At 46.6% G+C, this 133647-nt stretch overlaps 1 protein-coding gene across 2 annotated transcripts; it reads left to right on the forward strand.

Annotated features, from left to right (window-relative positions):
* The first annotated feature begins 45422 nt into the window (after window positions 1-45422).
* PCCB (propionyl-CoA carboxylase subunit beta) lies at window positions 45423-121498 on the forward strand. Of its 2 annotated transcripts, none has more exons than XM_073576497.1 (15): window positions 45423-45569; window positions 48640-48759; window positions 59879-59947; window positions 60046-60102; window positions 60660-60773; window positions 68137-68247; window positions 70187-70295; window positions 70594-70714; window positions 71365-71446; window positions 75275-75398; window positions 85104-85211; window positions 92159-92259; window positions 95151-95249; window positions 111789-111888; window positions 120509-121498. In XM_073576497.1, the coding sequence occupies exons 2-15, from the start codon at window positions 48706-48708 to the stop codon at window positions 120628-120630; spliced, it is 1371 nt and encodes a 456-aa protein (XP_073432598.1). In that variant the 5' UTR covers window positions 45423-45569; window positions 48640-48705; the 3' UTR covers window positions 120631-121498. The 2 variants fall into 2 exon arrangements, with proteins under 2 accessions (XP_073432598.1, XP_073432597.1); XM_073576496.1 differs by lacking the exon at window positions 45423-45569 and adding an exon at window positions 45754-45972.
* Window positions 121499-133647: the final 12149 nt, after the last annotated feature.

Raw genomic sequence — 133647 nt, forward strand, 5'->3', positions numbered from 1 at the left:
TTAGTTGTGTGAGTGTGGACAGAGCAGGAGACATTGCCGTACACACAGCTGGGGATCAGCTGACATTACTGAGCCCCAATAACACTGGAGCATATGCTGACTGTGCAGACGGCACTTCTGAGCAACAACTGGCGGTGTTGGAGCCCAGGGTCAATCATGGAGTAGGCTAAGGCCTACTTGGAGCAAGTTTAATATCTGATGTAGTTTGAATGTGGAGGGAGCAGGAGACATTGCTGCACACACAGCAGGGGAGCAGCTGACATTACTGAACCACACTTACACAGGAGCTAGTGTTATTCTCTGTGCAGACGGCACTTCCGAGCAACAACTGGCGGTGTTGGAGCCCAGGATCAATCATGGAGTAGGCTGAGGCCTACTTGGACCAAGTTTAAAATCTGATATAGTTTGAATGTGGAGGGAGCAGGAGATATTGGCGGACACACAGCAGGGGAGCAGCTGGCGTTACTGAACCCCACTAACACAAGAGCTAGTGTTTTTCTCTGTGCAGACGGCACTTCTGAGCAACAACTGGCGGTGTTGGAGCCCAGGGTCAATCAAGGAGTAGGCTGAGGCCTAATTGGAGCAAGTTTAATATCTGATGCGGGGTGAATGTGGAGGGAGCAGGAGACATTGCCGTACACACAGCAGGGGAGCAGCTGGCGTTACTGAACCCCACTAACACAGGAGCTAGTGTTTTTCTCTGTGCAGATGGCACTTCCGAGCAGCAACTGGTGGTGTTGGAGCCCAGGATCAATCATAGAGTAGGCTGAGGCCTACTTGGAGCAAGTTTAAAATCTGATGTAGTTTGAATGTGGAGGGAGCAGGAGACATTGCCGGACACACAGCAGGGGAGCAGCTGGCGTTACTGAACCCCACTTACACAGGAGCTAGTGTTTTTCTCTGTGCAGACGTCACTTCCGAGCAACAACTGGCGGTGTTGGAGCCCATGATCAATCATGGTGTAGGCTGAGGCCTACTTGGAGCAAGTTTAATATTTGATGTAGTTTCAATGTTGAGGGAGCAGGAGACATTGCCGGACACACAGCAGGGGAGCAGCTGGCGTTACTGAACCCCACTTACACAGGAGCTAGTGTTTTTCTCTGTGCAGACGGCACTTCTGAGCAACAACTGGTGGTGTTGGAGCCCAGGGTCAATCAAGGAGTAGGCTGAGGCCTAATTGGAGCAAGTTTAATATCTGATGCGGGGTGAATGTGGAGGGAGCAGGAGACATTGCCGTACATAAAGCAGGGGAGCAGCTGGCATTACTGAGCCCCACTAACACAGGAGCTAGTGCTTTTTTCTGTGCATGCGGCACTTCTGAGCAGCAACTGGTTGTGTTGGAGCCCAGGGATTACAGTTCAGGTGGTAGAAACATGAACACAACAGGAGACCTGGATACTGTTGCCAACCAATTATTTAATCTGGAAGAGGACTGGCAAATTCAGGCGAGATCCAGGCCTTGTTCATTTTCAGAAAAGTAAGCCGGTCAACGTTACCGGAGGATAGTTGCATGCAACGGTCTGTTAGTACACCACCTGCGGCAGTAAAGACGCGTTCCGATAATACACTAGCAGCAGGGCAAGCCAGCACCTCCAATGCATACTGGCTAAGCTCTGGCCAGGTATCCAGCTTAGAGACCCAAAACTTGAACGGGGAAGAGCCGTCTGGGAGTACATTGAGAGGGCAAGACATGTAGTCTGTCACCATCTGACGGAAACGTTGCCTCCTGCTGACTGGAGCCGTCTGTGATGGTGTAGACATTTGTGGCGGGCACACAAAACTTTGCCACATTTGGGCCATACTGGTCTTGCCTTGTGCTGAGGCGCTGCTACTGCTCCCTCTTTGTGCAGAGCTTCCTCCACTGCCTCGACGCACAGAGCTGCTTTGTAAAACACTAGCAGCACTGCTCTCGGGTGGAATGGAGAACATGATGGAATGCACCAGTGTGTTTTGGTAATCCCGCATTTTACGCTCCCGGTTCAACGGTGTAATGAGGCTTTGTAAGTTGTCATGTTAGCGAGGATCTAGGTGGCTGTACACCCAATAATCAGCCGTGTTGAGAATGTGGGCGATGCGGCAATCGTTTCTCAAGCACTGCAGCATGAAATCAACCATGTGCTGCAGACTCCCAACTGGCCAAGAAACGCTGTCCCCTGCTTGAGGCGTCATCTCTGCTTGCTTTGCATCGCATTGCATCTGCATTGCTTTGCAGTGTGATGCAGCAGCAAAAAAGGCAAATGCAATTCTAGGATGTATTAACAGAAGCATACAGTCTAGATCACGTGAAGTCATTATTTCCCTCTACTCCTCTTTGGTCAGACCTCATCTGGAATATTGTGTCCAGTTTTGGGCACCACACTTAATAGCTGTCTTCAAATATCTAAAGGGCTGTCACATTGTAGAAGGATCAACTTTATTCTCATTTGCACAAGGAAAGACTAGAAGCAATGGGATGAAACTGAATGGGAGGAGACACAGATTAGATATTAGAAAAAACTTTTTGACAGTTAGAGTGATCAATGAGTGGAACAGGCTGCCACGAGAAGTGGTGAGTTCTCCTTCAATGGAAGTCTTCAAACAGAGGCTGGACAGACATCTGACTGGGATGATTTAGCGAATCCTGCTTTGAGCAGGGGGTTGGACCAGATGGCCCAGGAGGTCCCTTCCAACTCTACGATTCTATGATTCTATGATTCTATGATTCTATCACCCCACCCTCGCTCTACATACTGACTACTAGAGCATTGTGTACCTCCCTCCTCTGGAGAGATGTCTTCCTCCGCCATTGACTCCTCATCCTCCTCACAAAGTGTCCCCTGTCTAGGCCTTTGTGAGGAACCATGTTGCGCAGACTGTCCAGAAGCAGTTGGCGTTTGTGACTCCTCATCCTCCACCTCTTCCAAAACCTCCTCCCTTAGTGCTTGCAGTGTTTTTTGAAGCAGGCAGATAAGGGGGACAGTCATGCTGACTAGTGCATCATCTGCACTCGCCATCCGCATGGAATCATCGAAGGTGCGCAAAACGTGGCAGATGTCCTTCAAAGAGGCCCACTCAGTGGTGGTGAAGTGTGACTGGCGCGCAGTGCGACTTGTTTGCGCCTGATGCAGCTGGTACTCCATTACTGCTGCCTGCTGCTCACATAACTGCTCCAACATATGTAACGTTGAATTCTACCTGGTGGGTAGGTCACATATGATGCGATGTTCCGGAAGGCGGAATCGACGCTGCAGAGCTGTAATGCGCGATCTTGCCATGCTGGAACGCCGCAAGTGAGCGCACTCTATGCGGACCTTGTACAGCAGTGCATCAAGATCCGGATAGTCCCTCAGAAAACTCTGCACGACCAAGTTGAGGACATGTGCCAGACATGGGATGTGAGTGACGTTGCCTAGTCCCAGAGCTGCCACCAGATTTCTGCCATTGTCACACACTACCATGCCTGGCTGGAGATTCGCTGGCACAAACCACACGTCGCTCTCCTGCTTGATGGCATTCCAGAGCTCCTGTGCTGTGTGGCTTCTATTCCCCAAAGAAATTAATTTCAGTATGGCCTGTTGACGTTTGGCCACGGCTGTGCTCATATCGGTCGTAACAGGTAAACGTTCATGGGTCCATGTGGAGGTAGACCGTGACGGCTTCTGCAGCGCTGATTCTGAGGAACTGGAGTATGAGGCGTCAATGTGTACAGACTGGATTCCTGCAATCCTTGAAGTTGGCAGAACAGCACCACTCTCAAGATCTGTACCCGGCTCCACAACATTGACCCAATGGGCAGTGAGGGAAAGGTATCGTCCCTGTCCATGGTTACTGGTCCACGCATCGGTGGTCAGGTGGACCTTGCTACTGACGGCGTTTAGTAGCGCATGTTTAATTTTTCCCTCCACATGCTTTTGCAGGACAGGGACGGCTTGCGTGCTGAAATAAAAGTGGCTGGGCACGGTGTATTGTCAGACTGCCAATGCCATGAAGTGGAAGGTGTCAGTCTTCACCAGCCTGAATGAGAGCATTTCAAGGGCCAGTAGTTTTGCAATGCCAGCATTCAGAGGATGTGCTCGGGGATGGTTTGCCGAGTATGGCCGCCTTTTCTCCCATGCCTGGGCTACCGATGGCTGTAGAGTGGCCTGGGAGTGTGAGGATGACGGAACGTGGTGCTGTGGGTGGAATGTCACTGGGTCTCTGGACAACAGTGCCAGAGGGTTCTTCCATGGCGATCCTGTGAGGAAGCCGAACCAGCTGTGTGTGAGCTGGAGGAAGAGGCTACAACACAAGCTGAAGAGGTGGTAGGTGGTGCTGTAGGTTGGCCTATGTCTTCAGTGTGTCTTTCTAACTCCACCAAGTGCTTGGTCCGCACATGTTTCCACATATTTGTGGTATTGAGTTTGCTGACACTTTTCCCTCTTTTGACTTTCTGATTACACAGCTTGCATTTGACGAAGCAAATGTCATCTGCAACTGTGTCAAAAAAGGACCACGCACAGCAAGTCCTGGGAGCGCCCGTTTTGGGTTTTGGAAGAGGAATGCTCCTAATGGGTGCCGAAGTGGAGGTTACAGGCAACCAAGTCTGCCCCCTCCCTTTCGCTCCTGCTTTGGCCATTCGGGGAATTTCTTCCTCAGAGCTGCTCCCACCACCTTCCTGTTCCTCACGCCATGATGGGTCAAGGACCTCATCATCTACACTCCCATCTTCAAACACCTGCTTCTCCTGGGTAGTCTCGCCAGCACAGTACGCACCAGAAAGTGGCACCTGAGTCTCATCATCATCATCTGATGCGTACTGAGGTGTGCTGACCATAGGCACTGGCCCACCTGCCTCCTCAGATTCAGAGGGACAAAGCAGTTGCGCATCACTGCATACTCCCTCTTCTTCACATTCTAGAATGCTGCTTGGCTGACCCCCTGTTTCCAAGCCAAGAGATTGAGAGAACAGAAGTAGAGATGGCTCCTGTCCAGGGCTCTCTGACTGCCTGGGCAATTTGGCAGGTGGTGAAGAGACAGATGGTTGCTCTTCAGTGCTCTCGGCCCTGAGAGGATGTGGAAGTAATTAAAGTCGATGCGTTAGCTGCCATCCATCCGTCAACGGCTTCAATTTGTTCGTCCTGCAGCAGTGGGGTACGGCGAGGTCCTACAAAGCTGCGCATAAAGGACTGTTCCCTGGTAAAACTGGGGGATGCTGAGTCACTGGTGCCTGCAGCAGGCACAGAATCCCTACGTCCTCTCGCTGCTGAAACTCCACGCCCACGACCACGTGCCTTACTCCCTGCCTTCTTCATCTTGGTAGACTGATAAAGATAGGCAGAAAAGTACAAAGGGGTGGCTTAGTGTGCTTATTCCTGAACAGCTGCTAACAGGTATAAGAAACACTAATTGTATAAAGTGTGTGAACTACACTTTAATATGAGCTAATGTGGCCTACACAACTGTCAAGTGGAGTGTTTGGTGAACTTTATTTACGTGTTTTTTTTTTAAAAAACAAAAAGGATGTGACCAAAGATGTGAAAGCGATAGTATCACAAACTTTTTGGAGCTATTACAATGCAGGAAGGTAGCCTACAATGCAATAGATGAGGCTTCAAAAAATAGGCTAATACTAATTTGGCTGGGGCTGCAGGGCACAAGCCAGAAAAAAGGCTCCTCTATATACTCCTATATAGTGTTTGCAACCAATCTAGCTGGATACAGATGGAAGCACACTAATAGGAGAAATTCAGGAAAAATAAGCAGCACTACAGCAAAAAAGAACAATGTATGAGGCAGTGACGCACGCTGCGTGGACTACAACCAGAGGTGGTGCAGAACACACTACAGCGTGAGCTGCACTCACACACAGAGACCTCACAGACAGCCATGAACAGTGCAGAGAATTGTGCACTAGCACTGAAAGGCTGCAGAAAGGCTCCGCTGTCTACTCCTATATAGTGTTTGCAACCAATGTAGATAGATACGGATGGATGCACACTAATAGGAGAATTAATGAAAAATGAGCAGCAATAAAACAAAAATAAATATGTATGAGGCAGTGACGCACGCTGAGCGGCCTACAACCAGACGTTGCTGCAGGACACACTACAGCGTGAGCTGCACTCACACAGACCTTGCAGACAGCTGTGAACAGCGCTGCAAGGCAAAAGAAAGCTTCTCACAGGGGTTGCTAAACTAGCCTGGGTAAAGCACAATCTAGCAAATCGCTATCTCTATCTGTCCCTCAGAGTCACAAGAGCAGCGTCCTGTCCCTAACTGAATTCACAGCAGAGTGAACCCAAAATGGCGGCTGCTGCGGTTCTTATAGTGCATCATGACATCATTTCAGCAGCCAATCACAGACATGCCAGTAGTTAACATGCCTACATGCCTAACAGGATGTGCCCTCACTTCTTAGGATTCCTCATTGGCTGAATCAAATCAAACTGGCTCATAGCATTATGGGAACTTCCGATTCTGGTATTCGATATGCAAAAAGTATCGGAACTCAGTATCGGAATTCCGATACCGCGAATATTGGACGATACCCGATACTTGCGGTATCGAAATGCTCAACACTACACATGATGGATCTGAGTCATCAAAGCTCAAAAGCTTTAAAAAGTCAAAGATTTTGTGACTTTTGTCATTTTCTCACCAATTTGAATCAGCTTTGCAATTTGATATATTTGGAGCATCTTTTGACTGTCTACGGTAAGTTAACACCAACTATTACTTGGCTTACTTTGATGCACCAAGTTCCAGTGAATTGTGGCACACTTTTTATGTCACACCCTTTCGTGCCCACTTTCCTTTAGGCAGCACCCACTTGTTACACATTTCAAAAAACATTTCTTAAACATATAATAAATGTGGTGCAAAGAAAGAAACAGTTTGTTTTTGTGGACAAATTAATTGAGGTGTTCACTAAGGAATAAACCTATTTTTAAAGGGTGCAGCCAATCATAAGCCGCCGAATGGCTGCAGGAGTCACGTGACATAACAATCCTATGTGATTGCAATGAGTGTCACCGATCCGGAAGGCAAATATACAATATTTTTTGTATTTTTTTTCAACAAACTGCAGCTATTAAGAAGTGGTTGTACATATTAATACTTTTTTTCCTTTTAGGTGAGGAAAATAAGTAACTTATATAGATGCATATATCGTTTATCAGTATAAAGCTACACATGTATTCTTTGTAACTTAGGGTTATGTACATGTATGTATGCCTGTCTTTCCCTATCTTTATAGGGGTATTCTTTTATTTCTTTCATTATCCCTTTTTTCCCTTAATTTTACCTCCATATTACCCTTTTTTCCTACCTGGTCCCTCATATTTTACCCACACCCTTTAAAAAATTTAAAATACCAATAAAATCATTGAAAACAGAAGTGGTTGTACATTAGTGGACAAAACCTTTAAGCCCGAATTCTGGAGCATGGAACATAGTCAATCAGCGTAAATGTGGGAAAAGTTCACATAAATTAATGACTAACAACCAAGCTCAAGAAACCTGTTTTACAGCTAATACACATGGGTCATACAATGGCACCGGTTAGCCATATGCATACTGCCAAGCACAATCTTGTTCTGATCTCCATTGTCTGTGATATGCCATGTTTGCAAGCCATTAAATGGAATCTGTAATCAGGTTTTTGCCAAGTAATCTGACAGCAGCATGATGTAAGGAACGAGACCCTGATTCCAGCAATATGTCACTTAGTTTACGGATTGCAGCAGTTGGTATAGAATCTCAGTTTTTTCTCTGCTGCAGATCTAGGAATGCTGAGCCCTGTATAACCACGCCCACACCACTGATTGGAAGCATTCTGTGGTGGAGGCGGGATTACACAGAGCAGATGACTAGGAGGCATGAGACAGCTAGTCCTGTAGTGATAATCTCCTGCTGATTAAACATTGATTTTATTAACACAGCCTAGTAAGTGACACATCACTGGAATCAGGGTCTCCTTCGCTACATCATGCTGCTCTCAGAAAACTTAGCAAAAACCTTCTGACAGATTCCCTTGAAGATCATAAATGGAGTCTACACTTTGTTGCAATAATTCTCCCCAGCCGCTTGAGATGCGAGTGTGCCAGAATTAGGATCACACCTAAATCAGAGTAGCAGGATCTCCTCCAATATGTCTGGACCTGTACTGTAATGGCACGCTTTATTGCTGTATGAGTGCACTTCCATTTCACTTTGTGACTGCAACACAGAATGAATAGAAACAAACACTTCTTTTACACAAAAATCAATGCTGTAGCCATGGTCAGTCGAGTTCAACTGGTTAACAACCAACGCTTACCAGGCCTAAAAATATAAAACACCACCTAAAAATATAGATAGCTTTCCATATGGAAATTAAAAAAAAACATACATGAAATAAGTCAATAAATCATGAGTCTAATGTCCGGTATACAAAATTTGGCACCAACGTTTCACATTGTCACCCGCAAAGTCTTAGCACCCACTTTGTGCGCAATGAGTGAAGATTAGAACCTTGTAAGGGCCGAAGCCACTTATTCTGCAAATGTCTAGCCATCTTTTCCAGGTCTGCATTCATCCAGAGTTTAGTAATACTATGTACAATATATTACGGCATTCGGACATTAGAACTAGCGGTAGAGTAATGGCTTGGCACCAACACTGAGAAGGTGGCTTATTCATATAGCTAGAAGAGGAGAAAGTGCTTATAAGTGTGAGATTTCTCCAGCAACCTATAGAAAGGAACACGGGGAAAAAAGTGCGGAATAACGCTTCCTATTTCCTGTCCCCATAACGAGAAAACAATGGGGTCCGATGTAAGGTTCAAAAGCTAAATGATTGCAGCCAATTCATTCCTACTTGGAAAGCCATGAGAAATGCCGCAGTGGGCTCTCAACTACTGGAGACCCCCTTTTTTTACTTTTCCGAATTAAAGAAAAAGGAATCTTATCTGGAGCAATTTCACTCCATGAAATGCTCATTGCTATCATGAAGGTATTATAAAGCACAAATGGCTGGAGGCCAGGGACTGCCGTAAGTGATCGCTCGGATTGCTGGAGCAGTGCACAATCTCTAACACTGGTGGGAAATAACACACGCAGGCGTGGAGCTGTGGATCCAGCAGCTGATTGCTTCAGATTGTCTGAGGTTGTGATCACACAAGGAAATCTGGGTAAAGTCTTCTTTTTTTTGTGTGTCAATGAGACCGGAGCGAGCAGTATTTCTTCATTTCTTCTTGTACGTCCACTGGAGACGTAATCACTCTGCTTCCTTTACAACTTCCCCGCTACAATCAGAGCTATGGCTGCCGAGGATCGGCTTCAATCCTTCATCAATCCTTCATCTGTACACACAAATGCAAAAAAAGAAAGACGTTTTTATAGATCGTCTGAAGATTAAAATGCGGAGTTTTTAGGATCTTGGGGGATATTTTCCCTACATGTGTTTAGAATATATCCGGGATCAATTAAATGAAATGCACCCGTCCTAAAGGTATGGCATATCACTAGGGGCGGCTGTGCAGGTGGTGAACGGTAAAGAGGACACTACACCATGCCCTTTATTCTCAGAAATGGCAGTACCTAACTATATGCCAGCACTTTAGGAGATTGGAAAGCCCCTTTTAAACGAATCTGTCTGCAGTTTTTTAATGAAATCTGATAGCAGCACAATGTAGGGGCCGAGACTCTTATTCCAGCGATGTGTCACTTGTTGTTTTGAATGCTGTCAATTTGATACAATCACAGTTCAATCAGCAGCGCTCAGAATGCTGAACTGGGTATAACCCTGCCCACACCACTGATTAGCAGCTTGCTGTGTACACTGTGCATAGCCAGAAAGCTGCTAATCAGTGGTGGGGTTACGCAGAGCAGTTGACTATGAGGCAGGAGACAACTAGTCCTATAGTGATAATCTCCTGCTGATAAAATACTAATATTATTGGAAAAGCAACACATAGCAAAGTAAGTGACACATCACTGGAATCAGGGCCTCAGGCCCTACATCATGCTGCTCTCAGATTACTTAGTAAAAGCACTGCACAGTTCCTTTTAATATCATGTTACTTTATTCACTGTGGCAGCACTGGGGTTTATATGGGAGACACCAGCAGACAGACTTCCATATGCTGGTGAAATACCAAAATCTTATTTAAAGCAGCTATCTTGGGTCTTCTACCAGGGGTCCCCAACTCCAGTCCCCAAGGCCCACCAACAGATCATGTTTTCAGGATTTCATTAGTATTGCTCAGGTGATAATTGCATGATCTGTTGGTGGGCCTTGAGGACTGGAGTTGGGGAACCCTGTTCTAGACTGCCCAGTCATCAGATGGTGGTCGGGGTGCTGACCAAAAGAATGTTCAGAATCCTATTTAGGACTCCCAGGCTTTTTATGTGTATAGGCAACATGTAAATAGCTCTTGGTATGGCATTTACTATCAGTAGAGGAGGATGGCTGCTCCATGGTGACTACAGTGGTAGGGAGATGTAGTCACTTCAGTTGGTGCAAATAGACAGGTCCTGGTAAATCTACCGGCCACGTCAGTAATCTGTAACCGCTGAATGACAGCCTTAGAGGGGTTTTCCCAAGAACAAGGTATTTTTTAATTAATAAATCTTGGAATAATAATCATTTCCACAATTGAATGTGATGAAATAAAATGTTCCTGTGCTGAGGTAATCCTATAAGTGTGCGCCTGCTGTGTACTGTGTAATGGCTTTGATCAGCCAATACTCAGTACCTGGCAGGGGAACATTTATAAGATTAGTAGCACAGGAACATTTCATTTCATCACATCCAGTTGTGGAAATTATTATTATTCCAAGATCTACTGATTAAAATTAACTTTGTTCGTGGGAAAACCCCTTTAAGAATCGCCTCTTTCTTACAAAACGGCAACCTGTGATCAGCCAGCCTGGGGCGACAGCAAATGTGAATCGTGCTGCAACAATAACGTCACGCTAGGACGACTAATCAAAGGAAGAGCCGCGGATGCCGTCAAGAGGCTGATCTCAGCGCTCCCGTCCTGCAGCCACAAGTTAGGACTCTTTCACACATCAGTTTTTTGCCATCAGTCACAATCCGTCATTTTCTGAAAAAAACGGATCCAGCAAATGAAGCCGTTGGATCCGTTTTTTTCTCATAGACTTGTATTAGCGACGGATTGTGACGGATGGCCGTACGTTTCATCTGTCTTTCAACAGATTCGTCGGAAATTCTGTGTCCGCTGGCTGGATACAACGGACATAGTAACGTTTTTTGTCTACGTCGAAAATTCGGACAGTGACGGATCCAGCGCCATCTGTCATTGGCTATAATGGAAGCCTATGGGTACAGGATCCGTCGCTGTCCATCAAAAGACAGATCCGTCACTGGATTCCGTTTTCTCCAACTGAGCATGCCCGGAATCCTTTCTATTCCTTTAATTTAACTCCAAAAGCTATTCTGGCAAATAAAAATTCTCCCTCTCCCTTTAAAATTCCTACGGCTGCTGTGACGGATCCGTCAAAAAACGGATCCAATGCATCAGTTTTTTGCAATCTACACAGGATCCATTTTTTTCACAAAACGACGGATTGTGAATGATGGCAAAAAACTGATGTGTGAAAGAGGCCTTACTGAAGTGGCCGATGTCCCGAGTCCTGCGAATCAATTAGTATCCACTCTAATAATCACATGTTCTAAACTTAATAAGAAATGGACAGCAAATCTCCAACATAAGCAAACAGAAATACAAACAGAATCAATAGAGTTTCTTATAGAGGTATCTGTATCGCATACATCTAATATACAAATGATTTTTTTTATGAGAGCCCATGCATTGTGTATGTGAATATACTGCCGTACAAAATATAGACGTCTTCAGATAAAAGGAAAAAAAATTATATTTACTCACCAATTTGGGTGCAGGCGGATGCATACACCTCCTCCCCCGTATATTCGCAGGGCCAACGCTATGGCAGGAGGTAGGTATAGATGTTTTTCTTATTTTTTTATACGAGGCCTTGAAGTGACTAAGCAGGGGTTGTCCAGTATGGGGAGCCCCATTGACCATTTTAAAAATAGGCCCATGCTGGTGCTAAAATGAAAATAAAAAAAACATATTAAAGCATATTCACTCCTCAATAGTGCTATTAGAACAATGTGGACTGTACACCCTAGCCCAAATAAATAACAAAAAATATTCAGAAGGATCCTCGTTCCTCGGACGCAAACCATATGCCATTTAATTCATGTACTATCCTCAATATTGCTGTCAGTGTCCCCTGCCGGTCTCTTGGCTTCACCTTGTGTCGAGGGAATCAGGAGACCGGTGTACTGGTCACGTTGTGTCTGAACCAGAAGAAAGTCTCAGGGCGGGTGCTGATCGGCTGCAGCAGTCTTCTGACTGACACAGAATGTGACTGTTTCAGCCAATCAATGGCTGCTGAATGGCAAAAGCTGTCACCCAATATTCCCCACTTCAAAGGGAAACTGGGTCGCTGGGGAACTTTATGAATTGGTCAGCGAGTTTTAGAATAGCGGATATGACCTCCGACAGGGCACGGCTGAAGGTGCTCTGGGTTATGCCGCCAGCTACAGCCACAGTGCTCTGTAACGACCCACTGGTGAAATAATGAAGGGCACAGAGTAACTTTACCATCCCAGGAACAGCATTCTCTTTGTAGTGGAGATTTAGGCCTGGTTCACATTTCCGTTTTTTAAAATCTGTCCAAATCCGTCGTTTTCCGTTAAAAAACGGATCCGCTATTTTTTTGGAGGATCTGTTTTTTGGTCCCATAGACTTCCATTAGCGGTTACCGTGGATCCGTCAAAAAAACGGATCCGTTTGCATCCGTTTGCGGTAAATCGGAAACGGATCCGTTTTTTCACACAAAAACGGATGCAAAAAACGGATGGCGGATGCCAAAAAACGGATGTGTGAAACAGGCCTAACTCTTAATGAGTTCATACAGAGACATTATAGCATCTGAATTAAGGCGGTAACATTCTTTAATGTCCTGCTCATCAATCTCAGATAGATCAATTCTTGCAGGGAATATTCTCCTCCGTCGTCGCTGTCTTAAGAACTGTCTTCTGTTAATATTGCTTTCTCTTTACTGCCGTGGCAGGGGTTCGTAGCGAACTTTATCTAATTCATGCCTGGCTCTCAATCTTCTCAGGAACAGATATGGCACCGTCAGGAACATGATGAACCAAGAAGTGGATACTGCAGAGCTGGGGATGACAAATACAATATAATGAACTCAAGCACAAATACAACAAAAGGTTATAGTGCACGAGTTCCCCAGTATTCAGCTCAGGGATACACAAGGTGCATGGACCTTCCTGGCAATAAAGAGGAGACACATTGGTCCAGGACTGCAGAGAACATATCCACCATGTAAGGCTGCAACACTGGACAAGTCTCTATGGTATCACTATACTGTGATACATGCACCAATTAATAGAAGTGATAAATTACTATTTATGGAAGTGATGAGATCCTTAATGGTGGCAAAGAGCGGGCATCCAAGTCGAGTGTCTGGACTGAAGGCAGTGGATCCAGGCGGAGTCCTTCATCCACAAGTGTCGCCGTTCTAAGGAAAGAGAGACACTTCCGGGAGTAACACCCTGGTGTGCATCCATATGGAATAAGGACGCAATGACACAATGTCACAATTGCAATTCTTTTCTTACTAATGTAATATGGTCAAAATGAGTATAGAGAGTATGTACACCCATAAAGGTCAAAAATATTCTAATTCTGTAGGATATACAGGGAAAGGCGTCCAAGCTGGGACATAAATACATACCTGGATTTTATCAGATATACAACACCCTGTGTATGAAACACACTTGACTTCTGATACACCAAACTAACCACAATGTGCCTTGGTTTCCATAATCTCCTACCCCAATAATGTGTCACCTTGTCCATTTATAGCCACAGACAAAGCGAACAAGTGACAGGAGATGTGAGACCTACTACGCACACACGAGATCCATGAGTTCTGGACTGACACATATTTGGAAACAGTATGCCTTAGGATGGGGCTACAGGACGACATATGTTGCCCGACAGCAAGTCTCAAACAAGTCATGAGGACCAAAAACATCTGAGCAACTTATCAGCAACTTGCTGTTGTGAGAAAATTTTAGAACTGTGATTTTGCAGTAGAAAAAAAAAATGGCCAAGTCACAAATAAGTCGCAGTCACATCTGCCTTGAAGTCTATGACAGTCGCGTGACAGTAGTGGTCTATGATGCGAGTCGCGTGCGAAACCACTAGCAGAAAATCCAACACATTTGGAAACAATCAGTAGCATAGCTACCGGGGGGCAGAGGGGGCGGTGGCCCCGGACCCTGCGCTCTGAGGGAGCCCACCCGGAGCTACGCTATGTAACTATCGATCTCCCTACTCTGTCGCCACACAGGTACTGCACCTCCTTCTGAGGTGTGGTACCCCACCCATTCAGGTAATGTGGAGACCCCTGACCACGCTCCAACACCTGCATCCCACACAACACAGTAGTATAGCAAAGCACCCTTTGGTGGCTCCCTGCTTGGAACACGAAGAGTGCTGGGAGGCGGGAGGAGCTGAGTTGCACAAAAAGAGCGGAAAGAGTTTAGGAGTCAGTCAGTCAGTTGGTGAGTCTGACTGAGGGAAGTCTGTGAGAGAAGATCCCCTGAGTGGGATGGATGAAGGAAGTGCTGCAGCCGACCTCAGTGACCTGGGTCCGCCGGCACAGGAAAGGGACATTGATGGGAAGCCTGACTCTCTCCATAAGAAAGAAGGATTAGTACAGAACATAAGGAGAGGAGGACTAAGGATTAGTGTTAGAGCAGAACCCTTCCCAAGTTCACAGCGCATGGCCTGAGTCCGGGCCCCGAGGTTGTATGGATACTAATGGTCCTGCGACAGACACCGGAGGAATAGAAGTTGTCACCACTTTATTCCCACACAAGACTTGGGGGCACAACAGCAACGTGAGTGAGCCGGGACTTAGTAGCAAGGAGTCCCCAAAGCAGGCTACAGCTATCTGCCGTACAAGTAGCGTTCTAAGAACATCTGAAAGGAGGGACTCCAGTGTAACTCAGTACTGTGAGTACTTCAAATAAGTGCTAGAAGGGAGACGTTCAGAAAAGGCACATATGTTGGCGGAGTGTTGGAACGGAGTACTTCATCTTGCCTGGAGGTTGACTGAGCTCCTGACGTGGAGGACACAGCATGGATGTGGGCACCTGTATGCACAACAGACTGTGAGTAAAGCTTTGGAACTACATGCCCTGGTGTCCTCCGCTTATTCCTGCACCAACCCATTCAGCACTGTGCTTAACACTGCACCAGCACGCTCTCCTCACTAGCTCTCCATCTACACTGCCCTGGGACTACAGCCCTGCCTGTGGAGGGCCACACCATCATTGCTGCACCACACCATCTGTCCCAGAGGATCTGTCTGCATCGTCGGCTTAACATCTTCATTGCCGAACACCACAGGTGGCGTCACGAATCATTCACTCATAAACTTTATTCCATCACTTAACCCCCTTTTGCATGAGCGCCTGGGGCCACGGACCGGGTCAACCCCGCTGTGATATTCCCCTCTGAGAGACCGGCCCGGTACCGAGTACCCCACAACCCTGGGAGGGCGACCCATTATGGGCCCCTGAGCAGGCGGGGGGGGCCCCGATGCCAGCAGTGGGCCCCCACCTCACAGCCAGCAATGATGTTGCTGGGCTATTCTGTGCGCACAGGACCTCACAGGAGGGGCGGTGACAGGGGTCACATGATCAGGGGCCTCTATGCAGGATTACTGTGCTGGTTGTCATGGTGCTGGATGAGGTGAAGCCTGATGGTATGGGCGGTGAGCCACACTAATTCGCCAGGGGAGAAGGTTGGAGCAGGATGCCGATGTGCGGAGGACCTCATTCTATCCTTAGAGGCCCGAATGGCATCCTGGGTGCGGTCCCAAATATCACGTGCCACCACCGCCCAGTCTGCCACACTAGAGTCGGTACATGACACGGGTATGGGCACAGGGACACAAGGATGCTGGCCGTAGTTAAGGAGGAATGGCGTCTGGCCGGTGGAATCGGCCACAGTTTTGTTCAAGGCGAACTCTGCCCACGGCAATAAAGATGCCCAGTCTTCCTGCCTGGCCAAGACAAAATGTCAGATATGTGATCAGGATCTGGTTGGCCCTTTCTACCAACCCGTTCATCTCGGGATGATAGACCGAGGAGAGATTCAGTTCAATACTGAGCAAGTGACAGAGCTCTCTCCAGAAGCGAGACGCAAACTCCTTTTGGAACAGGGCTGCTCCAGCACCGACGGACGAGGCATCCACCTCTAATATAAACGGCTTATCCACATTGGGGCGATGTAAAATGGGAGCACTAGCGAAGTGAGACTTGATGGAGAGGAAGGCCTTAGATACCTCCTCAGACCACAATTTAGGATTCGCTCCCTTCTTGGTGAGGGCAACTAAGGGAGCTACCAAAGTCGAGAAGTGCGGGATGAATTGGCGGTAATAGTTAATAAATCCCATAAAGCGCTGCACCGCTTTAAGGGAGTGAGGCTCCTGCCAATCTATTACCGCCTGCAGTTTTTCAGGATCCATGGCCAACCCTTGGGCCGAGATGATATAGCCCAGGAAAGGCAACAACTCCTGCTCAAACACGCACGTCTCCAACTTGGCATATAGGGCATTTGCCCGTAGGAGATCGAAGACTTTGCAAACCTCTCTCCGGTGGGACTCCAAATATGGAGAGAAGATGAGAATATCATCCAGATAGACCACCACCGAAGAGGAAAGCATATATTTCAAAAGATATCATTTAGGAAGTCTCGAAAGACGGCCGGGGCATTACACAGGCCAAAGGGCATGACCAGATACTCATGATGGCCATACCTGGTATTAAAAGCCGTCTTCCACTCGTCTACCTCACGTATGCGTATCAGGTTGTAGGCTCCAGCAGATCGAGTTTGGTAAATACTCTTGCTCCCCACAACCTATCGAACAGCTTCGATATCAGGGGCAGAGGGTACTTATTCTTATCAGTGAGGGCGTTAAGACCCCTGTAATCGATGCAAGGCCGCAATTCACCGCTCTTCTGCACAAAGAAGAATCCCGCACCTGCTGGTGACACCGACTTCCTAATAAATCCCCTGGCCAGATTCTCCTTGATGTACTGTGACATGGCCTCCATCTCCGTGAGACAGGGGATACACACGACACCGGGGAGGCTCTGCACCAGGCAAGAGGTCTATAGGACAGTCGTAGGGGCGGTGCGGCGGGAGAATCTCTGCCGCTCTCTTGGAGAACACATCTGCGTACTGCTGATAGTGTTTAGGGAGCGAAGAGAGATCTGCGGGAGCCGCAGTGGCGGCAACCTGAACATACTTGCTCAGACATCTACCCTCACAGGACTTACTCCAACTAAGAATTTTCCCGGAGGACCACTCAATACGGGGAGAGTGGCAATGCAACCTGGGAACTCCCAGGAGAACCTGATCGATAACTGTGGGCACAATAAGGAGGGACACTGTTTCGTGATGGGACGGAGACAGCGAGAGTCTTAATGTAGCAGTCTGATGGGTAATCTGCGAGGGTAATGTCGAGCCGTTCACCACTCTGATGGTGACAGGCTGAGGTAGCATAACTAAGGAGATTGCGTGCTGTAGAGCGAAGGTTGAGGACATAAAATTACCCTCCGATCCAGAATCTACGCAAAACTCCACCGCCAGAGTGGAGGAGCCGAACTCCAGCACCCCCTTGAAGGTTAGCTTGGAGGAAAATTGTGTGGTGTCTCGTAACCCTCCTGTTGCTGCCACTATACGTGGGCGTTTCTCCAAGCGCTGTGGGCACCTATTGGCAAAGTGACCAGACTGTCGGCAGTGGGAATGAGGTATGGGAGTTCGAGCAGGACGGAACTTAGAGCCCGTGCGAGGCACCTCCATAACCACCGACAACTCGGACGCTCGATCGGGTGACCCCAGAGGTTTAGAGAAAGTTGAAGCCAACCTGAACCTCTGTCTGGACTGGGAGCGCTCCAACCCTCGCTCTAAGAAGCGGAGATTAAAGCGGGTGGAGATGGTAATAAGCTCCTCCAGAGTACTGGGAACCTCCCGAGTGGCCAGAGCGTCCTTAACGTGGTCAGCCAAAGCCCTCCAAAAGATTGGTATTAGGGCCTTATCTGACCATTCCAACTCGGAAGCCAGTGTCTGAAAACAAATCGCATACTGGCTGACCGGGGATGAACCCTGTGTCAGGGCCAACAGCTGGAGCGTGGTATCGTGTGTGACCCGTGGTCCCAGAAAGACCTGCTTCAGAGAACCTAGGAACTGAGAGGCTCTCTGAACCGCGGGGTCACCACACTCCCACAGTGGGGTGGCTCACTCCAGAGCCCTGCCAGTCAGAAGGGAAACGATGAATCCAATCTTAGCCCACTCAGAAGAGAATCGCGCGGCCAGCAGCTCTAACTGAATAGCACACTGGATCACGAATCCCCTACAGGAGGCACTATCGTCCGAGAACTTCTTGGGCAGTGGGAGGTGGGATAACATCGGTGCAGGGATGGAAGTGGAAACACGGGAAACAGCCTCCGCGGCTGCCTGAGCAGCGGCCGCAGTAACATTCACAGCTGAGGTTGAACGCTCGAGAGCCACAAACCTGCCCCCCAGCTGCCGAATGTGCTGCAGTAGTGGCTGTTTATCCGCCATTACTGGCCAGACCTTGGCGCTAGTATAATGTTAGGGCTGGCGGAACGCACCAAATTATAAAATAATAGTAGGTGCGTTCGCAGCCCGGGGTCCACCGTGCAGAGGTGGTACACTGCTGCTAGGTAATGGCAAATGCTCTATATGGCGGTACAACGCGGGTTTAACGCGGGTTAAACGTCACACGGTGTGCACAGGGTGAACTCTGTTGCTCCACAGAGCCGCACTCCCGCTAAACACAAATACCGAGCCTGCTAAAGCTCACAGAGCTCGAGGAGATAAATGCTCAGTATATGGTCACAGGACTCGAGCCCAAGGACACAGGGGCCAGCGTCCCTCTAGACCTACTGAGCATGTGGCATCGCAACCGCGAGCGCCACTGAGGCTGACTGCAGCGGAGCGACAGTGACTGCCACAGTACAATAGTGCCCTATAGTAGGCGACACCATCGGACGCTAGTGCTGTGGACTGATGTGCATTGTGGCCTATAGCTTAGCCACTGACTGGCGCTGACTCTCATACTACTACCCTAACCACATGCGTAATATCAAAGGGAGGGGAATCTTAATAAGTCATTCACCAGGTACATGCATCCGTCATCATCCACACATATAGCAACTAGAGTCTATACTAGCGCATGACCGAGCGGCCATGCGAGTCTTTTATAGCCAAGACCTTCCGGAACCTTCCGAATCCCCTGATGGACCAATCAGAACTGGGGAAGGACCTGAGCATGTGACTCCCGATCCCCAATGGGGAATCGTCCCATGAGCATGCTCAGTGGAGTGACGGAAGGACTTAGATTCTGGAGTCTTTTGCTGCTGGCCAACCTGCATTGTCATACCTGAACCAGAGGTGGCAGCAGCAACCGATCCCACACTGCTGGTCTGGGCAGAGCGCCGGGACCGACGAGTCTGCTGAGTAGGCTCCACTGTGGCCGAAGGAGAATGGGGGACGGCTGAGTGCAAGGCTCTGGATTCCTGCTGTTCAGTGGCAGGAACCTGACGCCTAAAGGGGGTTTTACACATAGTGATATCTCTAGCAATATCGCTATGTCACTGATTTTGTGACGTTATAGCGATATTGCTAGCGATATCGCTATGTGTGATACTTACCTCCGACCGGCTCCCCCGCAGTCTGTCGTTGATCACGCGAGATCGGCCGGCTCCATTTCTCGTCGGGCGCTTCCTGCTGGGCTTTCTGTGGCGCCGACGAGCGATGTGTGGAGGCGGGCAGAAGGACGTCAGGATCGCCGCGTCTGAAAGGTAAGTATCATCTGCTGTATCGCTGTGAGATCTGCCTGTGTGGCAGTTCACTAGCGATCATTTAGCAATGCACCAGCGATCCTGACAGGGTCGTATAGAGGTCAGGATCGCTGGTGCATCGCTAAATGTAAAAGGGCCTTAACACTTACATTACAGTCTGCTTATGGGGGGCTGCAATATACTATTGAGTCTGCCTATGGGGGGCTGCAATATACTATTGAGTCTGCCTATGGGGGGCTGCATTATACTATATTGAGGACTATCTGGTGTATTATACTATATGGAGGCTATCTAGGGGGCCATCATACAGTGTTGGGATTACAGTGAGGGGGCCATCATACAGTGTTGGAGCCATCATTGGGGGATATTAAGGGGTCAGTATGTATACAGTGAGGGGGCATTATACTGTGTATGGGGGATCTGTACAGGGGGGAGACTCAGGACATTATTAAATGTAAAGTGGGCACTCATTGTTATAGGGGAACTCAGGTTACTGTGACTGTCAAAGGGGCACACACAGGGCAATATTACATTCTAGGAGACAATATGTGGGCGCTGTTTTCTAGGGCACTTGCACCCAGGCATTACTATATTATATAGGGTTGCTTTAGAATTTAGAGGTCACACAGAACCACACAGCAGGTGCAGTAATAGGGACACATACGGCAGCAGCGGCTTAGCATTGGGGTATCAGGTGCAGTAATAGGGACACATACGGCAGCAGCGGCTCAGCCTTGGGAAATTTTTACTTTCTTGGTCTTTTTTTCAGATTATATGAATTATAACCCCAAAACTTTTTCCCCACTCATGGTTAGTGGTTGGGTGAAGCCATTTATTGTCAAACTACTGTTTTTTTTTAAATGATAGATAAAATAAGAATTTCTGCGCAGGTTTCTAGTGAAATAAATTGCAAATAAATCCTAAGGGCTGGTTAATATAACCGCAACAATTAAGGCTGTGTATTAAATCCTAAAAACCGGTTGATAAAACCGCAACAAATACATAAAACTGCAGCCAATAAAATTGTAATGTTTTTTAGAAAATAAACCAATATTCAAGCATAAATCAGTTGACATTTACCTTGAAGTATGATAGTAGTGCTGATGTGCTAAAATTTGGGATAATAATTCCAGTGAAGATCTTGTCAAAATTCCAGAACAGATAATAGACACTAATAATTAGTAAAATATAAAATTAATTCTGAGCAAAAATAAGATCAAATAATTAATATAGGTAGTAATCTACTTATACAATCTAAAGCAGATATTATGGGTGCTGCATATTACCTAAAATCATAGGTGCTATTCTGGCCACGTACTCAAATCTTGCGCTTAGGAAATGAAAATCAATGGAACATTACAGTTGCTTTATCCAGAGTAGCCAAAGATGAATGAGTCCATATATCTATTGGAACATATTATAATAGATTGTAGAATTACCTTATGTGTCAATATTAACTATTCCTACACTGGACTCTGTTGAAAAAATGAAGCAGCGGTAACGGGTGAATACTCGGTTACCTTAAGTCCTTGGCATGAAGATCAGATGAACAGGCTAGTGTGCCGGTGTTGCTTCAAGTAATATTGTCCGATGATGGATGTTTGATAAAGTGTCAGATCTATTCAAATGTGAAGCGATGAAGTAACGATGTGATACAGCGATGTCCCGGCCGGAGACACACGCTGAGTGATAGCGTCCTGCAGACCAGCGCTTATTGCACGTGCAGCGCGTGAATTCGGATCAGGACCTGCAGGACCTATATGATGTCTTCTGTCACGTGACCCTTTGGAAATCAGATGATGTGCACTTCTCGACGATAAGTGATCAGGACCATTTCCTTTTTTAAAATCATAATGACAACCCAAAACATCCAAATAACCCTGATCAAAGTTTATATACCCTGGTGATTTTGGCCTGATAACATGCACAGAAGTTGACACAGATGGGTTTGAATGGCTAGTAAAAGTAACATCCTAACCTATGACCTGTTTGCTTGTAATCAGTGTGTGTGCATAAAAGCTGAGTGATTTTCTGAGATCCAGACAGACTCTTGCATCTTTCATCCAGCCACTAAAGTTTTTGGATTGTGAGTCACGGGGAAAGCAAAATAATTGTCAACGGATCTATGGGAAAAGGTAGTTGAACTGTATAAAACAGGAAAGGGATACAAAAAAGAAATCCAAGGAGTTGATAATGGCAGTCAGCAGTTTTGGTGTTATCATTCATATTCTCTGAATAAAGGCCAAGACAGCAAAAATTCTGTCGAGGTATGTAAACTTTTGAGAACAACTGTATATCTATGTAAATATGCTCAAGTCATATCTACTAATCCGATATTACATATAGATGGAGTGCATAAAAAAACACATTCACACATTGCGACTGCATGATGGAGGCTTACTACACAGTAGATACTTATTAGTTTTATATATTCAGTATATACAGTGTCTTGTATGAATTAACAAAATGAAATATAAAATTAAACCAGTTGATAATATACTGTACATCTATAGTGGAGAAGGTTTTAGATACTGGAAAATAGTTTCCTCTAGAGACGTCTTCACTATTCAAAGTCCCAAATCCGAAAAATAGAGGAAAAATAAGTTAATATAAAAAATACACAAATTACAACTGTTTGTAAAACCCCGTAAACAATAGCTACTTATTAAGACCATGTGGGAAGAGACTATGTAGATCATGAATCCATTTGGACTCACATCGTAAAAGGTTACTCGTAATACTTCCACCCCTGATGTTAATTTGTGTCCTCCAGACGCATTACTTTGAATCACGTTGTATTGCTTTTGTTTACATCAAGTAAATGTGACATGCGAGGTAACAGATGATAAAGTTTTGTCCTTTTCTCGATCTTTTCTGGCATCAGGTATGTTTGGAGTTGGTCTCCCTGGGCCCACACTCTGAGGGGCCCACCCGGAGGTATGTTACTGTAACTGTATCGGTGTGCACAGCGTGCCCATACAATTACACTCTGTGGCAGAGCAGGGAGACTTGATCTGACTGCCCTACCACTCGGCCGCTATGGAGCCTTTGAACAGGAGAGGTGCGATGAGGTCAGTACATGGCACCCGCTGTGCTGAGATGAGTGGGTGCTCGGAGCAGCGGGGAATGAGGAAGAGAGGTGAGTATTGTATTTTTTTAATGGGAGTGCATTATACTATATGGAGGACTATGGGGCGTGCATTATACTATATGCAGGTTATTTAGGGGGCCATCTTACAGTATGATGATTATAGTGAGGGGGCCATCATACAATGTGGGAGCTAATGTGCGGTCTTTGTACAGTGTGTGGGCCATCATACAGTTTTGAAGCCATCAAACAGTTTTGGGACTACTAAGGGGTCAGTATACTGTGTTGGGGCATTATAGTGTGTATGGGGAGCATCATATACACTCACTGGCCACTTTATTAGGTACACCATGCTAGTAACGGGTTGGACCCCCTTTTGCCTTCAGAACTGCCTCAATTCTTCGTGGCAGAGATTCAACAAGGTGCTGGAAGCATTCCTCAGAGATTTTGGACCATATTGACATGATGGCATCACACAGTTGGCGCAGATTTGTCGGCTGCACATCCCTGATGCGAATCTCCCGTTCCACCACATCCCAAAGATGCTCTATTGGATTGAGATCTGGTGACTGAGGAGGCCATTTGAGTACAGTGAACTCATTGTCATGTTCAAGAAACCAATCTGAGATGATTCGAGCTTTATGACATGGCGCATTATCCTGCTGAAAGTAGCCATCAGATGCCTGTTCTTAGCTGAGAGGAGTGGTACCCAGTGTGGTCTTCTGCTGCTGTAGCCCATCTGCCTCAAAGTTCGACGCACTGTGCGTTCAGAGATGCTCTTCTGCCTACCTTGGTTGTAACGGGTGGCAATTTGAGTCACTGTTGCCTTTCTATCAGCTCGAACCAGTATGCCCATTCTCCTCTGACCTCTGGCATCAACAAGGCATTTCCGGCCACAGAACTGCCGCTCACTGGATTTTTTTTCTTTTTCGGACCATTCTCTGTAAACCCTAGAGATGGTTGTGCGTGAAAATCCCAGTAGATCAGCAGTTTCTGAAATACTCAGACCAGCCCTTCTGGCACCAACAATCTTGCCACGTTCAAAGGCACTCAAATCACCTTTCTTCCCCATACTGATGCTTGGTTTGAACTGCAGGAGATTGTCTTGACCATGTCTACATGCCTAAATGCACTGAGTTGCCGCCATGTGATTGGCTGATTAGAAATTAAGTCTTAACACACAGTTGGACAGGTGTACCTAATAAAGTGGCCAGTGAGTGTATATGTATAGGGGAACTGTAAATGAGGGAGACTTGGAACATCATTAAATTTGAAGTGAGTACTTATTATTATAGGGCCACTCTGGTTATTGTGACTGTCAAAGTGGTACACAGAGGGTATTATTACTTTCTAGGGGGCAAAATGTTGGCTCTGTTTTCTAGGGCACTTGTACAGGGTATTTATATATTCTAGAGGTTTGTTTTACCATCTAGAGGGCACACAGCGCCACACAGCAGGGACAGTAATAGAGACACTTACGGCAGCAGCTGTAGCACTATCTATAACTGTAGTGTGATCACTTATATGTGCTGCAGGACTGGTATCTACTACTATATGGTCACCATATGGCGGTAATAACAGGGTCAATTTTTTTATAGAGATTTTTTTTAGTAACAGTGCCGTCATCTGCTGAGGTTCTCCTACATCCACTATTAGGTTGCGTCACCATAGTTGTAGTCAGCAGGCCCGGATTGATAATCTGCCCAACCAGGCATTTACCCGCTGGGCTGCAGTGTTATGTGGTTGACGGGCCGCTGACTGGCAGCGTCCGGTCATCTGGCTGCTTGCCCGCTGATGTGGCCACCGGCCCATTTTCCTGCTGCCGGCTCTTTAAATCTGCCGGCACAGTGGTTTTGCAGGTGCGCACAAGCAAGCATCAGTCAATGCTTGCGACGCACCAGAGGGGTTAAGAACACACTGACGTTGACACGTCGGGAAATTCTTTGTGGGCGGAGAGAATGCGCTCTGCTCTCCCGCCCCTGGCTGCAAAAGTTACATCAGGGACACACTCCGGAGCTCCAACCATCGTGTGCGCGCCTGCAATCGCTGCTGTATTCAGTGACAGTCTGGGTCTGGGTGAGTGAGTGAGTGTAATCCCAGCCCAGAAACACATTTAAATTAAAATACATCAGCACCTGTGGTGCTGATGTATATACAGGTGCTGCTGGGGCTGAGTATACACAGGTGCTGGGCTGGGGGCTCTGATGTATATACAGGTGCTGGGCTGATGTATATATATCAACCCCAGCACCCGTATATACACCAGCACTTGTATATACAGCAGCCCCCAGCACCTGTATATACACCAGCCCCAGCACCTGTATATACACCAGCCACAGTATATACCCAGCCACCCCCCTGTGATCTCTGTGCCCCCAAGCTATGTGCCCCCCTGGGATCTTTGTGTTCCCCCTGGGATCTCTGTGTCCCCCACCCTGTGATCTTCGTGAGCTCCGCCTGGTGATCTACTGTATGTGCCTCCCTGGCGATGCCTGCCCCCCCCTCCCCAGTGCTGTATAGCCCCCTTTTTTTTGTTTCCTGCTCTACTCACCGTCCGAGCCAGGGACCCACTCCTGTGCACGCCCGACAATGAACGCACCTAAGCTGTTCTTACTCCCCGCATCTCAGTGACCTGGGTGAGTCCCAATATGGAACCTTTGTTTTATTTATGTACAGCACTTGTACTATCACCTGTATATAGGCTGCTGTATACACAATACATAGGTGATACTGGGAGCCAAATCTGTGTATAATCACAGTATCACCTGTATATTGTATATACAGCATAATGTAGAGTTGTGCACATGTGTATGTGTGTGTGTGTGTGTATATATATATATATACATATATAATATATATAAAATGTACAGATGTTTATATAGTATGTTGTTGTATATATAGTATGGAACCCGCACTATATACACTGGCCCATCTCTACACTATATACTTTATACACAGCTCCACTCTATATTCTTTACCACAGTATATATTGTGGAGCTGTATATACTCCTCCTGTCCTGTAAAGATGGTGTAAGGCTGGAGTCAGACGCAACGTATAAAAATTTGGTCCGTTTTTTTTTACTGCCGAGAATCGCAGAAATGTTCTCTGAACAGTGATCCGTATGTCATCCGTGTGCAATGCGAGGATGCGATTTTCTCGCCTCTAAGCATCCGTGTGACATCCATGTGACATCTGTATGGCAAGATATTCCCGCAGCCTTGCAAAATGGACATTTAACTGATCCATGGCCTCAAATATTCATCAAAGCATATATACAGTATATATATGTTAGTGAGACACACATACTGTGTGTGTGTGTGTGTGTGTGTGTATATATATATATATATATATATAAAATTGAATGTATGTTTGTATCACCAACCAATCACAAAGCATCTTTCATCTCACCAGTGCTGTTTAAAAGAAGTTGAGCAGTGATTGGTTGCTATGAGCAACAGTTTTCCTTGCAAACAATCACGAAGCATCTTTCATTTCACCAGAGCCGTTTAAAAGAAGCTGAGTTGTGATTGGTTGCTATGAGCAACAGTTGTCTCACTTCACGACAACACCTCAGCAGACACTGACGAGGTGGGAGAAATCTAGCATCCCCGGGAACATAAGCTCCCAGCCATTGTCTGCCCCCAGAAAGGAGCAGAGAACACATGACAGAAATTAATCTCTCCTCCCGTGCCTATATCCCCATAACACATCCTCCATCCCATAGGCACATCTTCCCTCTTAAAGGGATCTCCGGTATGCAAGTTAGGGAAAATTCCTCAGTACTTTGATTCTGACCCCAGGCTTCTATTAAAGGGATCATTGGTATGGAAGTCAGGGCAAATCCTTCCAGCACTTTGGTTTTGACCCCAGGCTTCTCTTAAAGTGATCCCCAGTATGGAAGTTAGGACAGTTCCACTCAGCGCTGTTGTTCTGACCCCAGGATCTCTTAAAGGGCTCATTGGTATGGAAGTGAGGGCAAATCCACTCTGCGCTTTGGTACTGACCCCAGGCCTCTCTTAAAGAGATCACCTGTATGGAGGTTAGGGAAAATCCCTCAGTGCTCTGATTCTTACCCAAGGCTCTCTTAAAGGGATCCCTGGTATGGAAGTTAGGGCAATTCCACTCAGCGCTCTGGTTCTGACCCCAGTCTTTCTTAAAGGGATCCTTGGTATGAAAGTGATGGCAATTCCACTCAGCGCTCTGGTTCTGACCCCAGGCCCCTGTTAAAGGGATCCCCGGTATGGAAGTGAGGGTAAATCTAATCTGCATTTTGGTACTGACCCCAGGCCTCTCTTAAAAGGATCTCCAGTATGGAAGTTAGGGTAAATCCCTTAGCGCTCTGATTCTCACCCCAGGCTTCTATTAAAGGGATCATTGGTATGTCAGAGCAAATCCACTCAGCGGTCTGGTTCTGATGCCAGGCCTCTCTTAAAGGGATCCCCTGTATGGAAGTTAGGACCGTTCCACTCAGCGCTCTGGTTCTGACCCCAGGCTGATGGGATGATGTGGGATATTAGGGGTAGTGGTCCGGTGGCTCTGGCTGATGGGATAATGTAGGATATTAGTGGTAGCTGTCCGGTGGCTCTGGCTGACGGGATGATGTGGGATATTTGGGGTAGTAGTCCGGTGGCTTTAACGGGATGATGTGGGATATTAGGGGTAGTAGTCTGGTGACTCTGGCTGACGGGATGATGTGGGATATTAGGGGTAGTAGTCCAGAGGCTCTGGCTGACGGGATGATGTGGGATATTAGGGGTAGTAGTCCGGTGGCTATGGCTGACGGGATGATGTTGGATATAGTGAATGTGGCAAGGCGGAGTGGGCGGGGCTCTACACTCAGCTTTATATATATAGATATAATCATTATAATTTGTTATAACTAACCGTAGTTGGTTACTATGCCCGGGCAGCGCCGGGCTTTTCAGCTAGTATATATATATATATCTTTATATTTCATACAGAGCTAAATAGCAGAATAGCCGATAATTCCTTTGTCGGCTTCTGTAAATCATTACAGAACACGACAGGATATGAGACATAGGTTACAGACAGTAAACCGTTGCATATCAGTTATATTTATATATGTCAGTCACTAATAATGTTAGTTGTGTCTGTGTGTAAAATTTTGTAGCTGTACGTGTTTAATAAAAGCATTTTTTCACTGAAAAAAATGGCGTGGGCTCCCGCACAATTTTCTCTGCCAGAGAGGGAAATCCAGTGACTGAGGGCAGATATTAATAGCCTAGAGAGGGACCATGGTTATTACCCCCCGGTTAAACACATTTGCCCCCAGCCACCCCAGAAAAGGCGCATCTTACAGCACTTAGCCTCTCTCTTCCCATTGCCCTGTATGGGGTAATAAGGGGTTAATTTCACCTTTGTATTGTAAGGTGACATTAAGCCCGGGTAATATAACATAGTAACATAGTTAGTAAGGTCGAAAAAAGATATTAGTCCATCCAGTTCAGCCTATAAAATTCTGTCAGAATAAATCCCCAGATCTGCGTCCTTCTAAAGAACCTAACAATAACTGTAAGATACAATATTGTTACGCTCCAGGAAGACATCCAGGCCTCTCTTGAACCCTTCGACTGAGATCGCCATCACCACCTCCTCAGGCAGGGAATTCCAGATTCTCACTGCCCTAACAGTAAAGAATCCTCTTCTATGTTGGTGGAAAAACCTTTTCTCCTCCAGATGCAGAGAATGCCCCCTTGTGACCGTCACCTTCCTTGGTATAAACAGATCCTCGGAGAGATATTTGTATTGTCCCCTTTTATACTTATACATGGTTATTAGATCGTCCCTCAGTCGTCTTTTTTCTAGACTAAATAATCCTAATTTTGCTAATCTCTCTGGGTATTGTAGTTCCCCCATCCCCTTTATTAATTTTGTTGCCCTCCTTTGTACCCGCTCTAGTTCCATTATATCCTTCCTGAGCACCGGTGCCCAAAACTGTACACAGTACTCCATGTGTGGTCTAACCAGAGATTTGTACAGAGGCAGTATAATGCTCTCATCATGTGTATCCAGACCTCTTTTAATGTACCCCATGATCCTGTTTGCCTTGGCAGCCGCTGCCTGGCACTGGCTGCTCCAGGTAAGTTTATCATTAACTAGGATCCCCAAGTCCTTCTCCATGTCAGATTTACCCAGTGGTTTACCGTTCAGTGTGTAATGGTGTATTGATTCCTTCTTCCCATGTGTATAACCTTACATTTATCATTGTTAAACTGCATCTGCCACCTTTCGGCCCAAGTTCCCAACTTATCCAGATCCATCTGTAGCAGAATACCATCTTCTCTTGTATTGACTGCTTTACATAGTTTTGTATCATCTGCAAATATCGATATTTTACTGTGCAAACCTTCCACCAGATCGTTAATAAATATGTTGAAGCGAATAGGTCCCAACACCGACCCCTGCGGTACCCCACTGGTCACAGCAACCCAGTTAGAGAATATACCATTTATAACCACCCTCTGCTTTCTATCACTAAGCCAGTTACTTACCCATTTACACACATTTTCCCCAGGCCCAGCATTCTCATTTTGTGTACCAACCTCTTGTGTGGCACGGTATCAAACGCTTTGGAAAAATCAAGATATACCACATCCAATGACTCACCTTGGTCCAGTCTATAACTTACCTCTTCATAAAAACTGATTAGATTGGTTTGACAGAAGCGATTCCTCATAAACCCATGCTGATATGACACCTATCCATTATTAATCCAATAGTATGAAAGGGTTAAAAACACACACATTAAGAATCAAGTCTTTTAATGAAATAATTAAACACACAGGTTTGCCATCTTTATTAAACCCCCAATCCAAGCGAAGTCCTCGATTTCCTGTAAAAAAATAAAAAATGCAACAATCTACCATACCTATTCGCCGTACAGTCATGTATCACGCTGCAATCCATCTCAAGGGGTTAAATAGTTTACAACCGGGAGCGGTGCTAATGCTACCTCCCCGGCTGTAAACCACTGTGCAATGAATGAAAAGCTGCCTGCGCAGCCTCCCCTTCTTGACCGGACATGAACTCTGTAGCATGGGAAAGTTTCTGAACTTTTTCCCACGCTGCTGAGTTCACCTCAGGTCAGGTGCAGCCTCAGTGACTACCGCTGACTTAATTTCTAAACCTTTTTTTTTCCACTGGAAATAAGAAGTCACCTACAGAGGCAGCACCTTGCTCCTGTCAGAGTTTGATCCGAGTGTGAACAAAATCTCCAGTGCTGAAAAGACAGAGAAAGTAATTTTTCCATCTCCTCCATTGCATTTGTCCTCAGTAATCACAGTGCACTTGAATGACCTCCTTGTGCAGTTGTTTCACATTCTCCCATAGACTAGTATGGGTGGGTGTGTGCTGAGTCTCGCAGTATGCTGCAATTGTTTTTTCATGTCGAATCGGCATAAGAAAAAAAAATTGCAGATCTGAGCTGCCCCATAGAATAAAACTGGACCAGGTGACATCTGATAAAACATCGTATAGCATTCGGCCATGTTATACAGTAAGTCAGGAGGACAAGTATTGGACGCCTACACATTACACAGTTAACTTTTTACAATCACACGTCCTTTCACAAAAGTTTGTAAAAGAATACTGCACATTTAAGTGCTTGATATTAAACAATGTTTAGAAATAAAATTAGATTACACAACAATTCTAAAACAAAAATAGTAATTCATTGTTATGTCAAAAGCTGGAAAACTTTCCATTTGTTGAACCCACATTCCAAAACAAACTTGTTTTCCTTGGAGCGGTTCCCTCGGTAGGTACCAGCAGATGTGTTTACAGCTTGGCACACAGAACAGATAGAACGATGTTTATCATACTTGTTCTTGTAATTACTGTATATACTCGCGTATAAGCCGAGATTTTCAGCCCATTTTTTGGGGCTGAAAGTCCCCCTCGGCTTATACGTGAGTCATATAGCCAGGGGGGAGGGGGAGCGGGGGTGTCACATCATACTGACCCCCCCCCCCCCCGGCGCGTCTCTGCAGCCCCTCTGCTTGTCCCACAGTCTCCCTTCCTTCCTACAGCGGTCACATGGTCTCATTAAAGTCATCAATATGCTCATATTTATGACTTTAATGAGCGGTACGTGACCGCTGAAGGAAGGAAGACAGTGGGAGAACGGGGCTGCAGAGACGCGCCACGGGAAGGTAAGTATATGCTATATTCACCTGTCCCGTTTCCAACGCTGCTCGCCGCTGTCTGCCCGCTGGGTCCCTCTGTCAGTGGCGTTCAGACAGCAGAGGGTGCGATGACGTAGTGTTAGTATTAGCCTGTATTAGACTAATTTTACTAATAGAGGGTGATGTTTCTCTAAATGTTATTTAAAGGTAATCTGTCACCACTTTTTTGGCCTATCAACTAAAAATATCATCTAATAGAGTGTGAGCTATATATTTCCCAACTACGTGTGAAACCCCCTAACTTCCCATGAATCCCCCATAAAAAAACCTTTTATATTGCCCCCGCGCGGTATGGTAATATACTCGGTCCGGTCCGATGGGCGTTGGCTCTGGTCCCTCTCTCCACCCCAAATCAGCATGCTGCACGCATTCCATTCTGTGAATAGCACTGTTCCGTACAGGTCCTGCGCGTGCGCATTCAAATTGCCTCCCGCGCGTGCGCAGTATGCTTTGCCCAACTGCATGCAAAGCCGAAAAGCATTACTGCGCATGTGCCGGTGAAATATGTCCATGTATTTCTATGTAGCGGCACGCTCCGGTTCCAGTGCCGGGTTTTCATGCGAGAGACTCACACGAGAATCGTGCGAGTCTCTCGCAAGTGAGTATGAACCCTAATCCTTGTACACTCGACTGCTTATACCGAGAACAGTCCTCAAAACAAACACCAAATTATCAAAGGTTGAAGTAGTAATGAAGGGCATGTATTCACAACAACTAAAGGCAGAAGAAGACCACTGAGGCTAGTGAATAGCAGCAGCGGTCACACGTTGTAGCTGGATCGATGTCATTGCTGCAGCCCTGTAAAGACCAGAGGGAGCTGTGGAAAGGGAGTAAGTTATGAAAAATCCCTTTAAATGGGTTATATAACTTGCTCAAAAATATTGAGTTACATAACAGATTTTTATGTTTGATGGGGATAACATGAGAAGCCTTCTTGTACACAAGAAAAAAAGATGAAATTCTGATGGTAAAAACTGACCAAACGTGAAAATTGGATCCAGACCACTAGTGAAATTCTATTCTTTTTACGTATAACATTTGATTGAGCCCTAACAAACTCCCAGTTCAAACAAACTCACTGACAGATTCTCAGATAACTCATTCTGCAGCCAGCAATAGATAGTGAAATACAAATTATAGGAGGCAAACTGTGCAAGATTTTTGTATGAAAATCCACAAATTTGGCCAAAAAAAAAAAATCATATACACACATAAACACACATACACACACACACACACACACACACACACACACACATATTTTTATAGTCCAAGCTATATGTGTGTTCATCTGTTTTTATGTTTGCCATTGTATTCAGAGTTTGTAGATTTCAACTGATTCATCAATTGTGACTTTTAAAAAGTTCACTTTGTTGCAAAAGTCCCTCAGCTCCGTCTTGGAAAGAAATTACATGCGCCATGATATTTTGGTGCATTGCGACATTTCGGTAAACATTTTAATTTTTGTCCTAAAAAAGTTGCAAAACAGATTAAAATAAAAAAAAATCGTAGTACAGTGTACGGGGGGGGGGGCTACTTTTTCGTGTTCTTAACACACTTTTCACAACAGTTTTGAAAAGCATCGTGGAAAAGTGTTATAAAATGCAAGAGAATTCTTCACCCTTGTCAGACCTAGGAGCACCAGCGGACAGACAGAAAAGGTCCTCTGAGCAAGGTTATGATATGGGCCCAAGAGCTCCAAAAAATGCAAAATTGCACCAGCTTTGGAGGCAAAAATGGGCCCCCTTACCCAGGGCCGGTTTTAGGCAAAGTGGGGCCCTAGGCAAAGTTTAAAATGGGGCCCCAAATGCTAACATATTGCACATCACACAGAAGCATTTCGGTTGTATTTACACGCGCTCAGCTCAGGACGCTAAATGAGTGTGATCGACAATATTTATGTCATTCAACACTTGTTTCCCGGCCTCTTTCCACCGTCTGAGAAAGAATGATGGGGACAGAACAATCACTATTAGATCAATCTGTCCCCATACAGTATCATGTTATCAGCAGCATATCTGCAGTTTACACCCCATAGTCCTCCATATATTAAAATACACTGTTCAGTCCTCCATATAGTATAATACACTCCTCATAGTGCTCCATATAGTATAATACACCGCCAGTCATCGATGTAGTACAATTCACTTTCCATAGTATAATGTACCCCATAGTTCTTCACATAGTATAATGTATTCCCCATAGTCCTTGATACAGTATAATGAAGCCCACATATAGTATAATGCAGCCACCCCATAGATCATAATGCAACCACCCCAGAGAGGATAATGCAGCCCCGCCATACAATATAATGTAACCCCCCCCATAGAATATAATGCAGCCCCCTATATAGTATAATGTAGCCCCTCTATAGAATACAATGTAGCCCTCCTCATATAGTATAATGCAGCCCCCTCAAAGTATAATGAAGCCCCCCATACAATATAATCTAGCCCTCCATGGAATACAATGTAGCCTCCTTATATAGTATAATGTAGCCCGCTCAGAGAGTATGATGCAATAACCCCCTATAGAATATAATAAATATAATACAGCCCCCCATTGAATATAATGTAGCCCCGAATAGAATATAATACAGCCCACCTCCCCATAGAGTATAATGTAGCCCCCCATATTATATAACACAGCCTCCCCCATAGAATATAATGTACCCCCCATGGTATATAGCACAGCACCACATGGTATACAGCACCACACGGTATACACCACAGCACCACACGGTATACAGCACAGCACCACACGGTATACAGCACAGCACCACATGGTATACAGCACAGCTCCACATGGTATACAGCACAACCCCACATGGTATACAGCACAGACCCCCATCTCCCCCAGCACAGCCCCACATGGCATACAGCACAGCACCATGGTATACAGCACAGCCCCCCTCCCCCAGCACAGCACCATGGTATACAGCACAGCCCCCCAGCACCATGGTATACAGCACAGCCCCCCAGGACAGCACCATGGTATACAGCACAGCCCCATGGTATACAGTGCAGCCCCCCCAGCACAGCACCATGGTATACAGCACAGCCCCATGGTATACAGCGCAGCCCCCCCAGCACAGCACCATGGTATGCAGCACAGCCCCCCCAGCACAGCACCATGGTATACAACCCCCTCCAGCACAACACCATGGTATACAGCCTTCACAGCACAGCACCATGGTATACAGCCCCCCATCACAGCACAGCACCATGGCATACAGCTCCCCCCAGCACAGCACGATGGTATACAGCCCCCCTCTCCCAGAACAGCACCGTACTGCGGTATACAGCCCCCCCAGCCCAGCACCTTGGTATACAGCGAGCTCCCCCTCCCCCCAGCACAGCACAATGGTATTCCGCTCCCCCCAGCACAGTACAGCACCATGGTATACAGCTCCCCCAGCACAGCACCATTGTATACAGCTCCCCACCAGCCCAGCACCATGGTATACAGCCCCCCCAGCACAGCACCATGGTATACAGCCCCCCTCCCCACAGCACAGCACAATGGTATACAGCTCCAGCACAGCACCACGGTATACAGCTCCTCCACAGCACAGCACCATGGTATACAGCTCCCCCCAGCACAGTACAGCAGCATGGTATACAGCTCTGCCCCAGCACAGCACCATGGTATACAGCTCCCCCCAGCACAGCACAGCACCGCACCATGGTATACAGCTCCCCTCTCAGCACAGCACAGCACCATGGTATACAGCTCCCCCCAGCACAGCACCATGGTCCAGTACTTACTGTTGCATAAAAAAAATCTCACCTTCTCCTCGTGCCCGCGCTGCTCCCGCCTCCTGCTCTGCCTGGCACACAGTGAATGCGCGATGACGTAATCGCGCACCCGCTGTGTCAGAGGCAGAGCGGGGAGTGATGGGAGTGGGAGCGTCAGCTGATGCTCTCTCCATCATTGCTGTGAACTCTACCTACTTCAATGCGGTGGCGGGGGAGTCGGTGCTGGTGGTAGTAGGCGGTGGCGGGGGGAGTCGGCGCTGGTGGCCGGTGGGCAGGGCCCCATAGCGGCTGCATGATGTGCCGCTAGCTGGGAGCCCCTGGGGGAGCAGGGCCCCAGGCAGCTGCCTGGTCTGCCTGCCCCTAATGTTGTCCTGCCCTTACACAGGCTGCATCAATATGTCCAACCCTGCATACGACATGATAGTGCATAACATGTCAGGGTGTGGGAATACAGCGGGCTCAGGAGGCGAGCCTGCTCCACAGATGGCGGGTGCCGGCTGTGTTATATCGCTGCTGTTCGACTACTAAGCATCGCAAACCCAGTAAGATGTCTCTTCAGGTTCCTCCAGATGCCGATAGATTGCCATGCCAGCTAGGGGTCTGCTGGAAGAGCCCCCCTCTCAGTCACTGCCATCTTGGTACTCCTGTTAAGCCCAGACATTGGCCAAGCTTCACGAGAGACAATGCAAGGCCCTCATGAGGATGACAAAATAGAATGAAAAATATATAGATATATTCATGACTGCAACTCGGCTTGTAAACCAGAAGCCCTCACTGTGGGCAGCCCATCCCTCACATACGCTCCTCTCCACACCTACTGTGCGGGTTAGGCTACTTTCAGACTTCAGATTTTTAAATCCGGCGGGCTGCGGCGAAAAGTTGTCAAACCTGATCCGGTAGAAGCTGCAGCCCGCCGGATCATCTGTTTTTGCTGGATACGGTGCAGGAGAGGGAGAAAGAGTCTTTGTGCATGTGTGGCGCCCCCAGGAGTATGGTCACCACACTGGCTTTGCCTTCCTCCAGGGGAGGGTAATGCCAGGCTTGGAAGCAGTGATGGGTCTCTCCAGCAGTTAACCTAATGCATGCACTAATGGCCACTCCGGGCCAGCAGGGGGAGCTCTGAACCAGGATTCTGGGGAGGAGTGTCCTCTGAGGGCCAGGAGGAAGAAGTAGGGAGATAGGGAGAAAGTCTGCGGAGGGTGAAGTGTGCAGACGGGAGGAACGAAGCTGAGAGGTTGAGCTACAGAAGGCGAGCTCCTTCAGCTTGAGAGCGCACAGAACTGGAGTCTGGTCTCCACGGTGGTACGGATACTGACGGTCCTGCCACAGATACTAGAGGAGTAGGAGGCTGTAAATGCCCTGCTCCCAGCAAAGACTTGGGACACAACAGCAATTGAATAGAGAGCCAGGACTCAGGAGAGGAGTCCCCGAGAGAGGCTACGGCTGTCTGTCATACAAGTATAGTTCTAGGAACATCTGAAGAGAGGCATTTCAGAGTAACTAAGTACTGGAGTGCTTCACACTACAAGCGCTAGGAAGGAGACTGCACAGCCCTTCTGCTGAGAGAGAATCCTGATCTGCTTCCAGACTAACCTGCTCCAATACCATCTGTAATCAGGACTCTGGACTGCATATACTCAGTAAAGGTACAGAAACTCCAACCGCTGTGTCTTGTCTGTTCCCTACATTTTCGGCAGTGCTACATCCCCGTGCCAGCTACATCCACACTGCCCTGGAACTACAGCTCCACCTGTGGGGAGCTTTACCATCTAAGCTGCACATACCATCAGTCCCAGCGGATCTGTATGCAGCGTTGGCCGAACACCACATTTGCCAAACACCACAGGTGGCGTCACGAACTATTCTACCATTAACTACATCTCCCCATTGCTTGGGGGCCCAGGGCCACGGACGGGGTCACCGCTGCTGTGACACATCCCCCTGACACCGGCCCGGTACCGAGTACCCCACAGCCCTGGGAGGGTGACCCAATTTGGTGTCACGAACAGGATTACGGAGCCCGGTATCCCCGGGTCCTGTGTGCCATAGACTGTGATTGTGAACTGTGTGAATTGATCCATCAAGTTGTACATGCTTTAAGGTCCTTTTTTGTGTGTTCTATAACACACCCAAAACTCATTGAAACATTTTCCTGGGCTACGTTTCTCAGTCACACACTATTCGGTAGTGTGTAGTAAATTGGCCTGTGAACATTTCTGTGATCTCTAAAACTGAGCAAGAGATTTAAAAATGTTGTAGACTTCCATTTCCCAGACATACAGTATTACTTGATATGGAAAAAAATTCCAGCATCCAGATCAGTAATTAGATTAAAAAATTTTTTATTCCTTTATTCCAAAATTTAAAAAAATCATAAGATTCTCCATCATGACAAGAGACGCATCAGGACGTGTAGTTGGACGCGTTTCGGACAAAAAAACCAGTCCTTATTCTGGTTGTCTTAGAATAAGGACTGTTTTTTTGTCCGAAACGCGTCCAACTACACGTCCTGATGCGTCTCTTATCATGATGGAGAATCTTATGATTTTTTTAAATTTTGGAATAAAGGAATAAAAAAATTTTTAATCTAATTACTGATCTGGATGCTGGAATTTTTTTCCATATTACGCTTTGCTGCAGAGGGATCCTGTTTCCACATTCCGTGCACCGATCGGACTTATAGCTGTCTTCTTTGGGGTGAGCTGAAAAAATTTTCTTTTTTTACCATACAGTATTACTTGGTCTATGTATATTTATGTGAACTCTGAACTGACACCGGCCTGGTACCGAGTACCCCAAAGCCCTGAGAGGGCGATCCAATTTGGCGTCACAAATAGGATTACGGAGCCCGGTATCCCCGGGTCCTGTGTGCCATAGACTGTGATTGTGGACTGTGTGAATTTGGTGCCAATTGCCACCATTGCCGCGCTGCTTGGCGTGCGGGAAAAAAAGGCGGGCCTTCGTGGGCGGAGCCTGCCGCAGAGCGCAAAGAAGCAAAGTGCGGCGCGGGAAGAGAGGACAGCGCGAGAAGAGGAGGAGCTGAGGCCTACAGTCCGGAGTGTCGGTCCTGTGAAGCGGCCGCCGGAGAGCTCACGCAACCCCCCGGCCCTAGCTAACGTTAACTGGGGGGGGAGAAGATGTCCGCGCCGCAAGCCAATGCAGCGGCGGACGCCGTTGCTAACCCTGCGGTACCGCCAGGAGGAGCGCCCGCCGCAGCGGTCCCCATAATGCCGCTATCCATGCCCTACATACTGGGAGCGGCCTGGCTACCGCAGTACTCAGGTGAGTCACACACCCTGAGTGAATTTAAGGAAAGACTGTGCAGCTTGTTTAAAGTTTACCCTCTGTCTGAAGACCAGAAAGTGAATATCCTGATTGGACAGCTAACAGGTGCAGCGCTGAGAGAAGTGAAAGCCTGGCAGGACACCGATAAAGAGACTGTTGCAAAGGTCCTGGCCAAGCTGAAGAGCACTTTTGACACCGGCACTGCAGCTGAAATCAAGATGAGGTTCTTTGGCTGTAAACAGAGGGCACAGGACAGTATCAGAGACTATGCTCTCAACCTGCAGGAGGCGCTGCGAGCAGTTAAACAAGTTGACCCTGACAGTGTAAAGGAAGAAGATCAACTGTTAAAGGAGCAGTTCATTGAAGGGCTCCTGTCCAGTACCCACAGAGGGCAGTTACGTATTCTAACCCTGCAAGACCCTGATCTGAACTTTGCTAATTTCAAGGACAGGGCTATCCGGGTACTGCAGGAATCCTCTGACAGCCGTCCAGAGCCCTCTAGGTGCCCAGCAATCACCTACCATCAGGAAGGTACATCCTTTCCTTCCATCCCTGTGGAGGCTGATGCCCAGACCCTGGATAAAGATCCAACAGAGGAGCTGTGTCTTCAAGTCCAGGAGCTGACCAAAGGAATGGCTGCACTCACCAGAACCGTGCAGTCCCTGCAGGAGTCCTCCAAAGAAAAGGTCAAACTTGCTTCCAGTCCAGAGGATGTCCCGTGGCTCCGGAGGAGGTGAACCCCGCCACTTCGAGGAATGAACAACGATCGCTATGACCAGGACGGACGTCCCATCTGTCGCCGCTGTTACAAGGCAGGTCATCTTGCAAGGTACTGTCCTTTAAACAAGCAACCCCTGGGGCACAGGGCCAACCCCCAGGAGTAGGATCACCAGGCCCAAGGAACTGGAGAGCCAAGTATGTGGGTGGGAGACCGATCCTCCCTGTGGTGATTGATGGCATCCCCATGAACGCTTTTCTGGACATTGGCTCCCAGGTGACCACTATGCCGTATATTTTGTACAAGAGGTACTGGGCTGATTCTGAACTCTCCCGTGGCCCAACTGATGAACTAACTGTAGTTGCTAGTAATGGTCACACCTTGCCACAGATTGGATGCAAGGAAATTACTGTTAAAGTGGGGCGGGTAGAGCTAAAATCACAAGGACTGATAATTGTTGATATTGATCGACGTGAATGTAATCCCATGATGACTCTTGGTACAAATGTAATTGAAAACTGTCTGTCCGAGGTTATTGTCTTGTTGCAACAGGTGGCTGAGACTGCTGGTTCCGGTGAACAAAGAGTCCTGCAGAAGGAGATCCGAGCCCTGATGCAAAGACAACAGGTAGACCTCTCTGGCGGAGAGATTGGCAGCGTCAGAGTGAGTGATGCTTTCCCCATTGTAATACCCCCCAAGAGTGAGATGCTGATATGGTGTCGGGCAGCTATAGGCTTAGAGGGAGGGATTACCAGGCATTGGTGGAACCAGTATACTCCGAAAGCAGGCCCACTGTCCTGACAGCCAGAGAGGTGGTTGATGTACAAAAAGGGAGAGTACCTGTACTCCTTTTGATTTGTGGGGAAAGGAAGCCACAATACCTCGGTACGCCACAGTTGCTAAACTGCTCACTGTTAATAACAACTCATTGCAGGCAGCAGAGCCTTTGGTCTTATCCGATCCGGTGGAGGACAATGGCCCTGTGAAGCGGCTAGAAGAGTGGTGCCAGCAACTGCAGGTGGGAAATTACTCTACACCCTCATACCAGAGAAATGGGGTTTACAGAGTGACACAAGAGTATGAGTGGGTATTCAGCAAACACCCACTAGATTTTGGGCAGGCAAAAGGGGTGCAACATCATATCCCCACTGGAGACCATCTAAACATAAAGGAGAGGTACAGACCTATACCCCCAACACAGTATCAATGTGCTAAGAGTATGTTGAAAGAGATGAAGGAAGCTGGGGTCATTAGGGACAGTTGTAGCCCATGGGCAGCTCCAATAGTGTTTGTAAAGAAAAAGGATGGTACTATGAGAATGTGTATTGATTACAGGAAAATTAACAGCATTACACATAAAGATGCCTACCCATTGCCTAGGATTGAGGAATCCTTAGCTGCACTTAAAACTGCTAATTACTTTTCCACCTTGGATCTCACCAGTGGGTATTGGCAGGTTCCCGTGGCAGAGGCAGATAAGGAGAAAACAGCATTTACTACTCCAGTGGGTCTCTGTGAGTTCAATTACATGCCATTCGGGCTCTGCACTGCTCCAGGAACATTTCAACGGCTGATGGAGTGTTGCCTGGGACACATGAACTTTGAGACAGTCCTGTTGTACCTGGATGATGTCATTGTTTTCTCCAAGACCTACGAAGAGCATCTGGAACAGCTGGCTGAAGTATTTGAAGCTTTGTCCAATTTTGGCCTGAAGGTGAAGCCTTCCAAATGCCACCTCCTGAAGCCTAAGGTACAGTACCTTGGTCACGTGGTCAGTGCAGAAGGTGTGGCTCCAGATCCTGACAAGGTCACGGTCATCCGGGACTGGAAGAAGCCCAGCAACCTCCACGAGGTACGCCAATTCCTTGGACTAGTAGGCTACTACCGGAGATTCATCAAAGGCTTTACTGAGATAGCTACCCCGATGCAAAACCTTCTAGTGGGGCAGTCCAAGAAAGGCAAGCAGAAGAATTCCACGTTTGAATGGACTGAAGAATTGGAGAAGTCCTTCACCAGATTGAAGATGGCCCTCACTGGTGACGAAGTTCTGGCTTACCCAGATTATGACAAACCTTTTGTGCTGTACACGGATGCCAGTAACGTGGGATTAAGAGCAGTACTGTTGCAGGTACAGAATGGAAAAGAGAGAGTGATCTCCTACGCCAGCAGGAAGCTGCGTCCCACTGAGAGGAACCCGGATAATTACAGTTCTTTCAAGCTGGAGTTCCTTGCCATAGTCTGGGCTGTCACCGAAAGGTTCAAGCATTACCTAGCTTCTGCCAAGTTTACAATCTTCACGGACAACAACCCGTTGACCCACTTGGACACTGCCAAGCTAGGAGCACTGGAGCAGCGATGGATGGCTCGGTTATCCAATTATGATTTTACCATCAAGTACCGGGCAGGGCACAAGAATGCCAATGCTGATGCGCTGTCCAGAATGCCTAATCTGCCAGATGCAGGAGAAGACCCTGAGGCTCTCGAAGAGATAGAATTGCCTCCCTTCCACCGGCCTCTGGCGGCCCAACGTGCTCAAGGAGTGAGAAACAGGTGGCCTGGCTTGAAGGCAGTCACTCTGAATCCGTTGCCCCATCATGATTGGGCAGAAGCGCAAGATAATGACCCTGCAGTCCGCCTGGTGAAAGAGCTGCTGACACAAGGTGACTCACGCCCAGAGTTGAATGTTCCTGAAGAAACTCATCAGTTGTGGAAGGAAAGAGGTCGGCTGTTCATTTATGAAAGGAGGCTGTGTCGGAGGAGTATCAATGCCCGCACATATGAGCTGGTCTGGCAGGTGGTGGTCCCAAAGAGAGATGCATCAATGGTCCTAGGAGCATACCACAATGGAGCTGGACACTTTGGATGGAAGAAGTTGGAAACATTGCTCCGAGAGAGGTTCTACTGGACTGGCATGCGGAAGGCCATTGAGAGGTGGTGCTGGGAGCGTAGACAGTGAAACCTGCGCAGAAAGGATCGAGACAGCCAGAGAGCTCCCTTACAGCCAATCATCACCAAAAAGCCCCTGGAGTTGGTAGCCCTGGACCATGTGAAGCTGGTTCCAAGCCGGTCAGGCTACCTCTATGCCCTTACCATTGTGGACCACTATTCAAGATTCCTGGTGGTTGTGCCCGTCAAAGATCTAACGGCCAGGACAGCGGCCAGAGCATTCCAACAGCACTTCTGTAGACCACATTTTTATCCTGAGAGGGTGCTGACAGACCAAGGTCCAGCTTTCGAGGCCGAAGTGTTCCATGAATTTTGCAACTTATATGGGTGTAAGAAGATCCGGACAACACCTTATCACCCACAGACCAACAGCATGTGCGAGAAGATGAACCAGGTAGTGATTGAATTACTGAAGACATTGCCCTTGGAGGAGAGAAATCTGTGGCCAGAAAAGTTACCCGATCTGGTAGATCTCTACAACCATATCCCAGTGAACTCTACCAACTGTACTCCAGCGTACCTGATGAGAGCAAGGCCTGGTAAGCTGCCTATTGACTTGGACATGGGAGTCCTGACACCTGAAGTAACGTCACCAGATGCTGACTGGGACAAGGAGAGGCAGCAGCAGTACAGAAGGGTACAGGAGTGTGTGGAGAAGAGTCTGGCTCAGGCAAGGCAGAAGCAGGAGAGACTTTATAACCAAAATGCACCTGCTGTTCCTTTTTTGTCGGGAGAACAAGTTCTCAAGAGAAAAAGAAGACTGCATAAGCTGGATGATCAATGGGAAGAGGAGCCCTATACAATTCTGCCCTCGAACTTTGATAATGCCAAAGTATGCCTTGTTAGCAAGGATGGAGGAGAGACTTCAGCAGCGGTATCCAGAGATCACTTGAAGTTATGCCCTGACCAGTTGAAAGAAAAAGTGGGAGGATCAGATAACATCCCACCTACAGAGGAAGAAAAGACAGTCAGTACCGTGCTGGGAGAGTTCCCTGCGAATTGGACTAGAGTTAATGATGCAATCGTGGTGCCGGTGTTGTTATTTCCCCAAGTAAAAGCACAGGAAGATGGGACTCAAGAAGACCCTGAAGATCAGGAAAATCAGGTAGCAGTTGCCACACCAGCAGTGGAGTCAGAGAATCCTTGCCCTGCCAGTGGTGAACATGTAGTACCTATGGTGAGTCCAAGAGTTCCTAGACCATCACGTATCCCTGTGCCATATAGAGTTAGTAGGAGTGTATCTAGAGCAGTACACACAACACCGGTAGTTAGAACCAGACAAACAGTAAGGCCCACTACAGTACCAGTGTTACGCAGATCCACTCGCACCACACAGGGTGTACTACCAGTTAGGTTCCGCATCTAAAGTAACATGTGAATATTGAAATTGAATGTAAATATGTAACTGATTTCTAAGTTTTGTGCCTACAGGTAACCTGTAAGGGTTCCCTTTGAAAGTTACCAGTTTTGTTTCATGGACACTGAACCACAGGACTTGTGTGTGGTCAAAAACTTTATTTATAAATAGTTACCATTTGCCAGGAATGGACCATGGACATTGATGCTGGACTTATCATCATAGGACCATTTTTGAGCTCTTGGTTTTTGTACATTTTTCTCTTTTTCAAATCTTGTACAATTATTGTTGTTTGAATGTTTATATGTTGTTTTTCATGTTTTTGTTCAGCCCAGGAGTGCTGACTTGCACTATGGGGGAATGTGGCACCCCCAGGAGTATGGCCGCCACACTGGCTTTGCCTTCCTCCAGGGGAGGGTAATGCCAGGCTTGGAAGCAGTGATGAGTCTCTCCAGCAGTTAACCTAATGCATGCACTAATGGCCACTCCGGGCCAGCAGGGGGAGCTCTGAACCAGGATTCTGGGGAGGAGTGTCCTCTGAGGGCCAGGAGGAAGAAGTAGGGAGATAGGGAGAAAGTCTGCGGAGGGTGAAGTGTGCAGAAGGGAGGAACGAAGCTGAGAGGTTGAGCTGCAGAAGGCGAGCTCCCTCAGCTTGACAGCGCACAGAACTGGAGTCTGGTCTCCACGGTGGTACGGATACTGACGGTCCTACCACAGATACCAAAGGAGTAGGAGGCTGTAAATGCCCTGCTCCCAGCAAAGACTTGGGACACAACAGCAATTGACTAGTGAGCCAGGACTCAGGAGAGGGGTCCCCGAGAGAGGCTACAGCTGTCTGTCATACAAGTAAAGTTCTAGGAACATCTGAAGAGAGGCATTTCAGAGTAACTAAGTACTGGAGTGCTTCACACTACAAGCGCTAGGAAGGAGACTGCACAGCCCGTCTGTGAGAGAGAATCCTGATCTGCTTCCAGGCTAACCTGCCCCAATACCATCTGTAATCAGGACCCTGGACTGCATATACTCAGTAAAGGTACAGAAACTCTAACCGCTGTGTCTTGTCTGTTCCCTACGCTTCCGGCACTGCTACATCCCCGTGCCAGCTACATCCACACTGCCCTGGGACTACAACTCCACCTGTGGGGAGCTTACCATCTAAGGACTGTTTCACACTTCCGTTTTTGACCATCAGTCAAAATCCGCCATTTTTGCAAAAAAACGTATCCGCCATTTTTTTTGGCGGATCCGTTTTTTCCCCATTGACTTGCATTACCGGCGGATCTTGACGGATGGCCATCCGTTGGATCCGTTTTTTTGCGGATCCATCTATTTTTTTGCATCCGCCGAGATGCCTGGACGGACCATGCAGCGTTTTTTGTACTGCAGGATCCGCATTTTTATACAGCGCATGCACGGAGGAATGAAGTCAGGAGGAAATTTAACCCTGAAATCATTTCTGGCGGACAGAGAAAAAATTCTCTCTCTTTCTCCTTCCCGGCCAGTGGTTCCTTTAAAATTCTTCATTCGGCGGATCCGGTGGCATCCGTTCACATCAGTTAGGAACGGATCCGCTTTCCGCCTTTTTGGCAGATTTTAACTGACACAAAAAACTGAAGTGTGAAACAGGCCTAAGCTGCACATACCATAAGTCCCAGTGGATCTGTATGCAGCGTTGGCCTAACACCATATTTGCCAAACACCACGGGTGGCGTCATGAACTATTCTGCCATTAACTACATCTCCCCATTGCTTGGGCGCCCAGGGCCACGGACCGGGTCACCGCTGCTGTGACCCATCCCCCTGACACCGGCCCGGTACCAAGTACCCCGCTGCCCTGGGAGGGCGACCCACATGCGCTCTGCAAAAAAGCGGTCCGGCGCTGTCAAAAAACGTTGCATGGAATGTCTATGGGAAAAAAGCCGGATCCGGTGGCAACAGGTGCTGGATCCGGTTTTTACATTTTTCGCCGCAGGGCGCTTGATGCTTCAAAACGGAAATCTGAAAGTAGCCTAAGTGATGTGTCGTTCGCGATGGATCCCAACACAAAGAGCCGGCACCCCAGTGAGAGCCACTAAAATCCCTGAATGGCTCTCAGTGGACGTAAAATCCGCCCACCCGAACAAAACTCCGCCCACTCAGCAATTTATCAGCTCCTAGAAAGTGGGCGGAGTTTTGGACTTTGGACTCCTGAACATCACTAGTGCGCGCAGGATAACACCGGAGAAGACCGGATGAAGGCTTTTATAGTTTCTTACAGGGTCACGTGACCGTCATTCTGCTATTTCCAGAACGGTACGTTCAATAATGCAGCTCGCGATTGGTTTCCTACCCTCACCTGTACGCACTCCGTTCTGTGCTGTGATTCGACCACTGTCATCTCGTGCTCCTCCGATTGGTCAGTTGTCAAGCACTGCGCATGCTATTCGTCGACCTTTTCACATTGCTGATTATGATTGGCTATTGGGTCTTAGTAGCGTTTTATTGGCTGAGGCAGAGGGGATTCGTCATGGCGGCCGTCCGCGGTATTTCCCGGCTCTTAACTGGGTTCTTGTGCCCTGGCGCCCGGTGGACGAGCCGAGTCCCAGGTCGTCTGTACTCGGTCAGTCACCTGTCAGTGCCCGAGAGAATAGAGAAGAAGCGGAGAGAAGCGCTGCAGGGCGGAGGAGTGCAGAGGATAGAAGCCCAGCACAGAAGGGTGAGAAGGGCACGGGGTCACCTAGGGGCTGCCTGTAGGGGGCAGCAGTGTGTCCACCTGTCTGTGACCCTGGGACATGTAGCTGTCACAGTAGGGCCTGGATGGTGCTGGATATAGCGCGGTGGATCCAGGTACAGAGGCAGGAAGGAGACTCCCGGGAGACAGGCGGCCAGGAAGTGTCTGTCCTGTACAGGACCCTGCAGGCGGAGCAGTGCGCGAGGAGCACAGAGGAGTGCTGAAGAGTGCAGCAGGCGTAGCGGTGCGCGAGGAGTACAGTGGAGTGCTGAAGAGCGCGGCAGGCGGAGCGGTGCGCGAGGAGTGTAGTGTCGTGTTGAAGAGTGCGGCAGGCGGAGCGGTGCGCGAGGAGTACAGTGGAGTGCTGAAGAGCGCGGCAGGCGGAGCGGTGCGCGAGGAGTACAGTGGAGTGCTGAAGAGCGCGGCAGGCGGAGCGGTGCGCGAGGAGTGTAGTGTCGTGTTGAAGAGTGCGGCAGGCGGAGCGGTGCGCGAGGAGTACAGTGGAGTGCTGAAGAGCGCGGCAGGCGGAGCGGTGCGCGAGGAGTGTAGTGTCGTGTTGAAGAGTGCGGCAGGCGGAGCGGTGCGCGAGGAGCGCAGTGGAGTGCTGAAGAGCGTGGCAGGCGGAGCGGTGCGCGAGGAGTACAGTGGAGTGCTGAAGAGCGCGGCAGGCGGAGCGGTGCGCGAGGAGTGTAGTGTCGTGTTGAAGAGTGCGGCAGGCGGAGCGGTGCGCGAGGAGCGCAGTGGAGTGCTGAAGAGCGTGGCAGGCGGAGCGGTGCGCGAGGAGTACAGTGGAGTGCTGAAGAGCGTGGCAGGCGGAGCGGTGCGCGAGGAGCACAATGGAGTGCTGAAGAGCGCGGCAGGCGGAGCGGTGCGCGAGGAGCACAGTGGAGTGCTGAAGAGCGCGGCAGGCGGAGCGGTGCGCGAGGAGCACAGTGGAGCGCTGAAGAGCGCGGCAGGCAGAGCGGTGCGCGAGGAGCACAGTGGAGTGCTGAAGAGCGCGGCAGGCGGAGCGGTGCGCGAGGAGAACAGTGGAGTGCTGAAGAGCGTGGCAGGTAGAGTGGTGCGCGAGGAGCGTAGTGGCATGCTGAAGAGTGCGGCAGGCGGAGCGGTGCGAGAGGAGCACAGTGGCGTGCTGAAGAGTGCGGCAGGCTGAGCGGTGCGCGAGGAGTACAGTGGAGTGCTGAAGAGCGCGGCAGGTAGAGTGGTGCGCGAGGAGCGTAGTGGCATGCTGAAGAGTGCGGCAGGCGTAGCGGTGCGCGAGGAGCACAGTGGAGTACTGAAGAGCACGGCAGGCGGAGCGGTGCGCGAGGAGCACAGTGGAGTGCTGAAGAGCGCGGCAGGCTGAGCGGTGCATGAGGAGCACAGTGGAGTGCTGAGGAGCGCGGCAGGCGGAGCGGTGCGTGAGGAGCGCTGAAGAGCGCGGCAGGCGGTGCGTGAGGAGCGCTGAAGAGCGCGGCAGGCGGTGCGTGAAGAGTGCGGCAGAGCGCGGCAGGCGGTGGGTGAGGAGCGCGGCAGGCGGAGCTCTGAAGAGCGCGGCAGGCGGAGCTCTGAAGAGCGCGGCAGGCGGAGCTCTGAAGAGCGCGGCAGGCGGAGCGCTGAAGAGCGCGGCAGGCGGAGCGCTGAAGAGCGCGGCAGACGGTGCGTGAGGAGCACGGCAGGCGGAGCTGTGTCTCAGCGCTCATGTGCCTGGCCGCCATCTTTTTGTTTCTGTTTTTTTCCTCTGAGAGCTACAGAGCAGGCCTGGACTGGCCATCTGGCAAGTGCCAGAAGCGCCTGTCTGATCATGGGCTGCCTTGTCTGCTATGCTGTTAACAGAATCGTTGATCCCAAGACTCCCATACTGTTAAGAATTGTGATGGAGCACAAAGTCGCTGACTCCGTCACTTACCCCAACGGGCCACAGGTATCATTTCAAATATTGGTCTTGTAGTAAATCTTGCTTTCCTCCATCCGGGGTGATATTAGTAATATATCCCATCTGGTGCTTGGGGACGGGGATCACATGGGCCTGGGCTGATTTTCAGCCCCAGTCCGTACCTGCTATGCCCAGTCCGTATTTTTCATACAATACGCTTCTATGTGATCTTGGTGATTTTTTTTGGGTCCGTATGTGTCATTCAGTTCCCTTCTATATATATTTTTTCTCCTCCTAAGGAAACATGCACAGGATCCGGAAGTGGCAGCACATGTCCGCTGCATTCAAAGCGCTGTCTTCTATTGAACGCAGATGAATCTGCATGTGTTCATTCGACGGGTGACATTTATCTTGCGGGGACTCGCGTCTCTGCAAGATAAATAGACATGCTGCTGTCTGGAGTGACGCGCCACATGTCCGTCTCCACTGGTGAGCCGCTTGTGGATTTCTTGCGGATTATAATGCGGTTTTGCTGTGCGGGCTTGGTGTGTGAACTTTCTCCCTTGAGCTTCTAGAGAGAATATATGCCAGACTGAGAAACGCTGCTTTGGATCCTCAAAAAGAATTGACATCTCTATGGGAGCTTCCTTCTGGCTCTCAAACTTGCACTGAGCTCTTGTGACGTAACGTCTGACTTCCGGCCAATCAGAAGTTATGGGCGCGAAATGGCGCAGACTGTCCGTACTGTCATCATTACTGAATTGCTGGCACATGCTTACCTTTTCTATGTCTTCCAGGGGAAGTTGACGGCACGGGAGAGGATCAGTCTGCTGCTGGATCCCGGCAGTTTTGCAGAATATGACATGTTTGTGGAGCACAGATGTGCAGATTTTGGGATGCAGGAGGACAGGAACAAGGTAAAGTGTTCAGATCGGAGGATGTTAATGACCGGTGAATCCTACAATACCATAATAATTATTATATGTGTTTCCCTGTTAGTTAAAATCTGAGATTTTCTGAAGCTGCTTATTGGGATTGTACAGCGTTGATTAAATAGTTAATTTCTTCCAAAGCGGCACCAATCCTATCCCAGGTAGGATATAATATTGAGTTCAGTCCTATTCATGTGAGTGGATCTGGACTGCAATACCACTGACCACCTGTAAACAGGTGAGGCACTGTTCTTAAAGTGTCTGTAGGTCGGACCAGGCACATTTTCTCACATTATGTAGCCCATGCCGAAAAAAAGCCGTAAGTTATCACCTCCTTCGTTTGTACATTTTGAGTTGTCAAGTTTGGAAAATTTCTAGTAAAATGATCTTGGCTCTGATTAAGTGGTTTTTAGGTTCAAGATGGATTTATTAAAAGAATAACTGCTGTCACCTCCCAATTTGGATAATGTACTGATCTTTGGGGGTCCGGTCGCTGAGACCTTCACAGATTCTAAGAACTTGCCTCCGCAGAGCCACATCTGGATGGAGTGGTGGTCAGATATCCACACCTACATGTTAAGTGACAGCACATGTGAAAAAGACTTGGGTATACTAATAGATCACAGACTGAATATGAGTCAACAGTGTGATGCAGCAGCAAAAAAGGCAAATGCAATTCTAGGATGTATTAACAGAAGCATACAGTCTAGATCACGTGAAGTCATTATTTCCCTCTACTCCTCTTTGGTCAGACCTCATCTGGAAAATTGTGTCCAATTTTGGGCACCACATTTTAAAAAAGACATCAACAAACTGGAGCAAGTTCAGAAAAGAGCGACCAGAATGGTGACCGGTCTGCAAACCCTGTCTTATGAGGAAAGGTTGCAGGATTTGGGAATGTTTAGTTTGCAAAAGAGAAGACTGAGAGGAGACTTAATAGCTGTCTACAAATATCTAAAGGGCTGTCACATTGTAGAAGGATCAACTTTATTCTCATTTGCACAAGGAAAGACTAGAAGCAATGGGATGAAGCTGAATGGGAGGAGACACAGATTAGATATTAGAAAAAACTTTTTGACAGTTAGAGTGATCAATGAGTGGAACAGGCTGCCACGAGAAGTGGTGAGTTCTCCTTCAATGGAAGTCTTCAAACAGAGGCTGGACAGACATCTAACTGGGATGATTTAGCGAATCCTGCATTGAGCAGGGGGTTGGACCAGATGGTCCAGGAGGTCCCTTCCAACTCTACGATTCTATGATTCTATGTATTCTCTTTAGGACTAGCAGAGTGCAGTGTTCATCTATCCATCGCCATCCCATGGAGAATAAATGGAACCTGTCTGACCACTGCGTTCAGATAGGCCTCTGCAGAGCTCAGGATCGGTGGGGGGACCAGTGGCCGGACCCTAGGATCAGCAAGTTATCACCTGTCCCTTCTGTAAAAGAAACCCTATAGGCGACACTCTTACCAATGGCGTTCTTACATGGCATCGCTCATCCCATGACGGTTCTGGTGTGCAGCCTGATAGCACGTATATAAGGGCACAGAGGGCGGCACTCACCTGTTGCACAATTATCTCGGCAGGGCAAGAGTGACTGCTTCATGGGAGGTTTTATAATGCAGAAACTTCTGATGACTACCCATTCCTGCTACTACATGTGGGGACAAATGACACCGCAAGAAATGACCTGGAAACCATCTGCAGAGACTTTGAAGACTAAGGCTGAGCTCACACGTGGCGTTTTTTTCGCGTTTCCGCGGCGGTTTTAACCGCGAAAAATAAGCATCCCATGCATTCCTATGGGATTCCGCAATGCTGTGGTAATGCTGCGGTTTTTACCGCGGCGGAATCGCTTTGCGGTAAAAACCGCAGCATGCTCATTAATTTGCGGAATCGCGGCGATCCCGCACCCATAGGAATGCATTGTTCCGCTTACTTCCCGCATGTGGCTGTGCACACCATGCGGAAAGTAAGCAGAACAATTGCGGATGGTACCCATGGTCCGGAGGAGAGGAGACTGTCCTCCGGGCTTTGGGTACCATATCCCTGTAAAAAATAGAATTTAAAAATAAAAATTATTGTTATTCTCACCCTCTGACGTTCTGCGCAGTTTTCCCGCTTCTCTTCACACTCTCGTTCCCAGTAGTCCTTTGCGAAAATGCCCGCGATGGCGTCCGTTCTCGCGGGATCGCGAAGTCTCGCGGTCATTCGCGCGACGTCATCGCGAATTACCACGAGACATCGCGATCCCGCGAGAATGGACGCCATCGCGGGCATTTTCGCAAAGGACTACTGGGAACGGATGCGCGGGACGTCGGAGGGTAAGAATAACACCATTTTTTATTTTTTTTTACATTCTTTTACTACTGATGCTGCATAGGCGGCCTCAGTAGTAAAAAGTTAGTCAAACTTATCAAACACTATGTTTGACGAGTGTGACCAACCTGTCAATCAGTTCTCCAAGCGATGCTACAGATCGCTTGGAAAACGCTAGCATTCTGCAAGCTAAATACGCTTGCAAAATGCTAGTTTTTCCGCGGAAAATCGCGGGAATTTAAAATGCGATTTTCCCGCGGACTGGAATTCCGGAATTCTCGCGATAATTTCCGCGAGAGTTCCGGTACGTGTGCACTTAGCCTTAGGCAAGAAAGTGAAAGAACTGAGAGCGCAGGTGGTCTTCTCTTCCATTCTCCCAGTGGATGGCCATGGCACAAGGAGGTGGAATAAGATTCTGCAGGTGAACAACTGGCTACGTCGATGGTGCCGTCAGCAACGATTTGGATTTCTAGATCACGGAGTGAATTACTTATACGATGGACTACGTGCTAGAGATGGGGTGCACCTTACGAAGACTGGAAAGCAGGTATTTGGAAGTCGCCTTGCTACACTTGTAAGGAGAGCTTTAAACTAGAACAACATGGGAAGGGAAGCAAAAGACCAGAAAAAGCCATACACCTGACAAATGCTATTGAGAACTCTGCTATTAGAAGTGGAAAGGAAGAACAAAGACAAAAGAATCTAATTAATAAAAATATTGGAGAAAGAGAAACCAATCACAAACTAAAATGTGCATTAGTATAGAAACAAAGCATGGGCAACAAACAAGGAGAACTGGAACTACTAACACAGGAAAAGAAATATGATGTCATTGGAATCACTGAAACTTGGTGGGACAATACACATGATTGGAATACAAGACTAGAAGGATACATCTTATTTGCAAGAAACAGACTTGATAAACGAGGAGGGGGTGTCGCATTGTATGTTAGAAACGCGTATATCTGCACAGAGATTGAAGCTTCAGAGACTGGGAGTTCTGTGGAAACTGTTTGGGTAAGAATACAAGGACAGAACAATGGAAAGGACACCATTGCAGGCATTTACTACAGGCCGCCTGTGCAAGCTGAAGATATGGATGAACTCTTTATGCATCAAATGGCCAAGTTCTCCAAAAAATATGACATAGTTGTCATGGGAGATTTCAACTATCCAGACATTTGTTGGGAATCTCTCTCAGGCAAAACTAACAGGTCAAGGAAATTCTTATCCTCTCTTGCTGACAACTTTATCTTCCAAAAGGTAAGGGAGAAAACAAGGGGAACTGCTATCTTGGATCTAATCCTTATAAACAGGGAGGAAATGGTTGAGGAGGTAAAAGTGGCTGGGACCCTAGGAGGTAGCGACCATGCTATTTTAGAATTTTGGATAACTAGAGGCGGAAGACCTGTGAAGACTCAGACGTCAAGGTTAGATTTCAGAAAGGCAGATTTTAAGGGATTCAGAAAGAGAATTGGAGGGATCCAATGGCTGGATATCCTTAAAGACAAAAATGTCCAGGAAGGATGGGAAATCTTGAAAAATGAAATTCTCAAAGCACAGTTGTTAACAATTCCGAAAAGAGGGAAGAATAGGAAGCATTTAAGGAAACCAGGATGAATGAACACAGAACTTAAGCACATGCTAAAAAGGAAGAAAAAAATGTTTATAAAATGGAAAGAGGGAGGCATATCTAAAGAAGAATATAATGCTGTCTGCAGAACCTGCAGGGCACAAATCAGATTAGCTAAAGCTGAAAATGAATTGAGGCTTGCAGGAGATGTCAAAAGCAATAATAAAGGATTTTGGGGATATGTCAAAAGTAAAAGAAAAGTCAAAGATGCTATAGGATTTTTACAGGATGAAAATGATGAAATGGTAAGACAGGATGTTGAGAAGGCTGAACTTTTAAATTTCTATTTTGCATCTGTTTTCTCTCAGAAAGGAAATGTAACATCAACTGTTCTTCACTGTCCTATTAAGGGAATAGAAGAATCCAGGATATCTATAAACAGAAAGATAGTGAGGAAACACTTAGCTAACCTAAATGAATTCAAGTCTCCAGGTCCAGAAGAATTACACCCCAGAGTACTGAAGGAGATAGCAGAAGACATTTTTGAACCCCTCTCCATAATCTTTGAAAATTCTTGGAGAACAGGAGAAGTGCCAGAAGACTGGAGAAGAGCAAATGTTGTTCCTATCTTCAAAAAGGGGAAGAAGGTGGACCCAGGCAACTATAGGCCAGTGAGTCTGACTTCTATACCAGGAAAGATCTTTGAACAAATTATTAAACAACATGTATGTCAATACCTTGATAAAAATGAAGTGATTAAACAGAGTCAGCATGGGTTTGTAACTAATAAGTCATGTCAGACTAACTTAAGTTCCTTCTATGACGGTATCACTGATTGGGTGGATCAAGGAAATGCTGTAGATATAGTATATCTTGACTTCAGCAAAGCATTTGACAAAGTCTCTCATACAATCCTTATTGAAAAAATGACTAAGTATGGAATGGACAAGGCAACTGTTAGGTGGATTCATAACTGGCTTAGTGATCGGACCCAAAGAGTGGTCGTAAATGGCTGCACATCCAGTTGGAAGAATGTCTCAAGTGGGGTACCACAGGGCTCTGTCCTGGGCCCTGTATTGTTCAACATCTTTATCAACGATTTAGATGAAGGAATTGAGGGTAAACTGATTGATTAAATTTGCTGATGACACAAAGCTAGGAGGGATAGCTAATACTAGAGAAGAGGGAGAGGATTCAAAAAGATATAAATAAACTGGAGAAGTGGGCAGCAACTAACAGAATTGGTTTTTAACAGGGAGAAATGCAAAGTACTACATCTGGGCAATAAAAATGAAAAAAAAGCATATACAGAATGGGAGGAATAGGGCTAAGTGACAGCACATGTGAAAAAGACTTGGGTATACTAATAGATCACAGACTGAATATGAGTCAACAGTGTGATGGAGCAGCAAAAAAGGCAAATGCAATTCTAGGATGTATTAACAGAAGCATACAGTCTAGATCACGTGAAGTCATTATTTCCCTCTACTCCTCTTTGGTCAGACCTCATCTGGAATATTGTGTCCAGTTTTGGGCACCACATTTTAAAAAAGACATCAACAAACTGGAGCAAGTTCAGAAAAGAGCGACCAGAATGGTGACCGGTCTGCAAACCCTGTCTTATGAGGAAAGGTTGCAGGATTTGGGAATGTTTAGTTTGCAAAAGAGAAGACTGAGAGGAGACTTAATAGCTGTTTACAAATATCTAAAGGGCTGTCACATTGTAGAAGGATCATTTTTATTCTCATTTGTACAAGGAAAGACTAGAAGCAATGGGATGAAACTGAATGGGAGGAGACACAGATTAGATATTAGAAAAAACTTTTTGACAGAGTGATCAATGAGTGGAACAGGCTGGTGAGTTCTCCTTCAATGGAAGTCTTCAAACAGAGGCTGGACAGACATCTAACTGGGATGATTTAGCGAATCCTGCTTTGAGCAGTTGGTTGGACCAGATGGCCCAGGAGGTCCCTTCCAACTCTATGATTCTATGATTCTATTTGAGATCTGTGTCTCCAGCATTTGGACTGTGGGTATATAGCAATAGACAGACCCTGTTCCTATTAAGTTGCATTTAATAAACATGCTGTCATCAGAAGAAAGGTCATTGGACATTGAAGGGGGAGGAGGTGAGCTGTAATATTTTCTATTGTGATTGGCAGACTCTGTTTTCTACTTCATACAGAGGTGTTATCTTTTAATGTAATCCTGTCGCTGATGACAATGAGACTCCTGAAAAATCTATATAGACTGGAAGTATGAATATAGAATAAGACCAAGTGACCCGTGGGAAAAGTTTTATTTTTCTTTTATATATGTAAAGTAATCAAAAAGGTTGGAAAATATTTTATCTTAAAAAAAAAAAAAAAAAAAAAAAAAAGTCTTTAATGGTGTTTTCTGACCACAAGATATTGATGGCCTACCTCTTGAGTAAAAGCTGTTGTGCACAATGTGCAGTGTGTTTAAATCCGGCCACCACGATCTGATTGACAACCTATCCCAGGGATAGATCATCAGTATCTTGGGGACTTAACACTTTTAACATAAAAATCAGGTTTAACCCCTTCACCCTGAAGCCTGTTTTCACCTTAATCACCAGGCCAATTTTTATAATTCTGACTAGTGTCACTTTGAGTTAATAACTCTAGAACGCTTCAACGGATTCCGGTGATTCTTAGATTGTTTTTTCATGACACATTGTACTTTATGATAGTGGTACAATTTCTTTTATATGAATTACGTTTATTAAAAAGATGGAAATTTGGCAAAAATTTTGCAATTTTCAAACTTTTAATTTTTATGCTCTTAAATCAGAGAGTGGTGTCACACAAAATAATTGATACATAACATGTCCCACATGTCTACTTTACATCAGCACAATTTTGGAAACCTAGTTTTTATTGTAAGGAAGTTATAAGGGTTAAAAGTTGACCAGCGATTTCTCATTTTTACAACAAATTGCAAAGCCATTATTTTTAGGGACCACCTCACATGTGAAGTGACTTTCAGGGGTCTATATGACAGAAAATACCCAAAAATGACACCATTCTAAAAACTGCAACCCTGAAGGAGCTCAAAACCACATTCAAGAAGCTTATTATCCCTTTAGGTGCTTCACAGGAAGTTTTGGAATGTGGAAGAAAAAATAAACATTTACTTTTCTTTCACAAACATTTTCTTTTAGACCTAATTTTTTTTTACTTTTGCAAGGGTAACAGGAGAAAATGGACCATACTGTTATGAATGGGTCACCGAGGAGAAAAAAAAAACAAGCTAAGCCACAGAAAGCTAGAGAAGTTGGTAACTATGAAGATTGCAGATCCCTGATCTTACCACACAACTAGCAGTAGCCGTGGAGCGTGCCTACGATGTTCCTAGACGCCTCGTCACGGCCGGAGGACTTCATAAGCCTAAAGCAAGAAAAGGAAAAACTAACTGCCCCAGAGCAGACCCCAAAGGAATAGATAGCCCCCACACATGTATTGACGGTGAAACAAGATGAAGGCATAAACACAGGCAGGAAAATAGGCTGAGCAAATGATGGGGTCCAAACTAACTAGACAGGAAAGGAAAGGCAAGTCACTCTCTGCAACGTGCAAAAAACCCTACAAAAATAATGTCCAACACTTATGATAGCAAAATTAACCCTGAAGTCACTAGACTTCTCCCACTATATCAGCACTCTGGAATATTCTGAGACAGAGCAAAAAGAGACCGAACTAGTAAGGGAAAAAAAGCCAATTGGCAAAATACTGATAAATAAGAGTGGAAATTCAGCTCAGCCCCCAGCCGGGGCTGGATGACCACACAAAAAACTGAATAGACCAACAAAATCAAGTGTGAACATTAGCAGAAAAGCTTAGCTTTAGATGACTGGAACAGAGCTGAAAACCAAGAGCTGACAAGCCAGAAGGATTCACCAGCAACTGAATAGGGCGTTGGCTGTCTTAAATCCAATCTGAGAATCCTGAGATCCAATTGTCATCCTCATTCTCAGGTGGCAGATCTCCACCGATCAAACAAGCCGCACCACCTCCCGTCACCACTAGAGGGAGTCCAGAAGGGGAACTCACAACTGGTGAGAATGAACTCACAACACCATACATTTTGTTGTGCAATGTATGCCGACACCCCATATGTGGGAGAAATTTACTGTTTGGACGCAAGGCAGGGCTCAGAAGGGAAGGAACGCAGTTTCACTTTTTGAATGTAAAATTTGCTGGCATAATTAGCCATTGCCATGTTGCGTTTGGAGAGCTCCTGATGTGCCTAAACAGTGGAAATACCCAACAAGTGACACCATTTTGGAAACTAGACCCCTTAGGGAACTTAACTAGATGTGTATTGAGCACCTTGAACACCCAGGTGCTTCACAGAAGTTTATAACGTAGAAGTAAAAAACATCAAATTTTTCCCAAATAAATCTTTTTAGCTCCATATTTTGCATTTTCATAAGGGTAACAGGTGAAATTGTGCCATACAATATGTTGTGCAGTTTGTCCTGAGTAGACCAGTACCCCAATGTGGGGGAATACTACTGTTTGGGCGCGCGGCAGAGCTTGGAAGGGAAGGAGCGCCATTTGACTTTTTGAATGTAAAATTTATTGGAATAATTGCGGATGCCATGTCGCATTTGGAGAGCCCCTGCCGTTGTAGTGATCAGTACATTATGCCCAGCTCATGCTTCTGGAGACACGCACCTGTAAATAGGCGGGCTCTGATCACTACAGAAATTCCAAACGTGTGGGCGCTAAATGTTTAGGCACACTGGGGCTGAGAAGTGAGGGGGCATTTGGATTTGGGAGCACAGAATTTGCTGAATTTCTTTCGGGGAGCAAAGAGCTATTTAGTTTTTTCCAGAGCCTTTGTGCTACCAGTAATGATGACTTGAGTGGGGACTTGCTTTTTTGTGGATTTAGTTAAAACTTTTATTGGGAACATTTTACGTAATGTTTGGGGTTACATTTATCCGGCGCTCTGCGTTGTGCATGTACTTTGGGGTTTCCATCTAAATATCTGAGTGACGTGACAGATGAAACCCCTGAGGGATCCATGCACTATAATGAGGCAGCAGATTTACTCTGGATTCCGTCTGGCCTCTGTTCAGCGGTGTCCTTACTTTTCAGACGTGCACAAAGCTGTGGCCGACGGCACTTTTATGCAATCCTAAAGACTGACACCACCAGATCACAGATCAGACGGCGTCCACAGTGCCTCCATCTGCCTCATTATAGGGAATCTTCCACAGGGGGTTCTGTCTGAATCACATATTTCAGAGATTTACACAGAAATCCCGGTGTAAGCGCTCAGCGCAGAGCACAGGATAAATGTGTGCCGAGCCTCACTGTGATCTTTGGGAGGAAGAATGAAAAAAATCAATAGCATGTGAAGAATAGGTTTTATATATTTTTTATGCCTTTCTTCGTGCAGTGTTAATGATTAGGCGACTAATCTTCGGGTTGGTGCCATTACAGCGATACCAGATTTATATTGGGTTTTTATGTTTGGCAGCTGTCACACATTAAATGACGCTTTTTATTGCAAAAAATAGTTTTTGCATCACCATATTTTAAGAGCTGTAATTTTTTTCATATTTCGTCCGACAGTCATGTGTGGGCTTGTTTTTTGCAGGACGAGCTGACGTTTCTATTGGTACCATTTTTGGGCACATGACATTTTTTGATCGCTTTCTATTCCAATTTTTGGGAGGCAAAATGAACAAAAACCATCATTTCAGGAATTGCTTTTTGTTTTTTATACCGTTCCACGTGTGGTAAAATTGGTAAGGCAGCTTTATTCTTCAGGTCAGTACGATTACAGCGATACCTCATTTATTTATTTATATATTTTTTTTTTTTTTTTTTTAATGTTTTGTCGCTTTTACACTAACTGTTTTATAGAAAAAAATAATTCTTTTTGCATCTCTTTATTCTGAGAGCTATAACTTTTCGTTTTCGGCTGATGGAGCTTTATGGCGGCTTTTTTTTTTGTGGGACCATTTTTAATTCCGTTTTTTTATCACGTTTTATTGCACTTTTTGTTTGGCGGTATGATGATAAAGCATTGTTTTTTGCCTTTTTTTACGGTGTTCACTGAAGAGGTTAACTAGAGGGATAGTTTTATACGGCGGGTCGTTACAGATGCAGCAATACTAAATATGTGTACTTTTTTATTTCCATAAATGTGTTTATTGGAAAAATATACATTTTTTTGTCTTTAGGAATTTTTTTTATCAGAATATCAGATCTGCGATCTGACAGGCAGGGAAGGAGGCTCACAGGTCGCCTCTCTGCAGGACCCGGAATGACCCTCTATGGAGAACATCAGGCCAACATGATCGCATCTGGATGTCCTAATGGAAGCGCGCAGGGAGCCCCCTCCCTGCGCGATGCTTCTCTGTGCCGCTATCACTACTGACAGCGGCATCAGACAGGATAAATGCTCACGATCGGTGCTAGCACTGATCGTGGGCATTGTTGTGGTCAGCTGTCACATACAGGTAACACCCGCACCCGATCGCCACAGCACTCGGCGTGAGGCCTTGCGATCAGTGCGCCGTACTAGTACCGCTGTTTGTGGAAACGCATCTGAATATGTTGAAAGTAAATTTTTTGTAAATTTCCATGAAAACTTGCTGCTAAATTTTTAAGCCTAGCAAAATGCCAGGACCTTTGACCAATGTTGCTGATGTAGGGCAGACATAAGGGAAATGTTACTTCTTAGCTTTATTTTTGTGTGGCATGACCATCATATCTGGATTTTATGTATAAACATTCCAAATGTGAAAATTGCTACTTTTTTAGAAAATGTTGCAAAATTTATGTTCTTTTCATAAGTAAAAGCAAAACCTATCGACCTACATTTACCACTATCTCATTAAGTATAATGTGTCATGAAAAGAAAACCGGTCTCAAAATCGCTGGGATATGTGGAAACATTCCAGAGTCATTACTGCTTGTCAGATGTGAAAATTTTGGCTTGGTCATTAAGTACTTAAAAACGTTACACCGCTTGACTTCTACGGCCTCTTTGTTTTCCTGCTCATCAGCTGAGAGGAGCTCAGAAAATAAAGACAGATGAAAGAAACTACTGGTCGGACTGTTAGAATGAGCTCACTGTCACATTTTCAGTTGACTCATTCTGCAGACAGCAATTGACAAAGTATGAATAATAAATGATATCTATCTGATGGCTTTCCCCCCGTTCCTTGCAGTATCCTGGAGACAGTGTGGTTACCGGACAGGGCCGCATTAATGGGAGACTGGTCTACGTGTTTAGCCAGGTAATCGACGGACACGACCATATACATAGCGAGTATCCAGACGTTTATGGTTTGTATTTTCTGTTCTCATATTTTATTTATTTATTTTTTCCCCACAGGACTTCACTGTGTTTGGCGGCAGCTTGTCTGGAGCTCATGCTCAAAAAATCTGCAAGGTAACAAGCAAAAACCAGATAAGCCATGTACATTGGTGGTGGCAGCTCCATAAATCTGCAGCCTACTGTGTATAAAGTCTGCCAGATCCTACAGCACCAAGGGGGGTGGGGGTGGGTGGGTCCTCCAGACTGGACGACGTGAACCCTGGGGGTGGGTGGGTCCTCCAGACTGGACGACCTGAACCTTGGGGGTGGGTGGGTCCTCCAGACTGGACGACGTGAACCCTTGGGGTGGGGGGGTTTCCAGACTGGACGACTTGTCCCGTGGGTGGGGGGGGGGTTCCAGACTGGTCGACGTGTCCCCTGGGTGTGAGGGAGGTCTCCAGACTGGTCGTGTCCCGTGTTTGTGAAGGGGTCTCCAGACTAGTCGTGTCCCGTGTTTGTGAAGGGGTCTCCAGACTGGATGTGTTCCGTGGGGATGTGGGGGTTCTCCAGGCTGGATGTGGGGGTTGGGGGGGGGGGGGTCTCTCTGGACAAGACGGGCCTCCGGGTGGGGGATCTCTGGATTGGACGGTCCTCTGAGTTGTCTCATGCTATTTACTTGCTTTTTCCTTTAGATCATGGATCAGGCGGTCCTGGTGGGAGCCCCCGTGATTGGACTTAATGACTCTGGAGGAGCTCGTATCCAGGAGGGTGTAGAGTCCTTGGCCGGCTATGCTGATATCTTCTTGGTAAGAAACATGTAACGTATGGATCGTTACCATTAGGGCTAATTAACACGACCTGATAGTTGGGGTCACCAGACTTGCTCCCAAGTAGGTACAGCTCTGTTACTTTTTTTCTACTGTGGTAAACTAGACCGTACATGGATGCTTTGGGGGCTAAGAAAATTGAGTATAGAATATAAAATTGTATAAAAAAAAAAAAAAAGCAATTTAATATTTGAATCGGTGCCTCCCCTCACCGTTTTCTAATAGAGAAAGAAGTAAAGCATATTTGATCTTGTCACGTCCGCTAAAGTCTGATATATTCAATTATTTAATCCATACATTAGACGCCAAGAAGCAAGAAAATTGCTTGTCCTTTTCTCGTTCGCCTTATTGGGGGACACAGAGACCTTGGGTGTATGCTGCTGCCACTAGGAGGCTGACACTATGCACAAAAAAAGATAGCTCCTCCTCCGCAGTGTACACCCCACCGACCGGCAGAGAATTCCTCAGTTTAGCTTAGTGTCAGTAGGAGGTGGACACGGGTCTTTCATTAGACCCATATCTACCTCGTCGTGCGTCGTTCCTTTACAGGTTCTACGGAGGGATACAGAGTGAAAAGTCACATCTGTACTCCCACATGGAGTCTGCGAGTACGGCGTGTACTGCCACCCCGTATCCTTGCAGTTCTCCGCGGCAGGACCAGCCAGACGGTCGCCGACACAAAGACATGCCAGCGACTCCAGGGGTCCTTGTCGCCAGTCTCCCTCCCACTCGCCTACCAGAGCCTGTCGGTTGGATGAGACGCAAGACTTCTTCAGACAGGTAACGGATCGTGGATGGGTGATACGGCTTCATATTTATTTACCTGGCTGCCCATTCCCGACGGTCACCTCTTCAATGGTCACAGGGGTAGGCGCTGCGGTCGCTCGCAGTCGCCACAAGGCTATAGGCAGCTCAATGTTGCTGGGCATCCCCTCCCTTCCCTCCCCGCTTTCTGGGTACAGGGAGCACAGGGTTTTTTCCCATTGGGAGCGACTTGCGACTGCGGCGTCCCACTTTTTCGGACCTCCGCGCCGACCCCCTGCTGACAGGCGGCCGCCGCAACTAATTTAGGCCCCGGCTTCAGTTCGGGCCTACCGCTGCGTCGCGGCCACGCCCCCCGCCCCTTTCTTCTAAGCGGGCTTCTCTCCCGCTCTTCCCAGGCCCTCCCACCGCCTGTCCTTCACCTGCCCAGCCTGTTATTGGCTAGAGGGCGGTGAATCGTTAACCCTGCGTGGTGCTCCGCCCTCCCTCCTCTCCTAAGGCGCGCTTTTTCTCAGGACGGCGCCATTTTCCCAGCCTGTTAGCCGGGCACCAGCTCCTCACTGGACAGCATCTTCTCCAGCTGGTTTTTTTTCAGGAAGTCTGTCGGCCGGATTTCGCTCTGACCTGCATCCACTGACAGGTCGCAGAGCATCGCTTCTGGGGACACCGGACCGTGAGTAGCTCTGCACTGCAGACTGACCCTTCTCCGCCCTCTGTCCCCCAACCTTCCGGCATTACCTCAGCTTTTCACTATGTCTAAGTCTGATCGTACCCGCTCTACCGCCCCCCCCTGCACTTTAGTCAAGTACTTTGCATGTTCTTCGTGCAATCGCAAACTTCCCTCAGGCCAGTCCACTCCCCTCTGCCTGGATTGTAGCAATCCAATTCAGCCTGACGCCGTCCAGGAGCCATCTACGGCCCCAGGTGAGAGTGAGCCCCCCATGCCTGGCTTGGCCTCCTCGCTTTCTCAATCAGTGGCAGACCTCACCAGGGTGTCTCAGTCCCTGGTGGCCGTTCTTGATAAGTTGCCCCTGGACTCTTCAGCAGGGCCAAGCAGGTCCCAAATTGTTCCATCTGAATCAGCCAGCGGTAGTCGCAAAAGACCCAGGCAAGATTCCCAGCCGGAATCCTCTCCTAGTCCCATCTCACCGCATAGCCCTTCTCACCAGTCTCCCTCTCGGGCCTCCTCTCCCGAGTCAGGGGAAGCGCTTTCGGACAGGTCATCTGAGGGGATTTTAGAGCTGGATTCAGACCAGGATGCAAGCATGAAGGTCACAGTGCAGGACCTCATTGCTGCGATCCATCATACCTTCGATATTGCTGACTCCCCTGCGAAATCCTCAGATCAGGAGGTTTCGTTCAGACGGGCATAAACTCCCTCCAGGGTTTTTCCTTTCCATTCCCAGTTTGGGAAAATTTTTACCAAGGAAAGAGAGGATCCGACCAGACGCTTTCAAAGAGGAAAACGTCTCGGCATACTCTACCCATTTGCTAAGGAGCTCACGGACAACTGGTCGGCCTCTCCCTCGGTCGATCCGCCCGTGTCCAGGCTATCCAATAACACGGTTCTCCCGCTTTCAGGCGTGGCGTCCCTAAAGGATTCTAATGACAGGATTATAGAATCCCTGGCGAAGTCTGCCTTTGAAGCGGCTTCAGCGGCGGTGTGTCCAATCTTTGCTTCATCCTGGACAGCAAAGACCATAGCCACGTGGGCAGACGACCTTCGGCAGGGCATCTTAGATAAGGCGCAACCGGAGCATTTGGCCAATCTCGCCAATCAGATCTCCCATGCTGGGGACTATCTTCTCTCCGCTTCCTTGGATGCTGCATCCTGTGCAGTTCAGGCGTCAAGCAACGTTATTGCAATTCGACGTACACTTTGGCTAAAGGCATGGCAAGCGGACTTGTCTTCTAAAAAGTCCCTCACTAACCTGCCTTTTCAGGGGGTGCGCCTCTTTGGGTCCCAATTGGACCAGATTATTAAGGACGCCACCGGAGGCACGAGTTCACTCCTCCCTCAGTCCAAGCCTCGCAGACCCCCACTAAGGCGTCAGTTTCGACCCTTTCGGACTTTCCGCCGTTTCAATACGGCGGACAACTCCTCCAGCCAACAGAGACCGCAGGCTCGCCAGGAGAGAAGGAAAGTTTCCTTCAGACCCACGCCTTCCTGGCGACCCCACTCCTCCCAGGGCAGACCGTTCAGATCTAGATCTGGACGGTCTACTTCAGCATGACTATCATCGGGCACGCGAAGGGCCTTTCCAATTGGGAGGTCGACTTCTTTCCTTCAGAGACGTTTGGCTGGCCGCCGTGGAGGACGCCTGGGTCAGGGAGGTCGTATCCTCAGGATACAAGATAGAGTTCGTCTCTCTCCCACGGGATCGTTTCTTCGAATCCCGGCCTCCAAAGGATCCAGCCTTGATCCCGGGGTTCTCTACAGCTATCGCCGCTCTCCTCAGTTCCGGGGTGATTGTGCCCGTTCCCGAATCGGAGCGCTTCACGGGGTTCTACTCGAACCTGTTTGTAGTGCCGAAAAAAGACGGCGCAGTTCGACCCATCTTGGATCTCAAGCTGCTCAACAAGAGGGTCCGCCTTCGCCACTTCCGCATGGAGTCGCTTCGCTCGGTCATCGTCTCCATGGAGGAGCAGGAATTCATGTGCTCAATAGACATCCAAGATGCCTATTTACATGTTCCAATTTTCTCCGGACATCAGAAGTTCCTGCGCTTTGCGATTCGACAGCACCACTACCAGTTTGTCGCACTGCCCTTCGGTCTTGCCACCGCTCCCAGAGTCTTCACGAAGATCATGGCTGCGTTGATGGCTTTGTTGAGAGTCAGAGGCCTCGTTCTTTTCCCGTACCTAGACGATATTCTGATCAAGGCTCCCTCACCAATGTTTGTCAATCGTCCTGGACACTCTTTCCAATTTCGGGTGGATCGTCAACAGGAAAAAGTCCTGTCTGGTTCCTACCCAACGCCTGGTCTTTCTAGGTCTTCTGTTCGACACTCGTCGGTCAAGGGTCTTTCTCCCACAAGAAAAGATTCTCTCTCTGCAGCAGGAAGTATGATCGCTGCAGACCTCGCGATTCCCATCCCTCCGTACAACCATGAGGGTCCTGGGAAAGATGGTCGCGGCGATAGAGGCAGTTCCCTTTGCCCAATTTCACGCCAGGCCTCTCCAGCAGGCCATTCTGTCGAAATGGAACAGGTCGCCTCGGTCCCTGGATCGCCCTGTCCATCTTTCTTACCGGATCAAGCGGTCTCTCAACTGGTGGTTGTCGTCACCTCTCATTCTATCGGGTCGATCCTTCCTTCCCATTCACTGGCAGATAGTAACCACAGATGCCAGTCTCCTCGGTTGGGGTGCTGTGTTCCGCAACCACACTGTTCAGGGTCGATGGTCGGATCGGGAATCAGCGCTACCGATCAACGTTCTGGAGATTCGAGCGATCCATCTTGCTCTGGTCCACTGGGAAAGGCTCCTCAAGGGACTGCCGGTACGGATTCAGACAGACAACGCCACAGCGGTGGCATATGTCAACCGCCAAGGGGGAACACGGAGTGTTTCAGCCCTGGCGGAGGTGTCCAAGATTCTTCGTTGGGCGGAGATTTCCGTCCCGACAATTTCCGCGGTTCACATTCCCGGCGTAGACAACTGGGCCGCCGATTTTCTCAGCCGCGAGGGTCTCGCGGCGGGAGAATGGTCCCTACATCCGGAAGTGTTTCATCTGCTCTGCCTTCGGTGGGGAACCCCGGATGTAGACCTCATGGCGTCTCGCCTCAACAGGAAAGTCCCACAATTCGTGTCCAGGTCTCGGGACCCTCTGGCAGTGGGCGCCGACGCCCTGGCCGTTCCTTGGTCCCAGTTCGAACTTCCCTACCTGTTCCCTCCTCTGCCTTTTCTTCCCAAGCTGTTGAAGAAGATCAAGGCAGAAGGACTTCCGGTCATTCTCATCGCCCCGAATTGGCCCAGAAGGTCTTGGTTCGCGGACATTGTCAACCTTCTCGCGGACGCCCCCTGGAAGCTTCCAGACAGAACAGATCTGCTGTCTCAGGGTCCGATTTGCCACCCCAACTCTCGGCCGCTCAATTTAACGGCGTGGCTGTTGAGACCGAGGTTCTGAAACGAGCAGGATTTTCCGACCACGTAATTCAGACCATGATCCGAGCCAGAAAGCCATCATCTTCCAAGATTTTCTACCGTACTTGGAAGGCCTATTTCACTTGGTGTGAGACCAATGACGTCGCGCCCATGTCCTTTTCGCTCCCTTCAGTCCTAGCGTTTCTTCAGGCAGGATTGGATGCGGGGCTTGCCCTCAGTTCCCTGAAGGGTCAAGTTTCGGCGCTGTCCATTCTGTTTCAGAAAACGTTGGCTTCCCGTCCTCAGGTTAAGACCTTTCTTCAGGGCGTGGCTCACACGGTCCCGCCGTACCGGGCGACCGTGGATCCATGGGATCTTAATCTGGTTCTTGAGGTTCTGCAAGGTCCGCCCTTTGAACCCCTCAGGGATATTTCCCTTTCTCTCCTTTCTTGGAAGGTAGCCTTTCTGGTGGCCATCACCTCCGTCCGGCACGTGTCGGAATTGGCAGCTCTTTCGTGCCGCTCTCCCTTTCTGGTTCTCCACCAGGATAAGGTAGTTCTGCGGCCTCCGCCCTCGTTCCTTCCGAAGGTGGTGTCCTCGTTTCACCTCAACGAGGATATCGTGCTCCCGTCCTTTTGTCCGAATCCAACTCATCCCCGAGAGCGGTCCTTGAACAAGCTGGACCTGGTTAGGGCGGTAAGAGTCTATCTGTCTAGGACGACTTCCTTGCGAAAGACAGAGTCTCTTTTCATTATCCCTGATGGAGCGCGGAAAGGTCACCCGGCGTCAAAAGCCACCATTGCTCGCTGGATCAGATCGGCTATCCTGGAAGCCTACCGTGTTAAGCGTCGCGGAGCCCCTCCGGGTATCAGGGCCCACTCTACTCGAGCAGTGGGTGCCTCCTGGGCGGTGCGCCACAGAGCTTCCGCACTGCAGCTTTGCAAAGCTGCAACATGGTCATCGGTTCACACGTTTGTGAAATTCTACAGAGTCCACACCTACGCTTCGGCGGACGCCAGCCTAGGTAGACGGATTCTGCAGGCCGCGGTGGTGAGTCCGCTGGCCTGATGGAAGTTTGTTTCCCACCCCAGGGACTGCTTTGGGACGTCCCAAGGTCTCTGTGTCCCCCAATAAGGCTGTGTGCACACGCTGCGGATTTTGCTGCGGTTCCGCAGCGGTTTTGGCCGCTGCGGACCCGCAGCAGTTTCTGCTGCGGTGTACAGTACAATGATTCCCTATGGGAATCAAAAACCGCAGTGCAGACGGTGCGGAATTTTCCGCGCGGATTATCTGCGGTTTTCAATCCGCAGAAAGAATTGACATGTCAATTCTTTCTGCGGATTCTCCTGCGGTTTGCCATCTCCTCCATTGAGGAGATGAAAAACCGCAGGGCAAAACCGCAGAGCAATCCGCAGGTAAAACCGCAGGTCTTTTGACCTGCGGTTTCACCTGCGGATTGTACAAAATCCGCGCGGATGAATCCGCACCTTTTCCGCAGCGTGTGCACACAGCCTTAGGCGAACGAGAAAACAGGATTTTTGGGTTGCTTACCGTAAAATCTGTTTCTCGGAGCCTTCATTGGGGGACACAGCACCCTCCCATGTTTTACAGCTCCTGTTCTTACTTTGGTTGAATGGTTACAGTTGAGTTGTTTATGTTGTCAACCTATTCTGTTACTTCTCCTACTGCTTTCTCACTAACTGAGGAATTCTCTGCCGGTCGGTGGGGTGTACACTGCGGAGGAGGAGCTATCTTTTTTTGTGCATAGTGTCAGCCTCCTAGTGGCAGCAGCATACACCCAAGGTCTCTGTGTCCCCCATTGAAGGCTCCGAGAAACAGATTTTACGGTTAGCAACCCAAAAATCCTGTCTTTGAAGTTACTTGCTCTCAAATCAAAAGAAAAAAGCAATCAAAACATCCTATTTATGCAAAAATGGTATCGCGAAAACACCAGCTTGCTGCCCGAAATACATCCTAACACAGCTCGATGAACAGAGATAAAACCATTGACGTCATTGAATCTGGCGACACAAACCAGATTCTTTTAAAATTTATTTTACCATCAAAGGAAAACAAGCTAAAACTATACAAGTTTGATATTGCTGTTTGCTTGCTGACCTGGAGGTAATTTTTTTTTTTTTTTTTTTTTACAGTGGTAAAAGTGTCGAAATAGCTTTTTTTTTTTTTTTCATTTAATGTAATTTTGTCCCATTTTTTTTAGTAAATTAAACTGTAAAATTGTCCCACGAAAAAATAAGCCCTCATCTGTCAGTCGATACAAAAAATAAAAAAAAGGTTATGAGCCTTTGCAAGCAGGCGAGGAAGAAAACTGAAAATTGTCTTTGGGTTTAAGGAGTTAAACTGCTCCAGAGAAGGATGTATTCTATAGAAATGTATAAGGACCACTACTTATATAAATGCTGCAGCTTTACAGAAGACTCCACATTTTAGGGAAAGTTGTGTCTCCAGTTTAGTAACATATTTTCTCCTTTGTTAGAGGAACGTCCTGAGTTCGGGAGTTGTGCCGCAGATCTCCCTGATTATGGGACCGTGTGCTGGGGGCGCAGTTTATTCCCCAGCACTTACAGACTTCACATTCATGGTTAAGGTAACACATCTTCTTAATATAAGTATTTTTTTTTTTTTTATTTCGTTTGGCTTTTTTTCAGAAGTAGCACCACTTTTGTCATTGAGCTAAGCTTGGGATTCCAAAATCAGACATGTCTGGTAAGGGTTCTGTAATGTTACAAATGGGGATGTGTGGACCCAAGGATTCTGGTTCTGGTAGCCAACCCGAGCTTTATTTTAAAGTTCGGTTCTGGGATCTGAAGTGTATCCTAACTTGAACCAGAACCCGAACTCCATTGAAAACAAATTGAACCCAAACTTTTGAGCTGGAAAAATTAAAATCTTTTGCCTGGGGGTGTTTAAAGGGGTTGTCCCATTTAAGACATTTATGACCTCCACAGAAGAAATATCCTAAATATCCCTCTGGGACCTGCACTGGACTCTTTTACGGGTCCCAGTCTCCTCACCTGGAGATGACGAGGTTCTTGTACATGCGCAGTTTTCTGTGTACTTTTATGACCGTTTGGAAAATTGGCAAGAACAATTTCTTAGAACTATTTTTGTGCATATCCCATGAATAACTCAATCTTTCTTTAATAAAGCACTGAATCGACAAGGTGAGCCCACATCTTTCCCAGTAGATGATAGCTGAAGCATTCAGCCATTATCTGCCTCTAACAGCAGTGGGTGGAGCAATCAGCTGATCGCAATTCAAGTTCCCGTAGAGGACTAACAAATACAGTGAAAAGTAAAAAGTTTTGAAAAACAAAAAAGTTTACGTCGCTCCACTTTCCCCCCCCATTAAAAATTAATAAAAAATTACACATACTTGGCATTGCTGTGTTCATAAAAGTCCGACCCATTAAAAAAAAAATACCCCGTAATTATATCAATAAAACATCAGGGCGCAAATACCAAGCTTTTACACAGCTCCATCTTCTGAAAATTGTAAACGTTACAGGGCTTGGAAAGTGGTGACAAAAGATATATATATATATATATATATATATATATCTCAAATTTCGGACTTTTTTTCACAACTTAAATAAAACATAAACTGTACATGTTTTGGATCTGCATACTCGTGCTGACCTGTAAAATCATATTGCCTGGACAGTTTTTTTCTGCAACGTCAACGCTATAAAAAATAAATAAGTAAAAGTGCAATTGTTTTTTTTTTTCCCCTGCTTTTTAGTACTTCATATGATAAAATGAATGGTGTCATTCAAAAGTATTACTCGTCCTGTAAAAAAACAAACCTTCTTGCACTATATATATCATCAACCCAAAGAAAAAAAAAAATTATCGCTCTGGGAATAAGGGGAAGGAAATAAATAACAGAAAATCGCCCGATCCTCAAGGAGTTATGACCATGACACAAGAACAGAATAAGCTTTTCATTTACAGTGTGGGCCATTTATATGGATACACCTAGGTGGGCCGACTTCAAAATGGCCGCCATGGTCACCACCCATTTTGAAAAGATTGAAAAGATTTCCTCCCACATATACTAATGTGCCACAAACAGGAAGCGATATCTTCAACCATTCCCATTTAATTTAGGTGTATCCATATAAATGGCCCACCCTGTATACATGGAATCCTGGTTCTCCATCCTGAGACCGAGTGCACACTATTCAGGTGATCCAGGTTGCTGAGAATATTACAACTTTGGCAGTTTTTAAAGGACATTTTCACCTTTTAATGAAAAAGAAATTTATTGGGTGAGAAGTCGGGAACTTTTGGGCGCTAAGAATATATGGGTGCAATACCAGGCAGGTCTGCAGAATTTATGTAAGTAGCGGGAGATGTAATGGCAGCCATATACAGTACATTTTTCCCGTGAACGGAACATCATGGTAGTACAGGACGTCTCATAGGTGGACAACCTTTGTAATATCCCTGTATATTATATAATATATTGGAGTCATTCTGCTAAGCCCATGGATCAACCTCTGTCCCTGCTCTTGTCTCCCCAGGACACGTCTTACTTGTTCATTACTGGTCCGGATGTTGTAAAATCTGTCACCAATGAGGATGTGACACAAGAAGACCTTGGAGGAGCCAAAACCCACACTGCACTGTCAGGTTATTATCTCTTCTGTTCACCTCTGCCCTGTAGGTGTGGGTATAACGATGCAGTACGGAGACGTCCGTGGGTCATGCTCTGTAGTTGGGCATCCATGCTGTAACATCAGGCCCACCTGAGAGGAGCACACAAGTCGTTTGACCTTGATTTCCATTAACCACAGGCTGCAGTTTTGGCTTTTGAAAATTTAACAGGATTGAAACCAGCTGTCCTCCAGAAGGAAGAAAGCCGCCTCTCCAGTGATACCTTTATGGCGGTGGCTAGCTCCTAAGTCTGTGTCTGACTTGTGCCTTGCAGGGGTGGCTCATCGAGCGTTTGAGAATGATGTTGATGCTCTATTAAACCTGCGTGAATTTTTTAACTACCTCCCACTGAGCAACAAGGATCCAGCGCCTATCAGGGAATGCCACGACCCGAGGTGAGTGTCGGTGGCCTGAAAATCTCACATTACCAATTCTGCCTCTCTAGGCGATGTGCTGCTGCAAAACTAAAACCTGTATATGTTGGCGCTCATTCAGACATCTGATTTTCTCACGTACTGGAAAAACAGACCAATTTAGAATTTTTTTTTTCCTTCTTCACATATTCCCATAGACTTATATTACCAATGTTTATCAGACCCTCGGATCAAAATCGGACATGTCTCCACGGTCAGCATGTGTACAAGAACTCCAAACATATGAATGAGTCCTTCCATATATTCTGCACGATCCATATCACCCTGTGTATCCTAATAGGAAATATATGCGTGAAATTCACATTCTGACTTGTGGATCATACTGAGGGAGTTCCCACAATGTTAGAATTGAGAAGCCCATTGCACAGCTATTTTGCTGCAGTTTTCGTGTAAAACTCGCAGTAAAGTATATGTGCGCTTACAGCTAGATTATATCTGTCCATGTAACATAAGACGCATGATTAACCCCTTCGCGACCTTCCATACATTTTTATGATGGTGAGGCCTAATGCTTAAGACCTTCCCAGAGTTCTCTGCAGCTCAACAAAGCTCACTTCTTTTATTCATTTTGCAATTTACAATTTTAATTTTTTTTTGTTGTTGTTTCGCAGTGACCGTCTCGTCCCTGGATTAGATACTGTCGTTCCCATGGAATCCACTAAAGCCTATGATATGCTGGACATCATTCATTCGGTAACGTTTTCAGTCTCTTAAATCTCGTTAAAACGTTTACATCGATCCATCAATTTCTGCAGTTGATGAAACACCAGAAACAAAATTTTCAAAACATCTCGATTTTATCCAGTAGGAAGTATGAGTGCGATGTGCAGAAATCCCCGCACTTATAGCCTAGGGTGCCGTCGATGAGGTTGTAAAAGGGAACCTATCATCTGATTCATGCTACCCAAACCAGGAGCAGCATTAATTTCGGCCTGGCTGCACAACTGAAGCCAGGTGTATTGTCGTCTGAAGTGCTCCAGCATTTCAGAGAAAACATACTTTAAGGATCCGGGTAATGATCATGGACGGAGATGAGACTTGTCCAGCTGGCTCTTCCTAGCGCTGCTAGACGGGACTCCTCATGAAAGAGATCTGGCAATTGTCTAGAGCGGCACTGGGAAGAGACGGCTGGGCTGAAGCTGGATTAGTGTAGTCTCTATGGTCTCTTGCCAGATATTTAACATATATTTTCTCTGACGCACCAGAGCATTTCAGAGAATACTTGAGGGCAGGCAAACACAAGTGAATATACTGATGGCACGAGCAGGGCTTATTTCCATGGCTTCTTTGTATGAGTTTTCTCATTTCCCTGCTTTGTTTTATTCAGACTACGTTCCCACTACTTTTTGTCTTTTATAGTTTTTGGTATTTGGCTTTGATAAAACTCAGATACACTCAAGTGCGGAGTATATGTATTTTTTTTACATGTAGATTTTTATCATTTAATGCAATTCTATGGGGAAAATCCTTACAAAACTCAGCGAACCCTCAATAAGAATTGGCCCATGGAAATTAGAGTTCTGTAAATCCCATCCACTTTGCTTAAACTGTAAGATGCTGCATTTTTTTGCATCAAAAACTCATCTTGGAACGTTAGACTCAAAGCAGAATGCATCTGTTGCATCACTGGTCCTGTGAGGTCCTCAGAATGAATCAAGTGGTGAAGTATGAGATACGTGGCCCGCCGGACACCTACACTGAGCATGCACATTATTATTACAGTGAAGGAGACGTTCAGTATTCCGGTGAAGTAGTGTGTTCGCTTAGTCCTTCGGTGACTAGAACAAGCTAGGAGAGGAGGAACGTTGTCTTTCATTCAGTGACGTCTCGTGTTCAGCTGTAATAATATGCTGTGCGCTCAGTTTAGGGGTCTCACCTGCTGAGCTGCCAAGTCACTGACTTATCTAGAGCTCGCGGGAACAGTGAAATGGAGGCATTCACTCTTTCACAAAGAAGCAGCTGAAATATTCCTGAAGCGGCATCATAGAATACATATAGAAAAGATGATCTAAAGGCAATATATACGTAGAAAATACAATTTTTATTAGTACAGAGTTAAAATCACATAACCAATTACTAATGAGAAATAGAAAGGTGCAAAATGTTTACCACTCATAACGCTCAAGAACGCACAGGTCCAGGAGGGACATCACAGATGGAATATACAAACAATGCAGGTGTTAATACACTAAATTTCCTTATGCTAAGCCACAAAATACAAGTATTCATGCATAAGCCAATAACACGTTATTTATCTGGCGTCACCTAGTGCACCGCATATGTCACCATATTAGGATGGCAGAATAGCAACAAATAAATTACTAGCAATCCCCTATAATGGGGTTAATGCCACAACAAAATATCCCAATACAGCAGCATGTGGTCCAGGAGTCACACCACCCGGTACCACTGACGCTAATAGGTAATCATGGATTATATTATGTAATGTTTTTGGTCACTGGTATGAGGGACTGACCAGGTGATGTTGGGACTATGGATGTGTGCTAGGTACTATGGGCAGGGTTTATAGGCACTGAAAACCTCAAAAAGAGGAAAAAAAAAAATCCTCCAAAAAATTCAGTTACAAACCAGACAGGCCCAAATGCATCTGCACTAATACAGGGTGCAGCAGACCCAAGTAAAATGGCAGCTGCACAGGTGCATAAATACCAAATGAAACAGCCAGCCTACAATCAGGGATTGGCCGTGTGGTACACCAGTGCAGAAGGAATAATCCGCATGTGGCAGTGTTCACACAGGGATGCAGGGCTTCTGGCTCACAACCTCTTAGTAACACCATATAGGGGGGCTGCCCAGTGCCAACTAGAATGCATCCAGTGTGAACAGAGGCCACAAGTTTGCAGAACCATTTGGGCCCAACTGCACCCTGAAAGAAATATAAAAAGTGCACGAAAAAAAAAAATCAATATATGTAAGGTATTGTTAGATATTAAGGCCTTAATACGGAAGCTGGCAAACTGCGTCAAAGTTCCTTACGCTTGTCAGTCCCTACTCTAACATGAAAACCTCAAAAAGAGGAAAAAAAAAAAAAAAATCCTCCAAAAAATTCAGTTACAAACCAGACAGGCCCAAATGCATCTGCACTAATCCCGGGTGCAGCGGACCCAAGTAAAATGGCAGCTGCACAGGTGCATAAATACCAAATGAGACAGCCAGCCTACAATCAGGGATTGGCCGTGTGGTACACCTGTTTCATTTGGTATTATTGCACCTGTGCAGCTGCCATTTTACTTGGGTCTGCTGCACCCGGGATTAGTGCAGATGCATTTGGGCCTGTCTGGTTTGTAACTGAATTTTTTGGAGGATTTTTTCCTCTTTTTGAGGTTTTCATGTTAGAGTAGGGACTGACAAGTGTAAGGAACTTTGACGCAGTTTGTCAGCTTCCGTATTAAGGCCTTAATATCAACCAATACCTTACATATATTGATATGTTTTTTGTGCACTTTTTATATTTTTTCCAGGGTGCAGTTGGGCCCAAATGGTTCTGCAAACTTGTGGCCTCTGTTCACACGGGATGCATTCTAGTTGGCACTGGGCAGCCCCCCTATATGGTGTTACTAAGAGGTTGTGAGCCAGAAGCCCTGCATTCCCTGTGTGAACATTGCCACATGCGGATTATTTTCTCTGCACTGGTGTACCACACGGCCAATCCCTGATTGTAGGCTGGCTGTCTCATTTGGTATTTCTTCACCTGTGCAGCTGCCATTTTACTTGGGTCTGCTGCACCCTGTATCAGTGCAGATGCATTTAGGCCTGTCTGGTTTGTAACAGGTTTTATAGGCACTATTAGGTTACACTGTTGTGACACTAACTCCATTATAGGGGATTGTGAGTAATCTACTTGGTATTATCCTGCCGCTCTAAAACGGTGATACAGGCGCACTAGGTGGCGCCAGATAAACACACATTTTTGAGTTGACTGTGTCAGAAGGTCATAATGTTTTGGGCGTATGGTTTGAAGGACAGGGCAGAGACAAAGGTAACTCGCAGGCAGGGGACTTGTGACATGGGACAGCTTGGAGTAATTTACTGTGGTAGGTCTTGTAAGGGTTGAGTTAGCTGAAGCAAAGATGTTGAGTTAAATTTTATCCACATTGAGCATTCGAGTGTTATGAGAAGGGCAATATGAGTGATACACTCCGCGGTTCTGGACAGCAGAGAGGTAGATCCGAGTGTCCTCATCCTGTAGTTGGTACTAGAAGTCATGGGACATTGAGTTGTTACAGGTCAAAGGCATAAATGGAGAAGAGTAGGGGTTTAGGGGTCCCAAGACAGAGCCTTGGAGGCAGTGTGGGAATGGTGGATGGTAAGTGTGCAATTAGTGGGGTTTAAGGAGATCTAGGAAGGGGTCAGTCACATCTGTGAAGCAAAGGGTTGAGAGGATTTGTAATAGGAGGGCATGGACAAATGCGCAGAAGTTATTGAGCATAACAAAATATTTAAGAAATACAATTTCATACAAAATTATTATGTTGTTCTTTTCTGATTTCTGTCTCTTAGATTGTTGATGAGCGAGACTTCTTTGAAATTATGCCAAACTATGCCAAGAATATTGTGGTGGGCTTTGCCAGAATGAATGGAAGGACAGTTGGAATTGTTGGAAACCAACCAAAAGTTGCATCAGGTACTGGGCCTGGAACTATACTAGACGTTAAGAATCTAAAAAGAATGTGTCTTCCGATTATGACCTATTGTTTAAAAGGAACCCGTCGCCAGTTTTTTTAGTATCCCAGCAAATGCCACCACCTTTTTCTGCTGTTAAGCATTTCACAAATGACTACATTGCCTCCTAACTCCCCCTGCACACCTCAAAAACACCATTTGATATCACTGTGTTTTAAAGGAAGCTGGTCCGATCTGATGGGTGCCCTCCTTGTGGCGTCTGTTCCTCCTCTCTGCTAGAAAAAGCCATCCTCTGGGTCTGATTGATGTGGATGATGTGTCCTGCATTATCCACATAGCTAAACAAAGTATTGTGCAGTAGCATCGCCGGCTGCGCACGCGCACTTTACTTTGCCCTACTGCAGGCATGCGCATTGATGTCCTTTGCTCTGCCCGCAGTAGGGCAGAGCAAAGTGTGCCTGCCCGGCCAGCGATGCCACTGCGCAGACACAAGTCTTTGTTCAGCTACGTGGATGACGCAGGACACGTTATCCATATCAATCAGAACCGGAGGACGGCTTTTACTAGCAGACAGGAGGAACAGACGCCGCATGGAGGATGCCCATCGGACTGGATCGGCCTCCTTTAAATACAGCACAAGACCAAGTCAAATGGTATTTTTGATGTTACAGAGGGAGTCAGGAGGCAATGTAATCCAGGCACGGACATATCGCTTTTGCAGCCAGTGCGGGTGGAGGGGGGCCCCTACAGGGTGGCTAATACTGAGGGCCTGTTTTTCCGGCCCCGAGGCACAGGGGGGCCCTTGCCAGATTACCCTCATATGAGGCGGGCAGGGAGCGATCCCTGCAGCTACACTTCCTACAGGAGACAATGGCAACGGAGCAGAGCTGCAGGGATCCGTCCTGCTTCCTACCCACACTTCGTGTCAGTCATGCGGCTGGATGACGTCATCATTCAGTGCGCTTCTGTGTCAGAGAGGAAGCAGCCAGCGACAAAGATGCTGCGTGGAACATGCAGAGAGGTGAGTGGTGCTGTGTGTGTGTGTGTAGGTGGCAGAAAGGGCAATGATGGGGGTGATGGGGGAGGAGGCAATGATGGATGTGGTGGGGGAGGAGGCAATGATGGAGGTGGTGGGGGTGGAGGCAATGATGGGGGTGTTGGGGAGTACAGTTATGGGAGTAGTGGGGGAGAACAATGATTTAGGTGTTGGAGATGGAAATGATGGGGGTGGTGGGGGAGAACAATGATGGGGGTGGAGGAGAGGACAATGGTGGATGTGGGGGATTGGGATGGGAGTAAGGGGGACTTATGAACATGAGGAGGGGAATGAGGACATTTAGATATAAATGTGAAATGATTTGGGTGGTGGAGGAGGGTGATGGCATCCTCCCCCCCCATCTCACAATTCAATGTGGTGCTATTGGGGACTTAAAATTTATTGGGAAGATGAGGTGGTAAGGTGCATAGGACCCTTTATAATGAATTGAAAGGTTGGAGAAGATTCTGATAGGGACTTGTAATGTATTGGGAGATGGCGGAGGATGCTCAGTACCTGATAACATCTTCTCCCACCCCCAAATTCATTATGATGCTATCAAGGACTTATACTGATTGGAGGGACACAGGACAGGGACTAAGGCTATGTGCACACGTTCCGGATTTGCAGGAGAAAATTTATATCCTAGTGTATTGGCAGGAAGGACGCTGCGTAAAACACATTTATATTTTGGCAATGTTTTTACCATGCTTTTTTATTACATATTTTCCCCCATTAGTACGGGTGAAATACGCTGCAAGAATTCACATTATGCAGATTTTAATCTGCTGTAAGTCTGCAAGAAAGAAATAAGCAGCATGTGCATGAAACTTCAGGGATCTCATTCACTTTTCTTGTACTGTAAACCTTGCATATTTTCCGTGTGTACATAGCCTTACAGGTAATTGGGGAGAGTCACAGACTAAATAATTTATATTATTGGGCAGCAGAGATTATAGTTAATGGGAGCACAGCGATGCTTATCACTTTATATTTTTAATGGTGGGGAACATATCTGTATTCAGGGGGGAGGCACAATGTATGTGACCTTGTTACTTTCAGGGCTGCGACGATTATCGTGACAAGGCAAGTCGTGACTAAGAGATGTCGACATGACTGTCTGACCAGATGGAGAAAGCTGCTCTAATTAGGCAAGATGTCAACAGTAAGGGTACCGTTACACTTAGCGATGCACCAGCGATCCCGACAACTATATGGATCGCTGGTGCATCGCTAAGTGGTCGCTAGTGAGCTGCCACACAGAAGCGGTCGGGGGGTCGCTACTTACCTGTCAGACGCGGCGATCCTGACGTCCGCCCGCCCGCGTCCACGCGTCGCTCATCGGCGCCACAGGAAGCCCAGCAGGAAGCGCCCGGCGAGAAATGGTCCAGGACGTTCTCGCGCGATCAACGATGAGCAGCGGGGGAGCCTGTCGGAGGTAAGTATCAAACATAGCGATATCGCTAGCAATATCGCTGCTACGTCACTAAACCAGTGACGTTACTGCGATATTGCTAGCGATATCGCTATGTGTAACAGGCCCTTAAGTGGATGTAGATATTATTTTGTATCTGCACTGTGTGACATGGAGTGATAATGTTATCTGTAAAATCCCTTATTCTACAGTCTCACATTTGTGTGAAATGTCCGTGCGATTCCAGATTTTTTATCAGACACCCGACACACGGAATATTTTGTTCTGATCCGATTTTGAGGATCAGCATAGGACATGCTCATTGCATCTGTAAAAGCGCGCAGCACATCAACATTTCACACAGGTACAGGAAAATAACCTTATTATGTATAGCACAGTCCTAGCATATAGTGTACTCACTTAGTATATAGTGTATTATTATTATTTATATAGCACCATTAATTCCAGGGTGCTTTACATGAGAAGGGGGTTACATACAACGTTATAGACATCATTAAACAAATTTACAATGACAGACTGCTACAGAGGGGATGGGACCCTGTCCTTGCGGACTTACATTCTATGGGATAGTGGGGAAGAGACAGAAAGTCGGGGGTGCAGCAGCTCTGGTGGTTTTGAGGCGGTGGTGAGGCGGCAGAATGGTTATTGCAGGCTGTAAGCTTTCCTGAAAACATGGGTTTTCAGGTTCCGTTTGAAGGCTCTGAGGGTGGTGGATAATCGGACGTGTTGAGGCATGGATTTCCAGAGGATAGGGGATATTCGGGAGAAATCTTGGAGGCGGTTGTGTGAGGAACGAATAAGTGTGAGGAGAGTAGGAGGTATTGGGAGGATCGAAGAGTCGAGGCGGGAGATAGGGCATATACAAGAGTTTTAGTAGATTGAGGGCTGAGGAAGGGACTGATTCTGGAAATATTTTTGAGTTGGAGGCGACTGGAGGTGGCAAGAGTTTGGACGTGTGGTTTGAAAGACAGGGCAGAGTTAAGAGTTACTCCGAGGTAGCTGATTTCAGGTGCTGGAGAGAGCGTGATGCCGTTTACCATAATAGATAGATTGGGTAGGGAAGATATGTGAGATGGAGGAAAGATAATGAGTTCAGTTTTGTCTACGTTGAGTTTTAGGAAGCGAGAGGTGAAAAAGGAGGATATGACTGATAGACACTCTGGGATTCTGGACAGCAGAGGTGACATCTGGGCCAGAAAGGTAGATCTGAGTGTCGTCCGCAGACAGGTGGTACTGGAAGCCATGGGACTTTGGGTTGTCTTAGACCAAGAGTATAGATGGAAAAAGTAGGGGCCCCAGGACAGAGCCTTGGGGGACTCCAGCAGAGAGAGGGCAGGATGAGGAGATAGTGTGGGAGTGGGAAACGCTGAATGTGCGGTCAGAAAGGTATGAGGAATTCCAGGACAGGGCAAGGTCTTTGATGCCAAGGGAAGAAAGAATCTGCAGCAGTAGGCAGAGGACAAGTCAAGAAGGAGGAGGATGGAGAACTGTGTGTTAGCTTTGACTGTGAGTAAGTCATTAGTAATTTTGGTCAGGGCAGTTTCAGTAGAGTGGTGGGGGCGGAAGCCAGATTGGAGGATGTCCTAGGAGGGAGTTAGTTGTGAGGTGGGAGGGAAGTTGAGCATGGGCATGCTGTTCAAGGAGTTTGGAAGCAAACGGGAGCAGTGATATGCGGCGATAGTTGGGCATAAAAGTTGGGTCAAGGTTTGATTTTTTTGTTTTGAGGATGGGTGTTATGGTGGCATGTTTGAAGGCAGAGGGGAAGGCACCAGAAGATAGGGATAGGTTGAAAAGATGGGTTAGGGCTGGAATGATTATGTTAATGAGGTTGGGGAGCAGATAGGAAGGGATGGGGTCAAGTGCACAGGTGGTGAGGTGTGATTTGGAAAGGAGATGAGTAAGCTCTCCTTCAGTGATGTTGGAGAGGGAGGTTATTAGGGAAGGGCAGAGGTCTGGTATGTGGAGTGGTTGGGGTGGTGGAACAGTAAAGGTTTGCCTTGTTTGGTCGATCTTGTTTTTGAAGTAGGTGGCAAAGTCCTGAGCAGAGATGAGGGTAGTTGGAGGTGGCAGTGGTGGGCGCAGGAGAGAGTTTAATGTGCTGAACAGTTATTTTGGGTTGTGGGATAATGAAGATACTAGGTTTGTGAAATAGTCTGTTTAGCAGAGGTGAGGGCTGATTTGAAGGCAAGTGTAGCTTGTTTGAAAGCAGTGAAGTCGTCTGGCAGGCGTGTTTTCTTCCAACGCCACTCCGCGACCCTGGATGCTTGTCGAAGTTTTTTGGTGAGGTTGTTGTGCCAGGGTTGCCTATTGATTTTTCGCACTTTGCCATGCATGAGAGGGGCAACTGAGTCTATGGCTGATGTGAGGGTGGCATTGTAGAAAGCGGTGGCACTATTCGTGTCGTGGAGTGAAGATATGAAGGAAAGAGGTAGAAGAGAGTCTGAGAGTCTGTGAGTGTCTAGGTGTGCGAGGTTTCTGTGAGGATGTGCTAGTGGCTGGACATGGGGGGCAGGTGAGAAGGACAAGGATGAGAAGGTGAGTAGATGGTGGTCAGACAGGGGGAAGGGAGAGGTTGTGAGATTGCGTAGAGAACAGAGGCGGGTGAAGATTAGGTCTAATGTATGTCCATCTGTGTGAGTGGTTGTGGAGGACCACTGAGTAAGGCCAAAGTATGAGGAAAGTGACAGGAGTTTGGCGGCTGCTGGCTGTCAGTGGGGATGTTGAAGTCCCCCATGATGATGGTGGGGATGTCAGCAGAGAGAAAGTGGAGGAGCCAGGTGGAGAATTGGTCGATGAAGGCAGTGGCTGAGCCCGGTGGGCGGTATATGACAGCCATTTGGAGATTAGAGGGAGAGTAGATACGGACAGAGTGAACCTCGAAAGAAGGAAGGATAAGGGAGGGTGGGGGGGTGGATAGGGTTGAAGGAGGAGTTTCTAGAAAGGAGGAAACCCACTCCTGCACCATGTCTGTTGCTAGGGTGAGGAGTGTGGGTAAAGTGGAGGCCACCATAACTCAGTGCGGCCGGGGAGGCAGTGTCAGGGGGTGTCAGCCAGATCTCAGTGAGAGCCAGGAAGGAAAGGTTGCGGGAGGTAAAGAGGTTGTGGGTCACGTGGAGCTTGTTGCAGACCGAGCAAGCATTCCAGAGTGCTTCAGAGAGAGGGTGCGGTAGGGTGGGGGTCAGTGGCACAAGTTTGAAGTGTGAGGGATTGCGGTAGTTACTCTTAGTGTGAGAAAGATAGGGGTGAGGATTAGTGGGATGTATGAGGTGGGGGGGGCAGGATTGGGTGATATGTCACCAGCAGTGAGAAGAAGTAGAGAAAGGGAAAGCAGGTGGGTGAGGGAGAGTGATCATCTTGTATTGTATTTTAGTAGGAGAGGTCTGAGGTCAAGTAGTATGTCTGCAGATGAAGCGAGGTGGGGGGGTAAGTGAGAGGGGGAGATAGTTATTCGGTGCAAGGGTTTGGGGATAGCGAAGGAGAGTGAAGATTAGTGGAGTTAAAATGGTGATGGCAAATGTGAGCATGGTTAAAGAGCAGGGTAAGAAAAGAAAGGCAAATAAAATTAGAAAGTAGTGGTTATTCTTACCTTCTGACCGATTTCTGGGCTATATATATATATATATATATATATATATATATATATATATATATATATATATATATATATATATATATATATATATATATATATATATATAATCACAGTCCCTTAGTATATAGTGTACTCACTTATTTTGTGTGGCACAGTCCCTTAGCACAGTGTTTCTCAACTCCAGTCCTCAAGACCTACCAACAGGTCATGTTTTCAGGATTTTCCTTAGTATTGCACAGGGAATCTGTCACCCTTTTTTTCGGCTTGCAGCTGCCGGCATAGACATCGGGGGCTTATCTACAGCATTCTGTAATGCTGTAGATAAGCCTCCGATGTAACCTGAAAGAGAAGAAAAACACGTTATATTATACTCACCGGGGTGGGCGGTCCGGTCCGGTGGGCGTTGCGGTCCGGCGCCTCCCTTCTTCATGCAATGACGTCCTCTTCTCCCGTCCTGTAATGGCTGCGGCGCAAGCGCCCTGCTCTGCCCTGTTGAGGGCAGAGCAGAGTCCTGCAGTGCGCAGGCTTCGGGAGAGGTCCGGCGCCTGCGCACTGCAGAATTCTGCTCTGCCCTCAACAGGGCAGAGCAGTGCGCTTGCGCCGCAGCCATTACAGGACGGGAGAAGAGGACGTCATCGCATGAAGAAGGGAGGCGTCGGAGTGGACCGCAACGCCCACCGGACCGCCCACCCCGGTGAGTATAATATAACGTGTTTTTCTTATCTTTCTGGTTACATCGGAGGCTTATCTACAGCATTACAGAATGCTGTAGATAAGCCCCCGATGTCTATGCCGGCAGCTGCAAGCCGAAAAAAAGGGTGACATTCCCTTTAATGCTTGAGCAGGTGAAGAAATTATCACCTGTGCAATACTAAGGAAATCCTGAAAACTTGACCTGTTGGTGGGTCTTAAGGCCTGGAGTTGAGAAACACTGCCTTAGCATATAGTGTACTCACTTATGTATAGCGCTGTCCTTAGTTATAGTTTTCTCTTTTATTATGTATAACACTGTCCCTTATTACGTACCATCCTGTCTAGTTATATATGGTGCCGTCCCGTATTTTATAGCTTTCTCTGCTGTTATGTACAGTGCTCTCTCTTACATAGTTTGTTCTTGTTGGTTTTCCTTATTCACGGCACGCTCTTTAATTACATAGTCCCCTCTCCTGTTAGATATAAAATGACTGCTGATGGAGCAGCCGGTGACCAGACGACGAGTCATCAGCTCCTCCATTAGAAAAGAAACTTTCCCGTGGTACATCAGCCGTGATTGCATTATACAGCTAACAAAACAGGATGGTATGTAATAAAGACAGTACTCTATATAATCCGATGTGTAACGGACAGAGGTGTACATAACTATAGGGCACCGTTTAATAAGAGATGGCAATATACATAGTAAAGGAGACAATGTAAGATATATACATGTATGTGTGTTTGGCTATATACAGGGTGGGCCATTTATGTGGATTCACCTAAATAAAATGGGAATGGTTGGTGAGATCAACTTCCAGTTTGTGGCACATTAGTATATGGGAGGGGGAAAACTTTTCAAGATGGGTGTTGACCCTGGCGGCCATTTTGGATCCAACTTTATTTTTTATCAATGGGAAAAACTTATTGAGAATTTCACAAGAAAAACCAATGGTGTGCTTGGTTTTAACGTAACTTTATTCTTTTATGAGTTATTTACAAGTTTCTCTTTGTTTACAGCTATTGACATGTCGCAGAGGTTAGCACGTGAGGAGCGGATAGAAATTGTGTTGATGTCTGGTGAACGCAGGACCCGGGTCATTGCAGCAGATTTCAATGCAAGACACCCTACGCAAGAAAACTGTCACCATTCCCATTTTATTTAGGGGTATCCATATAAATGGTCCACCCAAAAAAGTCTGCCTCCTCACTGAACATAATGTTCTGTGTAAACTGAGGGTCCTGTTCCAATTTTTGTTTTGCCCATTCTGCAAATTCAGCATGCCGATCTGGGTCACCAACCATTCCCATTTTATTGGTGTGTATCCATATAGATAGCCCACCGTGTGTGTGTGTGTATGTATATAGATAGATATAGCCCACTGTGTATAAGTGTATGTGTGTGTATATATATATATATATATATATATATATATATATATATATATATATATATATATATATATATATATATATATATATATAAAAGGGCAGCACTACCAAAATTAAATGGTTGTGCAAAACCTATTCAGCAGTGTCCAAACAGCCAAATTAACAAAAGTAAAAAAATAGGCAGCACTCAAATTAAATGTGAAAAAAAGTGGATACTTTACTGATCCTCAAGTGGCAACGTTTCAACGGTGACCCGTCTTTATCAAGCCAGGCTTGATAAAGACGGGTCACCGTTGAAACGTTGCCACTTGAGGATCAGTAAAGTATCCACTTTTTTTCACATTTAATTTGAGTGCTGCCTATTTTTTTTTATATATATATATATATATATATATATATATATATATATATATATATATTTCATTTGTGAAATGCTAAAAAAAACTTTAACCTCTTACCAACATATGACGTTCTGGTACATCATATTCCCTCTTTCTGACTTTAATCAGCCATCATTTGCCTTTAACAGGCTGTTAACCTATTCAATGCTGAGGTCAATCTCTTGACAGCATTTAACAATTGTGAGCAAGGAGGCATGTCATTCCACGCACCCATCGGTTGTGTCTGTCACGTGATCGCGGGACTCCGGTGGTGTGCTATGACAGGCAAGGGGCTGCTGAAGACACCTGTGCCTTTGATTAGGATTGTCCTATGAAAGCCAGTGTTTAGTTGGCGTTCATAGAATATCATGATTTCCAATGCACTTGGAATTTTTATTCCGCTTTCCAGTGCATCACATGATAAAGTGAGTGGTGTCATTGAAAAGTACAACTGATCCTTCAAAAAACAAGCCCTCATACAGCTATGTGGATGGAAAAATTAAAAAGTTATGGCTCTTTGAAGAAGGGGAGGAAAAAACAGAAAATTGCCCCATCAAGAAGGTTTTTTATTAAAAGGGTACCATAGTTTTAATTTATTTCATGAATCAATATTACACATGATAGTAAAAAATCTGCTTTTTTTTTTTTCTCCATCAGGACTGGTCTTTCAGTCTCAATTTTCATTTCACAGGTAAAATCTGTTGTCGGTGAAGACATTGTTACTTTATGGGATGGCAGTTGCTACTGATAAGATTTTAGGAAGAGGTAGAGGTTTTCTTTTATTGATGTTTAAAAAGAAAAAAAAAAAAAAAAAAGCCTAAAATGAGTAGTAGACGTTGAGTCCTCCAGCATGCTGCATTCTGGGCTGGTTTTTATAGGGCTTCTCTGGTTGATAACAACATCTACCAGTGGCTTGGAGTATTGAATATCAAATGCAGTGACACATGCATATGGCACTTGCCTAGATCCAGTGCAGGCCAGTCCATGTTCTGCGTTTACACCAGATGAGAAATGTCAGCGCTCGGGAACTGGGAGCTCGGAACCCTATGATTGGCTGTAGCGGTCTGGTGACTTCAGCAGAGCGTGACAGCGTCGTTTTGTTACATTTGTGCTGTAGGTCTTGCGTTACCTCCCCTGTGTAAGAATATAACTGTATTCCCATGTTGTCTATCACACAGGCTGCTTGGACATAAATTCATCAGTGAAAGGTGCTCGCTTCGTCAGGTTTTGTGATGCCTTCAATATCCCCATCATCACTTTTGTAGATGTACCAGGATTTTTGCCAGGTAATTGTAGTTTTACTTGAAGGGTGTTCATTTAAGTTTGATACTTCGACTCCTGTCTCCCCTCAATATCCCCATACAGGTGTGTCCTCCGTTACCTTTCTGCACAGATTCCCATATTTTGTGATTAATTCAATTGAATATATCATAGCAACATGTTATCAAAACCTTCATCAGACAAAAGTCCACATCACATGTACTGGGTGGCAACATGTAGCATAAGCATCTCTCAAAATTGTGATAGTATTATTATTAATAATAAGAAAAATTTTTTGCATAAAAAGGAAAAAAAAAAAACACCTAGGTACATTTTATACAAACTGCACTGGTACCAATGTCTGTTGTTGGCGGTTCAGCCAAGTGGTGAGCTCCGCTCCTTGTGCCGTCTATTCGGGCAAAGCCGCTAGGCTGATAATAACTGATGTTGGCTGCATTGCTGTTGATATGACATCAGAGGTACGGAATATAGCACACACTAGGAGCAGTGGTGGCGACTCTGCTCCGGACCCAGGGAGGGTGAGTAAAGCAGAGTGTGTTTGACTTCATACACTTCAAATTTATGTTAAGGACATATAACTCTGCCCTTCACCTCGCCAAACAGACCTACTTCACCACCCTGATCTCCTCACTATCCAACAACCCCAAGAAACTTTTTGACACCTTTCACTCCCTCCTCAGGCCAAAAGCACAAGCCCCTATCACAGACATTTGCGCTGATGACCTGGCCTCCCACTTTATAGAGAAAATAGACAATATCCATCAGGAAATCCGCTCCCAATCACCAAGTTCAGTGACTCCCATCCCTCCCTGCATTTCCCCTGGCTCACTCTCCACATTTGCTCCCATCACAGAAGAAGTCGTCTCCAGGCTCCTCTCCTCTTCTCGTCCGACTACATGCACAACCAACCCCATTCCCTCACATCTCCTCCAGTCTCTCTCCCCAGTCGTCACAACTCAACTAACTACAATCTTTAATCTCTCCCTCTCCTCTGGCATTTTCCCCTCCTCCTTCAAACACTCTATCATTACTCCATTACTAAAGAAACCCACCCTCGACCCATCCTGCACAAACAACTACAGACCAGTCTCCAATCTCCCCTTCATCTCTAAACTCTTGGAGCGCCTGATATACTCACGCCTTACCCGTTACCTCTCCACTCACTCCCTCCTAGACCCTTCACAGTCCGGTTTCCGCCCCCTACATTCGACAGAAACTGCACTCATCAAAGTGACCAATGACCTTCTGACAGCAAAACGTAATGGTGACCACTCTCTGCTCATTCTTCTCGACCTTTCTGCAGCTTTCGACACTGTTGACCATCCTCTCCTACTCTCTAGGCTCCAGTCACTAGGCATTAAGGACACTGCTCTTTCCTGGTTCTCCTCCTATCTTTCCGACCGCTCCTTCAGTGTTCTATTTTCTGGCTCCACTTCATCTCCTCTTCCTCTCACTGTTGGGGTACCTCAGGGCTCAGTCCTTGGGCCCCCTTCTCTTCTCTCTCTATACGGCCCCAATTGGACAGACCATCAGCAGATTTGGCTTTCAGTACCATCTTTATGCTGATGACACACAACTGTACACATCATCCCCTGACCTTACCTCCGCTGTACTACAGAACGCCACTGACTGTCTGTCTGCAGTCTCCAACATCATGTCTGCTCTCTATCTGAAACTCAACCTCTCCAAAACTGAACTTCTTCTGCTCCCACCATCTACTAACCTCTCTAAATCTGACATTTCCCTCTCTGTGGGTGGCACCATAATAACACCCCGACAGCAGGCGTGCTGTCTGGGTGTTATGTTCGACTCCGATCTCTCCTTCACCTCCCATATACAATCTCTTGCCCGCTCATGCCGCTTACACCTAAAGAACATCTCTAGAATCCGCCCTTTTCTCACCATGGAAACAACAAAAACTCTCACTGTCGCCCTGATCCACTCCCGCCTGGACTACTGTAATGCTCTATTAATTGGCCTCCCTCTCACTCGACTCTCCCCTCTCTAGTCTATCCTTAATGCAGCAGCCAGGGTTGTCCATCTGGCTAATCGTTACTCAGACGCGTCCGCTCTTCGCCAGTCGTTACACTGACTGCCAATTCATTACAGGGTACAATTCAAAGTACTTGTTCTCACCCACAAAGCTCTCCACAGTGCGGCACCCCCTTACATCTCCTCCCTCATTTCTGTCTATCGGCCTAACCGACCGCTGCACTCTGCAAATGACTTTCGACTAACCTCTGCCCTAATCCGTACCTCCCACTCCCGACTCCAAGACTTCTCCCGTGCTGCGCCAATCCTCTGGAATGCTCTACCCCAAGATATTAGGACCATCCACAATTTGCATAGTTTTAGGCGCTCGCTCAAAACACATTTGTTCAGAGCGGCCTATCACATTCAGTAATCAAAGTCATGTTATGTTTGTGTGTGTGTGTAGCCCATTCACTATCTCCATCTAACCCCCACCCCCTGAAGATGGCTGGACCGTCATTGTAAATACATCATTGTAAATACAAACCTATGCTTTGTATCTCCCCCACCTCATTGTAGATTGTAAGCTCCACAAGCAGGGTCGTCTTATTTCGCTTTAATTATTGTATTGTTAACGTTGTTACTTATGACTGTTGTGTTTGAAACTGTTCAACTGTAAAGCGCTGGGGAATATGTTGGCGCTATATAAATAAAGATTATTATTATTATTATTATTATTATTATTATTATTTTTTAAACACACTGTGGCTATTAAAGCTGGGGAAAATGGGTTTTGCCAAACCTGAAAACCTCTTTAACCCCTTCACGACCCATGACGCCTACGTAGGCGTCATGAAAAGTCGTGCCCAAACGACCTATGACGCCTACGTAGGCGTCATGCTATAAATAGCCCCCCTGCGGGTCGGGTGACCGGGGTCACTGAAAGGTCACCTGACCCGCACACAGAGGACACTCTACAGTTAATCCCTGGGGGCGTGGCTTAGCCCCCACGTGCCTACGATCGCTCTGATTGGCTGTTAAAAGTGAAACAGCCAATCAGAGCGATTTGTAATATTTCACCAATGAAATTTGGTGAAATATTACAATCCAGCCATGGCCGATGCTGCAATAGCATCGGACATGGCTGGACACCGACACCCGACCCCCCCCACACACCGACTGGCGGGGCCGATCGGCCCCCACCACCGATGGACGGCGGCAATCGGTCGCCGCCGTCATCTGCTCCCCCTCCCCTTCCTATCGCTCGCTCCCTCCCACCTTCCGATCCCCCCCGGGACCTCCGATCGTGCTCCCGGTGTCCCGCCGTGGCTCCCGGCGTCCGGATCATGGGTGCCGCCATCTTGCAAAATGGAGGGCGCATGCGCAGTGCACCTACCATTGTACAAGATGGCAGCGCCCATGAATTTGCCGGTTGCCCGTTCATTTTTCATTTTGATCACTGTGATACACTCTCACAGTGATCAAAATGAAAAAAAAAGTAAATACACCCCCCTTTTATCACCCCCATAGCCAGGCGCAAATAATAAAATAAAAAAAATATTTTTTTTTCCATTTAGGGTTGGAATTAGGGTTGGAATTAGGGTTAGGGTTGGAATTGGGGTTAGGGTTGGAATTAGGGTTACAGATAGGGTTAGAAATAGGGTTAGGGCTAGAATTAGGGTTAGGGCTAGAATTAGGGTTAGGGCTAGAATTAGGGTTACGGTTGGAATTAGGGTTAGGGTTGGAATTAGGGTTAGGGTTGGAATTGGGGTTAGGGCTGGAATTAGGGTTAGGGCTGGAATTAGGGTTGGGGGTGGGTTGGGATTAGGGTTAGGCTTGTAGTTAGGGTTAGAGTTGGGATTAGGGGTGTGTTGGGGTTAGAGTTGTGGTTAGGGTTATTATTAGGGTTGGGTTAGGGGTGTGTTGGGGTTACAGTTGGAGTTAGAATTGAGGGGTTTCCACTGTTTAGGCACACTACGGGGTCTCCGAACGCGACATGGCGCCACGATTTATTCCAGCCAATTTTGCGTTCAAAATGTCAAACAGCACTCTCTCCATTCCGAGCCCCGACGTGTGCCCAAACAGTGGTTTACCCCCACATATGGGGTATCGGCGTACTCAGGAAAAATTGCACAAAAACTTTGGGAGTCTAATTTCTCCTGTTACCCTTGGGAAAATAAAAAATTGGGGGCTAAAAAAATGATTTTTGTGAAAAAAAAATGATTTTTTTTGTTTTCACGGCTCTGAGTTATAAACTTCGGTGAAGCACTTGGGGGTTCAAAGTGCTCATCAAACATCTAGATAAGTTCCTTGGGGGGTCTAGTTTCCAAAATGGGGTCACTTGTGGGGGGTTTCCACTGTTTAGGCACATCAGGGGCTTTGCAAACGTAACATGACGCCCGCAGGCCATTCCATCAAGTCGGTATTTCAAAACGTCACTACTTCCCTTCCGAGCCCCGATGTGTGCCCAAACAGTGGTCCCCCCCACATATGGGGTACCAGCGTACTCAGGACAAACTGGACAACAACTTTTGGGGTCAAATTTCTCCTGTTACTATTGTGAAAATAAAAAATAGCGGGCTAAAAAAATCATTTTTTGAGGGAAAAAAAAATATTTTTATTTTCACAGCTCTGCGTTATACACTTCTGTAAAGCACCTGGGGGTTCAAAGTGCTCACTATTTTTCTAGATAACTTCCTTAGGGGGTCTAGTTTCCAAAATGGGGTGATATGTGGGGGAGCTGCAAAGTGTAGGCAGACAGGGCCTCTCCAAACACGACATGGTGTCCGGTAACGATTGGAGCTAATTTTCCATTCAAAAAGTCAAATGGCGCTCCTTCCCTTCTGAGCCCTGCCGTGTGCCCAAACAGTGGTTCCCCCCCACATATGGGGTGCCAGCCTACTCGGGACAAACTGAACAGCAACTTTAGGGGTCCAATTTATCCTGTTACCCTTGTGAAAATAAAAAATAGCGGGCTAAAAAATCATTTTTGAGGAAAAAAAATGATTTTTTATTTTCATGGCTCTGCGTTTATAAACTTCTGTGAAGCACTTGGGGGTTCAAAGTGCTCACTACACATCTAGATAAGCTCCTTGGGGGGTCTAGTTTCCAAATTGGGTCACTTGTGGGGGGTTTCTTCTGTTTAGGCACATCAGGGGCTCTGCAAATGCAACATGATGCCCGCAGAAACATCCCATCAGTCTGCATTCCAAAATCGCGCTCCTTCCCTTCTGAGCTCTCCCATGCGCCCAAACAGTGGTTTCCCCTGACATATGGGGTATCGGTGTACTCAGCACAAATTACACAACAACTTTTGTGGTCCAATTTCTCCTATTAGCCTTGTGAAAATAAAAAATAGCGGGCTAAAAAATCATTTTTGAGGAAAAAAAATTATTTTTTTATTTTCACTGCTCTGCGTCATAAACTTCTGTGAAGCACTTGGGGGTTTAAAGTCCTCACCATACATCTAGATAAGTTCCTTGGGTGGTCTAGTTTCCAAAATGGGATCACTTGTGGGGGAGCTCCAATGTTTAGGCACACAGGGGCTCTCCAAACACGACATGGTGTCCACTAACGATTGGAGCTAATTTTCCATTCAAAAAGTCAAATGGTGCTCCTTCCCTTCGGGACCCTGCCGTGTGCCCAAACAGTGGTTTATGACCACATATGAGGTATCTGTGCACTCAGGAGAAATTGCCCAACAAATTTTAGGATCCATTTGATCCCATTGCCCATGTGAAAATGAAAAAACTAAGGCTAAAAGAAAATTTATGTGAAAAAAAAAAAGTCCTTTTTTTTCTTTACGGATCAATTTGTGAAGCACCTGGCGGTTCAAAGTGCTCACTATGCATCTAATTTAGTTCCTTGGAGGGTCTAGTTTCCAAAATGGGGTCACTTGTGGGGGAGCTCCAATGTTTAGGCGCACAGGGACTCTCCAAACGCGACATGGCAACCACTAAATATTCCAGCATATTTTCCATTCAAAAAGTCAAATGGCGCTCCTTCCCTTCTGAGCCCTGCCGTGCGCCCAAACAGTGGTTTATGACCACATATGAGGTATCGGTGTACTCAGGAGAAATTGCCCAACAAATTTTAGGATCCATTTTATCCTGTTGCCCATGTGAAAAATGAAAAAATTAATGCTAAAAGAAAATTTTTATTGGAAAAATTAAAATGTTCATTTTTTCCTTCCACATTGCTTTAGTTGCTGTGAAGCACCTGAAGGGTTAATAATCTTCTTGAATGTAGTTTTGAGTAGCTTGAGGGGTGCAGTTTTTAGAATGGTGTCACTTTTGGGTATTTTCTGCCATATAGACCCCTCAAAGTGACTTAAAATGTGAGGTGGTCCCTAAATAAAATGGTTTTGTAAATTTTGTTGTAAAAATGAGAAATCGCTGGTCAACTTTTAACCCTTATAACTTCCCAACAAAAAAAAATTTTGTTTCCAAAATTGTGCTGATGTAAAGTAGACATGTGGGAAATGTTATTTATTAACTATTTTGTGTCACATAACTCTTTGGTTTAATGGATTAAAAATTCAAAATGTGAAAATTGCAAAATTTTCAAAATTTTAGCCAAATTTCCATTTTTTTCACAAATAAATGCAAACATTATTGACCTAAGTTTGCCACTAACATGAAGCCAAATATGTCACGAAAAAAACAATCTCAGAATCGCTAGGATCCGTTGGAGCGTTCCTGAGTTATTACCTCATAAAGGGACACTGGTCAATATTGCCAAAAATGGCCAGGTCATTAAGGTCAAAATAGGCTGGGTCATGAAGGGGTTAAAACGGTGACAAAGTGAAAAGTGCAGATGTCCACTATTTTGGGGCCCTGCTTGTCACCAGATATGTGGCACGTAGATGTAGGGCTGTGTTTGGTAGCTTGGAGATTCCTATAGCTGGTGATGTGGTTATGACCCCATGTTTTGTAAAGAAGTGAAAATCTAAAACTTTTGTGGATTTTTGTGGATTTTTTAGGCATTGCTCAGGAATATGGAGGCATTATCAGACATGGGGCAAAACTTCTGTTTGCCTTTGCAGAGGCTACTGTTCCCAAGATTACCATTATTACCAGAAAGGTAAGATGAGAAGGTGTGCAGGATAATTTGTTGTGGCAGATTTACTAATCATGTAGAATAGGTAGGCCAATATTTAGACTTCACAGCTTTTAAATACATGCCAAACTTATCATCATACTGGCTCTTGCTGAATGATGAAATGAGACACGTCTTTGAATTTATACCCCTGGGTTTTGTACGGTTTGCACCCAAATTTGCTTTGCCTCTTTGCAGCTGACTGAAAAGCTGCAATATTAAAAAAGCTCTCCTCCTATCAAAATTTTTATCCTCCTTGTATATTGCAAGCACCATATTATATAGCACTGTGTACTTACAATTTCTCATTTTGCCTTTCTACCCCAATAATTCTTCTCTTTTCCATATGGTCTATAACATCATGTGATTAAACACTAACTAGCTGAATCCTAAGCTCTAAGTAGAAACAGGAGGTCAATTTTGTCTGCACAAGTCATGAAAGTCATGAGTCACTACAAAAGTCAATGGTGCGGGGAGTAACGGAGCAGCTGGGTCAGGAGTTGAAGAGGGAAATGATAAAACAAGAGATTTCCTGTTTCTGTATAGTGCAGAGAAAAGAGAATTAGCTGGGTAGAAAGGCAAAATGAGCAATTGTAAGTACACTGCTGTATAATGTGATTGCAGTGTATTAAGAGGACAGAAATTTTGATGGGAGGAGGAGGGCTTCTTTAAACAACCGTGTTGTAGACACACAAGTCTAAAGCTGGTTACCCCTTTCTTTTACACTAATCCCTCTTAATTTATTTTCACTAAATTACACACACAGTTGTAATACTTGCTGAACGCTATGTTTCCTGGTTTCCAGCGCTGCTTCGGTCCTCTTCTGGCTCACATGACCTGAAATCAGACTGGCTTAGGCCGGTTTCACATTAGCGTATTTTAGCGCAGCGCATCGTGCGCATCCATGTGCATGCGCCACACGCCCCTATGTTTAACATGGCGAGCGCATGGTCTAGCGTTTGCACGCGAACGTAAGTGTTTTCGTGCGCATGCGGTTTTTGTAATGTGCGCCTAGGCGAGCCCGACTCAACCTGTTGCATTTTTGGGTCCGTCCAACGGCGTAAAAAAAAGCATGCGCACGGAATGCGCAAAAATAACACATTGCAGTCTATGGGAACGCAGGCATGCGCATGGACATGCGCACGCCTGTGTTTGAAATCGCATGCGTTTTAAGAGTTAACATGGATACAAACTGGTTAAAACGCATGCAAAATGCATGATGAGTTTTTTGCATGCATTGCTATTGCGCACGAAGTGCAGCGCTAAAAAACGCTAATGTGAAACTAGCCTTACACAGAGGTTTGTGTGTGGACTAGAAGTCCTTTTCTCAGTGTTAAGGGGGTTTTACACATAGCGATATCGCTAGCAATATCGCTAAAGCATCACCGATTTGGTGACGCTATGTGTGATACTTGCCTCCGACCGGCTCACCCGCTGTTTGTCGTTGATTGCGCAGCTCCATTTCTCGTCGGAAGAAAAAGGCTACCATTCTGTTCCGCCAGGTTATTCAGTAGTATGTGCATCTTGACAATGCTGATGTAATCGAGACGCTGGATGAGGGAGCAGCCATATGGTGCGGTTTCAGGAACAGCCTAAGGCTGCGTTCACACGCCGCGTTTTTTTGGGGGGTTTTGTGGCGTTTTTTAACTCGCGATTTTGCCGCGAAAATGCAAAAAAACAGCATCCCATGCAATCCTATGGGATTCCGCAATGCTATGCTAATGCTGCGAATTTTCCTGTGGTAGAATCGCATTGCGGAAAAATACGCAGCATGCTCAATTTGCGGAATTGCGGCGATCCCGCACCCATAGGATTGCATTGTTCCGCTTACTTCCCGCATGTGGCTGTGAAAAGTAAGCAGAACATTTGCGGATGATACCCATGGTCCGGAGGAGAGGAGACTGTCCTCCGGGCTCTGGGTACCATATCCCTGTAAAAAATAGAATAAAAAATGGTGTTATATTCACCTTTCGGCGTCCCGCACAGCCTTCCCGGGCCTCAGCGACGCTTCCGTTCCCAGTAATGCCTTGCGAGACCTTTGATGACGTTGCAGTCTTGTGATAATGTAGCGGTCCCTATACCTCGCGAGACCGCGACGTCGTCAAAGGTCTCGCAAGGCCTTACTGGGAACGGAAGCGTCGCTGAAGCCCGGGAAGGCTGCGCGGGATGCCGAAAGGTGAATATAACACCATTTTTTTTATTTTTTTCTATTATTTTTAACATATCTTTTACTATTGATGCCGCATAGGCAGCCTCAATAGTAAAAAGTTGGTCACACTTGTCAAACACTGACGAGTGTGACCAACCTGTCAATCAGTTCTCCAAGCGATGCTACAGATCGCTTGGAAAACGCTAGCATTCTGAAAGCTAATTACGCTTGCAAATCGCTATTTTTTCCGCGGGAAAATTGCGGGAATTTAAAATGCGATTTTCCCGCGGAATGGAATTCCGGAATTCTCGCGGTAACTTCCGCAAGAGTTCCGCTACGTGTGCACATAGCCTAAGGCCAGATGTGGCCTGTGGGCCGCAATTAGTATAGGTCTGGCCTAGATGAACAGCAGGTGCATTTACTTCTGGCTATTTTTTTTAGTGAACAAACTTTTTTAGGAACTCTGCCAATCACCCAGATAACACTTATTATCACACTTATAACACTGACAAGCTGGCATAATTTTTTAAGTTTAACCAGAACCAGCAATGCCAAGAATGACAGTCTATGCCCTAAAGGGATTGTTAAGCATCCGTTGATCTGCCCATATGTAGCCGATGACATTCGGTAATGGCCACGGGTCATGCAGTGTAAAAAAAAATCTTGAAGGTCCAGCATTTTCCTTGATCCTCTGTTGTGCTAACTTCTCTCTATCGGGTGATTTCAGGCTTATGGTGGTGCCTATGATGTAATGAGCTCAAAGCATCTTCGAGGGGACGTTAACTATGCCTGGCCAACTGCAGAAGTCGCTGTTATGGGAGCAAAGGTAGGACCTAAACCCAATGTATGCTCTTTCACAGCACCTTTTTTCTCCTTCGCCTCATTGGGGGGGACAGGACCGTGGGTGTATGCTGCTGCCACTAGGAGGCTGACACTAAGTGAATACAAGAAAGATTAGCTCCTCCTCTGCAGTATACACCCTCACGCTGGCTCCAGACGAACCAGTCCATGCTTAGTGTCTAGTAGGAGCATGGGTCTGATATTCAGACCGCATTTTTTTACTTTTTATTTTGTATTCTTAATTTTTTCTCCGGCATTACAAGGGGCGACAGATCTTCTCAGGGCTCCAATCTCTCCAAACCATCAACAGACGAGAACGTGGAGTGTCGCCTCCACGTATCCCCTCCTGGACCGACTGACTATGGCATGCCTGAGCTTTTTTTTAGGGATGATTGGTCCCTTCAGGACACTGCTCTCCCCGCACCAGCAACAGATGGGAACATGAAGTGTCATCTCCATGTACCCCCTTCTGCAGCCAAGCTTTTTATGCCGGACCATCAGCCCTGTTCCATCCAGGATGTCCAGAGGCACTTACTGGAGTCTGTGCAGCCCCCACTGCATCACCACTGATAAACAGCGGTGATGGAAGGAGATGGACAGTCTCTCTCCACCTGGTGGATGGAGGGTTCCTGCACTGTCCATGCTACAGCAGCTGAGGTGTAGCAAAGAAGCTGGACCTAAACCCAATGTATCCTCTTTCACTGCACCTATTTTATACTTCTCCAGACAATCCTACTTCCAGATGTCACCAATAATCTGAAGGCTGCTTCATGAGATAAAATAACCTTAACCCCAGTGTTTAGTGGGGACTGCCCTGTAAAGTTGTTTTCTTTATCGCTTCATTGGGGGACACAGATTACCATGGGTGTATGCTGCTGCTGCTAGGTGGCTGACACTATGCAAAAACAAGAAAATTAGCTCCTCCCCGGCAGTATACACACCGACAGGCACCAAGTACCTCAGTTTGTGCTTAGTGTCTGTAGGAGGCGGACCGGGATCTTCCCAGATCCGCATCTAACCATTTTCTTTTAGGTTTTGTGTGTGTGTATTAATCTTTTCCCATTTATTTTTCAGATTCTACACCGGGAAACAGGGGGTAAATGTTCACCTTGCTTTCCCATATCATGCGGCTGAGCGAGCAATGTGGTGTTACCCACATCGCAACTCTCAGGACCGCAGGCAGGACCCTTTCCCGATCACCCTCGGTTGCTACGGGCTGACTTCAGGTGGCGGGTCCTAGCCAATTCCCCTCTTCACTCCTCTCCCGGGACAGGGCTGAGAGGAAGACGGCGGTCACCGGCGGTGACTATCCCTTGCTGGCAGAAAAGTTTGGCGCACTCTTCAGACATAGTGCGGGGCAGAGGACATTCATTCCCAGCGGCCCCCCCTCATCGCGGGCCCCTGTGGTCACCCTCTTCAGGAAGAATGTGGACGTTAGGTAAGCAGCCTAAATGGCGACCATCATTCCAATGCAAGCTCCTTACAGCCTGGTAGCAGAGTCTCCTTTGAATTTCCCGCCCATTCTCCGCAGCCGCGCGCCTTTCAGCTCCCACGCCGGGTGCCCTTCTCTGAAGCAGCAGGCAGCGGTGCCTCCCTCCCTTACCACCCTCATCCACCGCGGCGTCATGGGCTCATCGCGCCAGGATCAGGGCTCCGGGGGCAGAAACCTGCGCTGATTTTACTTTCACTTTCTCTTCTGCTCCGGTGCACGCCCACTGCAGAGCGCTCGTTTTGTTGGCGCCATTCCTCAGCCCATCACAGGGCTACTTTCTGTTCATGGATCCTCTCTCTCCTTATGACCCGCCCCCTCCCCCGTAGGTCACCACCAATCACGCAGCGCTGCCGCCCATCTCTAAGGTCCTGCGCCTCTCTGATTCCTCGTGTGAGACACGCCAGGGATCTCAGCTTGGGGGACACTTCTGCTGTTCTGCTGCGCATCAGATAACGGTGCTGGTGATGGTATGCTCTTATTTTTGTCTGAGCCCCTAATTTTAGCTCCCGCGGCAGTACTCCCTGTTCAGATACTGGCCGCAGTGATTCTGCAGTCTTCGCATATGTCCATCCCTGCAGGGGCTCCTTACCTTAGACCCACCGCTACCCACTACGCCTGCGCGCGCTGCAAAAAGAAGTGGGCGTCAGGTCAGTCGTCTCCCTTCGGCCCGTCCTGCAGTTCTTCCGCGATGTCTGCCCCACCGGAGCACCCCGAGTCCCGGGAGGAGTGAACTTCCCCTCCTCCAGAGTGGGCTGTTGCAATGTCTCAGTCGGTTTCTGACCTGACTAAAGTCTCTCAGTCCCTGGTCCAGGTCTTAGAACGACTTCCGCAACTATCTTCAGCCACCTGTGCTCCGACCGCCTCTCACGGTGAGTCGTCTGCACCTGACCGTGACCTCCACAGGGACAGGCCGGGTAGGATTTCTAGGAAGCGCGTTCTTTCTAGCTCGTCTTCCAGCTCGCAAGGTCTGTCCGCTCCACCCAGGCTGCTTTCCTAGTCTCCCTCGTCAGAAGACGAACTTAGGTCAGACAATGACTCTCAATCAGGATCTGACTCAGACGCAGATAACATGTCCAAGACTCAGGACAGGGTCGATAGTCTCATATCGGGCATTTACAAAACGCTCGACATGAAGGAAGATAAAGCTCCTCTTCAGGACGGCTCCGTCCCCTTTAAACGAGCGAAACCTCCCTCCCGAATCTTTCCTAATCACAAAGAGTTCGAGACCACTTTATCCAAACACTGGGAGCACCCTGAGAAGCGCTTCTCAGGCCGTAGGTCCTTAGACGTCCTGTATCCATTCGATGCGGACCTTCTTACAAAATGGATGAAAGCTCCCGAAGTGGACCCACCAGTTTCCCGTCTATCCTCTAAGATGGTTCTATCCCTTCCGGACGGGGCATCCCTTAAAGATCCAACAGACAGGCAAATAGAATCTCTGGCTAAATCAATTGTTGAAGCATCCGGCGCCTCTTTTCTGCCCTATTTTTGCTTCTGGCTGGGTGGCAAAAGTAATTTCAGCTTGGGCAAAAATTCTTCGCAGGGGCATCCTGTCGTCTGCCCCTCAGGACGAGTTGGCAGATCTGGCAGAGACCAAATTAATCATGCGGGTAAATACCTTTTGGCCGCCTCCTTAGATGCGGCCGGGTGTGTAGCAAGAGCTAACAGCAACATAGTAGCTATACGCCGTATCCTTTGGTTTGAAGTCTTGGAGTGCGGATACCACATCCAAGAAGTCGCTCACTAACCTGGCATTTCACGGCTCTAGACTCTTTGGCGCCAAGCTGGATCAGATAATCTCCGATGCCACAGGTGGTAAAAGTACCTCTCTTCCCCAGTCTCGGCCTAGACGTTTTTTTCAACAGAAAGGCTCCTCGGCCGTTTAGGTCCTTTCGTCCCTTCCCTTCAGCAGAAGGATCATCCCAGCAGGACCGGCCCTCTGTCTTCAGAGATCGCAGAAAACCATCGTATAAACCCGCTCCCCGCTGGAGATCAAGAGGCCAACCCTCCAGGTCCTCAGGCTCCCGTTCCGGTAGATTTTCCTCCAATTGACGGGTCACCCCCACCTGGAAATTCTTCCAGGGTGGGAGGCAGACTTTCCTCTTTCAGGGACGCATGGCTGTCTATTGTCGACGACGCTTGGGTCAGGGAAATCATCATGTCCGGATACAAAATCGAATTTTCTTCCCCCCCAAAAAGGCGCTTCTTCCTGTCGCGATCCCCAAGACAGCGGTCCCAGATTCCAGGGTTTCTTCAAGCCGTTTCCTCCCTTCTTTCCGCCGGAGTTAGCGTTCTCGTTCCTTCAAACGAATGGTTTTCAGGGTTCTACTCGAATCTTATCATAGTTCCCAAAAAAGACGGCTCCCTTCGTCCAATCTTGGACCTCAAGTTGCTCATCCGCCACGTAAGAATCCTCCACTTCAAGATGGAGTCCCTGCGCTTGGTGATAGCCTCAATGGAACCCAGGGAGTGTCTCAGCTCTGTGGACATAGAGGATGCATATCTTCACATCCCTGTGTGTTTGCAACATCAGAGATATCTCCGCTTTGCGATTCAGGAGAACCACTATCAGTTCACGGCCCTCCCCTTCGGCCTAGCTTCCGCTCTCCGGGTATTTACAAAGGAGATGGCAACAGTCATGGCTATTCTTCGCTCCAGGGGGATTCTCATCATCCCTTATCTGGACGACCTCTTCATCAAGGGCTCGTCCCGCCAAGACTGTCTGCAGAGACTTCGGATAATCCTGGATACTCTTGGCCACCTTGGATGGATAGTCAACAAAGAGAAGTCTATCCTGCACCCTACTCAGCGTCTGACCTTTCTGGGCATGGAATTCGACACGAATTGAGCCCGGGTGTTTCTTCCGAAGGACAAATTTTCAGCTCTTTGCAAGGGAATTCAATCTCTAAAACGCTCAGAGCCCATTCCCCTTTGGTCCTGCATGAGGATCCTGGGGAAGATGATAGCTTCCATGGAAGCAGTGCCTTTCACACAATTTCACACTCGCCTTCTCCAGCTGTTCCTCCTTTCAGTCTGGGACAAGACCTCACTTTCTCTGGACCGTCCCATTCTCCTTCCACTCAGAGTACGGCAATTGCTGACTTGGTGGACATTGCCGGCATCAGTTCTCCAGGGATGGTCCTTTCTTCCGCCTCAGTGGCAAGTCATCACCACCGATGCCAGTCTCCTAGGATGGGGGGCGGTTTTCCATCGGAAAACGGCCTAAGGGTGCTGGAACGCCCAGGAGACTCTTCTTCCCATCAACCTTCTGGAAATCAGAGTAATCTTTCTTGCTCTCCTCTGTTGGCAGCCTCTCCTCGTAGGCAAACCAGTCCGCATTCAATCAGACAACGCCACGGCTGTGGCGTACATAAACCACCAGGGCAGTACTCACAGCAGGCAGGTAATGTCAGAAGTGGCAAAGATACTGCGTTGGGCAGAGCGTCACGTTCCGGCGATTTCCGCCGTTCACATTCCAGGGGTGGAAAATTGGGAAGCCAAGGTCTAGCGTCAGGCGAATGGTCCCTCCACCCCACGGTCTTCAATCAGATATGCCAGTGTTGGGGCATCCCGGACGTTGACCTCATGGCATCTCGGATGAACAACAAAGTTCCTCTCTTCGTAGCCAGGTTAAGGGATCCTCTAGCCATCGGTTGCGACGCCCTGGTAATTCCGTGGTCCCAGTTCCGACTGCCTTACCTGTTTCCTCCCCTTGCCCTGATCCCAAGGGTGGTCAAAAAGATAAAGTCAGAAGGCATCCCAGTAATTCTGGTGGCTCCAGACTGGCCAAGACACCCTTGGTACGCGGAGTTGGTGAATATGCTCGCGGACGTCCCCTGGAGGCGTCCAGATCTTCTCTCAAGGCCCCCTTTACCACCAGAATTCTCTAGAGTTTAACAGCATGGCCGTTGAGGCTGTGATTCTGAGAGAATCAGGTTTTTCCAGCCGGGTCATTCAAACCATGATCAGAGCTATTTAGCCAGCCTCCTCCCACATTTACCATAGGTACTGAAAGGCTTTTTTCCGTTGGTGCGACGATAACGATGTTTTTCCATTGTCATTCTCCATTCCATCCATACTTGGTTTTCTCCAGTACGGTTTGGATGCGGGCCTGTCCCTCAGTATCCTCAAAGGCCAAGTATCTGCTCTGGCGATTCTCTTCCTGAAGGATCTGGCCTCCTTACCGAAGGTGAAGACCTTTCTCCAAGTAGTCGCCCATGTGGCTCCTCCTCATCATTCTCCAATAGATCCGTTGGATCTCAGTTTCGTTCTTGGCGCTCTCCATAAGGCGCCGTTCGAACCTATCCAGGACATTCCTCTGTCCCTTCTTTCATGGAAGGTGGCTTTTCTAATCGCCATTACATCCATCAGGAGAGTTTCAGAGCTGGCGGCTTTATCTTGTCGTTCCCCGTACCTAATCCTCCACCAGGATAAGGTCGTTCTCAGGCCAATTCCCTCCTTCCTTCCTAAAGTGGTATCCCCGTTCCACATTAACGAGGCTATCGTTCTTCCCTCGTTTTGTCCTGCGCCTGCTCACCCTCTGGAAAAGTCGCTACACAAACTGGATGTAGTGAGAGACTTGCGTGTCTACCTTGCCAGGACCGCTTCGTTTCGCCAATCCGATTCCCTGCTTGTCATCTCTGAAGGTCGCCGGAAAGGGCTTCTGGCATCAAAATCCACAATCGCTCTCTGGATTCGTTCTACCTTTCTGGAAGCCTACTGACTTCAGGAAAAACGGCTCCCTCCGGGAGTGAGAGCCCACTCCACCCGGGCTGTAGAGGCTTCTTGGGCTGTGCGACACCAGGCTTCGGCTTTGCAACTTTGCAGAGCCGCGACCTGGTCATCTTTGCACACCTTAGCGAGGTTCTACAGGGTTCATACCCAGGCCTCGTCTGATGCAGCTTTTGGTAGGAAGGTTCTGCAGGCGGCGGTAGCACATCGGCCGACCTAAGCCCTTCCTTCTTTCGTTCCTTTATGGCTGTTGCCACCCTCGGGACTGCTTTGGAACGTCCCATGGTAATCTGTGTCCCCCAATGAAGCGATAAAAAAGAGGGATTTTGGGTTCTTCCCGTAAAATCTTTCTTGGAGCCTTCATTGGGGGACACAGCACCCTCCCTGTTTAAGTTGTACCGTGTTGGGTCTTCGAGTCCCCTGTTTGGTTGGTACATACGTTGAGAGTTTTTTGGTTGCTTCTCCTACTGCTTTCTCACCAACTGAGGTACTTGGTGCCTGTCGGTGGGTGTATACTGCCGGGGAGGAGCTAATTTTCTTGTTTTTGCATAGTGTCAGCCTCCTAGCAGCAGCAGCATACACCCATGGTAATCTGTGTCCCCCAATGAAGGCTCCAAGAAAGAGATTTTACGGTAAGAACCCAAAATCCCTCTTTCTCTGATGAAGCCCTAACTGTTGGGGACATGTACAAGAATCCATGTCGGGAGAAGAAAAGGTGAGCGCCTCAATGAGTCTTGTCATTGCAACAAAAATGCACCCTGCGACCATTCATTTGTGGGGTCTTTTTATCCATGAAGGGGGATTACTGAACAAGAACACTGCCATCAATAGTGTTCATGGCATGAATGGGGTCTAAACATTTTCAAAGAGCATCTTCTTCCAACAAACCAGAAGAAATTTAGCGATGATGATAAAATGTTTTTAACCTCCATGATAGAGCTTCTTATCAAAAGACAAAAGTGATAACTAAGTGCAGTGTCGGGCTGGGGTACCAAGGGCCCACCAGTAACATTGACTTTGGGGGCCCATTTTTCACCTGCATACAAATATTAGTGTGGTTAATGAATGATGAGATGCTGCTTTTTTCTGTACAGAGTGAATCAAGTGAATTATGCCAAGTACTGCCCATATAATGGGGTTGGTGCCCAGATCTGCACAGCGGTCCACCAGGGGATTCCCCTGTTCCACTATGGGCCAGTCCGAGCCTGACTAAGTGGCTTGGTGAACAAAACATTGACATTTTGAGTCCATGACGAGGAAACTCCCCAGGTTTTAGGCTATGTGCGCACCTTGCGTATTTGCTGCGTTTTTTTACGCGTGTAAATTCTCCAAAAACGCAATGGAATACTTATGCAAGTTAAATCAGTGACAATCCTGAAGTGTTGTGCACATGATCAGTAAAATTCAGTCCGTATGTGTAGCGTTTCATTTTCTGCAGCATGTCCAATTCTTTTTGCATTTTTGCCTGCGCTTTTTGACCCATTGAATGGACAGGAATAAAAAAGCATGCAAAAAACGCACCAAAAACGCTCGTATTTTCCACTGCGTTTTTCTGCCAATAGATGCAGAAACCTTGCAGAAATTTCTGCAAGCAAATATGCAATGTGCGCACATAGCCTTAATCCCATTGAGAACGTGTGGACAATCAAACAACAACACAGAACTTGTGATAAACTCTGAGCACTGATTAGACAAGAGTGGGAGGCCATCAGTCAGGGACTGGACCAAATGTTGATATCCAGCTGCCAGGGCGAAGGGCAGAAGTTGTGAAAAATCAGGGTCAATACTGTGAATATTGAGAATTTACATAAACCTAATGTATTTGTGAATAAAGGTTTAAAAACGTATGGAATGTTTATACTTGTACTTCAGTGACCATAGGAACATCTGACTAAACATCTTAAAAACTCAAGCAACAAACTGTGAAAACAAAAAATTTGTCTGTTTCAAAACTTTTGGCTGTATATAGCAAAGCTAACGTTGAACGAGTGCTCTAGTGGTCAGTTAAAAAAAAAAGTTCCCAATTCATTAACCTCCTTCCTGACTTTTGCAATATATATACGTCATGGTTGGGAAGTACTTCCCGACCGATGAGTTATATATACATTGTGGCGATCACCACCACGTGTTCAGCTAACATGAGAGCTGATGCCCAGCTCTCACTGCCACGAGCGATGCCCACACCACTCCCAGCAATTTAGCACCCTAAATGCTGTGATCTATATCAATCGCAGCATTTAGAAGGAAAGGAGAGAAGCTGACTCTCCCCTTTGATCGGGGCCCCGGGGGGGGGGGTTCATCGCGAGGGCCTGATCGTTGCCATGCTGACCAGATGTTAACAAGATCACAGTCACCAGGCTACTGCAAGCCCTTTAGACCAGAAGTTGAAGAAGCTTGTCAGTGCAGAACTAACATGTATAAAGCATTGCAATATAATAAATTTTATTTCTATAGCGCCGACATATTCCGCAGCACTTTACATTTCAGAGGGGACTTGTACAGACAATAATCACATAGATCATAACAGATACCAAGAGGAATGAGGGCCCTGCTCGCAAGCTTACAATCTATCTATTGCAATGCTTTATACTAGTGATCAGACTACTGAAGGTGAAAGTCCCATTGAGGGACAAAGTATAAAAAAAAAAAGTTGACTATTGTAAAAATATTTACCCATTTCCGACACTGGGCGTACATTTATGCTGATGTCGGGGCCCCCCCCCCCCTTTGATGTGGGCTCCAGCGCTGAGCCCACATCTTTCCCGGCACATATCAGCTGTTTTGAACAGCTGACATGCCTGGAATTGCCACGGGTGTAATCGCGATCCACCTGCGGCTATTAACCCGTTAAATGTCGCTGTCAATCACTGACAGCATTTAAATCTGCCCACCGGTGACCTGCGTCACGTGATCGGCGGTCACAGCAAGTGAGTAATTCTGCTATCTAGAGGCGATCTGATCCATCACCTCTATATAGCAGAGCTGATCGGGTTATGGCAGCTTCTACTCTCCCATGGAGACTATTGAAACATGCCAAAAGTAAAAAAAAAAAAGTTTTTAAAAATATTAGAGAATTATGAAAGTTTAAATCACCCGCCTTTCGCCCGATTCAAAATAAAACAATAAAAAAAACTCAAACCTACACATTATAATAATAATAATCTTTATTTTTATATAGCGCTAACATATTCCGCAGCGCTTTACAGTTTTGCACACATTTTCATCACTGTCCCCGATGGGGCTCACAATCTAACTTCCCTATCAGTATGTCTTTGGAGTGTGGGAGGAAACCGGAGAACCCGGAGGAAACCCACGCAAACACGGGGAGAACATACAAACTCCTTGCAGATGTTGTCCTTGGTGGGATTGTTATCGCCGTATTCATAATCGCCTGATCTATCAATAACATTCACAGACTCTAAGATTCTCTTCTACCTCTGCAGTATAAGAGAAAAAACAGCCAACAGCACACAGATGTATGGGATGCACGCTCCAAAGTACTTGATAAAGACCCTGGTAGAGTCGAAACGTTGTATCTAATGATGGCAGAATAAAGATTGAAGATTTTTTTTCACCCGGATTTGTTCCTCTTTTGCCTGTCTCTTCTACATCTGTCCTCTATATCTTCACTCCACAACACGGACAGTTCCAACCTCTTTCTACAACGCCACCCTCACATCAGCCATAGACTCAGTCGCCCCTCTCTTGCATTGCAAAGTGCGACAAATCAATAGGCAACCCTGACACAACAACTTCACCAAAAAACTTCGACAAGCATCCAGGGTCGCGGAGCGGCGTTGGAAGAAAACACGCCTGCCAGACGACTTCACTGCTTTCAAACAAGCTACACTTGCCTTCAAATCAGACCTCACCTCTGCTAAGCAGACATATTTCACAAACCTTGTATCTTCATTATCCCACAACTCAAAAGAACTGTTCAGCACATTTAACTCTCTCCTCTGCCCACCACTGCCACCTCCAACTCCCCTCATCTCTGCTGAGGACTTTGTCACCTACTTCAAAAACAAGATTGACCAAACAAGGCAAACCTTTACTGTTCCACCACCCCAACCATTCCACACACCAGACCTCTGCCCTTCCCTAATCTCCCTTTCCAACATCACTGAAGGAGAGCTTACTCATCTCCTTTCCAAATCACACCTCACCACCAGTGCACTTGACCCCATCCCTTCCCACCTGCTCCCCAGCCTCACTAACATGATCATTCCAGCCCTAACCCATCTCTTCAACCTATCCCTATCTTCTGATACCTTCCCATATGCCATCAAACATGCCAACACCCATCCTCAAAAAATCAAACCTTGATCCAACTGCTATTGTCCCATATCACTGCTCCCGTTTGCTTCCAAACTCCTTGAACAGCATGTCCATGCTCAACTTTCCTCCCACCTCTCATTTAACTCCCTCCTTGACAACCTCCAATCTGGCTTCCGCCCCCACCACTCCACTGAAACTGCCCTGACCAAAATTACTAATGACTTACAGCCAAAGCTAACAGACAGTTCTCCATCCTCCTTCTTCTCGACCTGTCTTCTGCCTTCGACACAGTCGCCCACTGCCTACTGCTACAGATTCTTTCTTCCCTTGGCATCAAAGACCTTGCCCTGTCCTTGATTTCCTCATACCTTTCTGACCGCACACTCAGCGTTTCCCACTCCCACACTACCTCCTCATCCTGCCCCCTCTCTGTTGGAGTCCCCCAAGGCTCTGTCCTGAGGCCCCTACTTTTTTCCATCTATACTCTTGGCCTAGGACAACTCAAAGTCCCAAGGCTTCCAGTACCACCTGTATGCGGACGACACTCCAATCTACCTCTCTGGCCCAGATGTCACCTCTCTGCTGTCCAGAATCCCAGAGTGGCTATCAGCTATATCCTCCTCCTTCACCTCTCGCTTCCTAAAACTCAATGTAGACAAAACTGAACTCATTATCTTTCCTCCATCTTGCCTTTCTTCCCTACCCGATCTATCTATTATGGTAAACTGCATCATTCTCTCTCCCGCACCTGAAATCCGCTGCCTCGGAGTAACTCTCGACTCTGCCCTGTCCTTCAAACCACACGTCCAAACTCTTGTCACCTCCAACTCCAAAATATTTCCAGAATCCGTCCCTTCCTCAGCCCTCAATCTACTAAAACTCTTGTACATGCCCTCATTATCTCCCGCCTTGACTACTGCAACACTCTCCTCTGTTGCCTCCCTGCTAACTCACTAGCACCACTCCAGTCTGTCCTCAACTCTGCCTCCCGACTAATCCACCTCTCCTCGTTACTCCCCTGTCTCTCCCTTCTGCAAATCCCTCCACTGGCTCCCAATTCACCAACGAATCCAGTTCAATCTACTAACGCTGACCTACAAAGCCATCCACAACCTGTCCCCTCCATACATCTCTGAACTAATCTCCCAATATCTTCCCTCACGTAATCTTCGATGCTCCCAAGACCTCCTACTCTCCTCCACACTTATTCGTTCCTCACACAACCGCCTCCAAGATTTCTCCCGAATATCCCCTATCCTCTGGAATTCCATGCCTCAACACGTCCGATTATCCACCACCCTCGGATCCTACAAGCGGAACCTGAAAACCCATCTTTTCAGGAAAGCTTACAGCCTGCAATAACCATTCTGCCGCCTCGCCACCGCCTCAAAACCACCAGAGCTGCTGCACCCCTGACCTTCTGTCTCTTCCCCACTATCCCATAGAATGTAAGTCCGCAAGGACTGCAAATTTATCATGCGCTCTACGCTGAGCTCTTACATATAAATCTCTGTAATGCGTGATTCAGACTTAACCCCCGGCAGAATATTCCCTATGAGGCAGATGGAGGCACTGTGGATGCCGTCTAACCTATGATCCAGCGGTGTCCATCTTTTTAGGATTGCATAAAAGCGTTGTCCGCCACAGTTTTGTGCACCTCTGAAAAGGACACTTCTGATCAGAGGTCAGATGGAGTGTAGAGTAACTCTGCTGCCTCATTATAGTGAATGGATTCCCTGGGGGTTTCATCTGAATCATGCCATTCACAGTTTTAGATGGAGACCCCAGAGTAAATGCTCAGCGTAGAGCTCAGGATAAATGTGATCCTAAATGTTAGGTAAAATGCTTTTTTTGTGGCATGTGTTTAAGCTTTTGTTGGGAGCAAGTCACCACTCGGGTCCATCATCTGTTACAGAAATATAGGGGGCTTTCACGTTACTAGTAGTAAAAATACCCTGGAAAAGTGTTATGCCTTCTCGCCTCCCTCCGTGCTTCCCTGAGCCCCCCACGGCAGCGCAATGTGCAGCGCTGCTGCGGGGGGCTCCTTTCCTCCAGGCCCCCGAATCCAAGATGGCGACGGGGGCCTTCGGGGGCCTGCAGGAAGCTGGCTTCCTCAGTGCCTGCAAAGCGCAGGCAAGAGGAAGTCTTCTTCAATGCCTGTGACAGATTGCTGATCTGTCACAGTGATCTGTGATGTGACAGATCAGCGATCTGTCACAGGACAGTGATGTCCCACCTGGGACTATGTAATAAAGTAAAAAAAAAATTAAAAAAAGTGTAAAAATAATTTTAAAAAAATCGCCAAATAAATTAGTAAAAAAAAAAAAAAAAATATTCCCCAATAAATTCATTTTTTGAAAATAAAAAAACCCCAAAACAATAAAAGTACACATATTAGGTATCGCCGCGTCCGTAACGACCCGCCCTATAAAACTGTCCCATTAGCTAACCCCTTTAGCGAACCCCTTAAAAAATAAAAATAAAAAACGAAGCAAAAAATGATTTATCATACCGCCAAACAAAAAGTGTAATAACGCGCGATCAAAAAGACGCATATAAATATCCATGGTACCGCTGAAAACGTCATCTTGTCCCGCAAAAAACGAGCCACCACACAGCATCATCAGCGAAAAAATAAAGTTATAGCTCGCAGAATAAAGCGATGCAAAAATAATTATTTTTTATATAAAATAGTTTTCATTGCATAAAACCGACAAAACATAAAAAAACGACCTAAATGAGGTATCGCTGTAACCATACTGACCCGAAGAATAAAACCGCTTTATCAGTTTTACCGCACGCAGAGCGGTGTAAACGCACCCCCCCCCCCCAAAAGAAATTCATGAAACGCTGGTTTTTGTTCATTCTGCGTCCCAAAAATCGGAATAAAAAGCGATCAAAAAATGTCACGTGCCCGAAAATGGTACCAATAAAAACGTCAACTCGTCCCGCAAAAAATAAGACCTCACATGACTCGGTGGGTCAAAATACGGAAAAATTATAGCTCTCAATATGTGGTGATGCAAAAACTATTTTTACAATAAAAAGCGTCTTTCAGCGTGCGACAGCTGCCAAAAATAAAAACCGCCATAAATAGTAAATCAAACCCCCCCCCGTTATCACCCCCTTAGTTAGGGAAAAATAATAAAATTAAAAAAATGTATTTATTTCCTTTTTTCCATTAGGGTTCGGGCTAGGGTTAGGGCTTGGGTTAGGGCTGAGATTAGGGTTAGGGGTGTGTTGTGGTTCGGGTTGGAGTTAGAATTGGGGGTTTCCACTGTTTGGGCACATCAGGGGCTCTTCAAATGCAACATTGCGTCTGATCTCAATTCCAGCCAATTCTGAGTTGAAAAAGTCATATGGTGCTCCTTCCCTTCCAAGCTCTGCCATGCGCCCAAACAGTGTTTTACCCCCACATGTAGGGTATCAGCCTACTCAGGACAAATTGCAAAACAATTTTTGGGGTCCAATTTCTCCTGTTACCCTTAGGAAAATAAAAAATTGGGGGCAAAAATATCATTTTTGTGGAAAAAAATGATTTTTTTATTTTCACGTCCGAGCGTTATAAACTTCTGTGAAGCACTTGGGGGTTCAAAGTGCTCACCAAACCTAGATAAGTTCCGTGGGGGGGTCTAGTGTCCAAAATGGGGTCACTTGTGGGGAGTTTCAGTAGTTTAGGTACATCAGGGGCTCTCCAAACGCACATGACACCCGCAGACCATTCCATCAAAGTCTGCATTCCAAAACGTCACTACTTCCCTTCCGAGACCTGACGTGTGCCCATACAGTAGTTTTCTCCCACATATGGGGCGTCAGCGTACTCAGGACAAATTGGACAACAACTTTTGCGGTCCAATTTCTCCTGTTACCCTTGGGAAAATGAAAAAATTGGGGACTAATTGATCATGTTTGTGGAAAAAATACAATTTTTTTTATTTTCATGCCCTGGCATTATAAACTTCTGTGAAGCCCTTGGGGGTTCAAAGTGCTCACCTCACATCTAGAGAAGTTCCTTGGGGGGGTCTAGTTTTCAAAATGGGGTCATTTGTGGGGGGTTTCCACTGTTTAGGTACATTAGGGGCTCTCCAAAGGCAACATGACAACCTCAGACCATTCCATCAATGTCTGCATTCCAAAACGTCACTACTTCCCTTCCGAGCCCTGACGTGTGTCCATACAGTAGTTTTCTCCCACATATGGGGTATCAGCATACTCAGGACAAATTGGACAACAACTTTTGGGGTCCAATTTCTCCTGTTACCCTTGGGAAAATAAAAAAAATGGTGACTAAAAGATCATGTTTGTGGAAAAAATACGAATTTTTTATTTTCATGCCCGGGTGTTATAAACTTCTGTGAAGCACTGGGGGGTTCAAAGTGCTCACCACACATCTAGATAAGTTCCTTGGGGGGTCTAGTTTACAAAATGGTCATTTGTGGGGGGTTTCCACTGTTTAGGTACATCAGGGGTTTTCCAATCGCGACATGGTGTCCGATCTCAATTCCAGCCAAAAACGTCAAATGGCACTGCTTCCCTTCCGAGCTCTGCCATGCACCCAAATAGTGGTTTACCCCCACATGTGGGGTATCAGCGTACTCAGGACAAATAGCACAATAGCTTTTAGGGTCCTGTTACCCTTGGGAAAATAAAAATTGGGGTGAAAAGATCATTTTTGTGGAAAAAATATGATTTTTTAATTGTACCGCTGTACGTTATAAACTTCTGTAAAGCCCTTGTGGGTTCAAAGTTCTCACCACATATCTAGATAAGTTCCTTGGGGGGTCTAGTTTCCAAAATGGGGTCACTTGTAGGGGGTTTCCACTGTTTAGGTACATCAGGGACTCTCCAAACGTGACATGGCGTCCGATCTGAATTCCAGCCAATTTTGCATTGAAAAAGTCAAACGGCGCTCCTTCCATTCTGAGCTCTGCCATGCGCCGAAACAGTCGTTCCCCCCCACAAATCAGGTATCAGCGTACTCAGGACAAATTGCACAATAACTTTTGCAGTCCAATTTCTCCTGTTACCCTTGGTAAAATAAAAAAAACTGAACCTGAAGTATTTTTTTGTGAAAAAAAGTTGATGTTCATTTTTTTTTAAATATTCAAAAAAATTCCTGTGACGCACCTAAAGGGTTAATAAACTTCTTGAATGTGGTTTTGAGCACCTTAAGGGGTGCAGTTTTTAGAATGGTGTCACTTTTGGGTATTTTCTATCATATAGACCCCTCAAAGTGGCTTCAAATGTGATGTGGTCCTAAAAATAAAATGGTGTTGTAAAAATGAGAAATCGCTGGTCAACTTTTAACCCTTATAACTTCCTAACAAAAAAAAATTTTGGTTCCAAAATTGTGCTGATGTAAAGTAAACATGTGGGAGATGTTATCAAGTTTTTTGTGTGCCGTATCTCTGTGATTTAAGGGCATAAAAATTCAAAGTTGGAAAATTGCGAAATTTTCAAAATTTTTGCCAAATTTCCGTTTTTTTCACAAATAAACGCAAGTTATTTGAATGAAATTTTACCACTAACATGAAGTACAATATGTCATGAGAAAACAGTGTCAGAATCACCGGGATCCATGGAAGCGTTCCAGAGTTATGACCTCATAAAGGTACAGTGGTCAGAATTGTAAAAATTGGCCTGGTCATGAACGTGCAAACCACCCTTGGGGGTGAAGGGGTTAAATAAAAAAACTTTTTTTTTAACCTTTTTTTTTAATGTAAAAATAACGAAGTTACTCGCCTAACGCCCATTCCACTGAAACCACAGAAAAAAAATAACCATATTGCTCACCTGTCCATTGTTCTGTCCCTCGCCATAATCCATGTCTGGAATAAATGATTTTCAACCTTGATGGTGCCAAGATTCGACTAGTGAAAAAAATATATTTTTTTCAAGGAGATTTACATCAGAAAACTGGCAAAAGCTACTTGATGAATCTGGGCCAAATTCCTGATTTGAATTTTTTTTGTATCAAAATAAATGTAATTTTATAGTATGAAATCACAATGATGTCTTTTGCAGGGAGCTGTTCAAATCATATTCAGAGGAAAACAGAATCAGGCGGAAGCAGAGGCCGAGTATGTGGAGAAATTTGCTAACCCTTTCCCTGCTGCCGTTCGAGGTAAGACCTCTACACCTCCCTGTTCAGATTCCTTAAAGTATTGATGTGTGGCTTGTGTAGTATACGATCTATACACATATGCATGAAACATGGCAGCTGCTCAGATCGTGGTACTCTGCCCAACCGCCAGGCGGTTAACTCCGCTTAGGAGACCCAGCAGTCGTCCATATGCTAGATGCAGCAGATGGCATAGTTACAAGCAACACTGCATGGAAACACAGATCTACGCGTTTCGACATAAGGTCTTTATCAAGACCTTTTAACCGTCACCTGACATCGCTCGATCTTTCCATTTTTTGTACTGCAGTTATTTGATTGTTTGTTCTATAGTGACTTACAAAAGCCCTCTTGGCTTTTTACCTATTTAGTTACATTTTCACCTGTGTTTAACAATTTTTGTAATCTGGTTCGTGTGTGATGCATCAGTACTAAATAGTCTAGTTCGGGAAGTGAGAAAGATATAAGGAAAAATTAAATTTATGGGCTCAAAGAACTAAAAATTGGCACAGGCGTACATATGTATCCCTTTTGCTATGAATCCCCTAAAAATTTCTGGTTCAAGCAATTACCTTTATAAGTCAGATGCTTAGATTGCACAGGTGGACTTCCTTTCGCTAAGTTTCACATGGCCTGTCAGTATATACACTTTACCTTTTCTGAAAGTCTACAGAGGCTGCAACATCATTGAGAAAGTGGCACCACTAACCAAACACCATGAAGACCAAGGAGATCTCCAAACAAGTCAGGGATAAAAGTTGTTAAGAAGTACAAGTCAGGGTTGGGTTATATAAAAATATCCCAATCTCTGCTGATTCCCCGGAGCACCATCAAATCCATTATCAAATAGAAAGTACATGGTACTACAACAAACCTGCCAAGAGAGAGCCGCCCACCAAAACGCTCAGCCCGGGCTAGAAGGGCATTAATCAGAGATGCAGCACAGAGACCAAAGGTAACCCTGAAGGAGCTGCAGAGTTTCCAAGGAGAGACTGTAATATCTGTCCATACGACCGCAATAAGTCATACTTCATAGAGGTGACCTTCATGGAAGAGTGGGCAGGAAAAAGCTTTTACTTACACTCAAAAATTGTAAGGATCTTTTTGATTTTGCCAAAAGGCATGGGAGACTCCCCCAAATGTAGGGAGAAAGGTTCTGTGGTCAGATAAGACCAAAGTTTAACTTTTTGTCCACTAAGGTAAATGCTATGTCTAGCGCCAAACCAACCCAGCTCATCACCCCAAGAGCACCATCCCTACAGTGAAACAATGGTGGTGGTATCATCATGCTATGGAAATGGTCTTTCTGCAGCAATGACAGCGAAAATGGTCCTAGTCAAGGGGAAGATGGGTGGTGCGAAATATGGGATATTCTTGACCGAAACTTATTTCTCTGTCAGTTACTTGAGACTGGGATGGAGGTTTACCTTCCAGCAAGACAAATGATGCTAAACATGCTGCTAAAGCAACACTCAAGTGGTTAAAGGGGAAACGTGTAAATGTTTTGGAGTGTCTCACAGAGACTTATCCAAATCAACTTGCAGTTGTAGTTGCCACAAAAGGAGGCTCTACAAAGTACTGACTTTAGAGCGGTGAATAGTTGTGCAATAATGGTATTGTACTACTATAAGTATTTTAATAGTTTTAATTGCTTTACAATAAAAAGAAAAACAAATGTTCACAGTTGTAGGCATGTTCTTTATATGAACAGATGCAAACCCTAAAAAAGCAAAAAAAAAACAAAAAGAGGCATTCCAGATTGTGAGGCAGCAGAACACGAGAAAATGGCAAGAGGGGATGGGGTGAATACATTCGCAAGTCACTGTATATACTGCAGTACCACAGAATTATATATGTCCGAAAAGAAAAACATTGAACCCAAAATCACAAAAATATAAATCTTTATTAATAGCCAAAAACATATGACATACAAGGTTAAAAAGTGGGAAACCCAAAAAACAAGGCACCACAACCCACAATTAAAAAATAGGTGGCTGCACATGTCGAAAAAACCCCAATAGTCACTCTTCAGACGCTAAATAGCTATGAGAGAGTGTCAAGACAAAATGACTCAATAATATAATGCCTACCAGTCCTATACAAGTAGTATATACAGTGCAGAAATTAACTTTACCTCCTGTGGGTGATGATGCCAGCCCCGATGCACGTTTCGGCGTTCAGCCTTCTTCCGGGGGTTGGTATCACACCAGCAGGGACATACCTTTATCTCTTTATCGCTTCATTGGGGGACACAGATTACCATGGGTGTATGCTGCTGCTAGGAGGCTGACACTATGCAAAATAAGAAAACTTAGCTCCTCCCCAGCAGTATACACCCACCGACAGGCAGGAAGTACCTCAGTTTGTGCTTAGTGTCTGTAGGAGGTGGACCGGGATCTTCCCAGATCCGCAGTTAACTTTTCCTTTTTAGTTTTTTGTGTGTGTGTGTGTTACAAATCTTTTCGATTTATTTTCCAGATACATCGTTGGGAAACAGGGTGTAGATTCTCACCCTGCCTTCTCATATTGGGCGGCTGAGCGAGCAATATGGTGTCGCCCACTTTGCAACTCTCAGACCTGCAGGCAGGACCATTTTTCCCTATCACCTTCTGGTGCTATGGGCTGATAGCAGGTGGCTGGTCCTAGCCAATTCCCCTCCTCACCCCTCTCCCGGCAGAGGGCTGAGAGGAAGATGGTGGTCACCGGCGGTGACCTCCCCCCTTTCTATCAAGGGGTTGACCCCGTCTTCTGCACTGCTTGGACACAGTGCGGGGACAGAGGATCTTCACTCCCAGCGGCCTTCCTTCAAATCGTGGGGCCCTGTGGTCATCCTCTTCATGGACAGTGAAGTGGGCATCAGATAAGCAATCTGGATGCACCCACCAGCCCCTTAGGTCCCCGGGGTGGGCCCCTCTAAGGGCCTCTTCCATGCCTGCGCTCCTGATTCAAAATTCGCGCCCTTTTCTACACACGCGTGCCTCCCCAGGTACACACCGCCGGCTTCAGCCGGGTGTTCGGCAGTGGAGCCCGCAAGCATCTAATTCCCTTCAGTACCGGCTTATCTTGGTGGCATCGCAGGCTCTTGGAGCGTCACAGGCAGCGCTGCGTCTGGCACGCCCCCCGCTCTGCGCGCCCTTTGTGCTTTTTTTCTAGCCCATCACGGGGCTACTTTCATTTTCGCAGCCCCGCAGTATTCCCCTTAACCGCGCCCCCCGCAGTCATTAGCCAATCGTGGCACGTCCACTAAGCTCCGCCCTCTGCTAAGGTCCTTCGGTTCCTTCATCCTGTCACGGATCTGACGCAGGCGACACAGCTATCCTGCGGGCTGCTGCTGCGCTTAAGGGTCACAGTAGGCTGCGCTTCTGCCTGGCGCTCGAACTAGCCCTCCTCGGCAGTACCCTCACTTGTCCAGCGGTACTCGCGGCAGTTACACTCTGCGATACTCCGCAATCTTCACATATGCACAACACTGCAAGGGCTCCCAGCTATAGACCCATCGCTACTCACTACGCCTGCGCGCGCTGTAAAAAGAAGTGGGCGTCAGGTCGGTCGTCTCCCTTCTGCCTGTTCTGCAGTCCTTCAACCATGTCTACCCCACAGGATCACACCGAATCCCGATATGAGAGCAACCCCCCTCCCCGAGAGTGGGCCGTTGCAATGTCACAGTCAGTTTCTGACCTGACTAAAGTGTCCCAGTCCCTGGTCCAGGCCTTAGAATGACTACCGCAGCTATCTTCAGCCACTTGTGCTCCGACCGCCTCTCACGGTGAGTTGCCTGCACCTGAACGCGACCTCCAGAGGGACAGACCGGGTAGGAGTTCCAGGAAACAGGCCCTGTCTGGCTCTTCTTCCAGCTCGCAAGGACCCTCCGCTTCACCCAGGCTGCTTTCCTCGTCTCCTTCCTCAGAAGACAACCTTGGGTCAAACGTAGATTCCCAATCGGGGTCTGAATCAGATGCAGACAACATGTCCAAAACACAGGACATGTTAGATAGTCTCATATTGGCTATTTTCCAAATGCTCAAAATAAAGGAGGACAAGACACCCCTACAGGAATGCTCTGTCCCCTTCAAACGAGCAACAACCCCCTCCCGAACCTTTCCTAATCACAAAGAGTTCGAAGATACATTAACCAAACACTGGGAACACCCTGAGAAGCGATTCTCAGGCCGCAGGCACTTAGACGTGCTATATAATGCGGACCTGCTCTCAAAATGGGCCAAAGCTCCCGAAGTGGATCCGCCAGTTTCCCGTCTTTCCTCAAAGATGGTTCTATTCCTTCCGGACGGGGCTTCACTTAAAGATTCAACAGACAGGCAGAGTCGCTAGCTAAATCAGTTTTTGAGGCATCTGGCGTCTCTCTCTGTCCTATTTTCGCCTCCGCCAGGGTGGCGAAAGTCATTTCAGCCTGGGCAAAAATCCTTCGCAAGGGCATCTTAGCATCAGCTCCTCGGGACGAGCTAGCGGAGTTAGCAGACCAAATTAATCATGCTGGTAAATACCTTTTGGCCGCCTCCTTGGATGCAGCCGGGTGTTCAGCTAGTGCTAACAGCAACATAGTAGCCATATGGCGTATCCTTTGGTTGAAGACATGGAGTGCAGACACCACCTCTAAGAAGTTGCTCACCAACCTAGCATTTCAAGGTTCTAGGCTCTTTGGCGCTAGGCTGGACCAGATAATTTCTGATGCCACTGGAGGTAAAAGTACCTCCCTTCATCAGTCTCTGCCTAGACGTTTTTTCTTTTCCAAAGATTTTATTCTTTTAAACAATGGGGAGAGGGGAAGACGGGGGGGAGGGATGGGAATGGGAAGAGAAGGAAAGATAAGGGGAAGTAGGGAAATTACAAGTTGACATCAAGCCTAGACATTTTTTCAACAGAAAAGCTCATCGGCCGTTTAAGTCCTTCCGCTCCTCTTCCGCGGAAAGTTCATCCCAGCAGGACCGGCCCTCCACCTCCGGAGAAAACCATCGTATAAATCCGCTCCCCACTGGAGACCAAAAGGCCGACCTTCCAGGCCCTTAAGCTCCCGCTCCGGTAGATTCTCCTCCAAGTGACGGGTCACCCCCCACCTGGAAATTCTTCCAGGGTGGGAGGCAGACTTTCTTCTTTCATGGACGCGTGGCTGTCTGTAGTCGACGACGCATGGGTCAGGGAAATCACATCCGGATACAAAATCGAATCCCCCCCCCCCAATGAGACGCTTCTTTCTGTCTCGGCCACCAAGACAGCCGTCCCAAACCCCAGGGTTCCTTCAGGCCGTCTCCTCTCTTCTATCCGCCGGAGTAATTGTTCCCGTTCCTCCAAGCGAATGGTTTTCAGGGTTCTACTCCAATCTCTTCGTAGTCCCGAAAAAAGATGGCTCTCTTCGCCCAATCTTGGACCTCAAATTACTCAATCGCCACGTGCGGATCCTCCACTTGGAGTCTCTGCGCTCGGTGATCGCCTCGATGGAACCCAGATAGTTTCTCTGCTCTGTGGACATACAGGATGCCTATCTCCACATCCCTGTTTGTTGACAACATCAGAGATTTCTTCGTTTCGCAATTCAGGAGAATCACTATCAATTCACGGCCCTTCCTTTCGGCCTAGCCTCGGCTCCCCGAGTCTTTCCGAAGGTCATGGCAGCCGTCATGGCCATTCTTCGCTACAGGGGGATCCTCATAATCCCTTATCTGGACGATCTGTTGATCAAGGGCTCGTCTCGCCGAGACTGTCTTCAAAGTCTTCAGATCACTCTGGATACTCTCACCCGTCTCGGCTGGATAGTCAACAGGGAGAAATCCACCCTGCTCCCGACTCAGCGTCTGACATTCCTGGGCATGGATTTCGACATGAACCTAGCCCGGGTGTTCCTTCCAAGGGACACATTTTCAGCTCTTTGGAAGGGAATCCGATCCCTAAAGCAAACAGGGCTCATTCCCCTTCGGTCCTGCATGAGGGTTCTGGGGAAAATGATAGCTTCCATGGAAGCAGTGCCTTTTGCACAATTCCACACTCGTCCCCTCCAACTGTCCCTCCTTTCAGTCTGGGACAAGACCTCAGTTTCTCTGGACCGCCCCATACTCCTGCCTCTCAGAGTAAGGCAATCCCATCAGGCGAATGGTGTCTCCACCCCACGATCTTCAATCAGATATGCCAGCGTTGGGGCACTCCAGACGTCGACCTCATGGCGTCTTGGATGAACCACAAAGTTCCCCGCTTTGTAGCCAGGTCCAGGGACCCTCTGGCCGTCGGTTGCTACGCACTGGTAATCCCGTGGTCTCAGTTCCGACTTCCTTACTTGTTTCCTCCACTTGCCTTGATCCCAAGGGTGGTCAAGAAAATAAAATCAGAAGGCATCCCAGTAATTCTGGTAGCCCCAGACTGGCCAAGACGTCCTTGGTATGCGGAGCTGGTGAACATGCTTTCGGACGTCACCTGTAGACTTCCAGACCGTCCGGATCTTCTCTCACAAGGCCCCCTTTACCACCAGAGAACTCAGTCTCTGAGTTTAACGGCATGGCTGTTGAGGCCGCGATTCTAAGACAATCAGGTTTTTCCAACCAGGTCATTCAGACCATGATTAGAGCTAGAAAACCAGCCTCCTCCCGCATTTACCATAGGTGCTGGAAGGCCTTTTTCCGACGACAGCAATGTTTTTCCAATGTTCTCTATTCCATCCATACTTGTTTTCCTCCAATCCGGCCTAGATGCAGGCCTATCCCTCAGTACTCTCAAAGGCCAGGTTTCAGCTCTGTCAATTTTTTTCCAGAGGGATCTGGCCCCCTTGCCTCAAGTCAAGACCTTTATCCAGGGAGTTGCCCACGTTGCCCCTCCTCACCATTCTCCGATAGATCCGTGGGATCTTAATCTCGTTCTCAGCGCTCTCCAAAGTGCGCCTTTCGAGCCTATCCAGGACATTCCTCTTTCCCTTCTCTCTTGAAAGGTGACTTTTCTGATTGCCATTACATCCATTAGGAGAGTTTCTGAGCTGGTGGCTTTATCCTTTCGTCCCCCGTACCTAATCCTTCATCAGGATAAGGTCGTTCTCAGGCCCCTTCCCTCCTTCCTTCTCAAGGTGGTATCTTCCTTCCACATCAATGAAGACATCGTCCTCCCCTCCTTTTGCCCTTCACCTGTCCACCCGCTGGAAAAGTCGCTCTACAAATTGGATGTAGTGAGAGCCTTGCGTGTCTATCTTACCAGGACCTCTTCCTTTCGTCAATCCGATTCCCTGCTTATCATCTCTGAAGGTCGCCAGAAAGGGCTCCCGGCATCCAAAGCCACAATAGCTCGCTGGATTCGTTCTACTATACTGGAAGCTTACCGCGTTCAGAAAAAACGTCCCCCTCCGGGAGTGAGAGCTCACTCCACCCGAGCTGTAGGGGCTTCTTGGGCTGTCCGACACCAGGCTTCAGCTTTACAACTTTGCAAGGCCGCGACCTGGTCGTCCTTGCACACTTTTGCGAGGTTCTACAAAGTTCATACCCAGGCCTCGTCTGATGCGGGCTTGGGTAGGAAGTTTCTGCAGGCGGCGGTTGCACACCGACCGACCTAAGTCCTTCTCATTCCCCAAGTGTTTTTCCCCCCCTTGGGACATCCCATGGTAATCTGTGTCCCCCAATGAAGCGATAAAGAAAGAAGGATTTTTGGTTCTTACCGTAAAATCTCTTTCTTGGAGCCTTCATTGGGGGACACAGCACCCTCCCTGTTTAAGTGGTACCGTGTGGGCCTACGAGCCTCTTGTTGGGTTGGTACATGTTACGAGTTATTGTTCATCTCCTACTGCTTTTTCACCAACTGAGGTACTTCCTGCCTGTCGGTGGGTGTATACTGCCGGGGAGGAGCTAAGTTTTCTTATTTTGCACAGTGTCAGCCTCCTAGCAGCAGCAGCATACACCCATGGTAATCTGTGTCCCCCCAATGAATGCTCCAAGAAAAAGATTTTACGGTAAGAACCAAAAATCCCTCTATTCAGACCGCTCCAATAAAAAAAATCATGTAGCAGATTCTATTTTCATATGTACACTATGATTGATCAAAAGGCCGGCTATAGCCGAAAATGTAACGCCCCGAACTCAGAGGGACCAATGAGAACAAAGGAGGGGGTGTGCCAAATCTAAATGTTGGGAGGAATATTTTATCCATTCAGTCAATCACACAAGCTCTCAGTATGCACCTCCCCTCTGTCACTACACAACACACATCACCCATGTCATCAAGTATATATTAATCCCCTGAACTGAGGGGGATCACCCGAATTGCACAGCTTTGTACACTGCTGTCAGATATTGACAGATTTTATAGCTTAGGTGGCAAACAGAGTTGGTGTCAGTCGCCGCTGTCAGCTGTATAGCATAACCATCATCGGTCATGTGTGCTGGACATATAAGGACTGAGGGTGGTGATGTCTTCTAATGCATGCCATGTAGTGGCTGCACTTGGGGTGACAGTATCTGGAGTTAATCATGGTCACCTTTGAATGCATAACTCTGTTATGAAAGCATATTTGTTCCGTATTATACCGTGGACGTTGTGCACCGAGGGGTGAATGAAGCCTGGTTGCACTCGGTTAAAGGGAACTGAAATTAAAAGGGAAAATTAAATTTGTATAAACCTGACTGATTTCTTTTACCCCCAGGGTTTGTTGATGACATCATTCAGCCGTGTACTACTCGGATTCGCCTCTGTCGTGACCTGGACGTACTCGCAAGCAAACATCAAGTGAATCCATGGAAAAAGCATGCAAATATTCCTCTATGAGGCAGCACGCGTCGCCATCGTATACATTCCTGTCTGGAAATTACAAGCTTAAAGCGCAAGGACATTGGTTTGTGTCAAACTGAGTGGCAAACACTACAATCTGGGGACTTCTGACCAAGCTCCCGCTACAATGAGGCTTTACAACGAGGGATAAATCGTTAGAACTGTGATTTTCTTTCAAGAGGTTTTTCAGGATTATGTAAAGTTGATCCTAAAGTAAAGTGTTCCTAAATGAAGAAATACCCTTTACTTACCAGTCTGGTTATCTCTGCCGATGCCAGAAATGCCATCTATCCCATCCATCAGTCACATGATCTCTGCAGCCAATCACTGGGCTCAGCTGTGATGTTGGCAAGTACTGCCATGACCACCAAGTCCAGTGATCGGTGGATGCGACAATCATTTTCTGTAGCATCAGGGGATACATGGGGTATGTAATAGTGATGAGCGAACGTGCTCGGATAATGTTATTGAGTGTCTTAAGCGTACTCGAATTGTTCGAGTCCCTGCGACTGCATGTTTTGTGGCTGTTAGACAACCGCGACGCATGCCAGGAATTGCCTGACAATCTCAAATCATGCAGCCACAGGGACTTGACTGTATTATTTGAGCACACCCAAGGTACTCCGATAACACACATGCACGTTCGATCATAACTAGTAAGTAAAGGTTTATATAAACTTTTTTACATTCTCTATTTTAGGGCCAATTTTGTATAATCCAAAGAAACTATTATTGATTTTTTTCATTTCCTGTTATCATGACTTATCAGTTCAAAACTGTGATCTATGTCAATTGTATACATGGCCTCTAATGGTGTCACCTTTCCTGACCTGTCCCTTGTAGTAAATATTGTATTCCCCATTGATTACCAATTTTTCATCATCTTTTCTTTAAACTTCCGCTGTTCCAATGGGAAATATATATGAATACACCAACAACTGCGCGTTACATCTTTTGCCAGTACAATGTCTCACATACTTTGAAGCTTCTTACACATTTACTATTTTGATGCAATTTTTGAAGTCAGTGTCTGGATTGGATCATAAAGAAAAGCCAAACTGCATCACAATGGTATCCTGATGTCACCAGCACTATATGGAAAGTCTGTGTATAGAGACGCATCCCTCTGACAAGAGGATTAAAGCCGGCCATTCATCTTGGACGGTTGTCGGCAAAAGATGCTACGGCTGATCATTCAACTGTCGGCCATCTACTCCGACTTTGATTTACACAGGAGCACTCAGCTGAGACTCCGGTGTTCTCTATGAGAAAGCCGCATCGGCGGCTCATCGGCAAGAGAACAATGTGATCTGAAATCAGACATGCGCGATTAGCATCTCTCCCAACCACCAGCCGGTGCTACCATACACAGACTACCGGCCAAACCTGTGAATATCTGAGAGTTCAGCCAACACTAGTCTGTGTATGGGGGCCTTTACACAGTCTTACATTTTTCAAAACATTTCCAAGAGGTAAGACATAATACAAAAGGACGCAGGACAGTGAGTATGGGCTGACACTAGGTATAAAAATTTTTTTAGTTACTTACCGGTAACAGGATTTTACAGAGCCAATGACTGCACCATCTGAAAGACTGTATCCACCCATCAAGGGCAGGAAACCTACTGAATAAAAGGGCGGTACCTCTGCTCCGCATCAGTTTAGCTTTCTGAGCATGAAAGGACCTCGAGACAGAATGTTTATTGGTGATGGTTATGTTACTTTCTTAACCACCCTTTACCCCTTAAAGTCCAACGATGGACACAGTCCGTCATGGCAGGATATCAGTTCCCGCACCAGCACGGACTGTGTCCGTCATGCATTTAAACTACCACTGCGTGCAAACACACAGTGACAGTTCAGTGCCGACAGCTATCTGTGACAGCTGAGAGGCATGGGAAGAGGTGCAGGCCCCATGTTGCTGTCAGTCCCTGCACCCAGATTCACTGTGATCAATCAGTCAGTCTGACCAATCACAGCATGATCGCACAGGAGATGCTGAAATATCAGCACCTCCCACCCAATCAGTGCAGGAGCTCAGGGCTGCCAGTGGCCGAGCTTCTGCACTAACAGCCAGGAGTGGTATCCATGCCGTCTGACTGTTAACCCCCTAATTGCTGCGATCTAGAGTGATCTCAGCATTCAGGAGGAAGGCGAAGGGATAGGAGCTCCCTCTGCCTTCAGTTTGGCGTCACTGCGATATCACGGGGTCCGATCGTTGCCATGGTGACCCGGGGTCCTCCTGACGACCCCCGGGTCATCAAGCTACAGAAAGCCTCTGAGACTATGCGCACAGCATGGTGTAAGAAGCTTTCAATATAGTTATAATGTACTGCAATGCTTTCAATCAAAGTGAAAGTCCCATAAAGGGACTAGGTAAAAAAAAAACCCTTTTGAGCTTTGCACTGTGCCTCAAAAGTAGTTTTCACCCACACATGGGGTATTGGCACACTCAGGAGAAATTGCACAGCAAATTCTGGGGTCCATTTTCACCTGTTACCCTTGAAAAAATAAAAAAATTGGAGCTAAAGAAAACTTTGCAGGAAGTGTTTTTAAAAAAAAAAAAAAATTCTTAGCTCTGTTATAAACTTCTGTGAAGCACTTAGTGGTTCAAGATGCTCACCACACATCTATATAAGTTCCTTGAGGGGGTCTAGTTTCCAAAATGGTATCACTAATGGGGAGAGTTTCCACTGTTTAGGCACAGCTGGAGCCCTCCAAAAGTGACATGGCATCTGCTCTCGATTCCCGCCAATTATATGTTCAAAAAGTCAAACCTTTCTCCTTCCCTCCCGAGTCCGGCCGTGCCCCCAGATAGTGGTCTTCCTTCACACATGGGGTATTGGTGAACTCAGGAGAAATTGCACAACAATTTTGGGGTCCATTTTCTCCTGCTACCTTTGTTAAAATAAAAAAAATTGGTGCTAAAAGATGATTTTTGAGGAAAAAATTTGATTTTCAATTTTCACGGCTCTACGTTATAAACATCTGGGAAACACCTGGAGATTCAAATCATGCATCTAAATACATTCCTTGAGGGGTTTAGTTTCCAAAATAGTCTCAATTGTGTGGGGTTTACACTATTTATGTACATCAGGGGATCTCCAAATCCAAATGTGACATGGCGTCCAATCTCAATTCCTGCCAATTTTGCGTTGAAAAAAAATCAAAAGGTGCTGCTTCCCTTCTGAGCTCTGCCATGCACCCAAACAGTGGTTTACCCCCATATATGGGGTATCAGCATACTCAGGACAAATTGCACAACATCTTTTGGGGTCTAATTTATAATTAGAAAAATGGGAGGCGAAAAGATCATTTTTGTGGAAAAAATGATTTTTTATTTTCACGGCTCTACGTTATAAACTTCTATGAAGCACTTGGGGGTTCAAAGTGCTTACCACACATCTAGATAAGTTCCTTGGGGGGGGGGGGTCTAGTTTCCAAAATGGGGGTTACTTACGGGGGTTTTCACTGTTTAGGTACGTCAGGGGTTCTCCAAACGCGACATGGCATCTGCTCTCGATTTCAGTCAATCTTGCTTTCAAAACCTCAAATGAGGCTACTTCCCTTCCGAGCCCTGCCATGCACCTCAAGAGTGGTCTTCCTCCAAACATTGGGTATCGTTGTACTCAGAAAAATTGCACAACAAATGTTGTGGTTCATTTTCTCATGATACCCTTGACAAAATAAAAAAAAGTGTCCCAAGTAAAAAATTTTGTGAAAAAAAGTTAAATGTTCATTTTTTGCTTCCATATTGCTTCAATTCTTGTGAAGCACCTGATGGGTTAATAAGTTAATAAATGTTTAGAATGTGGTTTTGAACACCTTGAGGGGTGCAGTTTTTAGAATGGTGTCACTTTTGGATATTTTCTGTTATAGCGGCCCTCAAAGTGACTTCAAATGTGAGGTGGTCCCTAAAAAAAAAAAATGGTTTTGTAAATTTTGTTGGAAAAATGAGAAATTGCTGGTCAAATTTTAACTCTGATAACTTCCTAACAAAAAAATTGTTTCAAAAATTGTGCTAATGTAAAGAAGACATGTGGCAAATGTTATTTATTAACTATTTTGTTTGACAAAAAGCTCTGCTTTAGGGGCATAAAAATTAAGTTTGGCAAAAAATTTCACAATTTTCAAGCTTACATTTTTTCACAAATAAACCCAAGAAATTTTGAAGAATTTTTACCACTATAAAAGTGCAATATGTCATGAAAAAAAAAATCTCAGAATCAGTGGGATACGTTGAAGCATTCCAGAGTTATGACCACATAAAGTGACAGTGGTCAGATTTCAAAATTAAGGCCTGGTCATTAACCTACAAAGTGGCTTGGTCCTTAATGGGTTAAAGTGCACACCACTACAGATAAAACCGGGGAGGGGAATATAAGGGTGTTGTCATGGGCACTGTAAAATTCTGTTACCGGTAAGTAAGATTTTTTTCTCCTCCCATGACAGAACCACCAGAGATTTATCTAGATCAAAGCACCCTAGGGCGAGATCACCGCTTATAATGCCTTTCTCCCAAACGACAGGTCATGAGAGGAAGACAGCTTAAGAATGTAGTGTTTATAGGACGTTGAAGGGGAAGACCTTGTTGCTGCCTTACAAATTCTGTTGATCGACACCTCCGCTTTCTCAGCCCAGGAGGTTGCCATGGCCCTGGTGGAATGGACCTTCAGGTTCTCAGGAACTAGTACATTACTAGAGGGGTACGCTAGGCTAATGACTTCCCTAATCCATCTTGCTATAGTACCCCTCGTACCTTTCCTTATGCCCTGGAACGTCACAAATAGAGATGAGCGAATTTGTTCGGATTTTGGGACTGAATCTGATTTTGACATATTCGAACACTATTCGTGCCAAATGTATGTCTTATGTTCGGTTAAGATATTCTGTAATTTCTACTCCCATTGACTCTAATGACGTTCAGCTGTGTTCAACGAATATTGCAAAAACCATATTCGAATCTAATCGTATTCGGAACCAAATCCAAACAAATTTTCTCATCTCTAGTCACAAATAAGGGCCCACTTTTCCTCCACTGTCTTGACGTGTCTAAGTATTGTATCAAGGCTCTCCTAACATCTAACATGTTTAGCTTGCGTTCCTCCACATTTTTCGGGTCACTAAAAAAGGAGGGGATAACTATCTCCTGGTTCTATGAAACTTTTAGGCTACCTTTGGAAGATAGGCTAGGTCTGGCCTTAGAATAATCCTATCATCTGATACCCGCATAAACGGTTTGTTAATAGCTGGAGCCTGTAAATCACTGACCCTGCGGACTAATGTTAGGGCCACTAATCTCACAGTTTTTAGTGTTAGTACTCTAGCTGGTAACTAATTCAAGGGTTCAAAGGGAGATTTTGTTAGCGCCTCAAGAACTAGGTTTAAGTCCCAAGGTGGCATCTTTGGGGCTGGTATTGGTCTCAACCTGTGACATGCTTTAATTAAACTAACTATCCATCTATCTGGCGCTAGGTTATAATTATATAGAGCTGCCAAAGGAGACATCTGCACCTTAAGGGTGCTACTGGCTAGGCCCATCTCCATACCCTTTTGAAGAAATTCCAAAATAGCCTTAATCGTGACCTTGCCCCCCAGTCTTTCCCGAACTAGCTAAGAATTTCCATGTCCTGCTGTATATCCTAGTTGTTACTGGCTTCCTTCTCTGCAGCAGGGTACAGACTAAAGGTGGGGAGAAGCCCTTTTGTATTCATAGTGCCCTCTCAAAATCCAGGCTTTCAAATGCAGACCAGACCTCGGAGGATGAGACCATGGGTGCTGCCTGAGGAAACACGAAGTATCCGGGAGAATCCAGGGATCTGATAAGGACATTATCCTCATCCATGAGAACTAACTCTTGGGCCAAAAAGGAGCAATGATGATGATTTTTGCTTTCTCCTCTCAAATCTTCCTCAGGACTGCCGGAATTAACACTAAAAAGGAAATTGTGTAACCTAGCCTGAAATCCCAAGGAATCTGTATTGCATCCACCACATATGGTCATTCTCTTTGGCTGAAAGATGATCTTAGTTTTCCTATTTTTCTTGTTGGAGAACAGGTCTATCTCTGGCTGCCCCCATTGATCCACAATCTGTTGAAATACTAGCGGATCCAGTTCCCATTCCTCCTGCTTCAGTGTATTCTGGCTGAGATAATCTGCTTCTTCGTTTTCCTTCCCTCTTATGTGCAGTGCAGTTAGCCTCAAATGATGTCTTTCCATGAACTGGAGAATTGACTCTGATAGCAGCATCAGGGGCCGAGATCTTGTATTCCCCTAATGGTTGATATTAACAACTGTTGTCCGGTTGTCTAACATTACTCGAATGTGGTGTCCCTTTAGATTGGGGAAGGAATTCTACTACTACACTTTTTACCGCCAGTAGGTCTTTCATATTTGAGGAATAGCAGACTTCTGCTTTTGACCAGACTTCCTGGACTATGCGATCTCTGAGATGTGCTCCCCATCCTTCCGAGTTCCTGTATTTCACAATCGCATCTGTTCCCTGCTACAGATACCTCGAGTCCAGCCACCAAGTCTTCTTTCTCCTTCTAGGATGTCCTGTTTCAAACTCCTGGAGTGAATCTGTGCCTTCCTCAGATTCATAACCGGGTTGGTAACTGCGGCTGCTATAAGGGTTATGATCCTGCAGTCCCTTCTACTTATTTGTCATCCATCTGGCGACTGCAGGTCTCCATTGACCTGCCGATTTACTAAAAAAAAAAATCGTCCAGATACAGCACTATTAACACATTCTGTTCTCGGAAATGTGCAGTCACCTCCAGAACTATATTTGTGAAAATCCTTGGAGCCATGAATAGACTGAAGGGTAGTACCCTGTATTGGAAGTGCCTAAGCTGTCTGTATGCACCGCTACTGTCAGGTACTGCTGGTGTCTCTGAAGGATTGGGACATGGTAGTATGCGTCCTTCAAACAATGGATTGGGACATGGTAGTAAGCGTCCGTCCAATCCAGGACACTCGTATAGCAGCCTGGGAGCGTCTTTATAGTTGATTTTATTGACTCCATCTTGAATGGTCTGTAGACCAGAGATTTGTTCAGACTCGGTAGGTTGACCATAGTCCTGAAGGACCGGTCGGGTTTCCTTATCAGGAACAGGGGAGAATAAAAACCCCTTCCATTGCTGCTGAACCTGTACCTCCACCAGAACCTGTTTCTGCAGCAAGCCTAACACTTCCGCCTCTAGGGCCATTTGTTCTTTCAGAGTCTTGGGGACGAGATCTTGAAGTTGTGCCTAGGAGTGGACCTGAACTCTAGATTTAGTCCTGATTTTATTATATTGAGGATCCAGGCAGGTTGGAAGTGGGACAGCCTTCCTCCTACCTGGGGAAGCCTGTCACTTAGAGGTCTTTAGGCTCTCTGCAGAAGGGCCCCCAAACATGAAGCCTCCGCTCCTTGATTTCTTATCCTTCCACCTCCCTTGTTCTCTAAATGGTTTGTTTCTGTTATACTTCCTCCTACGAAAGGAACTTTTGTACTGTGGAAGGGACACATTGGGGAAGCCTTTCTTCTTATCCGCTGCTTTATCTAGGATATCATCTAGTTTCTGGCCGAAAAGATATTACCCTTCATATTGGACTGAGCACAGTCTGGCCTTGGATTGGGCATCCCCTGGCCAGCTTTTGAGCCAAAAAGCTCTGCGGGCCGCATTATATACAGGTGCATCTCACAAAATTAGAATATCATCAAATAGTTAATTTATTTCAGTTCAATACAAAAAGTGAAACGCATATACTATTAGAGAGTCATTACAAATGGAGTGATGTATTTCAAGTTTATTTCTGTTAATGTTGATGATTATGGCTTACAGCCAATGAAAACCCAAAAGTCATTATCTCAGTAAATTAGAATACTTTATAACACCAGCTTGAAAAAAATGATTTTAATATCTGAAATGTTGGCCTACTGAAATGTATGTTCAGTAAATGCACTCAATACTTGGATGGGGTTCCTTTGGCATCAATTACTGCATCAGTGCGACGTGGCATGGAGGCGATCAGCCTGTGGCACTACTGAGGTGTTATGGAAGCCCAGGTTGCTTTGATAACAGCCTTCAGCTCAGCTACATTGTGGGGTCTGGTGTCTCATCTTTCTCTTGACAATAACCCATAGATACTTTTTGGGGTTAAGGTCAGACGAGTTTGCTGCCAATCAAGCACAGTGATACTGTTGTTTTTAAACCAGGTGTTGATACTTTTGGCAGTGTGGACAGGTGCCAAGTCCTGCTGGAGATTGAAATTTCATATCTACAAAAAGCTTGTCGGCAGAGGGAAACAAAGTGCTCTAAAATTTCCTGGTAGACGGCTACGCTGACATTGGTCTTGATAAAACACAGTGTACCTATACAATCAGATGACATGACTTCCCAAACCATCACCAGAGCACCCTGCATATGTGCAGACCCGGAAGCGAGTCCTGGCGCACACCACAGGGGTGCTCCTGCAGCCCCAGCACACGCAGGCCCGGGACCTTGTGTCAGCCAAAGACTTTACCCCAAGAGGTGTCCATCTGCATGGCGTCACACTGACCTCCTGGGCCCTTGTTATCGCACCATCTGGAAGGTATGCCATCCTTGACACCCTCCATATTCTGGGTAAGTCCAAGTACCATTCACTTCTCTGGTTCCCACAAGGACAGGAAACCAAAACTGATGCAGAGGACAGATACCATCCCTTTTATTCAGTAGGTTTCCTGTCCTTGATGGGTGGATACCCTCTCAGGTGCTGTTGTCACGGGAGAAGGGGAAATAAGTGTTTGCTTGACCTGATGAGCAACACTCTTTCCTAGGGCACGATCCAGCTCCGTTTTAGACTTATTAGGCTATTTTCACACTTGCGCCTTTTTGCGCAGCGTATCGAGCGCACATGAAACGCATGTCAAAAACGCGTGCAAACACTTGTTTTTTGTAGCATTGTGCGCATTACGACAAAAATCGCGTTTTTATGTGTTTGTAAGCGTTTTTACATGCGTTTGCGATTTTTATGCGCATGGGTTGTCTAGGTGTCACATTTCACAGGAGAAAAATCCTTGAAAAATTCTTACAACAGACTCCACCAATGGGACATCAGTGGGCGTGTGTTATGGGAATTCTTTATATAGACCCTGTTTACAGCTGAATTCTTCACATTTGCTTGCATTTTCCTTTGTGAAACATGTCTCTGTGCTGGAAGGTTTTACTTTTGACTTGGATCTGGACATCAGGATGGCTCAGGCTTATGCAGTTGCTTGCCAGGGAGAGAGGCAGCAAAGACAGCAGCGGCGGCGTTTGTGGATACATCCCATTATTGAACTCCGGGAGAGCCGTGGAGCGTACCACACCCTCTACAGTGAGCTACAGGCAAACCCGGTGAAATTTACTGGACACGAAGCTCCGTCGTGCGATTACTCCTGAGGAACGGCTCCTGGTCATTGCAAAACCAATGCCTGCATAATTGTCTTTGTTGTGACATGTACTATTCCAAATCTGGCAGAATTGTAGTTCTGCCATGTAGTTAACAAAAGGCTGCGGTATTTTTTTGTATGACATGTAGTGAACAAAACGCTGCAGATGTATTTTTTTTTATTTTTGGTGTTTTAAAAATCCATATACATAATTTGTTTTTTCTTGGTTTCCCAGATTCCTGGCTACTGGAGAGACCCTCTCTTCACTCCACTTCCTGTACCGTAATGGAATATCCACATTGTCTGGAATTGTAGCGGACACCTGCCGGGCTTTGTGGAACGTTCTCTGTCCAGAATTCATGCCCCTGCCCACCGCAGAAAAGTGGTTGGAAATCGCCAAAAAATTCTGGACAGTCTGCAATTTCCCCAACTGTTTGGGAGTGGTTGATGGGAAACACATCCGGATTATCAAGCCAAAAAGAACTGGATCTGAGTACTACAACTATAAAAAGTACTTTTCTACTGTACTCATGGCCATTGCAGATGCAGACTGTATGTTTATTGCAGTGGACATTGGTGCATTTGGTCGTGGGAATGACTCCCAGGCCTTTAAGAACTCGGACATGGGCCGGAGATTGTATGGCAACCAGTTCAATTTCCCCATGCCACGGCCTCTTCCCAACACCGAAGGTCCGCCACAGCCCTTTGTAACGGTTGGGGATGAGGCATTCCAGATGTGCCAACACCTGCTCAAACCATACTCCAGCCGGGACTTGGACCACACCAACTCAGCACCCTCTCAGGTCATCGAAGTTGGCCAAATGAGGGACCAATTTGTGGCCTACTTCAACTCAGATGTAGGACGGGTGGAATGACAAGAGCAAATGGTGTAAAAAATTTTTCTTGTTGGTATGTTAATAAAAACACTGTTTTGATACCTGTACTGAGTGCATTATGTCTTTTTACACTCCCAATACTATTATCAACTGGCCAGGTGTACCAGTGAATTTATGATACTGTGTTTTGTGCATCATGAATTTACTAGTACTCCTGACCAGGTGACTATACATACACACACAAGTTGTATGACCTTTACCATCTCTAGAGTGTGTGTTCAATTAGCAGCGAAGGTGGAGATAATACAACTAATATTTGTGTCACATGGCCTGATTTTATAAATAGTGATTTGGGGATGCATTAGCATCCTTCACTTTTTATGACACCTAAACATGTGACTATAAATATTATTTGTAGGATCAGCACTGTGGCTTGAGTTTGAACGCACACTGGAGACATAAAGTTTATACAACTTGTATAATATCCAGGCCTGGTGTCATTCTGAAGTGAGGACGTACAAACTAACGCATCCTAACTTCACAAAGTTATCACACATGGTCAGCTGAATACACATATGAGCTACACTGCAGCATCACTACAGTCTGCTTCAAATATATGGAGACTGAAACAATGCTGCAGGTTAAAACTCATGTGTATTCACCTGCCCAGGTGTGATAGTTATGATAAAAGGCCAGGGTATTTGTGAAGTAAATATATTATTTATTTCCACCATCACGTCATTAGTTTATGCAACACACACTTCACAGAGTATGTGGTTAATTGCAAGGTATATCTACAATCCCCTTGCCTTGTCTCAAAAATAGTTAAACGATGATGGTAATAAAAAAAACAAATAGGCAAGGTAACAATAGATATGCCTTGCACTCAACACCATCCTCTATTCCAGGGTTCCCAAACTCTAGTCGTCAAGGCCCACCAACAGATCATGTTTTAAGGATTTCTTTTTTTTTGGCTCAGGTGAAGCAGTTATCACCGGAGCAATGGAATTCCTTAAAACGTGATCTGTTGGTTGGCCTTGAGGACTGGAGTTGGGGAACCCTGCTCGATTCAGTCTGTGCAATATTAGAAGAATGTAGAAACTGGTGTGGAAAATACAAGTCATATAGATTTGTTTTTTTGACACCACATATCTCCAAGACTGACACAAAAAACATGTCTCAGTAATGGAGATATCTGGTGTCAAAAACGCTAAGTGTACGGCGCAGTTTGTGTAGTCGGCAAAAGACAAATTAATCAAACCATATTTTGTGAAAGCAGAATTGCACATTTATTTTTTCCAAAAAAAAAAAAGTAATTTTTTTTATTATGAATGACGTTTGGGGGAAGATTGTACATAGAAAGCGTGTGCACAGCAGTGACTAATGGTGCTCAGGTAGGTTCCCAAATCGTAATTAATGTAAAAATAGAACCTGGCACTCAACTTAGTGTTAAAGTTGTAGGTGATTTTATTCAATCCCAAACAGTAGCATGTACAAACAGTTTCGGTCCATACAAAAGACCTTCGTCAGCGTACTGAGGGTTATGATACATTTACAATGGCCAACCACAGGATAACAATACGGAGAATGCCAAGAGGCTATACTGTAGTCAGGTATAATTAGGTAACAGGAGGGTAGATGGAGCCTTAGTTATAGCTGCTGTCACGGTGTCCACCGTTGATCTGGCTTGGGGAAAGAAGGGAAGATTGTGGAGAGACGAGGAACGGCTGGATGTCGAGGAAGGGGTTCTAGGAGAAGGGGCGACGAAAGTACTGGGGGAAGGGAGCTCAGGGATGGACATGGAGGCAGGTTGAGACACATTAGGAGGAGAGGGTGGATGGACAGTCTTTTTTTTTTTTTCTTTGGCACAGGAGTATCCTGCCTGGACCGACTTCCACCGTGTGACCGCCTTACATTGCTCGACCGCCTGGAGCTGGTGGGCCGTGACGTTGACCTGTAAAAGATGGAATGTGGGTCACCCCTCTGATGGCGGTGCTCCTAGAAGTGGCGGCGGTGGAGGTGCTCTGAGAAGGAGACAAACTCGTGTCGGTGCTCAAAGAAGTGGCAGTGATCCTAGGAGACAAAGTCGTGTCGGTACTCCTAGAAGGAGAAGCGTTGGCGGGACTCCTAGGAGAATTGGTGGTGGTGCTCCTTTGATGAGGAGTGGTGGCGGTGCTCCTTGAATGCTGTTGAGTGGTGGTGTCGGTGCTCCTAGACAGAGAAATGGTGGCGGTGCTCTGAACAGGAGAAAAGGTGTCGGTGGCCCAAGCAGGTTCTGTGGTGGCGGTGCTTCAGACAGGAGCAGCGCTTGCCATAGTGGTGGTGGCGGTGGAGTGTCCAGCAGCACTCGGACTTGGGGTGGTGTCCGGCTTGGCATGCAGCAGAAGGCGGTAATGAGGTGTAGCGAGTCAGTGGTGGCACTGTTGGAAATGACACCACTGACTGCTGCACGTACCGATTCTGCTGCATAGCCTGCAAGTAGTCAGTGTTGCAGGCCTGTAACACACTCAGCTGTTGCTCAGGACTAAGGTGTTCCGCCATGCCCTGTTCAATTTTACTGAAAAAATGGTGCGCTGGTCTTTTGAGGTCGGCCTCCAGACGGTCAAGGCACTCGTCGACAGAGTGGAAGCGGTGTTCCATGTGGTTAAAACCGCATTCCATCAGGGAAAAAACGTTTTCCACTCTGGCTGACAGTGCCTTGAGGCTGGCATGAAAGACCTCGCTCAAGTGCCTGAACTCGGGCATGACCGGCCTGTCCAAGGCCCTCTGCCGCTGGT

Source organism: Dendrobates tinctorius, unplaced genomic scaffold (assembly GCF_039654945.1).
Source record: "Dendrobates tinctorius isolate UK_male_01 unplaced genomic scaffold, ASM3965494v1 ptg000049l, whole genome shotgun sequence".
NCBI classification, from domain to species: Eukaryota; Metazoa; Chordata; class Amphibia; order Anura; family Dendrobatidae; genus Dendrobates; species Dendrobates tinctorius.

What these genes read in the sequence shown, in the direction of transcription:
- PCCB (XM_073576496.1), top strand. Translation starts at nt 45,784, where the DNA reads ATGGCGGCCGTCCGCGGTATTTCCCGGCTCTTAACTGGGTTCTTGTGC. An exon ending in TGGTCTACGTGTTTAGCCAG is followed by an intron (nt 59,948 to 60,045) that starts GTAATCGACGGA and finishes TTTTCCCCACAG; the next exon opens with GACTTCACTGTGTTTGGCGG. An exon ending in ATGCTCAAAAAATCTGCAAG is followed by an intron (nt 60,103 to 60,659) that starts GTAACAAGCAAA and finishes TTTTTCCTTTAG; the next exon opens with ATCATGGATCAGGCGGTCCT.